Consider the following 143072-nt stretch of genomic DNA (forward strand, 5'->3'; position numbering starts at 1 on the left):
GGTAGGACTGGGTGATCCCTGTGGGTCCCTCCAGCTGAAGATACTCTAGGATTCTGTGATTCCAGCCAAACACGGCTCATCTGAGCCCCCCCACTCTTCCAACCCCCACAAAACAATCCCCCATTTCTTCCAGCTGCCCTTAGAGCACAGGAGCAGTGAGCTCAGCACCCTCCTGGACGTGCTGGCATGGACAAGCTGGAATTGCAGACAGGAGTGAGGGGATCAGGAAAATGCGTGTGTGCTTTATTCATGGATATGTTTGAATATTGACATGTACAGAAAAGGCAAGTACAAGTCTGACCCCAGTATGGGCTGGCATCCACCACCCTCCCCTCATGCAGGTGCACACACGGGGCTCCTGCTCCAGCACCATCTCCCAGCCCTGGGTCTCCCTCCAGCTCCTGCTCCCGCCTGGACAATGCTGTACATGACGACATGACAAGTATAAGTACATACACAATATTTCACAGGCTCTCAGGGCTGCCAAACCACTGGCAGTGGTGCTGTGCAGCCAAAAAAATAAGAGTTCAGTGGCTACAGAAAGTCTGGCTGGTTCTTTAACAGTGTTTTTTTCCTTTCTTTTTCCCGTGATTCTTCTTTGTGCTTATGGAAGTCCTCAGGAATGGAGCAATTCCTAAAAAAATGTTGTCTCCCTTTCTGTCTCTTGGCTCGCTCAGTCCTTTGCCTTTACAAGCAGCTGCTATGACTTCTGTAGTTAATCAAGAGACTTAAAAATGAAGATCCATGGTTCACTTCACAGAATTCAGCAGAGATGGAATTTCATCCAAAAAAATTACTGACTTTTCACAAGGAAAAAGCAGTGGCCTGTGCACACATGTTGGTGAGTGGGAGGAGAGTAATCATGTTTGCTTCCTCCAAAAGAAAGGTTCAAAAGTCATCCTTTTTTGCAAAGTTTGATTCATGAACAGGCTTGGAGGGAGAATCAACATTAAATACTGGTAAAAAGGGTGAAATAATCAGAAAAAAGCCATGAAAGTTTGGGGATAAATTTTTTTTTGTTCATTCCCAGCCCCCAACTCTTTCCTATTGGGTGAGAGGCTCCTTGCTCTGTGCCTCATTCACTTCCTTCCACAGCATCCCTGAACCATGGGGAACCCCCAGGAGGGCAGGACCTGGCCTGGGACACGGCTTGAAGGATGGGACACAGGAACTGAGGGTCTTGTTGGGCTCTGATGCGTAGAGACAACTAACATCTACAGAGTCTGGAAAGTAAGATACCCCTGGAAACGTCCAAGGCCAGGTTGGATGGGGCTTGGAAAAATCTGGGCTAGTGGAAGGTGTCCCTGCCCATGGCAGGGGGGCTGGAACGAGATGAGCTTTAACCCAACCCCTTTCATGATTCTATGATATAAATCCAGGGGAGATGGTGATGTCTCTCACTGAAATTGTTAAAATAGGCGCTGATGTGGGACATGGTATTGGCACTAGGAAACCTCTGGAGGTTTCCTCCATCCCATCCAGTCCTTCAGTAGGATTCTCCACACCTCTTTTTTACAGCACACCAGTCTGAAGGGAGAGGTGAGGTGGGGCCACCAGGCATCCTGACCACACAGAAAAACTCCTTCTCTGCTGAATGAGAAGGAGATGGCGAAGTGGCACTTCAACATCACTGACATATAAGAGACACAGGAGTGGGTGCTCCTGGAAAGCAGCTGACACTTGTATCCCCATCCTGTGCAGACACTCAGCCTGTGCATGATTAAAAGCTGGTGGAGACTGGCTTGATGGGGCCAGATGTGTGGAAAAGCAGGGCATGACTACAGGACCGGAAAGGGGCAGAAGAACACGATTCCCAGCATGACCTCGTGGTGTTGAGGTAGTTCCTTGCCTTTGCAGGGCTGAGCAATCAGGGTTTCATCCCTCTCCCACCTGCAGCTCAGAGGACATAAGTTTTGCAGAGTTGCAGGCAGTAGTTGTGTCACTTGGTCTCTCAGAAGACACTGATGTCCTGGATAAAGGGGAGATGTTCACAGCAACTCCGTGCTCGTATATGGGCACTTTGAGAGGACTTTCCTGCTTGTAGCTCTCCCTCCTTGTCTGCTTTCCTGATCTGAGTGAGCCCCTTGGCCATGAAGTCCTCACATACAACTTTTAGCTGGGGGTGTGGCTTGTCACCCTGCATACAAGCCTTGGTGTGTTCCTTCACAAAACCTTGGATCAGGAAAACTGGGTGCTACAGCCCTGAGGACCTCAAGGAGCAGCACTTTGGACAGGATGCAGCAGGAGGATTTCTGTTCATGTCAGACACATCCACAGGTGTTCAACTGAAAGCTAGAGAGGTTTCTTGTTGGAACAAAAGCCATGGAAGTTGCTGCAGTTTCTCAGCAAAATCTGAAGCAATAAACAATGGGAGAAGTTTTGCAGGAAATGGGAATAAAAAGCAATGGACTTCGCTGTGTCAGATGCTTCCTAAGCCTTTCCATGCATTCAAATGCCAAGGAATTAATGATATTTATTGGAGGAGCACAAACCAAGGAATAAATGGACTGCTGCAAAGGCCAGGCCTAAAAACACTCAGGGGGATTTTGGGGCTATTGCTCTTCCTCCCATGGCACTCAGCCTGGGTAAGCACTAATCCTGGGAAACCTTCTCACTCTTCCTTACCTGGCTTAACACAGTAAAGGGGTTCAGCCCACCAAGAGGGCACTAGGACTCCTCAGCTCACCTCCTCGAGGAAAGACCCTGGGATGCTCAGGTAGTCCAAGGTCACACATCTGCCTCCCTGTGCCCCAAGACACCAGACAGATATTTGTCTTCACCTTCCTGCCCTGGGCTCGGGTTGCAGCTCAGTAGAAAGGGTCACTTTGCTTAAATGACATCTTGACTGAAAAACCAGAACCTGGCAAGAGGCAAAGCCCTTCACCTGCTCACCTGGACACAGGTGGTTGCCTCAGCCAGTTCTTCTAGGAGAGCAAACTGTAACAATCCAGTCCCTACCCATGATATAATTCATGACTTGGCCTTTCTTGGCTGGATATTTCTCTCTTCAGGGTGGTATCCAGCAAACCTCTCCTATCCTATCTCTGCCTAGGAAAACTAATGAAATCCCTTGGCTGAAGACCTTCTGCCTATGAGACCAGTGGATGAACAGGTAGCATGTGAGAGTGGGATGTGTTGGGCTCACTTCAAATCCTGCCCACGGGCTGATGCATTGACCCCTGATGGAGAAAGGGTCAATGGAGTGGGACAATACTGGTCTCTGGTTGTTTGGGTGTGACAAAAACTGCCCCAAACACTGTACAAGACCAGCGGATAGAGATGCTTGGGTTGGGACACCAAAAATTCAGCCGTAAACAAAATGCAACACACATGTTTCCTCCTGAATACCATCAATACAGGACACAGGTTTCCCTAAGAAGGAGGGCCCGAGGGGCAGGTGACAGCTGGGACATGGATGCTGGTTGCACTCTGGCCATGGTTGTGAGAGGGTGGATAATCCCTGCCAGGCAGTTCAGAGCATGGTTACTTGGACTTCCCCAGAGGGGCTTCAGGCTCCTCTCCAGTGAACAAAACCAACCACCTTCTCACCAGTGCTCTGGTTGCCTCAGTCTGAAGGAACCAGATGGGTTGTCCTTCAGGTCCTGAGCAACCCTGGAGACAGTCTGAACTCCACATCACTTGACATGTCCTGTCAAGAGCCCCTCAGTGTGAGTCAGGGCTTCAGGAAACCTCCTGGCAGGTCATCCATTCATCCATCCATCAAAAGTCTTTCCCCTCTTGGCTGGGGCAGGAAAAAGCATTTCCTTTGCAGCTCTCATTTCTTGGATCAACTCTCTCCTTCCTCTTTTCCAAGGGAATTGTCCATGGCTCCAACTCTATCCTAGAGAGCTGGAGAAACAACAACCAAGCTGTGGTGTGGAAAGGTGGCCAGGACCAAGAATGAGCCGGCTGTCAACAATGCTGATCATATAAAATCAAATGAACTGGCAGACAGATGAGGAAGAGGAAGGGATGCCCAAACACTCACCTCACCTTCCCTTCCCCTCCCTTCTCCCTGCCCTCCTCCTGAAAAAGTTACTGGCCTGGTTGTTCAGTAAAGAAACCAACACAAATTGAGTCTCTGCCTGGTGTGTGCCTGCCCTGCCTCACATCACAGGGAGGCTCAGCACAGCAGGAGCGATGAGAAGCCACATCTGCAGCAGAGAGGCTGCCCAGCAGGAAGCGGCTGCTGGGCTGGAGGTCCCTGAGGACAAACGAGTGGAGCCACGCAGGAGCCTCTCCTCTCCAGCCACCTGAAAGAGAAAGAAGACAGCGTGGGGTGAGAGGTGTAGCTGATCACGGAGTCATGCAATGGTTTAGGTTAGAAGAGACCATAAAGACCATCCAATTCCAACCTTCCACAGAGCAGGTTGCTCCAAGCCCCATCCAACCTGGCCTGGAACAGCTTCCCAGGGCAGCCACAGCTTCTCTGGGCACCCTGTGCCAGGGCCTCACCACCCTCACAGCCAGGAATTCCTTCCCAATATCCCATCTAGCCCTGCCCTCTGGCACTGGGAAGCCATTCCCTGTGTCCTGTCATTCCAGGCCCTTATCCAAAGTCCCTCTCCAGCTCTCTTGGAGCCCCTTTAGGCACTGGAAGGCCACAATTAGGTCACCCTGAAGCTTCTCCAGGCTGAACAATCCCAATTCTCTGTTTTCACTCATAGGAGAGGGGCTCTATCTCCAATCAAATTGGTGGCCCTCCTTGGTGCCTCAGAGGATTTGGGTCTCAGGGGCTGTGCAGCCCCAAGTGTGTGCATGTGCAGAGGGGCCAGGGCTGATTTCAACACCCAGACTCTGGCCTGGAGGTCAGCGCAGCTCTTCAGGAGATGTTGGTGAAGGTGGTGTCACAGCAGAGCCATTTGTGGGCACAGAACTTGTTTGGACACTGGTTGAGGTGAGTGTCAGTGACACCACTGAGTGAGGTGGGTGCCTGGATGCCCACTCAGGTCAGTGCGGTCCAGGTATCTTATGGAGCCACTGCTGGCCAGTGGCTTGACCTGGTGGCCTTAAAGGTGGAGATTTCTCTGGGTGTTGAATATACCTCCATGGTGCTGGGAGACATTTCAACAGCTTTCTCCCTCACATCCAGAGGTGAATGGGATCTGGATGTGAAGTTGAGTCCAAAGTCAAGACCCAAATCTCCGGTTTCTCTTGCAGTGTCAGCAGGGATCATGCTCCAGCAGCACTCACACCTCAGTGGAGGGATGTGCTGCTGCCACGAGGAGGTTGGAGATGCAGTAGGGCCATCCCTTACTGCAGCTGCTTTTTCCAGCTTCCCACTTGCTGTTGGGAATACTGTCCTGGCCACAGATGGTTCACAGCTTCTCCATCACTTCCGGGATGAAGTTCTCCGTGCTAGATCTGGACCTGAGGCCACTACTTGGATTTCTCTAAGGTCTGGGGAGCAGAGACTTGAGGCAAATCCTCCAGATTTCTCGGGTCCCAAGCATATGGCCTGGTGAAGGTATCCCTGTGCTCTGCAGCAGTGCCACCAGTGCCCTGGAGAGCAGTGAGGGAACCTGAGGCCACTTTTCTCCACCTCCCAACCTGCTGCTCTGTGAAAACAGGGTGGGGAGAGGTGAATCGGGTATTTTCCCAGCAAAAGAAACAGTGATAAGCCTTAAAATAACCTGCATTTGGAAGCTCTCTGAAGGTATCAGCCAGCCCCGTGCAAAGCCCACGCTCAGTCCTTGGAGTCTAGTTAAAACTGACAGCTTCTGTAACCTGAATGTTCCGCAAATGAGGGTCACTGTTAATTATTCAATAGTAAAATAATTGAATCTGAAAATTACTCTGGTGGGTGGCAAGTCAAGGTCATTTTGTTTTATTTAAAAATAAAATATTTAATGCCTTTCACAGCCATCATCAGTAAATGAACCTGTTATTTGTTTGAAAATAATTTCAATTTAATATTATTTTGATAGTAATAATTTGCTGATGAACAGAATCTTTCCTTTCAAATTTTCCAAAGCTTCGCAAACCTTAGTTAAACCGCTGCATTATGACCTCTAGAATCCTCCTCCAACAAGGGAGGAACTCACGGCCTGGGAAGCCGAAATGCTTGTCTGAAGCTGAACTGATGCTCTGAAGGAGGGTGAGGAGCCAAGCCACTGGTCCTGGCTGAAAACCTCATGGATTTCCCAGTACTTCTAAATGAACCATAGCTCTCAATAATGGGAAGGGAAGGGAAGGGAAGGGAAGGGAAGGCAAGGCAAGGCAAGGCAAGGCAAGGCAAGGCAAGGCAAGGCAAGGGTAGATCAGGCCTCCAGGAGGGGGAGGGTAGGTTGACTGTCTGCATGTGACTGAAATGACACAGGTGGAAGAAGGAGCTGAGGTAAGGAGGCTGCAGGAGACACAGACATGGCCAAACATCTCTCCGGGCCAGGCCCGCCCTCTCCTACCTTGGTGGGCTGGAGGTGCTCAAAGTTGTTCTCTCTGAGGGTTGCCACAGCTCTGTTGGCATTTCGCTCCTGCTTGTACATCTGTGTGGTGGGGGGGATGGACGGGGCCACAGCTGTGTTCAGGTGAGTCCCGTTGCCAAAGGCCTGAATGGCGTTTTCTTTGTGTGGGAAAGAGAGGGAGAAAAGGATTGTCAGGGCAGGGGGAAGCATCCCTTTCCCAGCCTCTTTCTCTGCATCACCCAAATGGATGCCTGAGGCTCTTCGGTAACACGGAGCTGGACACCAACAGACCCTAGAGGACCATGGCATCTCCATGCCCCCATCCACAAGAAGCCTCACTAGCATGCAGCAGTGCCTACAGACACTTACGGAGACAGATGTTGCTGGTGAAGAGGTGCAGGAAGCTCTCACACTCTTCCTGCCGGTTCCCGCTGGCATTGCAGGTGCACCAGGGAGCTATGCTGGACGTTGAGTTGTCGATGTAGTTGGGGGTGATGGGGCTGCCTGCCGGGACCGACGGACAAGTGTTACCGCAGGGCTGGAACTTTGGGAAGGGTCGGTGACATCCCTTTGTGCTGCTCTCCTGGGATACTCTGCCTCAGCCAAGCCCCTCCATGACAGCAGCAAAACCCTTCCAGTGCTGATGTCATGGGTCCGGTTTGCTCCCAGAGAGGAGAAGAGGAGCAGTCACAACCCTTTTGGTCACACCAGCACCACCAAAGCCTTCAGTCAATTATGAAGTGCTATCAGTCCAAGGAATGGGCAGTTTCTGGGAATTCAGGTTCCCTAATAACATTCAGAGAATCCTGGAATGGTTTGGGTTGGAAGGGACCTTAAAGTCCATCAAGTCCCACCCCCTGCTATGGGCAAGGACACTTTCCACTATCCCAGGCTGCTCCAAGCCCTGTCCAACCTGGCCTTGGACACTGCCAGGGATGGGGAAGACACAGCTGCTCTGGGCACCCTGTGCCAGGGCCTCAGCACTCCCACAGCCAGGAACTCCTTCTCAGTATCCCATCCATCCCTGCCCGCTGGCAGTGGGAAGCCATTCCCTGTGTCCTGTCCCTCCAGGTCCTTGTCCCAAGTCCCTCTCCAACTCTCTTGGAGCCATTTTAGGCCCTGGAAGGAGCTCTAAGTTCTTCCTGAAGCCTTTTATTCTCCAGGCTGAGCATTCAAAAACTGTATGTGAATGTGCGTAAAGGCTTTCACGCCGTCATTGAAAAAGCCAATCTCAATCTCCAGAATGAAAGATTAAAACAGAATGAAATGTTGGCCCAAAAATGTCAGTCTATCTCATCCATCAGGATAGACCTGATCCAAAGGCCATTGGCACTTCCCTTTGGACTCTTGTCTGTGCTTGTGCCAACTGCTGCCAGCTGGGCTCTGCAGCATCTGAAACCCAAATGTGACACCCTTCAAAGTCAGAAAAATGGCAGTGGACGGTGATTTCCAGTGGCATCACTGGTGATGGCATCAGGGAATCCCTGGCAGAGCAGACACCCTGGGACAGCCCATCTAACTCCACCAGAGAGAGAAGCTCGAATCTTGCAGCAGTCCATGGTTTTTCTCCCTCCACTGCAGGCATCCTAAAGTTACCCCACACTCATGGCTTAGTGACATCACTGAAGGGAGAAAGACCAGCGCCAGCTTGGATATGGCTTGGAGCAACCTGGCAACCTGGTCTTGTGAAAGGTGTCCCTGCCCATGGCAGGAGGTTGGATGAGATGGGCTTTACAGGTCCCTTCCCAACCAAACCATGACTCTACGATGCCCCTGAGATCTCAGCTCTCCACCTACTGTCCTCATAGTGAGAGGTGACATTTCCCACCCAGAGGAGACATTTCCCACCCAAACGGGGAAGGAGCCCATGGCAATGAGGCAGGCTCTTACCGATGATGCCGGTGTAGGCCAGCAGACAAGCAGCGTAGCTGTCCCTGCGGCAGCCGCTCGCAGCCTGCGGGGACGGCTGGCAGTTGAACTGGAATTCTGCATAGCGCGACCTGATGGAGCCAGAGCACAAAATAGGACATATTACCACAGGTAACTGGGGCCAAAGGGGATATAACAGCACACTTGTGGTGTTCACAGAAGGGAACACGTTTGCAAAATGCTGCTGTAGGTGTTGTTCAAACAGTTTGAACAAACGTCCTTTTACAATCCCCTGCACAACCCAGCAAACCCAGGAGGAGGTTCTGAACAGGTTCTGCAGTTAATGTTTTACAGGCTTCCTTCAGGACTGCAAGAAAGGTCCAGTCTTGGAAGAAATGTTTGTTTTCTGTTGTGTGAGGTTGGTTTTTGAGAGAAGAGCTCTTACCAGGAAGGAAATCAGTCCATGTTGCCATTTTCTATCTTTTGCATAACAGCTTTGCCTAAAGACCCCAACCTTCCTTTTTAGTCTGATTTGATGAAACAGAGAATTGCTCTGGTCCAGTTTCTCTCTCTAAAGACTCTAAATATAGCTGAGATCATCTCAGATCAAGGGAAATGTCCAAAGGTTCAGATATGAAATGTTCTACCCACCACCACAGCCTCTGCTGCAGATGCCCATTCTCAGGAGAAGGACTCTGTGGAGCCTGTGGAGCAGGCAAATCATTCTGCCAACCAGTTATTTGCCACGTAATTCTTTAGGCATGAGTCAGCTCTTGGCACATGGTGGTGTTTGGAGATTGTAGGATATCTGAGACATCAACACAGGGCTTTCAGGCAGGACATAGTAACAGCTGGAGATCCAGATCCATCTCAACATTCATTCTGTGGCCAGGTAGGAAGGGATTTCACATGGCATTTGAGCTGCTTAGGAAACTCACGCAAGCCCCAGCACTGACAACACTTGAAGGGAGGGCTCTTTCTGTGACAACCTGCACTGTAGGAGCTGTGAACTGAAACCTCAAATGCTTACCCTGCCTGGGCAATCTCAGAAAAATGGAGCATGTTGCTCCTCCCAGACATCATCTCTCTTCCAGACACGTTGCTCTTGCTCCTGGTCAGTGTCAGCATTCCAATTTGCACTTTCCAGCCCACTTCTGCCCTACACTCTAGTCTTCTTTTTTTTCTCATCTTGTTCCCATATTTGCCCCATACCAACCCTTTTCTCCTCTAACAGGGACAGGCAAAATCTTCTTTCCCAAAGCTTGGTGCATTGTTTAGAGATTTAGAGAAGGGAGATACTGACTGCAGATTTTACATAATCCATATTAGTAGAACCCACCCCTCTGAGCTGGGAAGTTCAAAGGGTTAGAGCTGTGCAGGAGCTGCAGTGCAGACAGGGTGAGACTGGGAGTGTTTCACTCCATTTCTTTATGATTTATTCCCAGCTCTCCTTGTGAATTCTGCACTGCTGGCTTTGACCAGGTCAAATGTCAACCTCTTGCTCCCTCTGTGTCTCTAGAGGATATTTTATATTATATATTCAGAGGCCAAGGGACCAGATAACTAACAGCTGTGCTGCTTGCAGGAAATAGTTTCCAGTCTCCTGGGGAGCAACACTCTCCCCTTTGAACCTCTTTCTCCCCACTGGGCCCCCTTGTCATGTCAGAGAGAGGGCAGTACCCATCCATTTTGGATTCCCTGGGTAGCCAGGGGACAACATCTGAGCAGAGCCTGGTCAGCCCAGGGGCTTTGCATCTTTCAGAGTCTACTTCTGCATAGTTCAGTAGTTCTCTTGCCTCCATGTTTCTGGGGTGCAGAGTGCTGAGGGCATTTGTACTTCTGTGCCTCCAAGAGGATGCTGCTGCTCTCACCTCCCTTTGTGAAAATACATAATATTTTTATTATGATTAAAAGATGATGTGCTGGTAGGGGATGGCTGCTGGAAGTTTAGCTCAGGAAGTCCCAAACCCCGCAACAATTAGAGACTGGGACAACACAGGGAGGTGCGTCCTACACTTGTTCTTGTGCTCTTCCCCAGGTGTCTGCTCATGGGGCAGCTGCATTCAGGGCACTGAGCTGGGGCCCCCATGGTGCTGTTATTGTTTAACATCTCTCACTGCCAGGTGGGCTCTGCTCCTGAGAGCTCTGTGTGGATTAACCTTCTGGAATATCAAAGACTTTTTGAGAAACAGGGGGGGTGAAAATAGTACAAATGAAGGAAAAGCACTGAAGGGGTTCTGCTGTGAGTGTGCACATGGAATGAGTCTGTGTGTGTGTGACTGGGGCTGGATGGAAATAGAGGAGCAAACCAGGCTGGCCACAGACTGTGAGATGGATCTGGAATGACACTGGGACTCTGAGACTCCTGTTGCAATCACCAAAACATAGAATCACCAAATCACAGAATGATTTGCGTTGGAAGAGACCTAAAAATCCTCTTGTTCCACCCTCTGCCATAGGCAGGGACATCTCACACTAGACCAGAGTGCTCCAAGTGCTGTCCAACCTGGCCTTGGACACTTCCAGGACTCCAGGGGCAGCCACAGCTTCTCTGGGCACCCTGTGCCAGGGCCTGCCCACCCTCACAGCCACGAATTCCCAATATCCCATCTAAACCTACCCTCCAGTTTCAAGCCATTCACCCTTGTCCTGTCACTTGCTCTTTCTTGTCCAAAGTCCCTCTCCTGCTCTCTTGTAGGCTCCTTTTAGGTACAGGAAGGTGCTATAAGGTCTCTCCAACACTCAGCCTTGCAGCAGAAGGGTGTGTTTTATACATAAATAGATTAATTTTTCTAATTAAATAAGCAAGCAAACAAACAAACATGGTTTTAACGCCTTCACAAGTGTCTGTGGCTGTCAGGATACCTTGAGTGCTCCTTGAGGATGCTGTGGGCTAGGGAAGAGAGACAGTGAGGCAGATGGATTGGTGAAAGTAGCTGTAAGGACCCCTCCCCCATATTCCTGCTTAGCCTGCACCTTCCTGGAACTGTTTCCATAGCAGGTCTTTCTCTAGGACCAAAGCCAAAAAATCCATAGAAAATGTCTAAAAAGCTTCAGCATGATCAACTCGCATCTTCTGTCCATCAACATGTTCTGTAGGACACAAGGACATGCTCACGGGAAGGGGCCACCGAGGCACTGACCCGTCAGCGCGTTGTGGTGGGATGGTGCACCCTGGGAGGACCCTGCAGGTGAACATTACCTGCAGACGTAGTTTTCCCGGCAGGAATCCAGAGGCGCCAGGCAGTTGGGCTTGTCCTTGGCCTCGTAGGAGCAGGCGGGGACGATGGTCTGCCGCCGCCGCTCGGCACAGGCCGTGTCGTCGCAGGGGCAGAAGAGCAGCTCGTGGGTGTACTCCGGGGGCACGCGGTCGAAGAACTTGCGCAGAGCCTTGTGGCACTTGGAGCGGTTGCAGGTGTCGGCCCGGGCCAGGCGCCGGATGCAGAAGGAGACGTACTCCGTCCGCAGCCGCTGGCACATCTCATCCACGTTGCAGGCTTTGGCGGCGTCCAGACACCGGTTCACCTGCGTCACCTCGTTCTCAGAGCCTGTGGGACACGGTGAGGTGGTTTTGCGCTGACCTCCCTGGCAGCAGCACCAGCCCTGAGACCTTCATCCCCACCCTGCTCCCATCCATGGCCACCTCGGTAAGACCACACCTGCTCCAGGAAGGCAGCGGCCAGGGTGAGGTGTAGGTTTGCTCTCTGTGTCCTGGTAGGGCCAAATCCCCTTTCCATACTCATGTTTTCCCAAGTGCCACAGTCACATACCAGACTTCACGCCTCAGAGATCACTTCGCCAAGTTTGTATATTTAATAAAATGAATTTTGCTTTAATCTGGGCACCTGGTAACACTTTACTAATGCAAATTAACCAGCCTGAGGCCTGGAAGACAGCAGGCATTAGAAAGTGCATCTACCTATGGCTATGAGTGGATCCACTCGGGCGCTGGGATCTCCATTAGTGAACCTTCTGTTTCCACAAGTTGCTCAAGATCAAAGACTGAGTCAGTGGCAAAGCTGGGTCTCTGATACATACATGGCCTGCACTAATTCCTGGCACCTCAGACTCCCTGTGGCGGGCAGTGAGTTCCTTTAGGCCTCTGGAGGGTCATGTCTGGCCTTGGCAGCAGCTCTGTTTGTTCACCCCAGGATCTGCCCAGCTGAGAGAGACCTGTCTGGGTAGCAATGTGCCCCATCCAGACCAGTCCGACCCAGTATCCCCATGTCCTAAGTAGTGACAGTGCCTTCACAGGGTGGGGTCAGAGGTACCATCCAGCCCCTGGCACCTGATGCTGCCTGCATGTGAGCGCACGTGGGTCTCTCCCCACACCCTTTGCAGGGTCACCCTTCGCCGACTTCAGCAAAATCACTCTGCATTTCCACCCTCCTAAACAGGAGGAGAAAGAATGTCTCAGTCTGGGTGGGAGAGCAGAGGTGTGCTGTGGGATGCAGGGAAGGTGGAGGAAACCTGCAGCAAGGGGAAAGGTCAGGAAAATGAAGCAAAAACTGTAGTAATGGATGAGAAAAACAGCATCTTCAGTGGGAAAGGAAGGAACTCAGGAGTTTATATGCCAAGAACTTTGTCTGTAAATAGGGGGAAAAGAAGAGGGAAAGGTATTTGTCTAACACTGGTTGTAGGGCTCCTTCAAAGGTGGATGGGGGGTCTGTTTTATAGACGGGAAAAATGCTACAGAGTCCCTTCAGGCATCAGTGGAAACATCAGACTGTGTCTGATCGAACACATAAGACAAGGGTCCTTCAAACTCGAGAGAGAAAATGAATTTGAAGCTGGTTTTCACCTCTCTGAATTAAAATCATGACCTGCAGCACACCAGAAGGACTTTCTCCCCAGCAGAGAAAGATTTTTCCACTGAGGAAAAAACCCCAGAATGATAAATTCCCAATGCAGAGTCAAGCCCTATCTTTGACTGGGAGTTAAAACCAGCCAGTCACTGCTGACAAGTATTAAACACTGACAGTCTCCCTGAGCACTTCAGAGCTGGCTGCCCTCCTTTATATCCCTGACTTTATCAGATGCTCCTTCTTCCAGCATTTATTTTTCCCCTCCTGTTGCCCCCGCTGCTTACAGTGAGCTGGAAGTCAAATTCCAAGTTTTTCAGTTATTTTATGATGGGTGAAAGTTTTGCTTGGTGCATCCCCATCACTAAATACTTCCTTTTAGAAGTGCCCAGAGATGAATATTGTCAGAGCATTGGTTTATGCTGGGGAGCTGCCAGCTAACATATAGGAAACAGTTACTTGGAAGGGTTTCATTACCCATTCAGCCAATAAATCACAGGGAACATGCTGGATTTTCTCCTCTTCCCACGCAACACCAGCGGATGTGCTTTTTAAATCACTGCTACAATCAGAGTGGAGGGATCCATTTGTACAGTTTTGATAGTGGCCACATATTGTTTTTGTAAGATTTGGTTTAATGTACCTGTTGCTTTCACTTGGCCTATGGTCACAGAGGTGTCTGAGGTTTCAACAAGTTCTTGGGATTTCTTTTTGGTAGATTTGAAAGAGGGTCCTTTGTCAGTGTTGACCATATGACCCTGGACACTGGACAGGCAGAAGGCAGCAGGTCGTAAGTTATGTTATAGAAGATTTTGATTAGTATAAACAGAGACAGAAGGGTTATGAAATTTTGTGTCCCTAAGTGGATGCCAAGTCCTCTGAAGAATCCCTGCTGATCTCGGCCCATTCGCTTTGCTGCACAACCATTTCAACTTGCTTTAAAACCTGAGAGTGTGCTAACCATGCATAAAAATCCCCATCCCTAGATTTCCCCATGCTCTGAAGCTTTCTAGGACTCAGCAGAAGGGGAAAAACTCCAGTAAAGAAAACCATGACCCAGCAAACAAAATTCCCCGTCCACGTGCTGATGTGCCAGGTGGAGCCAGTAAGAGCGAGGTCAGGGAGCACCTCCCCTCCCCTCTGCTCCAGTTGTCCAGGGCTGGTGGGTTAATTTGCTCCTGGACATTCTCACCCAACAAGTGCCTGGCCATGGTGGGGACTGCACATTCACCAGCTGCAGGGATATGCTGCTCCTTCCTCGCTCGGGTGCACTCCAGCTGTGGCTGTGACCGCAGAGCAAGGCGCACATTTGGAAAAGCTGTTTGGGCACATCTGCCAGAGACACAGGAGAAGCACATTACCTGCTCCCAGACAGGCAGATTGGTAAACCTTCCCCAGGCTGTGGTGCATAGGCTGGCTGCGGCGGCAGCCGTGCCACTGGTGATGGACGGGTTACTGGCGGCCACACTGACCCTTGAACTGCTGAGCCCTCGGGGAGTTAAAAGGTGTCAGGCAGCTCTGCTCAGCTGTTAACAGGATTATGATGTGGAGCAGAACATGGCTCTGGGTCCTGAGGTCGCCCTCAGGGCAGGTGGGTAAAGGCTGTGGCTGGCATCAACACATAGGTTGAGTTATTGACCTTTTTTCCTGTGGAGTTGGCTCCTGTGACTGATGTGGAAGCACCTTCTCAAACCTAACAACACCCAAGCAGCTCCTGTTTGATGAGGTGTTTGCATGGAACAGATCATCCACCTGCTATGGAGAATGAGTCTGCCTGGGATGGGTCATTGGAAGGGGTCTTTGTACCACATCTTTAAGTCCCAGTCCTTCATGGTAACACTGACATCAAACACCCAAAAGACAAAAATCACATGTGGCTTTTCCCAGAGCATGTAACAGTTTAGCAGAGGAATCAAAGGCAACTCCTTGGAAAAACAATTGACAGACCTGATCCATGCAGTGCTCACAAGGGAGCACAAAGGATTTCCCTGTCGGTAGTGCTTGACCCCAGAGCCAGCTCCCTCCCTCCCTACACCAGGAGGTGTAAGAGCATCGTCCCACACACCTACCTGCAGTGATGGATGCCAGCCGGACGTAATCAAAGCCCCTGATGAACGGCTCATAAGGGGAACTCTCCAGAACATTCATGCCTGGGGAGAAGAGAGAAATTGGTGAGAAGGCAGATGAGGCTCCTGAGGGATGGCTGAGATGCACAAGGTTCAACATCTGCAGTGAAGGATTGTTTGGTGGGTCCAAGGGGACTGTGCTGTAAAGGCCACAAGTAAATGGACACTCAGAGCCATGGGAACAGGTATGGGCACATCCTTGGAGATGGGAATAGAATGTAACTGGCTTTTAAAAACAGATCTCAGTTTTGGAGTCAGGCAGTCTGTCACGGAACTGTTGAGTTGCAACTCTGTAGCTCAAGCCCTGCAGCACTCCACAGGCATTGCCAGAGAGGACACTAGGCTGTACCACAGGCTCCTGCTCATGGGCAGAGTTCAGACCACCAGCCCCCTACATACACAGGGCTTCCATCACCATTACTGCTGTTTCCCCCAAGTCCCTTCCTGGGTCAAAGGTCCTCAGCTCTTTTTAGGACACAGACAGGGCAGTGCACAGGGTTATGTGCGTGACAACACACTCCATATCTACTGTCATCTCTCCCTTTCTCCTTGCCAACAGACTTTTCTTACTTGGCATAGAGCTAATGACCCACAGCTCCTGCAGAAACTTCCTTTCTTAGTTTTTAAGTCTCTGGGAAGCTGATTTTATTCAGCTGGTGCTTCCCTTTCATCTGTGCAATGGTCTGTAATGCCCCATCATCTTGATGGATACCATGGAATATTATGGGAGCAAACAGCTCAGTATCTGTTGGTTTTTTTATTAGACATTTAGATGGATGTGGACAGCAGCAGCAGATGTACTGGCTGGGATAAAAGGACTATCCCCCCTCACGCTCCGGGCATATGCTGGCCTCCAGCTGTGGGCAGGAAGAAATGGCTCCCAGTGTCCACAGCCCTGTGCAATTACCACAGGTGCATTACAGGGCAGCTTTACACCTTCATTGAAATCTCTAACATCGTTACTGACTGGAGAGGGGCCCATTTGTATTTTCCAGCATAGCAGTTTTATGTTCTGATGATAAAGCACCTTATCAGAGAATTGTTATCCAGTTGTCATCATGTTATTGTGCCTCTAAATGGGAAGGTGGCTAAACTCGGGTGTGCTCAAGAGAAGCTGAGTAAATAGTGTGCTTTGTAAATTCCCTGAGCACGCACTTCCACAATTGCTTTTGCAAGAGGGCTTCTAGGAAGCTTTTTGCAGCCTCCTGGGTATGTCTGATTGAGAAACAAAGCTTTACACAGACCGTGTGGATTGGCTTCCCTTATCGGTCAATTAAACATGTGTAAGGACTCTGAAACATGTGACTGCTATGAAATATATCCCCCTGGGGAAATTAAGGCAAGGAAATCAAAAGTTTGGTGTGTGAATCTGCATTGCAAATGAAGTCAGTTGTTTGCAAAAGTGTGGGGCTCAGGACATGAGAGTGGAGAAGTGGAGTAGAGTTGTTGGCAGCCTCCAAGAACAGCCCTCTCCCAGTCATTCCCAAGGTGGAAGTCCCAAGCCACTGGGCAGGGAGTCCATCCAGCACCAAACTCCTATTCTGCATCTGGAGAGCTACAGCTGGCCCCATCTGCTCTCAGCACTCCTTGCCAGCCTCTCTCTCCTCTTCCTTGTAGAGGAAGGTGTCCCTGCCCATGGCAGGGGCTTGGAACTGGATGGTCTTTCACATCCCTTCCAACATACACCCACCCTCTGTGTCCCAGAGCTGGACATCCTCACGACAGCAGTGTCCTACAGAGCCATGTCACAGGTGACCTGTTTCCAAAGTCTGAGCTTGAAGGTCAGCTGGGAAGGAGTTGTGATGCCGCCCACTGAGCTGAATGGAGAAGCTGGATTGCCACCTCTTCCCCAGGCTTCACTTCAATGGAAACAAATCTGGCACATAATTACGGGAAAGACCAGATACTGGAGAGTGCTGAGCTCTTGTATCTCCCCAGTCCGTTCACAGCACCATGCTCTGCACCCTGCCAGCTGTGGCACCTGAAAGCTTCCCAGGAACTTGATCAACCAGCTTCCATCCTGGCAAGCCTGTGCACTGTAGTCTCCATCCTCTTTGTTTTGCTTGGCCTTTTGGCCTGTGGTCTCATCCCTGCACTTTTCCTTTCAGGTTTCAGCCAGCAGTGTTTTATTAATCTATTTCACAGCCCATGGCTGGAAGGGTCTGTTTTATTCCACATTTTAATTTTCATGGTGCATAAAATACTCACCAGCCTGACAAGGAAGAGTTATGGCCACTGAGGTGCAATTTTATGGTGATTCTTAAAAAACGTCAAAATCCAAACTTACTGAATACTGGCTCTGGGAACACTTTAAGTTCCAACTCGATGTCACCAGCCCCAAATCTTCACTAACCCAAAGACACTGGTGCATTTGAGACATTCTAAGAGAGTGATTTTTTTGACGTTCGGGCTGTTTTTCCTCAATGCCTGTGCTTTATGTAGTGTTTCTATAAAATCTATGGTGTTCATGGTCTTGGTTAACATACATAGATGAAAAATATGCTGTGTATTTCTCCAGCAAAAGATCTCAATGTATATTGGATATGTCCTAAAAGAGAGGTTGGGTTAAAAAGAAAAAGAAGGAGGCATCTCAGGTTTTCAGGACTGCTTTCCCCAAAATGTCAAATACCATGGGGATCAACAGCATCATCGCATCTCCTGAGTTGGAAGGGGCCCACAGGGACCCTCAAGTCCAACTCCTGGCCCTACACAGGACACCCCAACAATCCCACTCTGTGCCTGACAGTATTATCCAAACACTCCTGGAGCTCTGGCAGCCCCAGAGCCGTGCCCATTCCCTGGGGAGTCCGGGCAGTGCCCAGCACCCTCTGGGGGAAGAACCTTTCCCTGATACCCAACTCAACCTCCTCCAACACAGCTTCATGCTGTTCCCTTGGGTCCTATCAGTATGTCTTGAGACAGAACAGGATAACACAGCAGTATTTTGAAGCAATTTCAGAGCTGGGGAGCTCTGTAGAAAGGCCCACGAGCAATTCCCTTTTAGGAAGATCAATCAGAAATTTTTCTGACCCATTCTACTGACCTTCCATCAGCGTGTGGTGGATGCTCCAGTAGACACTCAAGCAGTGCTTCTCCTTTTTCATGCCCCGCTTGCACTTGCAGCCGTAGAGCTGGCTGGAGAGCAGGGCCGTCACGGTGCTCCGGCACTGGCTCTTGGCGTCGGGGCCCAGCTTGTTGGCGCCATTGCCCGCGATGCACTGCCGGAGCGTCCGGAACTTGGCGCTGCATACGGGGTCGTTGGTGCAGGACTCGCCTGCTTGCAGGCAGTCCCTGCTCGAGCCGACAGCTTCTGCCATGCCTTCTGCAAGGAAACCGGAGAGGAGCTGTCAGGGTCATGGAGCAAGCCCAGGTGGGAAATTGACTGTGTCTCCCACAATCTCCTTCTTCTAGGTTGCCCAGAGAAGTTGTGGATGCCCCATTCCTGGAAGTGTTCAGGGCCAGGTTGGATGGAGCTCTGAGCAACCTGGCACAGTGGAAGGTGTCCCTGCCCATGGCAGAGGGGTGGAACCAGATGACCTTTGAGGTCCCTTCCAAGCCAAAGCCATTCCATGGTTCTATGACAGGACCAGCCTGGTAGCAGGATTATAAGTGACAGAAACTTGATCAGTTCCTGGTGATTGATTTTCCCTTCTTGAAGCACAAAAATATTTTCAAAGTCTTTCTTCCCCAGCTCTCTCCCTTATTTCTGCCTTCCAAATTTAACAGTAGCCCAATGCTATGGAGACCCTGGCCTCTGCTCCTTGAACATGATTTAACTGTGCCTACACCTTCCTGGAGCTATAAATGGCTCTGTGTGGGTGTTTTGACATGTAGTCAGCCCACATGTGTCCCAGGAGTTGGCCCTTGTTCACTGCCACCACCTCCCCAGGACTCCCACTGCTTCAGTCTTGGCTTTTTCCAAGCTTTTGTAAATTCTCTTCAGAGTTCCTTTACCAACACAAAATTCTCTGTTCCCCATTCGGAGAGGAGAACCCAAAGCATGGGAGGAGGATGTTACTGCTACATGTACACCAATAAATTAGTTCATCAGGGCTCGGTGGTGCTGTGCCCCAGGGCCTGGAGCAGACCAATCCTGTATTATTTATTGCTCTTCCTCGCTAAAGCAGCCTGGACACATCCAGACTGACTCCTGGGATGTGCTCACCCCAAGGCTCATGGCTGCACCGCTGTTCCTGGCAAAGGGCAGGGCCAGCGGCTCAGCAGGACATGGTTGTGTGACACCCAGGTGGCAGAGAGGTGACAGGGTCAGGACAAGGCGAATCTCACCCCTTCCAGCTGGTGTGATGCTCTGGAGCGTTTGACATAGGTCAGGCATGACTGCACCATGGCTTGGGAGAGTGAGGAAGAGGCAAACCTGGTTTATGGAAGGGGAGAATCAGTTCCAGTGCCCGTACAGTAATTTTGGATCCTGCTGTACTATAAAAACAGAAACTGCTGTCATGACCTTGAAGAAGAACTTCTCAAATACTTCCCAAAGGAACTCTCTGTCTCTAACATAACTTGTCTTCCCTTTGGACAGGAACCAGAAGGCTAAGGATAGAAAAGACCATCTGTTTTTGACTCCCTCCAGTGTCTGCTTCTATTGAGACCCACCTTGGAGGATATTAGAAAATCCTGCTTCCTGAGAAAAATGTGAGTCCCTGATCTCCATCCCTGAGGGCTTCATGAAATCTCTGCTTTCTCCAAGACTCTGCTGATCTCTTCATAAAGTCCCCTTTTCTGCCTTCCAACTGCTACCTCTCCTTAATTTCTGCACGTCCCAGTTCAGCACTCGAGCGCAGTATATCCATTTCAGTTCCCTCAGCAGCCACAGTGTGTTTGCTAAGAAGAAGCTGCCTCCGTTGCTCTTGATTAGAGTAGAAAGTAGCAGCTGGAGTTCAGATACTTCAATTTTGTTTATTACAAACTTTGGGTGAACCCACCAGGAGGTTTCCTCCTGAAATATCCCAATGGAATCTCAAATGAAAAACCTTTCATCTAACTGCAGACTATTTCGAAGTGCCTCATGGCCAACGTCAAGTTTTCAGGTATTTCAAATCTCACACCATCTCAAATTTGAGTTCTCCTGCCCTGATTTATTCATAGACCTGGTTTATTTAGCACTCAAGGCTTGTTTGGATCTGCCAGACGTGGAGAGAGAAATTATTTCCAATATGTAGGAAACTCTGCCTTGGGCTGTCATATACTGAAGAACTTCGAACACGGGGAACCAGTTTCCTTGAAATATCATTTGGGCAATTTGCAATTTCAATGAGATCCATAAAATGAGCTAGAGAACATATCTGAGCAGAATCCATAGGAATAAAGAAAAAAGTACTTGGCTTATTTTACTCTGGCTTTCTCCAAAGGATATCCTCTGAATGAGGATAAAGCCCAGCAGGTTGCATTCTAGAAGAGATGACTTTGTCAGTGTCCTGTCAGCTGCTAGAAAAGTAGGTTAAAATAGAAATTATGACCTTCCTTCCCTTTCTCCGCTACATGAATTGCAGAAGATACTCCCCCAGGATGGTTATAAACACAACCAGCGTGTAAAAGCTGTAAAACACTTTGGGACCTCACTTTAAATAAATCAAACAGATTGACCATTTGAGAGATTTTCCTGCAAAATTTTAAGTAAATATATCCTCAAACAGAGCCTTGCTTCATAGAACAAAGGCCAGGGGTGAATATTTACGGCCCAAACCCACACCATAAAACACCCCCATTCAGACTTTATGACAGAGGTGCTTGAAGCCACTTGGAGTGTCACGAATGACCCGTTCTGTAATTGTGTCACTTAAAAACCAAATCATTCAGGGGCTTTTATTGTTAGCGATGTCTTTGCAACTGAGACAACATAACACCACGTTTTTCTCCTCACACTGCCCCTGAGAGAGTAATTTTATGCAACATTAAGACAGCACCTCTTAGGGAAAAAAATCTCCGTGACTTATAAAATTGATGGTGCTTCCTAACAGGCAGGGACAAGAGCAATATTAGGACTTCTCTCCCAAAGATGGGAGTGGCCTTTCTGGTTTTGCCTTCAAAAATAGTTCCTTGCAGGCTTTGTACCGCAGGATTTTCCTCCTCCTTGACTGACCAGGGAATTGGGATACGCACCGAGCTGTGTGTGGCTTGGGCTTTCTGTGCCTCTGCTTTTCTGACAGCAGCCCTTCCAGCTCCCTCTGCTCCCTTTAAAAGGCCATTTGTCTGGAGTTTTATTCCTCACTCGCTGCTAATTTCACGCTGTTTACGGTGGGCAGATGGAGTAATGAGTTTATTTTCACATCCTGTTTGTAGCTGTGCTTCACATCTGTTTCTGCTCACTCTTATCTCAGTGCCATTTACCCAGGGTTACTCCTAAAGTGTGGGAGTAAGAGAAAAACCTGTCTCTTCCCATTTTAACAGACCCTCAGTTCTTCTCATACAGGTGTCTCAAAGTGCATTTTGCTGACCAAGCAGGGCTGACTCTCCTCCAAGGAGATAATTTCCTTTCTCAAGGAAGTGCAGCTGTGCCTGGGGTACAGCAGTGTGAAGGTGATTCCGTGGGGGCTGGAAACAGGGAATAAAATGCCTGGAGAGCACCAACGTGGAGTCCTCTCTCCCTTTCTTACTCAACCAATACTTGGTGTTTAGGAGGAACCACACCAGTTCCATCTGGGGCTCTGGGATACATCCCCCTCCCCTGCAGTTTATATTTGAATTAGGTGTGAATCTTTTTACACTCCTGATTTGAGGGGCTGGAGAATGTCCAGAGAAGGGCAATGAAGCTGGGGAAGGGTGTAGACAGTAAGTCCTATGAAGAGTGGCTGAGGGAGCTGGGAAAGGGGCTCAGGCTGGAGCAAAGGAGGCTCAGGGGGGACCTTGTGGCTCTGCACAAGTCCCTGACAGGAGGGGGCAGCCGGGGGGGTCGGGCTCTGCTGGCAGGGAACAGGGACAGGAGGAGAGGGAACGGCCTCAGGCTGGGCCAGGGCAGGCTCAGGGTGGACAGCAGCAGGAATTTCTCCATGGAAAGGGTGCTCAGGCATTGGAAGGGGATGCCCAGGGAGGCAGTGGAGGTGTCCCATCTCTGGAGGTGTCCAAGGAATGCCTGGATGTGGCACTCAGTGCTCTGGTCTGGGTGACAAGGTGGAGATCAGTCACGGGATGGACTCGATGGTCTTGGAGGTCTTTTCCAACCTCAATGACTCCATGATTCTGTGATTCACACACAGTTCTACAGAGTGCTGAACACTTTATTTCCATGACAAGCTGTTGACCCCAAAGCATTTGGTGTTTGCTTTTACAATATTTGCAACTAATAGGAGAATAATCACCCAAAACCTCAAAGAAAGCAACAGGAGTGGTTTATTACCCTTCTAGGTTAGCCTTGTTTTGCCTGCAAAGGTGGATGGTTGTCTTTACAGAAACACAGAAGATTTGGGTTGAAAGGGACCTGGAAGCCCCTCCAGTTCCCTCCACCAGACCAGGTTGCTCCAAGCCCTGCCCAGCCTGGCCTTTGTGCCAGAGCTGGTTTCCCAGCCAGTACACGCGCCATGTAAATGGCTGGGAGAGGACACTGCAAGGAGTACTTGCATTCTGTGATGGTGTGAGACACCGGCAGAAACATGGGCACAAGACCATCCTGCTGTGCTCAGCTGGTGGGAATGGCCACCACAGGACAATCCTCACAGCCCGGGTCAGATTAAACCGAACACTAAACTTAAAATTAAATCCAACTAAATGTTGGTACTTGCTGATAGGCAACTGTCTGATACATAGAACATTTAAACTTCCCGGGAGCTGTCAGAAACAAGCTATTACAAACAGTTGTCCTGGAGTGAAAATTGATGGGAAATATTCCCAGTATTTCCCAAATATCCATAAACCAATAGTTATGCGTGAATGGGCCCAGGTGGTTAATGCAGGTGGCCTCTGCAAAACCTTGTTTAAACTGTGTTTTCATGTCATGATTTTATAGCCAAATGCTCAGGATCACACAAGGAACAAACTCTCGTACAGCTCAAATGTCACGTCCCATTTGCTGCTGAAACACCTGCAGAGCAGCCCCAGCGGACACCTCTGCCACACCTACGCTCCTTCCCCCAGCCTGCTTGAGAACAGCCCTCCCACGAGATCCCACATGCCTTGTCCAGAACTTAGAGCTGTCACCTGGATTTTGTAGTGCCCAGAAACCTCCCTTGGGATGCCATTCTCCATGCAAGGAAAAGTTTCCTTCCCTTCCACCTGTCTTGCCCCAATCTTAGTGCATGTTCCATGCTCCAACACCATGACCACACTGAGGGCTGCCCCAGTGTTAACTCAGAGCAGCTCACCTGAAGAGGACACCACCACTCATTGCTGACAGTCCTCTGTGGACTTCCATGGTTTTACAAACACAACACACACATAATGAGATCCCACACTGCAAACTGATCTTTTCCTAGCGATCCTTCCCAGCCAGCACTGGGGTGGCGGAATTTGCTGAGAGCATCTCAGGAATGTAAAGTCTGAGGATGTTAAAGCAATACTGGAAAGTTCAGGCCAATGACGTGCTGCGTGTCTCCAGCAGGCATTAAAAATGTGCTGCCTGACTCTTTGTAGTTCTCCAGTTCTGACCTGTCTCCCCTTGCTTCCACGTTGTGAGCAATCTTTTGTCTGTATTTGATCGGTGCCTCCACACGGGACCTTACAGGTACCGAGGAGATACAAATAAACACAGTAACACTCACTGAGTATCTCCTTCTCTAATCGCTGATCCATGCAGAAGATAACCAACTCGCTGTATGGACTCAAACCCAGAAGAAAACATTCCTCTGATCTATCTTGCTGTTTATCACAGATTTATACATGACAAGTTGTATCATGTCTCCATTACCCTTAAGGAGAACAGAATTGATCATGAAAACCCTCATGATGACTTGGGGTGAAGTCTCCCTAGATATCATTACTCTCCTACACTAACACATCCTTTTTGACAAGGCTTCAGCCTTTGTTTTCTAAAGATGCCTCTGGAATGCCCCATCCCGCTGGACTGACTCAGCCAGACTAATCACCAAATCAGCTATAAACAGTATTCTTATGAAAAGGGGATGAAGATCAGACCATCACGCTCAGTGCCCGGCCTGGTTGCAAATAGCTGTGTATCTATTCTAGATAAGTTTAATCCATCAGACCAGGAAGAAGGCTTAGAACTTTTGAGGAACCATGAAGGCCCAAAGTGGATACAAGATATTCTGAAATACTGAGTATCTGAAACACAGATCACACAACTAGCTGCAAGTTTTGGCAGAGAAAATGATCCATGTCACGTTCATTCCTTGCTGAAATTTGGCGACACCATGATATTGGTGTATTGGGAAGCTTCAGTCCCTGATTTCTGCTGGAACAGAGGTTCTCCCATTCCCAAAGCTGGGCAGTTATACCACACAGGGTGAATGGGGTTTGTGATCACCAGGATCTTGACATTGGTGCCTAAAAATTAAGCATCCCATGCTGTGGGGTAACTGGTGGTCTCTGGATATCAGTTCCTCGTATGTCAAGATGAGACCATGTCTAGCAGAGAGCAGTAAGGACAACTGAGGTCTCAAGGGCCAGAGGTGATCTTTAAGTACTTAGAGAAGATATATAAGACTGTAAGTTCCACCTAAATTTGACTTTAAAATGTCCTGGCCAATGGTAAAGACACAAAGATTCTCTGCAGAGGCTGAGCAAAACAAACTCAGAACCAGGACAGCTCCTTTTTTGGTCTAACTCTGCCTGGGTCTGCTCAATCACATCACCTTGTGATCTTCTTTCCCATCTCTGACCTGTCATGTTCCTCATCCAGAGATGTCCCCATGTGCTGGGCAGGGCTCAGACATGTCCCTATTCACCTGAAAGATGATGGTGAGCAAGAGGTTTGTTCCCTTGTCTTTCTGTGGCTTCAAGTCTAATATTTCACCTGCATACAGAATCATAGAACCATTTAGGTTGGAGAAGCCCTTTAAGATCACCAAGTTCAACCATTCCCCCTGCACTGCCAAGGCCACCACTGACCCATGTCGTCAAGTGCCACATCAGCTGGATTTGTCACACACAAGGGAAATCAGAATTCCAAGTCCTAGATATAAGCCTAAGGTAAGGAACACGCAGAAGGATGTAAGTCTAAGGTAAGGAGCACTCTGCAGATGTCAGAAGCATGGGAAAAGGGGGCTTGGTCATGTGCAGAGGCATGCAAAGACAAATGGAGGTCTCTACATGGGGAAATTGGGATAACCAAGGAGCAATTTAAGCAAAGCCGTATTTGTGCTATCAGCAACATGCTGGACACTCACTGAGGCTGTATGTTCAAGTTCCTGACCAGTAATTGCCGTGGGGCTGATTTTCCAGTCTTTAGAGGAAAGAAAGTGCTGTGTGCTGCAGCTCCTGGTACAGCGTGTCCCTGGTGCTCCAAAGGGCTGCCTTGCTCAAGGCAGAGCAGCGATAATTGAATATTGTTTAACTGCAGTCACTGAGATCCCCGAAAAGCTCAGTGGTGTGTGGGGTTCCTCAACAGTCCACACCTGGAGCAAGATTTATCTTTAAAAGAAAAGTTTCACTGGCCGATATTGTGATTGGATACTGGAACACATGCTGCTGACACGTTCTCTTGGTCTCTTTCCTAGACCAACCTCATCATTAAACCCTTTGCATCTTCTCCTTTTACAAGCAAAAATTCTTCTCATGTTGCAGTTTATGCTCATCTGCCACTAAAGCAGCATTCAGGGGTCATCAGCCACAGAGTCTGAAGTAACTGAGCTCCTCAAATATCATTTGATTTTGTACATGTACTTTTATTTCTCTATCTGTGCATCAAGACAAGCTCAGCTTCCCAGCCCAGATTTGGAGAAGCAAGGCAGTCTAATTCTCATCTTTTTGAGCAAAATTTCAGCTAACAACACCCAATGCCTTACAGGCAGTCTGCTTAAGTCCAGCAGAGTGAGATTCAGATCTTTCTCAGTGCCTGTAATGGCTTTATACACATATAAAATTAAATACCTGAGATTTTTTTAGCTCCCTTAGCTCCAGTTTGCTTCAAACCATTTGACAGAAGAGTTCTGGCTCTCACCAACTCTTCAAAATCTTGCAAACTCCTATTAATTAACTGCGCACTGATGTAAAAAATGACCGCTCTGGAAGCCCGTATGTGCCACATAAAGGTTTATTGTTTCCTACAGGGTAGCCTAATGTAAGAGTCTCTAATAATGCAGTCTCAGAGTACCATGGACCATTCACAGGTCTACCACATCTGACCCAACACCATTGGTTTTTGTCTCCAAGGCAGAAACTCTTGACAATTTCCACATATCCATTTCCTCCCTGTGTCCACTTGTGGCCACTGCAGTAGATTTTTCATGATCTCACAGATTCCACAGAACCCCTCAGGGCTGTTGCACTGACACTGCTAATTCTTGCATCTGTACACTGTGCTGTCAGTTACAGAAAGCTCTGATCTGGATTGATATGCAGCTCCCAAACCTCCTTCCAGTGACACTGTTAATGGCTTTCTGCACTGTCTTCTCTTTTGCCACAGCTTCCAGAGGTTTATTCCCGACAATGTTCGAGATCAGAGGAATCTCCTCCACCAGATTTGCACGGCCTGTGCTGCTCTCCACACAGCATTCAAGCCTCAAACACTCCCAGGACAGTGCCTGCTCTCAGCTCTTGTTTTCCTGGTTTACACTACTCAAACTCCATGGATGCAGCTGGAAAATTAAAGCTGAACACCCTCCTGTCTTCTCACAGGTGAATGAGCCATTTCTTTAGGAACAGTGAAACTGGGGTCAATTTTTTTGTTGAGATCCATTTGCCCTACCTGAATATTTTTCCTTAACATCTCCTGCAGCAAAGGCATGCCTCTATACATGAAGCTGCTTTTTGCAGAGTGTTTGAGAAAACAATTACACCAAAGTGCACAGGAGTTCTGTCACACTGTCCTGAGCCATTCACAGGGGGATTTACTGGCCAGGTGGTTGATCTTTGGGTGAAATATTCAAGATCAGGTTGGATGGGGCTCTGAGCAGTGGGATCTAGTGGAAGATGTCCCTGCTCATTGCAGGGAGCTGCACAGATGACCTTTAAAGGCCTCTTCAAAACCCAGACTATTCTCTGATTGTCTGCCACAGCTTGCCCAAACTCAGGTGCTTGCTTTCCTCTCTTTGGCTGGCAAAACTCCCTGATGAAGCTGGCACTCCTGTTTCACTTGGAATCCTCCAGCACAACATCCCAGAAAGAACAGTCATCTCATTTCATTCTGGGAGCCAAACCCTGCAAATCTTTCTTAGCTGTCAAAGCAGCATTTCTGTAATCACATGGCCAGAATCTAGGTATCAGACTCATCAATTCACTTACACTTTCTCCCAAATATCCCACATTTCTGATTTTAAATTCAATTTCTCTTGCCATGCCCCATTTTTTGACCCTTTTGCTGCCCTCTCCCCCACCCTCCAGTCATGTGGATTACAATGTCCTTATTTCTTTCAAATAATTCTTGCATTTTCCTGTAAAAAACCTTAGGAGCAAGTTAAAAACCAGAGGGAAATTTTCATAAGGAACATGTCCCATCAGGGGCATTGGAAATGCAGCCCTGTGAAGTCTTCTTGGTCAGGGCAATTTGCAAAGACCCACAAGGGGCAGATCACAGCATGAAAAAACCCACATCTCCAGCCATTGTCTTCAAAATATCTCCCCTGGTACACAAGGGAAAATATTTTCTCTGAATATTCCTACTGAGTGTTTGGGATCTAATCTCAGTCTGAGGGACTTGTTCTTCTTTCCTGCTGCTCCCAGGGGCAGGCATATTGCAGTGACTTCTGTTTTAAAAAATTATTTTCAGTGCTTGCAGATAGCCCAGACTTCTGCCTTGTGAACAGAGGAGCATTTCTGGAGGCTGAAGCACTGAGGGTTTAGGATCTGACAGCACAGATTCCTATGCCTTGCTCACCAGTGCCATTAAAAACATCTCAACACTGCTTTATTTTCGCTCTTTTTTTTTTTAATTTTCAATCAGATTCCTCTTTTTAATGGCCCCACGCATAAGTCAAACCTCACCTATCACTTAGCTGTGACCCATCCCCACTGCTGAGGTATCTTATTTTCAGTTTATTGAAGTTTTAGCCTAAGGTAACCCCCCTTTGATCCCAGCACTCCTTTTTCCCCGGTCTACCCCTCTTGGCAGTGTGTCACTTTCCTGCTCCAGGTACCATCCAGTGATTCACATTCTTTTCCACATTCACAAAGATCTTTCCATCTGTCGTAGCCTCTGGCTGCAGGAGTTCCTGTGGAGGAGCTGTTAACTGAGAGAGGTGATGGAGCGAGGCTGAGGGTGAGGAGAGGGACAGTTGTGCTGGTGATCCATTGATGGACAGGTGCTGACTCGTAAACTGGGAGCAGGAATGGATCTGGCACTCATGGCATGGGTTTCTCCCTCTCTAACATAACCAAGAGCAAGACCTTGACCTTCTGCGGTGGCGCAGGTCAGAACACGTGGTGGGTGATGAGATGGGCAGGAGATAAAGTAATTTGAGGATGTGGACCCTTTTGGGCAAGACCTTCAGAATGACATCCAGGCTGCTTCTGTCATGTCCCACCACACTCTCCATAGAATAAGAGATTTTCCCCTCCAAATTCTGCCTTAAAATCCATTTCCCCTCATGCCACAGAACTGCTTATACAGGAATACATTCTCCCAGGGGTTGCTGGAAACTGTCAGAGCTTCTGTGTAGATCAGCTACAAGCAATGGTAGAAAAGTAACATCTTTATCTTCCAACTCTTATGAAGAATGAGATCCCAAAGGAGTGGACAAAGAAATGCCCTCTTTAAAAAACCAGGCAAAGGTACCAGATGACTCATAGATCAATCTCATGGATAAGACTGTCCAGGAAAGTGGGGGGTGATGTGTGATTTGACCTCTCCAAGCTATTTGGCACAGGTCCATATGAGGTGCCATAAGAGTGAGTGACCTCTGAGCAGTCACAGCCAAGTGGGTGCTCATGAATACAGAGCTCCAAAACCAGAAAAGGCACATTTTCAGACTAAGAAGGTGTCTGACAGTCTGTCCTGAGTCTGGTACTGTTCAATATTCCCATAATGACTCCAGTGATGGAATAGAGAATAGATTTCTGTAATTTGTGGCTGACAGAAGACGAGGAGGGGGTCACAAGCAATGGGCAAGACAAGACTGGAATTCAAAATTATCTTGGTTTGTTTAAGGCAGTGTATGAAATCAGGAGGATGACACTGACCAGAAGCAAAAGTGGCACTGGGAGATGTGAGTGTGAAAAGACAGGATGGAAAAGCAAACCTAGGAAATAGAAGCAAGGGAGATATAACCATGGGGTGAGAGGAGGTCACAGGCTGAACAGGAAAAGAAACAGGATGAAAAACAGAAACCATGTGGTGTGGGACATAAGTGGTATGTGTTTATCACAGGAAGCAATTATTCTGCACTTCTCAGCTCCAGTAAGGCTTTTGCTGGAGTTTTGGTCATCCTTTGATGGGACAACACAAATTAAGGAAGATGACAAGATCCCAGAGGAATTTTATTAAAATTATAAATGGTTTGCAGGCTGAGGTGAGGATGAAAGAACAGGATTTGTGTAGTTTAGAATGAAGGCTGTGAAGAAACAAGATCATAACACTCAAATACATTAATAAGACATTTTAGATGTGGACAGTAATATATATATCCCTCCACTGTCGTGGGACATAAGATGAGAAACAATTCTGAGTAAATGTGCAGCAAGGAGATTTAGTTTGATATTCAGAAAAAAGTTATATGGGAAGTTAAAAAGTGGAACAGATTATGGAGGGTCTGTTTAACCCCCAGCAGTGGAATTATTTACAAAAGCACCTGTCAGAAACAACTCCTGCATCCCCCCTTCTCTGCTGGAGCAGCAGGTGTCATGCACACGGTCCCTTCCCATTCCCTCTCCCCGTGGCACCGTCCATGGGAGACCTTGTGGCTGCTGTGGACTTGTGAAACGAGGACAGGCACCTCCAAATCAAACAAACCACACTGGAGACAGGCACCAATGGAAGGGGAATAAAGTCCATGCAAAGTGTGGCTCTCCCAGAACAAGGCATCTCCCTGCTCAGGGCCAGGCTGGACGGGGATAGTGGAAGGTGTCCCTGACCAGCACTCCCTGGGTAGCTCTTCCCTGGCTCACCAGGCTCTAACACAGCTCCCAACACTGTTTTTATCCACTGGCTCCCACCAAATGCTGACACTTCCACCAAACTGCAGAAAGGTGGCTGGATTTTTAAAGCACATACAACACCTGCTGGAGGTCTGTGTCCTCCTCTGCCATCCTTGCCAGAGATCTGAGGGAACTGCTGTTCCAGGGCAAGTTGAGCCCATTTGCTCACTCTGCACCCTCCTTTGTGTCCAGAGCAGCTTGGAAGGCAGAGCACGCAGCATCCCCTTGTCCACTCTGCCAGTAACAAAATAAGGGCAATGCCTTCAAAGACGGAGTTCTCAGAACACAGAGTTCATCAGGCTCTCCGGGGGAGTTGTGATACCCACTGCATCAAACAGCCCTAAAATTGTGTGATGCTGTTGGTTCAGCAGGGTCCAGGAGTCATTTGCAGGTCCCTGTTCTTGCTGTAGAGAAGTGAGGAGAAAATTACGTTTTCCTTGTTTGATCTCTGGCACTTGCTGGATCGGAAAAGTCCATGGGTGTTGAGTTTGAACTGCTGCCAGACTAACAATTGTTAGCAAAAATGGACAGTATTTGGATCCTGCCTTCAGTGGTTTCAACAGTCTTATCTGTCCTGCACATCATTACGTATAGCAAAGCACTGGAAAACCTTCCAGCTCTGCCTGCAAAACACAAAAGCAGCCAAGTTGGGCCAAGACAACTGCGCAGACCTTGAGTATTCGTTGCTAAGGACAGAATCTCACCCATTTTTAAAGGGTCGTTTATCAATGAACTCTCTTCTTAATGTACCTCTTTGAAGCACTTAAATGCTCTGCACTGCATGGTTATGATGGGGATCCCAGCCATATGTCAAACAGGAACTGTGACCCCTTTTTCTGTGATTAAGTTCATTTTTGTTCCATCCACTTTTTTTTGTATGTGATTAACTGGTGAATAAAAAGGCTATTTTTTATTTTTCTTTGCAGGGGCTGAAGCAGTTTTAATCATATATAATTCAACACTTGCTATGTGATTTGCATTCCCTGCTTTAAGATGGATTTGGCACTAAACAAGCACTCAATTATACTCCCCCGCCTCTGTTTTCTCTGGAAGTTGCAAAATTCATTCAAACAAAAGCTAAACCCTCCTGAAGATTTATGAAGATTAATGATGATTGAAATCAAAGAACCGAGATTCTTCTCCTGATGTTACGAAGCCACAGGGCTACAATGCACGTCCTCCAGTGACACTTTTCCAGGCAACCCTGGGTTCAAAGACAAAATCGTGTACATGTCGGTACCAGCACAGGTCATTGCATCTATCCATCATCCCTTCATCTCTCACTGACCTTTTTTTGCTTCTGACACTAAATATTAGACATGAAGGCTGGAGTTTGTAAGCCCAAATCACAAGTGAGGACAAATAAGGCATACACTGAAATTAGAGGAGGAAGCCAAGTTGGAAAAACCAGAACAGATTTCAGCTGAGGAAGGGAAAAGGCACTGAGAAGTGACTGGTGACACAAGACAACTGGAATTTAGGCACATAGCCATACATACGTATTTACACATACATATGTATGCAAATGTAACTGTGTGTAGGTAGATAATATTTATTATAGCATCACTGCGGAGAGATAACCAACACAGAGCTGATTAGGAGTTAGGAAATACAAAGAGGAACCTAAATTAAGTACTTGCAGTTACTCTCTGGAATCACTTCTGTGCCCTGGGTGACTGGAGGAGAGCCCAGGGAGCCTCACTTAGCTGGGATCACTCCCATAGCCTGTGGGGCTTATGGGGGAGACAGGCTACAAAGAGAGGGTGGGAGGGTGTGGAAGGAAAAGGCAGGATGTGTTGGAACAGCAAAACCACAAAACCATGAGAACTTACATTGGGATAAACAAGACTCCACATTGAAGAGACACTGAGGTTGTAAATGCAAGAATTCAAGACATGCCACGAGTAATCCAGAAGGAGCTGAAGTCCATCCTCCCATCCCACAGCAGCATGAGGGCACAGCCTGTATCAGCACAGTCCCTTAACAACTCCAGCCTATGCATTAATACCACTTCACACACAGGAGTGATCCTCACTGCACGTATCTACCTTGCCCAGAACATCAGCTGACAGTCAGACCCAGAGATACTATTTTAATCATCAAGCTTGGGTGAGAATTGTACCTTTGGAATCAGTGCCTGTGTACCTTGTGTAATATTTAGAGAGCTGTGCCGAGACGCTAGAGGCTCCACTGTGAGATCTACACAGCCTTGGCAAGTCTTTTCCAACACATCTCATAAAAGGGAGAGCCAAAGAGATATTTCAGCCGGGTAACTGTGAGTCATAAAAAGCATAAAACCAATGTGGAGGCCACAGAATAAGGAAGAACAGTGGAAACATGATGACAAAGAGAGAAGACAAATGGGTCAAGTCTTGGGGTGGTTCCAAAAACAGGATGATAAATTGGTTTCCCCCAGAGCTGCTGAGTTGAGGCACTGGGCAGAAATGGGCAGATAATGAACAACAAAGGCAGTGTGCTAAAAAATAAAATATAAAGTATACAGTATAAAGCAAATATTTAATTACTTGTCATATAAGGGCTGTACAGCGGAAAAGAAGTCACGGACAGCTTGGAGCAACCTGGTCTAGAGGAAGGTGTCCCTGCCCATGTCAGGGAGTGGAACAAGATGAGCTTGAAGGTCCCTTCCAACCCCAGGCATCCCATGATTCTCTGATAATTGTCTTGGAAATCATTCAGTTTATCTCCCCTGAGATGGATATCTTTGTTTCTGCATCACTAGAGGAGCCAGTTGCCCACCTGTGGGTGTTTAGTATGACTTGGGATACTCCAAGGTATCCGAGGGCTACAGACGTGACACAGTCCTATGGGAATCCTGCACGCTTCTGGGAGCAGCAACTGAGCAGAGCTTTAGGCAGGGCAACAACTCAGCTGTACCTTGACATATGGAATTGGAGGGACACAGCTCTTGGAGCCCAGTCCTGGTCCCATAGGAACAAATGCTGAAGGTGCAGTGAAACAGAGAGAGGTGATTGTGAAAATGCAACTCCCAGGTGTCGAATGTGGCCACAGCAGACACCACGAACTCCATTGTTCAGAGGAGAGCCCTGACCTGTGTCAGGGACTAAAAAAAGCACCTGGAGCCAGTTAGGTTGAGAGTTTGCTGAGGGTGGGACAGGCTTTCTCCGCTCACCACAGCAGCACAGAGCCAGCAGTGCCTCCTGCCATAAGCACGGCAGCCCCAAAAGCAGCACTTCCCAAACCCTGGGAAGGAGCAGCATCCTTGAGCCATGGTGTCTTCACCTGAACTAGACCTGGAGTTACAGCAATTACGTGTTCCTTCCATACTAGAGATCCCAGGGGGTGGAAGGAAATTAAATAATAATAAATTATTAAGCAAGGTTTGAACCTTTGTGCTGAACTCTCTCCTCATGCCCTCACTATTTCTGTCATGGAAATCTGTTTTCGGTCTCAGCTTAAATAACCAAACATGAATTTTGCTGTAAGAAATGATCTTGTAATCCAAGACAACTTGAGCCATACAAAGGTCTAGTAACTTGCTTGAAGGCTTCTTTTACCCTTGTAAAACAAGAGTTCACCCAGCAACGGGAGCAGAATCCTAATATTTAATTACTGGCTGCAGTTCACATGCAATTATTTATGACACGCTTTCAATGATTATTCATAGGTTTCATATTGGGGGCGGGGGAAGGTCAGCAGGTTGCAAACAAGCCTGAAATTCAGAATTACTTGCTGAGGAGAGCTGGGGAAAGATGATTATGATGGAAAATGCAAGAGAACGGCATAAAGGAAATTGATTATGAAGATTTACCAGGAACATGTGTACTATTAAAAACTCTATTGCACATCAGTGAATTTCAGACACTTAAATCAACAGAACCTTTAAAGGAAAATCACATTTTTTATCATCTAATCAATGTAGGTAAAAGTGTTGTTGGTCTCTCTTCCCTATTCTCTGTTGACTTCAGTTTCCCAATTTAGAGAAGTTCAGTGTTCAATCTAATTTTAAGTGTCATGAAGTTTGAATAGACCAGAGGCAGCTGAAAAAGCCAGAAGTAATTAAGTTCAGCTTTTGTCCTAACTGTCTGTAAAATCCAGCTAATCACAGCTCTCCTTGAATGGTGTTTGTTATTCCAATAACCCTTTTTCCCCACGTGGCACATGGAGCTGCTCTCAGCCTTGTGCTGCTCTGCTGAAGAAAACACGAAACTGTGCCAGCAACTGACCATGAGGACCCCCTTCCTCCACTGTTGGGGTCCCTCCCCCGCCGTGTAGCCCTGGGAGAGGGGCCCTGAGGGCACAGACACGGGGCTTCCCTGTCCCTGCTCAGCCTCGTTCCCATTGGTTGGTTTGTGTTCCCTGCGCGGGCAGAAGGACCCTTGGTCCTGTGACTGGAACAGTTCCTGAGCAGAGCCCCGGCCATGCGGCTGGAGAAATAAACATCTCTCTGAAACAGCTATCAAGAATCTGTCTGTCCGTATATATTTCCTTTCCACGGGACTCCTGGTTTGATATATGCATGTTGCAGGATCCCCACTGCAACAAATGGTGGAGATTTGAGAGCAGAACGATCCCCGATCCCTAAGCGACTGATTTGTGTGAGTAAACCCTGGAAACTTTGGATTCCTCTTCTTGGTTTTGCTTTGCTATTCCATATCTAAACTATGGAGGAACCGTGGGAAGACTCTTGGCTCTCAGAGCCGCATATGGACATTTATCTTAAACTTAAAATGATTCTTGAACAACGATTTGTAAATTTTAGCTTGATTCAAGCTCAAAAAGAACTGAAACACTTCCTGGCATGGTTGTTTAAGAACTTTTTCTATGTTTCTTGGGATTTAATTCTTACCAAGGGCTTTTGGAAAACCGTTTGGACACAGTTAATATTGGAGTCAAAATATATGCCGATGGAAGAATATTTTCGTGAATATTATTTAGTTACCGAGACTGTTGAGCAATGTCAGCTGTGTCCTGGTGAAGGGAAGCCTGGCGCAGGGACCGTGCGGCCCAGGCCACGTGCACCGAGCGCTCTGAGAGCAGCAGCGAGGCAGTTCCCGCGCGCGGGCGGAGCCACGCGAGCCGCAGTGTTGGTGGCGGAGCGGGGAGCGGCGGGACCCGGCAGTGCCCGCCCGGTCCTGTGCAGCGCGTGGTGGAGCGAGCCCCGGGAACGCCCGGCCGAGAGGGGCGGCGCGCGGGCGGCGGCTGGCGGCGGTGGCGATGGAACGGAGCCGCGCCCAGCTGAGACGCGCGCTGGAGCGGGGCGCGGGGGAGTCATCGCTCGGGGGCCCGGCCGAGACGTGGGTGCAGCGCCCGACATCGGCAGCGAAGCTGCGACCAGAGGAGGCGACGCACGGAGAACTGAGTGGCACGGCCCGACCCGGCCCGCGCGGCCCCGAACGCAACCCCGGGAAGAGCGCGCAGGCACCAGCAGCTCCGACAATTCCAACACGGGAGCGACCGAAAGAGACAGCAAAGACGCAGCGAGACAGAAAACAGCAGCCACTCGGAAAAAGGAAAAGATCATAGCAACTAAGACCTTAGGGATAGTAAAATGGTATAATGTTAAGCAAAATTATGGTTTTATAACAAGGTGTGACAACCAGCAAGACATATTCGTGCATAGAACTGCTATTAAAAAGAATAACCCTGAAAAATGCATCCCAAGCTTGGGAGATGGAGAGGTGGTGGAATTTAATATTGTACTAGGGAGAAAAGGGTTACAAGCATCGCAGGTCACTGGGCCTGATGGTGTTCCTGTAAAAGGCAGTATATATGCAAAAAATCGTAGTCATGTTAGACAATATCTCCATTGTAAGCCCCCCGTACAGTTTCCCTTTCCTAATCCCACCTTTCCCTTTTACCCTATATCCTATTACCCCCAGTGTACTCCCAATCCGTTTTTTCATCCATGGTTTCCCTCACAAAACCATGCTTTTGCCAATTGTTTCCCCAAAAATCCCTTTCCAATGCCGAGTGGGGGATGAAAAGGGGGAGGGAAGAAGTTAAACCCTCTCCTGCCTCAGTTTCCCCACAAAGCATGCTCAGAGTTCTGTCTCCCTTCTGTCAGCCCTAAGATGTTCCACAGAATCTGTTTGGACATTTAAAGACTCAGGAGGGTGGCTTGTTTTGTTTTGAAACTGTTCTTGTTATGTTTATCCAGTTGTTTTCATTCTCCTTTTATTAAAATAAAACGGGTGAGGTGTTGGGGTCCCTCCCCCGCCGTGTAGCCTTAGGAGAGGGGCCCTGAGGGCACAGACACGGGGCTTCCCTGTCCCTGCTCAGCCTCGTTCCCATTGGTTGGTTTGTGTTCCCTGCGCGGGCAGAAGGACCCTTGGTCCCGTGACTGGAACAGTTCCTCAGCAGAGCCCCGGCCATGCGGCTGGAGAAATAAACATCTCTCTGAAACAGCTATCAAGAATCTGTCTGTCCATATATGTTTCCTTTCCACGGGACTCCTGGTTTGATATATGCGTGTTGCAGGATCCCCACTGCAACACTCCACCTCATGATGAAAAGTAATTCGGAGTTGTTTGGGGCCTGGCAGAGACAACATCACCAGTCAAGTCCAGTTCTTGTGCTGCCTTTCACCTTAGAGAGCCACAATTCTGTTTGCAGAGCTATTGCAGTCTGGGGCCAGCGCTCCTGGCTGAGTGCAGGGATAGCAATAAGGCAAAGGGCTGCAGTGGCTGCTTTCCATCTCCAAAGTGTTTTTTCAGGCGTGGATGAACTTGAGGATCCCAGTGCCCAAGGAAGAATTAAGCTGCTGCAGCATTTCCCCATGGCACCCTCAATATTGGCCTTTCTGCTCAACAGCAGAAAGGTTCTGATGCAGGAGAGGGTTGGAATATCCCTTTTAACTCAGAATATCCTGTGATTCTGTGCAGGTTGGGAATCACCAAATGAGATAAAGACTCAGTGTTTTGGTGAAAAGAAGGTCACAGACTCATAGAATACCCTGATTTGAATGGGACCCACAGGATCATGGATCCAACCCTGGCCCTGCCCAGACCCCCCAACAGCCCCACCCTGGGCATCCCTGGCAGCGCTGCCCAAACGCTCCTGGAGCTCCGGCAGCCTCGGGGCCGTGCCCATTCCCTGGGGAGCCTGGGCAGTGCCCAGCACCCTCTGGGGGAAGAACCTTTCCCTGAGATCCTGACACAGCTCCAGCCCTTCCCTGGGTGCTGTCCCTGGGCACCAAAGATTGCTACACCCATTTCAAAAGTCAGAAACCACGAGGAAGAGACGACAGCCAGGAGGGAACGAGCATGAACCTGTCTCTGGGCCAGACCCACCCATGAAGAGCAGGTATAGTCCCAGAGGAGGACAGTGCTGGACATGCAGCACATGGGCCCTTTTCACATGGGGGTGTGAGTGCAAGCTCCCTTGCTTGTGTGGGCTTGTGTTGAGTTACTAGCAGGTGTTATGGAGAAAATGAGGTCAAGGAGAGGCTACAAATTAGGGTGGACATTGGGATTGTAGGAATGAAGGATGAGCAGAGGCTGGATGACCAGAACAGAGCTAATGTGTCTAGAACAGAGCTGACAGTCTAGAAGTGGGTCAGTGTAAAGTCATTTGCAGCAAAACCACCCCTGAGTGGATGAGGGTGAAGGTCGGGAGCCCTCGCCTGCCCCCCTGTCAGGACCCGCACTGCGGAGGCTGTGCTGCACCGCGGTTCTGCTGAGCTCAGCACGCGGCCGGTCAAACCCCAGTGCTGCGGGTCGGAGCCGGGCAGGGCCCTTCGGACAACAAAAGCACTGGATGATTCACGAGCTCAGACCCAGCAGGCAGAGCTGACCTCCTCCCTCACACAGGCCAAAGGACTGCTTCCACTTACAGTGATAATGGCCCCAGTAATTTGTCTTTGGCTCAAGTCTGTTTTCCAGAGAAGAGCTCTCATTGATAAGAAAACCTCAAGAGAGAAAGAAATCTGTTATCATCCCAGGAAGTTTGTTCCAATGGTTAATCACCCTTCTTGCCAAAACGTGCTTTCTTTGGCTCCTTTGGTTGTAACTGGCCCAAATTCTTCCCCCACCTCTTGTTGCTGCTTTCCTGTGGGGATTAAATTCTTGGAAACACTTTGGTAACAGAATCACTGCACCACTCATCTTCCTTCTGCAACAACTTCACTCCTTAGAATTTCTCTCCCTGGGAGGTCTTGTCAGAATTATAAATGATTTCTGTAGTCCTTTAATCCACTGATCCAGTGACTCAAAATCTGCCCTCCCAGGCATGGGGAGGGCGCCCATCCCCAATTTTTTTGACATCCACCTCAGCTCTGCTGGTTTGTGCCAGTTCTGTGCCCGTGAAGGGTTTGAGTACTGCACACACACACAACATCTTCTCAGCAAATCATCAGCACTGCCTGTCTGCCATGGCCCCTAACTCCTCTCTCTGCTGAAATATCACCATCCTGTCATGAGGGATTGTGTTTTGCCTGCCATACTGGAAACCTGGAGCCTGCATTCAGCTAAAGAAAACGCTCACAGCATCTGCCTTGCTTGTCTACCAAAGATGAGGATTTGTGTCTTCAGTTATTCAATACCTCCACACTACAGATTTTTATCTTGTCCAAGACGAGTATCAATATTTTCAATCATGCAGTTAAAGACCATATCAGAATGGAAACGCACCAGGGGAAAGGAATTACATTGCGCAGACAGCCTTGGATCTGTCACCGCCTGTCTTTTACCTGCTTGGCTTTTTTACCTTAACCTTCTCTGATAATATCAGACCATCCTCCCTCACAAGATACTAGTGGGTGTAACGTACCTGTGCTGACCTCCCACTGTCCTCAGGATCTCCAAAATAAACACAAAATAAACACTAAACACTTCTCAAGTTTTCAAACTGCCTTCGAGAGCGGCACAGGCATCTCATCCGTCCTTGCAGAACCTCCTCCCTTCCTGAATCCTCTACTGCTGAAGAGCACACGTGGGATCAGCAGTGAGCCCCACGTTCTCAAGGGAGGACACACAGCCTTTTTTGGGGTGTATGCCTGCTGGGATGCACCTCAGGTGAGGGCTCCTGGCCTAGCTTCTAGCAACGGGATTGGAAGTTCCTCAACCATTTCATGCCTCCAGCTGGGAGGTGAGTTTGGAGATGCTGGCACACAGAGCTTTGAGACCCTGGGTGTTCTGCCAAGTAGGTGACAGTCACAGGTGTTTATTTCTGGTGGTTTTGGAGTGAACCTGGAGCACTCTGGAGCTGGGACCAGGCACAGAACAGCGGTGTCTGTGCGTGGCTGGCTTAGCTGGCCAAGGGCATTTGCTCATGGCCTGACTGTGCCTGGGAACAGATCCCAAAGCGCAGCGCCGCTGATGGCACTCAGTGCTCACCGGGGCACAGAGAGCCTCCCGTGCTGAGGAGGAAGCCAATTCAGAAGCGTGTGATTCAACAAGGAAGTAGTTCCTAAGTCCTTGAGGGGTTTTCATCATTTCAGCCTTTGTTTTCTGGAGCTGAATCCACTCTCTTTCAAGGTGCCTCTGCACCACTGCTGGCCACATCCCCTCTGAAGTGCTCATTTCATGCTGCACCCAATTCCAGTTTTCTCTGAGCTCTCATGGGACATTTTCAGAGACAGACTTCATGGAAACACAACTGAGGTGTGTTGAACTCTGACCTGAGAAGGCCCCCTGAGTTCAGCAAAGCATCCTCGAGCCTCCTACATCTGCTACAAGTGTGGGCTGATGTTTGGGGGCCAGGTATGGAACCACACAGTTCCCTTGCTAGTGATGCTGGTCACAAACTTCACTGCCCATTGGCTCTAAATCATGGACCAGCACCATCCCTGCCCATCCACCCCCTCCAGGCAGTCCCTCTCTAGTCTGCTTTTGTGAGCTGGGAATTCTATACTACACTTGTGCTGCATATTCCCAGCTCATTGCAATGCCATTCTCCACGGAGAAACCCCCAATTTCATGAAATTAAAGCTGGCACAGCTGAGTGAAGACACGGCTGACTCAGACTGTACTGATGTTACGCTGATTTACACCAGCCTGGGGGACAGCCACAGTGCTTCTCCTTCTCTTTGATTGAGTAGCCACGGGGACAAGAGAATGAATAGATGACAAAATCAGAGATCATGAACCTAGAACATGCAGCTGGAATTTCCCCAGCAGACTCACAATGTGAAACATCCAAGAAAACGCCTGTGAAATATGAATTAATGTAAGGACAAGGTTTTAATCACAGTTAACACCACTTTCAAACCACAGAAATTCCACAGAGCTCAGTTTGGTGACTCTGGGTGTTTGCTGACATCACAGATGCCTCTAGTGCACAAGGAACAGGCTTTGATGTTATTTTTGATGGTGTCAGTTCTGCAGTGAAGTCAGTGGTGTATAAAAGTGTGAGATTGAAGGCAAGTTTCATGAGCTGGTGTGACTGGTTAGCTCTGCTTCCTCTCCTGGACACACAAACGTGTACTGGGGAGGCCCTGGCCCTGCCAGTGGTCAGCGAAGTTGTTGCAGAGTCTTTGCTCTGAATCACAGAATCAGAGGATTGGAAAAGACTTCCAAGGGCATCGAGTCCATCCTGTGACTGATCCCCACCTTGTCAACCAGCCCAGAGCACTGAGTGCCATGTCCAGGTGTTCCTTGGACACCTCCAGGGAGGGAGACTCCACACCTCCCTGGGCACCTCCTTCCAAGGCCTGATCACCCCTTCTGTGACGAAATTCTCCCTAATATTCAGTGATGTTCTCTTTGTAGTGAAAATCAGAAGTGAAGAAAATGAAAATCCAAATGCTTGGTTTTCGTTTGCCACTTACAGGACTGTACCAAATTGAGAGTCATGACCAAACTCCTGCTGAGCACTGCAGGACTTTGGCTACTCTGAGAGCAGGGACAAGCCCTCCATGCTCAGCCGCAGAAAACTGTGCGATGGATGTGTCCGTCCCATCCCTTGCCTTGTGGCACCTTTACAGAACCAGGTACATGAGGCTCACCCTCTGCAGCCCAGACTCCTCCCTGGTGTCACCACAAGCCCATCTGGGTGCACACGGGATCGCCCCTTTTGGCTTCCAAAGAGAGGAAGGGTCTGCGCTGGTTGTGTCCAGGTGAAAATGCAGAGACACCTCATGTCTGCGTTGCCTCTTGCTGGTGTCTGAACGATGCCTGGCTGTGCACACACACAGCAGGGGTGACTTTGTGCCACGGTTGTTCACATCACGACTTGTCCAAGCAGCCACCACTCAAGGTAGCCCCAGGGAAGGTTTATCCACCTCTACACTGCAACCAACCCATGCTCCTTCTAGTGGGTGTCCCTACCCATGACAGGGAGTGCAGCTGGATGAGCTTTCAGGCCCCTTCCAACCCAAACCATTCTGGGATTTTATAATTACAAGATAGGAGAGGAAGACTCCCGGAAATGAGCAGTCCTATCTCGCACAGTCTCCGGGTCCTTCCAGGCTGTGCATCCTGGCTTCCTTCCCATGGATACCATAGCACAGGTCAAAGTAGAGCTGGATGCAGGGTCTGAGTCCTTGAGGCAGTGCTGGGCCACGGCCAAGGCACCACAATGGGCACAGCCACCAGAGATTTCTCCTGATAGTGTGCTCTGTAAAGGACACGCTCCTAAAACTGCACAACACTGCTGGAAACAAGGCTCCCACATCACCTCAGTGCTTTTGGATACAGAGCTCCCCATGTGAAAAACACAGTGGTGCTCAGGTCCAGAAAAATGATAGATCCAGCTGGAAATCGATGTCACTTCTTGCAAATTGAGAAAAATACTGTACTGATGGTGTATGTGCTTGGCTGGGTAAAGGCACTGTCTCGTGGCTACCCATGGAGAGGGTAAGAGACCCTCTGTTATCTTGTTGCTCGTGCCACAGAGTAGTGAAAGTGTAGGATTAGACCCAAGTTCAGCTGTGAAGTCACTCTACAAAGCAGAACTCATAAGAAACTTCACTGAAACCAAAAAGGAAGGGCTTGCCTCAAATTATGTAACCAATCCTCCCTCTCCCTAATGAAACAAACTCTTCTCTACATTTTATTTTGGACAAGGCCTATTCTGACGGCAAAACTGTCCCAAATAGCATTTTAAAAAAGAAAATTTATTATAGAATCATAGAATGAGTTATTATACAGAATCATAGATTAAAGGTTAGAAGGGATCCTAAGGGTCATCTAGTTCCCACTCCCAATTAATAATCTCTCCAAGAATGGTGGGATCAAACATTTCTTTTTAACCTCCCACAGAGCAAATGGAGATGCACAGACAAAAAGATGACATATTTTTGCCCATAAATAGAAAACCCAAATGTCCCCAAACTAAGACAAATGTGGCCTCTGAGCTGTTGCCATAAGGGTGTCCTGCAATCTGGTCAATTCTGCTCGGAGGTTTACAGCTGGAGTTCATCTCTACAGATGCTGCTCAGGAGCCAAACCACCTCTTTTTTGGCCAAAACCATTTTCTCCTTTGCCAAAAATTAATCAGGTTGATGGGACCATCTTTCTTGCCTCTGATTTTGTCAGTATTTCCCACAGAGCAAACTCCAAAGGTTTTGCAACCCACACTCTCAATTAGAGCACCCGCCCACTCCCTGGGCTTGGTTTAAGGTTGGGCTGCCCTGTGGCCTGTCAGAATGGCCCCACAGCAGGCTCTGGCCTTGTTTTTGGGGTGAGTCACAGCTTCCTGGGTGGCCTTGGGATGCAGCCTACAAAGGGCTGCTTTATCAGCCCGACCACACAGAGCCGAAAGGCTCTTTGGTGATATATATTCAATAACACAGATGTGCCATCCACCACGTGCAGCACAACAGTGCAAGGCAGCTTGTGCCACGTGGCACAGGGGATACAGAGCTTCAGGTGTGCTCAGTGCCCGCAGTGTCTGCTCACAGGCACCCAGACGCCACCTGGTTATTGAATCCCGTGTGGATGTGGCACTTGGGGACACGGCTCAGCGCGGGCCTTGGCAGTGCTGGAGAACGGCTGGGCTTGATGGTCTTAAAGGGGTTTTCCAACCTGAATGATTCTGTGGTATTCTACCAATCCTTTCTTATGCAGGAAAACCTGGGTTTGTGGTCATCAGGATTCACCTGAGGGGATCTTTTGATTTTGCAAGGACAAGAGAAGGTTGAAAAATTTACTGGAGTCTGGGCAGTTTTGTACCTGGGCTTCTCTGAGACCTGAGGCATAAACGAGGGGTTTGACTCGCAGCCACATTCACCCCTGACAGATGTGCATCTAACTTGCACTTGGCACACTTCCATGATATCTTTAAGTCAAGTGTTTCTCCTCCCAGCGCTCAGAAACTTCTGATCTTGGCTTATGTTAAGCTATTGACTTCTTGCCTTTTATAACAGCGTGCAGCGGATGGATCCTCTCCTCTGCTGCTCACAGCTGTATCCCCCCACACCTCTTCTCCAGACTAAATGAATCCCACTGCCCCCCTATTTCCCCTTTGAAAAGGGCTGGGGCCCCATGATAGCCTTAATGATTCTATAATTCCATGACTGGTGAAAAAGTGCATTTCTTCCTGAAGACCCAAATATTTGCAATTTTTGAGACCCATTTCCAATTACAAATCAGCATGAGAAGAAGAAAAACCCAGAAGTTTTGTTTTTCAGTGAGTCTATTCCATATAAGAAAACAAAAGCTGATGCAAGGCAAGGTTTAGCTGGGCATCGGAATGGCCACAGCTTCTCACTTCTCACCATCGCTTTCACAGGCCCAGGGCAGACCTAGGGAAGGGTCAAATCATCCTGCAGTCACAAGCAAAGAGCTGCTTGCCTTCGAAGCAGAATCCCTCTTCTCAGATCCCCAGTTCTCCTCTGCACCCCAGCTACCCTGCAGAGAAACAGGTACAGAGACAGCACCTTACCCAGAGAATTTGGTTAGGCAGAGCTTGTGCCTTGGTCATGTACACTTCGCAAATGTGCTTTTAATCTCATTAATGTTTGAGAGAAGCAGTGGTGGATGAATCATCTGATGCAAATGGAATAGTTTAGGGAATACATGCATTTTCATTAGCCTAACTTCTCCTCCAGCACTATGTATTAGCATGGAATTAACCCATTAATTCTATTGATTTCAGTTAATATTGTGCATTCCATTAGTGCTCGAATCCCCACAGACTCCTTTCCAACCATCTATAGGAACTGGCTTGTTTAATCAACACTGAGCAACTAATTGAGGCAACAGTTTGGGTCATGAAGTGAAGAAGAAAATTGTTTCTAATTGAGAGGACAGGAGGAATTTGGGGAGGCAGGACAGAATTATTACTGCTGGAGCAGGGCCAGGACACCAGAGATCTCACTCTGCTGGTCTTGCCAGAAGTGCCGTGGGAGTTGCTGTAAGCACAACTGGTGGAGGCAAGAGAAGATCATTTCACCTGTTCATGGAATGGCTGGGGTTGGAAGGGGCCTCTAAAGCCCATCCATTTCCAAACCCCTGCCATCCACTAGATCAGGGCTCCAAGCCCCAATGTCCAACCTGGCCTTGAACACTGCCAGGGATCCAGGGGCAGCCACAGCTGCTCTGGGCACCCTATGCCAGGGCCCCCACACTGTCATCTTAAAACCATTTTCTTTATATCTAGCCTAAATCAACCCTCTTTTATTTTAAAACCATCACCCCTCATACTATTGCAGCAGGTCCAGCTGAAACACTTGTCCCCACCTTTCTTTTAGGCCCTTTGGGCACAGGAAGGTGCTCGAAGTTCCCCCTGAATCCGTCTCTTCTCCAAACTGAACATCCCCAGGTGTCTCAGCTTTTCCTTGCAGGAGAGGTGTTCCATCCCTTTGCTCTCCTCTCCTGAAAGCCAACCAGCACTATGCTGGCAGGAAACTCGTACGCTCAAATCCACTCGGCTCTTCTCAAACATCTCCTGTCTGTGTGTGCAGGCTTTCATCAGCCTCTATCACAGCATACCTGATTACCTTATCACACTCCCCATATGTATATTCACAACACCCTCTTTGCCCCGTGCAGCTCCACTGCACCAGTTCTGGCCAAACTCTGCCCACGAGGGCGGCATGGGAGGATGTTGTGTGGGATGCAGTCACTGGCAGCACTTGCTGCTACGCAGTGGTGAGAGGAGGCGGTCAAAGTGCTGTGTCCCCATGTAGGACAAGGGAAACTTCCCATCTCTGCAGTGCCAAACATTTCCCTGACACTTTAGTGTGGTTCCAGGATGGATGGTGTCACTTGGAGAAGTTCAGTCATCAAGGGACAGGGAGGATCTCCAGAGACTATCAAAGTCAAAGCAGGGTCACAAAGATGGTGTTTCATGTTTTTAGCTCAAAGCCTCTGGATTTTTTTTTACTACTCAGGTAGCAGGGCGGCTCTGCCTCTTGTAGCCTTTGCTTGGAGGAGAGGATAAATGAGGTCTTTGATGTGAAAACCCAAATGAAAGCAAACACAACAAAGTTGCTCTTTAAACTTAGCTTATTCACCAACATCTAGTTCTGGCACTCACGTCCCTGGGCAGTCGTGCACTGGACTCACGCTCCCGTTGACTATGCAGGCTGAGACCATATCCATGACATTTTTTACAGCACTCTTCAGCAATATTTCCTCTCAAATTGCTTTTGTAAAAAGACTGTCTTTATTCCCCTCATCATAAGCCCTGACTCATTTTCAGCAGCAAGCTCAACTCTCTCTCTTGCATCCTGGCCTGATTATTAAACAACCCTGTCAAAGTATTCAGTTGTTTGATGATATTTTACTCTCAATTAGAAGTATGAATGTGCTCCATTAAGCTTCTAATATCCTTTATGCTCAGCCTGACATTTGGGGAGCTGTTTTATTACAGCTGACACTCTGGGAAATGGGGCTGCCATAGTTAGCATCAATAATGGTGTTACTGACCCCAATTTTACGAATGCAGGAGAATGTCTGAATGTTACACACTCAGTATCTCGAGGGTTCTCACTGTCTCACACCAATGTCTGCTCTGGGAGCTCATGTCCCTGCCTTTTTGTGGAAGTGTGGGGTTTTTTTCTCACTCTGTTAAGCTCAGAGACACTTTCCTGATCAAGTGTTTGGCATCTGGTTAACACACAAAAAAGCTCATCAAGATAGTGAGGATTAAGGTTGAGTTTCTCATTGAAAAGCTTGACAGCATCTTGATAAGCATCAAACACAACTGGGAATCCTCAGGGTTGTTCCCACTTGTGAAACAAACTGGTGGCATAGCCCTGGACAAGTTCCTTCTCTTCTCTGTTATTTCATTCTGGGACTGACAGTGAAGTTCCCCTCCACATCACCACCTCTCTTTAAAGCACGGAATCATGATGATGATTTGGTTGGAAGGGACCTTAAAGATCATCCAGTTCCACACTCTGCCATGGGCAGGGACACCTTCCATTAGACCAAGCCCTGTCTTCAACCTGGCCTTGGACACTTCAGGGATCCAGGGGCAACCACAGCTTCTCTGGGCAGCCTGTTCCAAACAGATGGTCCCTGCATGAAGGTTTTCAAGACCAAAGAGAAAGCCCTGATCCTAACAAAAAAGGATAATTGGAAAGCTGGTATGAGGACGTGGGGATTCCAAGACACAGTTCTCAGCTTCAAACCAGTCATACCCAGTTCTTGCCATAGAGTTTGGGAGGGCTTCATGTTCCTTTCCTGGGAACCCATTAAATGGATCTCAGTCAACAGCAGGTGATGATGGGACTTGTCTGGTGCCCATCCCGCAGCAATTCCAGAGCAACACCAACCAGAACAGAGCTGGAGAGGGGAACCCCAGTGCCACAAACATGAAGGGTCCTCCATGAGCAGTTTGGGATTGGAGGATGGAGCTCAGTGCCACCGAGGGGATGTGTAAGGCAGGGACAGGTCTCTGGCAGCTGCCTCAGCTCCAACGCAGGGGGTGCAGACTCTGGGCAGGCCCCACACGCCCATCCAGAGGTGCTCCGTGCCCTTGGGGAGCCTTCAGAAATGCAGGGGTGTATCACTAGGAGCTCCCACCTCTGTCTAATAAGGAATGGAAGCTTTCAGACCAAATCACCACCCACAACCCCACAGAAGCTGGTTTTTTTTCCCCAGCTGGATCTGCCTTTGGACACCACACAGATCCAGCCCCGCACTGCTCTGCACTGACACCCAGTGAAGTTAAACATCTCTCATGCTCCCCGCACCTCCCCAACACACACATCCCTCCTTCTGCAACAACAAAGCTCCAGCCTCTGCCTCTGAAAATTCAATCTTATCTCCCAAAACCACTCCAGCTCCGCACACCTGGGATCCCATCTCTCCCTCTCATCTGACTTTAATAACAACACCATTCCCCTTAAAAGTAGGAGGACGGAGCCCAGATTAAAAGGAGCTATTTAGCTGCCAGCAATATTCCCTTCCTTTGCCCTTTGATTTTTGATTTTTCTTGTTGTTGTTGCTCTTGCATTTTTTATTGAGCACCTGGGCTGAATGGCAGAATAAAATCGAACTTCCCAGCTGAGACCACACCACAGCTGCTTGGCTGTGCATACCTTAGGGAAAAACGTGGGCAATTTCCATTTTGGCCAGTTATTATGTGGGGGAATATTTTATTCTGGTGGGAAGGTGGATAGGAGGAAAAAAAGCCTTTGCAGGTACTGATTATGTTTTAAAGGAATGATGGCCACTTAAAATTGTTGAGCCAGAACTTCAGCACACATGGATCAGCAGAGATCCCTCATAAATATGGGGATAAAGAGCTAAGAATTTAGCTGGGAATCTGGGGAGTTGGATGTGGATACGCCTGTGTTTATTTATATATTGCTGCAATTCTCTTTAATTTGGGTTGTGTACTTCCTTTCCCCCTCCTTTTGCCCTGGACATTGGAAATCATCTCGTTTGCTTGGGATCACATTTCTGAGATTTAAATTAATCCCAGGACAGCAAGCACTCACTTCCTCCCACCCTTGCCAAGCATTCATAGGTCCTGCACTGCTACTGTGTGTGCAAGCACAAACTCTAGACTCACAAACTAACCTTTATTTACTTTCTTTGTGTTCAGTGACTTTCCAGACCACCTCCTCTTCCTGCTTTCCCTCTCACTCTTCCTTATTCTGTTATCTCATGAGTGGGTCTTAGCCAGGGACCTCTGCTGTGTTCACCTCTCTGTTTGTTTTCCCTTCCCCCTTCCCTCCCTCCCTCCCTCCCTCCAAGGCTGGAAAACGCTGCAGGATCATGGCACAAGACCAGGCTTCTGCTCAAAATGAGCCCCCCTTCCTCCAGGATGCCTCTGGGGAACACGGGTGCGGTGACCGAGTGGAGACGCCTGAGGATGACGGTGACAGCGGGACCAGCACATGGTGCTGTCCCTGGTACCTGTCCAGCCTTCAGCTCTTCTCATCCTGTGGACATGGAGTCACAGAATTATTTGGGTTGGGAGGGGCTTTTAAAAGTCTTCCAGTCCAACCCCCCTGCCATGGGCAGGGACACCTTCCACTGGACCAGGTTGCTCCACGCCCTGTCCAACCTGGCCTTGGACACTTCCAGGGACACCCTCCCTGAGCAAAAAGTGGTTTCTGTGCAAGCCAGTGACTCTCAAAGATTTCTCTTTGGGGAATGTGCCCAGTTTCCCCACAGTCCCAGGCAAACAGCCATGTTGTCCTGCTGTGAGGAGTTCCAGGGGTTGTCTACCTGACGTCTGCACCTTGAACCACTCCAGAAGACCCCGTGAACTTCAGAACTTCTACAAAATGATCCTCCCTGGAGTAAAAGGGAGGATCTGCACAAAGTACAGACACAGGAGGGGGATTCCATCCCTTCAACTTCACTTTTGGCAGATATTTCATGCTGAAATTCCCATCAGGGAGCTTCCACCCTGGGTGCCTGGCGGTGCTGCTGTTGCAGCAGGGTTTCAGCTGTGGCTTCTCTGTCTGTTCTATGACACCCAGAACCCAAAAGGGTGACTTACCAGCCTGTAAACCTTCCTGGGCAGAGGCTAAATAAAGAGAAAAAATCATCTGCCCCCAGAGCTGTCCCTACTGAAAGGCTGTTCAGGAGGAGAAAAGTTCTCCTGACGTTTTAAGCACTATAGAAATGGTACAGATGGGTGTTTGATGCAATGTGCAAAACAAATGCTGTGTAGTGCAACGTGTAAAAGCCTCCTTAAAAGATTTTAAATAAAGAAAAAAATATGGAAAGGCTGCAAAAAAAAGAGAAATAACCTTTTGTGATGCCAACAGACCTGTCCTGTGCAAACAAGAGGAATTGAGGAGTGGGGGGGAAATAGAGTTGGATGATTTAACTACTTGGCTTTGGTTACTGGATCTTTTCTTGGATTTGGAAAAAATGAAGTTAGAAGGGAACATATCAGGAGATATTTGGAGTGGCCATTTAACAACAGCCCTGAGCCACAGGACAACTGCAGCTGTCAGTAAAACTTCCAGAATCACTCTCTTTGCCTTAAGGTCAGACCTTTGAAGGGAAAAAGAGTGAAAACGAGAGTGCAAATATGAGGAAATCCATTGCAAATATGTAAAATACATAATGTTTTTTTAGCTGCTTGCTTTTGGATTTGAGGAGAGACTGTTCCCCTGGGGACAAATGGACAAGAAAAAAACCTGGAGAACAAGACCCTGGATTTACAGAGACCCAAGGAAACTGTCAGTGTCATGTTTGTGGAGACATCTGACCCAGACTCTTAAGACGGGACTGTGAGAGCCCTTCACCCGCCACAGCCTCTCTCCACTGCCTCCAGCAGGGTTAGAAATCCCAGTGAACACTGACTCCCACTGCCCCAGGCCCCACTGCAGAGGGACCAGCAGCATTAAATAGGGCTTCCCTTTTGCTGGGGTGCAGGCATGCTCCTTTTCCTTTTAAAGTTTATTAAGTTTCTAGTCTCAGGATGCTGAGAAAACCTCCATTAAATACTCCCTGACAGGCCCCCCGGGTATAACTTTGAAAGCAGCAGCTTCTCCCCAGCATTTCCTTGCTATTAAAGCAATGTGAGTTCATTTTTTTTAATTGAGGGGGGTGTGTGCTTTCCCAGACACTAAGAAATGGGTGGAAGAGGGATCTCCCCCAAGAACCACTGAAGTCTGCACAGCCCATTTTTGCCCATTAACTACCAGCTTGAAATGGATTTTCATTTTCGTTTAGTCGTTGAGCTAAAAATCCCTGTTTTCAACTCATTTGTTCCTCTGCCCAACCCGAACCTCCCACAGTGAAGAGCTGCTCCTGCTACAGCCCTGGAACATCTCTAACCATTGTGAGAGCCCAGTCTGCACACGCAGCACTTGGGTTCTGCACGGACTCTGCAAACCAGAGCTCCCATCTTTGCTTACAGAGCAGATAAAAACCTCCTTCAGCAGCAGCCTGCAAGGAATTCTGCCTGGCAGCATTCCTCAAGCAAAGTATTTTGGGGACATACAAAGAATACTGCAAACCAGTCCAAACCCAAAGAATAATCTATTTGCATGTTAAGGTCTAAACTGCAAAGAAAACCCACGAAGCCGAGGCCTCCAGCCCCGGATGCTGCATGAGGAGACAGAGGTCCTAAAACCACAGATGGGTGTTTGTATCAGGGGCGTCAGGAACGCACAAGGTTTCCTCTGCTGTTGGGGCTTTGGTGCAAAGGAAGGTGTGTTTTAAAGGTGAACTTATCACATGGCAAAATTTTATGCTGACAAGTCACATGCAGATCATCGGGGGGGGAGGGTGGGTGAGGAGAAGCACACAGCTGGCTAATTCTGGAAATTAACAGTTTTTTTGTTGTGAAAAGCCAGACAATGACTGAAGAGCCCAGGGTGTGTTGAGGGGTGAGGGTGTGAAAAACCAACCACAGGAGTAGTGCAGAGGAGCACTAAAGCCCCCTCTGCCTCTCCCCAGAGCAGTGTCAGCACCGCTGAGCCCGGGCACAGCAACGAGAGCTCGGCCAAGCCCTCCCAGTGCCCATTTCTCTTCCAGTCTGAACCCAATAATAAAGCTGGAAAGGCAAGCAAATGGCCATTCCATGGCTCTGTGATATCCCTGGGTGGATTCCTGGGGATCAGTGAGCACAACCTGCACTTCGATGTCTTCACACATCGTAAGCCTCGTGGCAGCCACCGGCATCTGGTCACGGCTCCTCTCGCCCAGCCTGGCTGAGGGGTTGCTTTCCCCAGGGCTTTGCTCTCCCAATGCTTGGTGCAACCCAATGGATGTTACAGAATCCTGGAATGGTCTGGGTTGAAAGGGACATTTAAAGGTCATCAGTGCCACCCCTGCCATAGGCAGGGACACCTTCCACTGTCCCAGGCTGCTCCAAGCCCTGTCCAATCTGGCCTTGGACACTGCCAGGGGTCCAGGGGCAGCCACAGCTGCTCTGGGCACCCTGTGCCAGGGCCTGCCCACCCTCTTAGTAAAAAATGTCTTCCTTATACCTAGCCTGAATCTCTATTTTCTTAATTTAAAACCGTTCTCCCTTTTTCTATCTCTATAGGCCCTACTGAAAAGTCTGTCCCCACCTTTTTTACAGGGTCCCCTAAAGTGTTGACAGTTGTGTGTATTGAATGTTGCACTGGCTCAAGCTGAAAGATTTTAACCTCAGGAGATTGGTCTTTCTTCTTTCCCGACTTCTGCTTCCTTTTGCACACACAGCCGGTTTTACAGCTCCCAGCCTTGCTCTCCAAAGGCTGCCAGCCTGTTACCCCACTCACATTTCCCTGCTCCCCACCAGTGCACTTGGAAAATTTCAGCTGTAAGCTCTCCAAAGGTGCCTTTGCTCTCAGACACCCTGAGACCTCGTCTGTGCGTCTTTGATTTGAAAAGGGTCACCAGCAGTGGCCTGCACCCCCAGAGAGCAGGGGGTCACAGCCCCCAGAAAGCAGATGTGGTTCTGCAGAGGCTGATAATAAACCAGCTCAGCCAAAGTTATCTCAGCTATAAAATATTACTGCATCATCAAATGCAAAGCTTGGTTTGAGCTTCCCACAGCTTTCATGGCTGTGTGAGTGACAAAACAGCAGCCATGGTGTTTTAATTAGTGCCTCCAAATCCCTTCATTTCTTTTGCCAGTTCAGTCTGTAATGTTTGGAGTACCTATCCTTCATTAAAGTAAAGAGTCTGAAAGACTTTGGAGCCTGAAATACCTATTTTTTCATACAGCTGGAGGTCAAGGCTCAGGCATTTTAGACACAGTGCTGCTAAAATATACTCAAATCTGCCTCTCCCTGCACATCAGGGCACAGTCTTCTACACCACATCTGGAGCAATCCCCCCTTTGTGCCAATCCATGTGCTGTGCCTTCTGCTCAAATATTTAACACATTTTTGTGACTGGTGTTGAAATGCAGCAGGACCAGGATGACTGGTCATGACTTGTCTTTCTTAAAATCACCTGTGGTTAACTGTGCTTTCTTCTATGCTCCAAAATCTCTCAGTTGAGGTTCCCATACTCAGAGAAGATGTAGAAAACACCTCTCCATGCTTCACTTATTTAGGAATTTTGTTGAGTTGTCCCATGTTTTGAGGGCTGTGAAGGAGTTCTTGATGGTATGAGGCTGGGAGGAGAAAGAGCTTCTTCTAAGACACTGGAGGGAGTTGCAGTGGGAAAGGAAAGTCAGTCTGGACAGACCTTGAAAGGGATTGAGACAGACTCGAGAAGAGGGAATGTTCTGAGATGCTGGGGCAGCCCAAATGGTGCAGCAGACGTGGGTGAGACTTGTGGTGGTCTCTGACCGTGAGATACACGGCAGAGTGATGGACATCCCTTATTTGATATTTGGGGGAGAAGGTATGTAAAATTCCTAGGAAATGGAATGACAAGGACTGAGGGTCAAAGAACAGTTCAGTGCTTTTATGAAAATAAACAGACAAATTAAGACCTTTATGTAATAAAAGGATTTTTCTGTTGTTAGTCAATTTATTTTGGTCTCAGTTTGATCAGCTTTAATAACGACCCTGCAGCACTGTTCTTGTTCCCTCCTGTTCAATCAAGAAGCAGCAAAATGGGAAAGATAGGAATTTCTGCTTCCTTCACACAGAGGGGTTGAGGCATTGTCCCATGTTTCAGCACAAATCCATTAAATCCCGGGATGAGATCTAATTCTTTCCGTGTATCACAATGCCATAGCACTGAGTTACTCAGGGTGGGAACTGCAGCGACCCTGGCATGTATTTTCTCTGTTATTTAGGAACTGTAAGGAAGAAAAACAACTGTTATTATCTTTTGGATATTTTTTTAATCCTATTCTCAACCTGTTTGTCATCACGAGATGGAGTCAGAGGAATTCAGACTCTGCAATGAACACGGGATGGGGATGTCGGTACTTGACAAGAATTGTGAGGCTCTGAGTGATGTGCTGGGTAGTTAATGAAGCCACCTAGAAAGGCTGACATATTTGCATTCCTGCTAAAAGAAAATAATAATAATAATTTGAGGTTGTTGAAAAGCTCTGCTCTGACAGCGCTGGAAAATGCCTCTCATTTACCCACAGACACAAAGCAGCCCGTGCTCCTGCTGTGCCACCACTGCTTTTAGAGAGATCTGCCTGGTTTGGGACACAGCTGCTCCCTGCTGAGGATGAACCCTTGACTGCTCTCCAGTCCGTGTCCCAGGCACCTGCATCCTTTTTTCCCAGGCTGGGGGGCCCCAGGGGCTCCTGCAAGCTGTGTGCCCCAGTGGCCCACGGCCCGGACTCGTGGCCAGGGCTCAGCTGGAGCAGCTGCAGGGCAAGGGCTGAGGCCTGGGGACATTCCCGGTGCTGGGGTATCCCAGGTCCTCCTGCTGAGCCAGCGGACAAACCCCAGCACATGCTCCCAGGGAAGCAGCACCTCTCAGCAGGAAGGATGGCAGGGGTCCTGCTGCCTCCACCTTCATGGCATTGTCCTAGTCCTTCCTCCCCTCCACCACATCCCGCCCCTACGGACCATGCCCTGGCTGCCTGCACTTTGGTGCCTCCCAAAGCGTCAAAACAACAGGGGAGGGATTCTGGAGCAGTGTGACACGAAATCAAACACTGCTCCTTTTGCTGATGTGTGCCTTGGTTTTGAGTGCGCTGGGTCTGGGTTTTGTCCTTCCTTCCTTTCCTTCTTCCCTTCCCTTCCCTTCCCTCCTTCCTTCCTTCCTTCCCTCCTTCCCTCCCTTCCATGGATCCTCGGAGTGTCTCAGGTCAAACCTCAGCCTGCCTGGAGGACTTTCAGCATTCCCAGGATCCAGTGCCCCCCATTACAGAGGCCTTGGGGGTCATCTCTCAGTTGTCTCACAAAAACAACTCGCTGCTGTTCCCACAATGCCAAGTTTGAGGGGAGAGAAGAGCAGCTGGGACCCTGAGAGCTGCTGGGACTCCGAGAGCCATAACCTGCTGCTGCCCAGCCGTGGATGACGGCATGGAATGTGTCCAGGCTGTGCTGGGATCCACTCGGGATCCCCAACTGCAGCTGGGCTTTGGGCTGGGAGGAGGGCTGAACCTCTGCTCCACTCTAAAAAAGCTCCCACTCTACACCAGGCTTCGCAGGAGATGCTTCACTGGAGAGAAAGGCACCAGGGAGGAAAGCAACGGTGAGAAGTAACAAGGAGAAAAGCAGAGAGAACTCTGAACTTGGTAACTTCTGGCCAACGATTGTCTCTAATAAGGTTTGACTGTATTAATTAATTGAGATGTGCCTTGGAGAGCAGGAGCTGCTGCTGATGGAAGCCAGCCAGGAAGAAAAAAACCCTCATTTTCTCTGCAAACCTTCTGACTAGACCAGATCTCTGAGGTTCAGTGTGGCAGGCCTTGGGGAGATGGGCAGGTTTTCAGGGCCTATGACACAGCCACAGGTAGAATTTGGTTGTCATGAACTGCCAGGGAAGGTGGCCAGGGGTGGAGGAGGACAAAGCTTTTTATTAATTTCCTATGGGAAGCCAAAATGTCTGCACTTTCCTTGTCTGTGTAGGAGGAAAGACAAAAATAAGGATATGTGTCATTCCTCAGAGGTTCAGGTCATTGGTAGGGCTCAGACCACTCCAGTCCTTACACTCCCACTGTCTTTGCTGTCAGTCCCAATAATAACTCCCACATGAACATCTCTGGGAGGCAGAGACATTGGTGGGCTGGATGGACCAGGACTGCAGCAGGTGACCTCAAATAAGCCCTTCCAAAACACTGCAGATCCTGCAGACCTGGGTGCTGAGCAACAACGTGGGTGCAGGTGCCTGGGGAAGGAAATGCCTCAGCCTCTGCTCAAGCCTGTCCAGCAGCTTGGCCTTGCAGAAACAGAGCTCTGGTGTGCAAGGTTGGGGGTGGCTGAGTTCATATCGCAGGGAACTCGCAGGGAACGCACAGGGATGCAGGGAGCACACGTTTATAGCTGCACAGACTGTTCCCAGGCCTCGGGAAATGTGCTGGAGAAGATGGACTGTGCACCCTTCCAGTCTAAGGGTCAGCTGTGGACTGGCAGGACAAAACAGACCTTTCCAACTCTGCTTTTCTGTGGTGCAGAGAAACTTGTCCCTTGCTTTGAGTGCTGTGGTGGCAGCAGCTTTGTGCCCCATCCATGGATCTGGATTCCTGGATGTCTCCAAGGACCCTCCCACTGCCGCTGCAAGAAGTGATGGATGTCGAGAGACATCCTGCAGCCCTGTGACCTGACAGCAGGAGCACGAGCTGAGTGCAAACACAGTAACATCAGCTTACCCAAGAGAAAAAGCCCCACCAGAATAGAGACACGTCTGTGTTAGACTCGGTGTCTCCCAGGGCTCTTTTAATGTAATTTTTTTCTCTTGGAAGTTTCAGCCTGGGAGCAGAAGGAAAAATTTCTATAGCTGTTCATTGTTCCTAACTTTTTTCTAAATTTCTGTGATTTGGATGTTAGTGACTGGGTTTAAACTAAATAGAGTAAAAATGTTGCAGACAACCCTTGTAACTCCTACTACAGTTCCTAGAGCCAGGACTTGAGAAAATGCTGGACAGAGGTGGGTACTGCCTGGCACAGGGTTCAGATGGGCAGGGGTAAGAGATGTTGAGCCAGTTCTGGGATTCCCTCATGTTCCCTTTGGACACAATTTCAACACATTTGGAAAGAAACTGTCCAGTTTTCCACAGATGCTTTTTCTGCCATAAGAGGGAAATAATTGAGACTGAAAGTACTTCCACTAATTGTCTGTATTTTTAATCTGGAGTGGTGCCAAGTTCCTGCTTGGAAATTGTTCAAACAGCTGTTGTTACCAGGCTCCCCAGGAGGACATTTGCACAGCACGTGGTCATAGGGCACCGTAGGAGATGGGTCTGGTCACACAGCCCATCCTCACGTCAATCAAAGTGCTGTTCCCCATGCTGCCGGGTTTCTGCCTGTGGAACATCATTAGGTCTGCAAAGGCTATGACATAATTTCAAATCTCCAAATAAAAACAGAACAGAAGGCAGATACTTTCCCCCAAAAGACAAAGGATTCTAAGTCTCTACAGAGGACTGAGAGACACATATTTGCAGAGGAAGAAGTGGGATGAGATGTTTTCAATGACCTTTGTTTAACCCACCAGCTCATGAGCCCTTTGCTGGCTTCAGCCATGGTCATTCCTGTGGTGCTTTCTGGAGCCAATGGCTGCGATCTGCACGGATGCTTCAAGTATAGAAGGCCACAGGCCTTAGGGAGAGCAAGCAGCAGAGAAATCATGGTGATGAGCTCAACTCGAGCAAACTCACCCAAAATCTAGATGTACAGTAGATATCTGGTTTAAGGCCCACAGATTCACCTCCTTCTCTGGTACCCAACTCTCCCAGAAACCCATGGGAAGCTCAATTCCCTGATACAATGAACATACCTCAATATTTTGGAAGGTATTGTACAAGCCTTGATGGGTAATTTAATCCCAGAATCTGTTAATAATATAATAGAATCATTGAATATCACAAAATGGTTGGGTTGGAAGGGACCCTAAAGCCCATCCAGTGCCACCCCTGCCATGGGCAGGGACACCTCCCACTGTGTGCTCCCAGCCCCGTCCGGCCGTAGGGATGGGGCAGCCACAGCTTCTCTGGACAACCTGTTCCTAGCTCTGCGGACTATTCCACCTCAACAGAAGTGGCTGTGGCCTCGTTTCGTGTGTAGCTGTGCCTGACCTGAGCCATGTGAGCCATGTGGGTGCGGGAGTGTGGCTGAGGGGACGATGGCCGTGTGTTCGTGTGCGTGTCCCCACTGCGTCCCCATCGGGAACGTGCTTTATACTAAAGAGGCTTTGGCATTAATGTGTGTAAATTAAAGTATGACTGCAATAATAGTCAAAAGGGAGCCCAAAAGAGAACAGAGAAGATTGATTATGTGCGTATTTTAAGTGCTTTGTGACTGTGAATGTTTATTTGAAAAATAAGAGTAAACGAGATGCACTAACACTACAAATAAAAATAATAAAGGGAAATACATCTCTTTTATTATTAAATCATAGATTAAAATAGGAAACAAGGGGGAATATAGAAACATATATCTCTTTGTGGAGGCTTTCTATAACAATCATCATAAAATAACGTTGCAGTACCTGACAGCTTAAATAAAGACAGGAGCTGAGGCTCCTATCTACACATTTATCTCCTCTGATCCAGACAGAGTAAAGAGGCATAAAAGGCTGGGATAATAACATCTTCCCTGCATACCAGCTCCCAAACGATAGGCAGATTTTATACTCGGTTACTCCACATAATGTCAACATTGTTAGAAAACAAAACCACCATGAAGGAACATCTTTTTCCCTCCTTCTCTTTCACCCTTTTTCCCTTCTGATCTATTACTCCATGATTTCTGTATGACACACAAAGGGGCAGAGCAGAAGCTCTGCTCTCTGGATCAGCCCCTGGATCTGTGGGGCAGCAGGACAAGGAACGAAGGGAAGGGGCAGTGAGGTTCAGACAGGTGCACACAAATCAAATGCAGAGAAGCAGAGAAAGCACCGGGCAATTCATTCAATCCCTGTCCCTTCCCTGTGCAAATGTCACAGGAGCTACTGGAGTCAACAGTTCTCCACCACTGCTGCCCTGCCACCACCCTCTGCCACCCAACATGTCCATGGTGGGATGGACAAAGCTGTGTCCCTGCGTCCCACCGGAGCCCAGCAGCACGAGGGAGGCGCGGGAGGAGCCGCAGCTGGCGCTGACCCGGGGGATGGGGCTGCCGAGAAGCCGTGGTACAGCCAGGTGTTTGTTCCCTGTTGTCCAGGCTTTGTCCACTGAGATGGACTCAAACCCCGGGAGGTTCTACCTGAGGACCAGCTTATTCTTTCCCCAATTCCCTTCATCACCAACAGTCACCTGCTTCCCCTGAGCGATTCTCACACATTCTTGGTATGTTCAAGGTGACACCACAGCAAGAAAATACAACCTGGGGAGTTCCTGCAACAAGTCACCCACACTCCTAAGAAAAAAATACTTACCTGGGACAAAATAAGCAGCACTATGAAAGGAGCTGGATTTCTAAATCTCCTTTTCTGCTCTGAACTAACTCTTCCCACAGTGGGCAGTACTCGGAGCTCATTCCCTCTTCCAAAGCCTGTGGGATCTGAACTTCTTCTGGAACTTCTTATCAAACAAGGTCAGGTTGGATGGGGCTTGGAGCAACCTGGTGTGGTGGAAGGTGTCCCTGCCTGTGGCAGGAGGTGGAAGGAGATGAGCTTTTAGATCCCTTCCAATCCAAACCATTCCATGAATGTACGATTCTGTCTAATTTGCCCAGGGGGCTTAAAAACTAGTGGGGGTGGACAGACTGACATACACAAGATTCATTTTCCCAGGAAAACACAGTTGGAAGAACAACATAATTAAATTGTTCATCTTTAGTTGAATCAATTTGTTAATTCTTAGCAGCCTGAAGGGTTTTCTCCAGGGACACCTACATTTGGCCAGTTGATTTGTTATGAGAAGGCGGAGTTCTTGGCACTTACTTGAGGACATGGGGAAAAATCTTGGCAGCAGCAACCCATATTCTTTTGAAAACATTTACTTTTGAGTCCCAGCAGAATGGAAGGTGATAATAGGAGTGATTGTCCAAGCCTGACTTGGAGCCAACCCCTCAGGGAGGTTACCTCCAAACTCCTGCCTTGCTCACCTCCGCTCCAGGGAGAACAGGGCCAGCTCTGAGGGCAGGAGTTCTCCTGTCCTCGGAGCAGAGAGGGCCTGGGAGGTGCAGAAGGTGATGCTGGATCTAAGGCACTGAGACTGTTCTAGTGGAGACGAGGAGCCAGCTCATCACCACGTAACAACCGGCAGAGCGCAGGGCTTGCCCAGGCTCATCATCCAACACGGAGCCACTCCCAGCTCCACCATCAAATGGCCATTGAGACCTTGGGCTGAGCAGCACCATCTTCCCATGGTATCCTCAACATGTATTTGGGATATATTGGGTAAAAGGGAAAGTGAAAGAACTTTGGCCAGCCCTTGACTCCAAGTGTTCCAGGCAGCAGGGTGACCCTCTGCCTGGAACACTGTTGCCGTCTCAAAGGCCACACTGGCCCCTTGTTTAGCTCGTGGATGCACCCAGGACCTGCAGATCCTACACAGCGATGCACCAGTTACTCCTCATGCCTATGACTCACAACTCTCCTGAAAAAATTTCATCAAGCTTCAAGCAGAACTCAAACTGAGACCCTGCAATTTCTTTTTCCATTACAAATGAGAAAAATAGCCTAAACATTTCACTCCTAATACTCAAAACTTTTTCCTTCACTGCTTCATGCTGTTGCTCTCTCTCCTCCCCTCCCTGTCTTACAGCAGTGTGACTAATCCTCTTCCTTCCCTTGCACTGTTACCTTGAAGGTATTTATAGAGTGAGATCATGTTCTCTCCTGTGTCTTTCTCCCCTCTTCAGCTCTGGATAAACCAAGCACCCCCAGGCATCTCTCACGTGCCTTCTCTTAGAGGTCATGCTTGCTGCAATGGCAAGCCAAGCAGGGCTGTGCCTTTTGGAGAGGACACTCCGGGGCTGATACAGGCTCTGCAGGGAGCTTCTGACGGCCTTATCCTGCATACACACAGCCTGGCCTCCGGCTGGGCCCGTGTGCCTGTGGGCTTCACACCTCCGTGCACCGAACAGCCAGATTCATCTGCTCCCGATAAATCAGCCAGTGCCACCATTCGTTTTGTATTATCTCGTGTCATTGTGAGTGTTCTGCCTTCTGAGCTGGAAGCAGCAGAAAGGAAGATGAATGTAGGGGCTTGAAGGAGATTGAACTGAAACATGTTTGTCCAGCAGTATCTGGGAGCTGTCTGAGCAAAGGACAGTGCCTGGGAGCGACAGCGTGGTCTCAGTGTCCTGCTTCGCTTCCTTAATCAAGGAAACTCAAGGTGCTGGTCCAAATGACCCACACCTGCCTCACTCAGGCTGTCAAACTCTCCTCCCCTGCAAAGCAGAGCAACCACTCACACGCCGACTGGGAATGGTCCTTGGCTTGGGACCAATGCCCAGGACGGGACTTGTTGGCCACGGCCAAAACCTCTTCAGGGATTTTAACAGGTGGGACAAGCAAATTCCCATGGCTCCAAGCGCTCCTGGGCTCTGAGTGGCCTCTGTGACCACCAGAAGAGTCACCATAGTTCAACAACTCCCCATAGTTCCAACCACCATTGGGACCAGAGCCAACAGGTCTGTGAAACAGTCAGAAATTTCTCACTGGATTTCTTTCTTTCTCTTTTAACCATGGAAAAATATGTTCCCTGGGAAAATTTGGGGTTTGTAAGTAGGAAAACAAAACACAAAATAATGTTTTAATCTCGTTTTTTTTATCTTTCATTTTTTTAGTTGTATCAATTGAAATGATGGGTCCTTGACTTCTGCCTCTAGCATCAGCTGCTTCCTTGGAGGACACGAGAACTTGGTGGCTTAGGTTGGGCTCATCTCACTGATCAAGGAAAGAGCTAAAATTGTCACCATAATTGGCTTTGTAGTCCTTGGAGATAACACCAATCTGCAGAGAGGGCCAGTGTCCCTCCAGGCCCCTCAACCTCTCTCCACAATTGAAAGGAAAAGTTCAGAAGACCAGGTGAAAACCAGGTGGGATGAAACCCATTTCCTGCAGCCAGCTGGGACCATTCCCTGTCTGGTGTGTGGGCAGTGGACAAGTGAGAAACAAGTTCCATTTCTCTTCCTGTCCAGGGTCCTCCAGGAAGACCATTTTCTGTTTTCTTAATAAAGGCAGATAAAACAAAAGAGAAACATCTGCAGCTTCATTTTAGTCCTCATTTTTCTTCCCCTGGAATTATACTTAATAAGCATTTTATTTTCCACTTGCTATCTTTTATTTCAAATTTTACTATTCCTGATCTGTCACTGTTGTTCGAAAGTCAAATTGTACCAAAAGCCCAATATTTTTCTGGGAAATGAGCTTCTGTTTTCCAGCTTGCTCTTTGCTCAGAGGCTTTTATGTGCTGCACTCCACGGCTGCTCCCCCTCTGTGGCACCCGGCTGACTCCAGCCCTCCAGCAGGGCACATCCCCAGTCCCGGTGCAAGGCAGGATCCCTGATCCCTGTGCACGGGCAGGTTTTCAGAGCACACTCCTCACCTGAACTTGGCTCCGGCCCGAGCACAAAGCACGAGCTCAGTGGGTCGTATGCTCGGGCAGGCGCTGCTAAAAGCCACATTGTTCCTCATAGGCTGCTCAGAAATTCTGATCCCAGCTTGGAGTTTGCTGCTTCCCACAAACACAAATATGCCAGGTCAAACACAGCGCTGTCTCCTGGCTCTGCCTCACAAGAATTTCCCTACTTTAAAACTACCCTTTTTCTACACGTGGATGCAGTGAATTTACATCATTATCCAAAACCTGAGAGACCAGAAACAGACGCTGCAATTCCTCGTCCCATGGGTCAGCATTCAACCTGCAGATTAAACACTTCTGGGGGAGTTCACTGGGTTTCTTTTTGGTATTTGGGCCTTTTTAATTCGTGTTTGTTAGTTTGTTTTTCGCTCCAGCCCTTCCATTATGATCAAAACTTACTGGTAATGCGATAGCATCTGAGAAACTCAATTAGAGATCTGGACCCCCTGGAGTCAGCTACTTAATTACTAACAGGCTTTCCAGCACACATTAAGGATTGCTGTGGCTGGTCTGTTGGGAGGGAGAATGAAGCAATACCAGGAGAGGGAGATAAATTTCCTTGCATTAGTCCCAGGAGGGTGGTAACTCTGGCACTGCTTTTCCTGGGATGTGTGTCCACACTCCACGCTGACGGATGGCTCCCCAAGCTGTCACTTCACCTGCAGAGAATCACATCACCTTTTGCAGAAGGAAAATCTAGCCCTTAGGGCTTCCCTGGAACCAGAGAATGGACCTCAGACCTTTGCAGTCCTGCACTTTCCTCCTTCCAACGCCTGAATTCCCTGTTATCATGGGAAGCTTCATCTGCATCTTCTGTCCAACACCTCAGGAGCCTCTTCTCTTCCACTTCCCATCTCCGGACCAGAATCTGCTCAGAACCTTCTCCACTGTTCCCTTCCCAAAACTTCTGGCCCTGACAGAGAAGTCTTGCACTGCAAGTTTAGCAAAGTTCCCAAAACAGCAGGACAGTCTCTAAGGCTCTGTCCCAGAGGAGGTTTCTCATCTCAGGACATTTCCTTTTAACATTCCAAGTAATCACAAAAAGGAGACAAGATTTCTAATTAGACAGGGAAAACCAGCATATTCTCAGGGAATGGGGCACCCGAGCACTTTTGAGGAGCTCCACAGGGCAGCACTTTTGTTTTAAGGTTTGCTAATTCTCCAAAGCCTGACAAGTCCTGCACTGATCCCATCAGCCCCCTAAGGGGACTGGCTCTTCTTCCTTTAAGTAATCTGAAATCAAAGCTCTTATTAATAGAATCATAGAATCTTTTAGATTAGAAAAGACCTCTGAGATCACAGAGTCCAACTACTTCAGTCTCTCCTGCAGTGATTCCCCACCAGGCAGCAGACAGAAGGTGTGAGCCCACAGCCTTGGCCAAATTTGGGGTGCTGGAGGGTGAGGTGTAAGAGCTGCAGCACCGTCTGTTCTGAACATATTACATTCCCAACACACAGCTCGACCTCGTCCTCATTCCAGCTCCTTGTGGAGACACCTCCTTCACGTTACCTTGAAGGTTTTTCCGGGCACCACGACCCCCTGAGCACTTTTCCCACATGGGAAGGGAAGCTCTGTGCTCCCTCTCCGAGGGATGATGCGGCTGTGACAGGCAGCCCAAGGTGAGCAATTTGTCTCTCAAGCAACCTCGCTGGGTTATGTTCTCTTACCAAGGGGAAGAAACAAAACAAATGTCTTGGAAGGGGGGAAAAAATGTACCGTGAAATTGCTGTAACTCGTGTCAAATCAACTAACCTTGCAAGGAGGAGTGAATTCCTCACCAAGCAGAGGAAACACTTCAGCACACTCAGCCTTGTCTGGGGCTTACACAAACAGGTCAAATGCCTTTGATTCATTCCAAGCCCTGGCTGATAATTCAGCATGCAGGGTCACTCTCCTCTCCATTAACAGACAGCAAACACGATGTCCTCACCTGCAGCCTTCATTACAGAAGGCTCCGGGGGGGTTCTGCCGCCTCGAGCCTTGTGACAGGTTTTTAAGGTGCCTTGGGCTGTACACACCAAACATCAAAGGCAAACACCAGCAGCAACAAAGGGAAAAATGCACAGTGCTGCAGGAGACAAGTGCTACCTCTCTCTCCAGGCTGCAGGGAACTGAGTCAGGATATCTGAGATCACTGGGAGGCTGTCACAGGCAGCTTATCGCTCCTCACACGCAGGGAAGCTGAAGTATCAGGAGAAATAGGTACTCTGATAGGAAAACTCGTTTATCCAAAGTCAGACACAGGTGACTGAGGAGCTGTGAGTTTCCTCCCGGATTTTCTTACTGGAGCAACTTTGACCAAGGGGGGGACGGGTTGGCTGCCAGACAAATCATTCCATCTACAGCCAACACTTTGGAGCTGGAGTGCAGATCCCAGACACCAGCTGTGGGGGATGCAGAGCACACAGCCACGGAGTCATGGAACGGTTTGGTTTGGAAGGGACCTTAAAGCTCATCCTGTTCCACCCCTGCCATGGGCAGGGACACCTTCCACTAGAATGAGCAAGGGACAGAATGACATTAAAGTTATAACCGTGGTGGGGGTGATGCCTTTGGGGGATCCAATTAGAGCAGCAGGAGGGAGAAATAAAGTGCTCAATAAAGGCTGCAACAGTAAAAGAAGGTGGAGGTGACACTTCTGGGGGGTCCAGTTTGGGCAGCAGGAGGAAAAGAAAAGAGCAAAGCGTTCAATAAAGGCTGCAACAGCAAAAGATGAATTGAGAAATTCAAACCCCTTTATGATTGATTTGACTGTTTATGTAAAATTCTCACGGACAGGACCACATGAACTCTACACGAGTGGTGGCCCAGACACTGTGTTTGCTCAAAACAAAAATTCACAGCCATCTTCCAAGTGAAGGCTCCCTTCCCACGAGGCTGTAGCTGCCCCGTATTTCCTTTGCTCTGATTAATGGAGGAGGATGGGATTTCCCGGGAGGCACCAGCCAGCCTCATTTGATGCAAAGCTTGAAGCAAAGCCTGATTATTTTGCAGAGATTGAGTTCAATTCACCACCTCTTAAGGCACCCTGGAGCTCTCCCAGGACCTGTCCCGAGCATTTGCTGGGTCCAGTTCAGTTCTGAGGCTCCAGAGACCTGAAATCACGCAGGGACTCCCACAGTTGCTCCTGTTGCTGACTATCTGGAGAGTTGAACTCATCCCATGGGCGCTTCTACTCCTCCCTCGGTTTGCAGCCATCAGTGGCTCAAGTCCCCGGAGGCAGAGGAGATCTGAACACCCGTGAGCAGCAGCGTGTGCTTCGGGCAGTCAGTGACAGCCCTGCAGCTCAGACAGCAGCACCGCAGGTGAGTTTTAACCCAAATTATGCACTTGGCCTTTTTTTTCACTGTACAAGTAACACAAAGTGAGGAGGAAAAACGCACCAGTTTATCAAGTCTTAACTCCCAGCCCATTAGCATCTGGACCTGTTTAAACTCCCATCCCAAAGTGGACTGCCATCCCCTCGGGGGTAACGAATAGATGGCTGAGCTTGGAGATGTTTGAAAGATGAGCAATTGGATCCTCCTTTTGGAAGATGCACGGAAAAATCTGTTCCATTCCTTCCTCCTCAAAAGCCAGCTGCTGCACGTGTGTGTCAAAGCGCTCTCCGAGCCATATGTCAGCAGCAGTGCGGGGAGTGCTGCAGTAACTCTGCCAGAGCACTCAGTGGGGACAGGTATCACAGACAGGATTTTCCAGTTGGATTCTAAAAATCAAACCCACAGCACAACTGTTTTTACAGCATCTTTCATGCAAACTGCTTTCCAGATGGATTTGGACAGAAAGAGAAAAATAGAATCAAAGAATAATTTAAATTGGAAAAGCCCTCTAAATTGGAGAAGACCACTGAGTTCAACCATTCCCCAGCACCTCCAGGGCCACCCCATCCCATGTCCCCAAGGGCCACATCCACACAGCTCTGAAATCCCAACAGGGATGGGGACTCCACTGCTACTCAGATTGCTCGGATCCAGCCTCATCTGGAATGTTTCCAGAGACGGGGCATTGACCACCTCACTGGTAAGATGCAGGGAGATGCTTGGAAATATCCCTGAGGATAACAACCTCTCTTTACACCCACCACCCTCGCTGCAGATCAGCCAGAGCCAGCTGTGGCACCACTTGGTATCAGACCCAGATCCTGAGTGACTCACGGGTCATTCACATGTGATGTGACCTTCCTGCAGACTCCTTTTTCTTTCTTGTGGCTTTCCCAGCTTCTCCTTGCCCAGAATAAATGGTGGCTTCACCTCTGGAAACCCTTCTTGCCCTGTGTAAGACAGTCCTGGGTCCTTGTCCCCCATCACCACAACCCCTCTTGGACACACTCCCTGCCCAGTCACACAAACTCAGCTTTTCTCCCTTTCCCTCTGCAGGACAAAACATCCGTGCATGGTTCCACTCCCATCCACCTCTTCAGGCTCATCCTCTCAGCCACGAGGTTCCACTCTGCTTCCACAGGAATCCAGTGCAGCACAGCCCTGTCTGAACCTTTACAGCTGGGATGGACCAGAGAGATGAAGGCAGTCACACCAGGAGGTGGAAACGTCTTCCCAGCCCTCGTCCCTCAGCCACTATCACAGCTCCCACCATCAGCCCGTCCAGGCATGAAGTTCACTGCCAGGAGGTGTTACCAGAGGGGACTTTGACAGATGCTTTTAAAACAAGGGAGCTGTACTGAACTGAAGATTGACGGGAACAAGCTTTTCATAGTTCCGTTCCTTTTAATTTTTTCAACGAAATGTGCTCTTCTGAAAAAATTCTTTTAGCAGGAGAACTACCTTTCAATTTGCCTCTCTTGCTTTTGGGTTGAGAAGAAAGAGGTCATTTATACATTTTTTAAGGAAGCAAAAGGAATATAAAGTCCACTAGAGGGAAAAAGAAATCATGGATATCTTGGTAGCAAGGTATTTTTATCAAAAGGTGGCAAACTTTAGAGACATTAGAAGTCACGTTTTAAAATGACCAGGTGGAAAGTTATAAAAATGAACAAGTCTTGTGTGAAAATGATGAAGGGAATTTCAGGCACAATAGAAATCATCTGTGAAAACTGTCAAGAGAGCAGGGAAGACATTTCTGTCTCCAAAAGCAAAATAAAATGCTATTCACAGTAATTCACACTAATTATTAGCCTTAAGTAGTACTAATTTTTATCCAGCAATAATTACTATTTAAGGCTCCAGAGCTCTGGAAAAAACATTTTCTGGGTGTGGTAAGATCCTTGCGGAGGAATTTGCACAGCGTTCGAGGGCAGCCTGTTGAGGGAGAAGTTTTATTTCTCCTCTGCACCACCACAGAGAGACATAAATATCACATTCCTATTGATGCAAATAACGGATTGCTCCTGTCAGAACTGACAAAGCCACAAATTTAAGGAGTGCGTCCCTCTCTCACACACAGATGCATTTTTCAAGAGATTTTTTTTGCTTTTCCACTGGGATCTGAGTTCCCAAACCAGGTGAAAATCCGCCAGACGATCTCGTGTTTGACTGCATCTGTGAAGAGCCTGTGGGAAACATACGCCAGGAATTCTGGAGAGGAGCGAGCGCCGGGAAACTGGCGGCCGTGGTTGGCAGCAAAGGGCCCCGGTGCCATCTGGGGATCCTGCCCTCCACCGCAGGGGCCCGGGACCGACTCTGGGGCCCAGGGGGATTTCAAAGCAAACTCCTGCTTTCAGCTGTGCCCAGCATTTCATTCTCATCCTTTAATTGGTATTTGGTTAGTGCAGGGACTGATGTGTCCTCTGAGATCTGGGCAGTTCTTTGGGAGCTGGTTACAGGTGTAACCCAGTGTCCTTGTGAAATGAATTATACTCTTTATATTTAGCTATATCGGTGCTTTCTAGAGCCTTGATTTGCCATAAAGTCTTCCTGAATGCCTCACCACTGTCCCGTGAGTGGGATTTCTGCCAATGCCACAAATTCAAGTAAATATCAGGGAACACTACAGCAGCAATGAACTTCCCCAAAGCCATGTCCCTGTCTTCAGGGGTGGAACTGTGTGCTCCCATTCTGTCCTCGCACTGCCATCAACGTGGCTGCTGGGGAGACAGGTCAGGGAGCTGATCTGGCTGAGAAGCAGCTGAGGAAAATAAAAGCACTGTTAAATTCTGCGAGTTGGCTGCTCTGGGTCACCCAGTGTGACCACCCTGTGGCCAGCAGGAAGCTGGGAACGAAGCGGCAGCAGGAGCTCTCCATCCAGGCTGGACAATGGCGACACTGCCTAGTCCCACCGTGGAGAGCCCTGATCTCACCAAGAACTGCCTCGTCCAGCCAGGATCATCGCAAGAACGACAGAGGGGGACACACCAAAAGCAAGGCACTCGCACTGCAGCCCACCTGGTGCACAGCCGGTGTGGATGAAGCCGGGAATTGCCAGGCTCGTGCCTGCCCTCCCCAGCCTTGCACCCTGGATCCCGGCAGGGCATCCCTCAGGCACATCTAAATGTCCATCCATAACAAAACCATCCCAAAAATATCTAGAGAAGAGGCTGAGGGTGTCCAGTAGCATCTGCTGGGGTGGTGCTGTGTCTGCAGGGGTCAAATGCCGGTTCAGGGGTGAAAAGGTCCCTCTGGAGACCCTGGGATCAGAAGGCCAAGGGTGAGTAGGAGCTGATGGCTTTGCTCTGGCTTGGACCAGAGGTGACAAGTGTATCCTTAGCACCTGTCCCCTATTCCCAGTGGCACTGCTGACAGTGGAGGACTGGCCATTTGCTCTTTTCTGTAAGTCCACTTTCTCTAGAGAAATCAATCAGGCCACCGGTCAGTCAATCAGGCAGTCAATCAATGAGCCAGCCAACTGGAACCGCTTGGAAAACGGATCCTGGACTCCCACCCAGAGTCCCCGTGATCCTTACAGGAAAAACTGCAGCTCTGAGGGAGGCTGAGACCACCCCCAGCCCAGGGCACAGCTCCTGCCCCTCTGAGGCAGCAGCCAGCCCAGCCTGGGGCATGTCGGGTCCCAGTGCACTCCAAGCCCCTGGAGCAAAGCACTCCGTGGCTGAAGATGGTCCCTGTTGGGTGGGGGGGTCGAATGCGCCCCCCCCCCCCCGCCCCCTTGGGGACTTGGAAGAGTTGCTGCTGCTGACATCTAGTGACAGGGAGAGCCGGCAAGAGGAGTCACCTGAGCTCCGGCAGAGCCTCCCCGCCGCGGGAAGAACCCACTCGGTCTTGCCCAGGCGCGGGGCTCCCAGCGGGATGCGGGGCGTGCAGGGAGCAAGTGCCGGGCGATCCACGATGTCCCAGACACTTCCAGTCATCCCAAGACCTTTTCCTCCTCCAGTGGCCACCCGAAGAGAACAGGCGCATCCTATTCCCAGCCTCCCCACAGCCTTTCCTGGTCTATTTAAACACAGGCTCAATGTTGGGTTTGCTGCCTCAGCGGAGCACAGGGAGGGGACAAAATACCCCAAGGGGAGGAGCCGGCGTGGCACCCAGCAGTTCCCAGCCGCTGCCGGGGGCTGTAGTCCCTTCACCCACGGCTCCTTCTTCCCAGGGACGCGGGAGGCCCCGGGAATTACGCGCAGGAGAAGCGTCCGCTCCGAGCTGAGCCGAAAGGGGATGCGAGCGGGATGCTCAAAGCACGGGAGCTGCAGCCCGCATCCCCGCGGACACGGGGACAGAGTCTCCCAACCACGCCAGTGGACGAGGGCTGCCTTTAGAGCTCCACAGGGATAGGGGAAACATCTGGGGTCCTTACTCCCTGCTCCCAGCGCAAGAACAAAGCCCTGAGGACAGCCGAGTTCTGGGGGGTGTGAGGAAACGTGCGGCAGGAACCCCCGAGCGCACACAGACACACACGCGGCTCGGGTCGGGGCTCAGGACACGGGGCTCGGAGCTGCACAACGCAGCGGCACAGCTGGGGCTGCCACCCCGCACACACCTGCCCCAAACCCCGACATTTTCCAGCCTCAGCATCGCCGGGGGATTCCCGGCGCTGGGCAGAATCTGCCTCCCCCCTCCCCAACGCAGTCCCTCCAAGCTCCTCTTCCCCAGACAGAAGTGCCTTAATTCGCGGTAAATTTGGGCATTTCCGCGGCAAACACGACTATCCGAAATGACAGCAGCAGAGAGCCCAGCGCTTGGGTCCAGACCAGAGGAGGCAACAGAAAGCTGATGATCACGGAGTCACGGAATGGTCTGGGTTGGAAAGGACCTTCATCATCATCTCGTTCCAACCCCCCCTGCCACGGGCAGCGACACCTTCCACAAGCCCGGGCTGCTCCAAGCCCGTCCAACCTGGCCTCGGTGATGCCACCCCAGGGCTCCTCACTGCTCCCGGAGCGCCGGGGAGCGGAGACCCCCCCTGCCCGGGGGTGGCCGAAATACCCCCGCAACCGAGCCCGGCAGAAAGTTGTGCCCCCGCTCCCCCCGCGCCGCGCTACTCACCCAGGAGGATCAGGGTGCAGAAGCAGAGGATGCCCCTCATCCTACCGCTCGGCACGGCTCGGCCCCACCGACTGGGCTCGGCTCGGACCCCCGGCCCGGCCCGGCGCGGCTCGGCGCGGCTCGGCGGTGCCGGAGGATGCGCGGAGGGCTGGGCAGGGCGGGAGGGAGGGAGGCGGCCCCGCGCCCCGGCCCGGCCCCCCGGCCCGAGCGCTCACACGGCCGGCCCGGCCCCGCTCCGGCCCCGGGTCATGCCCGCAGCCGCGCCGGGCACCGCGGGCTCCCGGCCGCCCTCCGCCCCATCCTCCGTGGAGAGGCCGTTCCCGTGATTTAAAAAATTATTTTATGCGTATTAATTATTTAATTTTCCTTTCTTATTATTATCTCTTTTTTTGTTGTTGTTGCTGTGGTTTCTTTCTCTTGTGGTGTGTTTTTATGTTTTGTTTTCTCCCTCCTCTCTCAGCAGCAAAACTTGCGGCGGCCGCACCTCCGCCGTGCCCGAGCGCCGGGGCAGCCTCGCCGCCTTCCCGGGCCGCCCCCGCCCCGCCGCGGCCCTTGGGGAGGGGCTTGGTGGTCCGGCCCCCTCCTCCCCGGCCCCGGGCGGGGGGGTTCTCCTTCAGCGGGGAGCATCTCGTGCACCTGTGTCTTGGGCATGGCCCCTTTCACCTCTGCAAGCCCCAGGCTGGCTTCTTCCTCACCCACTGCCCTCTTGGAGGGTCCCGGCATCTCTCCCCTGCCCCCCGACCCTCCCATCCGGATGGAAGCACCAGCCTCGTCGCCTTGGACATGTGTCCTACTCTTGACTGTTTGCTGGCAGTGACACAGCCCTGAAGGCTTGGGCCACGTCCTACCACCCCCCCCAGCCATGACACCTTCCATTAGTCTTCTGCAACATGATGACCTCCCAATTCTCCTCCAAAACCCTCTGGAAATCCAGGTTATGTGCTTCCATAACTTTCCATCCGGTCCCCCACACCTCCTTCGCCATGGTGCACTGATCCCTCACCACCATTCCCTGGCGCTTCCCCCAGCTTTAATCCCCATGGCCCAGCAAGTGACCCTGTTTGAGGGAGCCAAGCAGCAGAGCCTGGCTCCTTAATCTTTATGATGATGAGTGAGCATCATTTTTTCACTGCCTCCACTTCATGCATGGAGTACCTGAGACACAGAACATGAAATGACATCTTCAGGTTCCCCCAGTAATTAACTGACCGGTGGAGTAGGAACAGCCTCGTTCCCAAGTCAGTATCCTGTGAACACGGCCTCCTCCTCCTCCTCCTAACACAGCCCGTCCCTTCCCTTCCCTTCCCTTCCCTTCCCTTCCCTTCCCTTCCCTTCCCTTCCCTTCCCTTCCCTTCCCTTCCCTTCCCTTCCCTTCCCTTCCCTTCCCTTCCCTTCCCTTCCCTTCCCTTCCCTTCCCTTCCCTTCCCTTCCCTTCCCTTCCCTTCCCTTCCCTTCCCTTCCCTTCCCTTCCCTTCCCTTCCCTTCCCTTCCCCCAGCAGGACACTTTTCCCACACCGACAGTCCAGGCAGTGCATTTGGATATTTGCAGAGAGAGCTTTTTCCCACTGCTGGCTCAGGTATTTTCACTTAACAGGTATTTAAATGCTCTGGGAAGTTTTTTTGGTTTGTTTTTTTTTTCCACTGGAGCTGTTCAGGGTTCTTAACTTGCTTTCCTCGTGGCATCACCTCATTAATCCTCCAGCAAATTCTCCTACAAAACCAGAGGAATTGCACATTTTTATTTTTCAGGAGTAAAACAGAGAAGGGAAATAATTCATACAGCTATTTTTTAGGTGTTATATATCAAACAGAAAAAGTCAAGAAAATACTTTTTATTTTCATTTTCCGTTTTTTTCCTTCCCTCTTGGCAAATCAAAAGGAAAGTGTGATCCTTGGCCTTCCTCCCTGGCTTTCCTCTCCTTTTGAAAGCTTCTACCATGTTCCAGTCTGGAACTATTCATTTAACAGGTTTCCTAGTCCTCTGTCAGAATTGAAAAGTTGTAAATACATGAATGTCTTTAGCAACTGTATTTCACACCCAAAATTAGCATTTCCTGAGCTACTCAGTGGGGAAAAAGAAAGTGTTAATAAAGCCTCATTTGGAGTAAAAAACACTGCTCTGGAGCTGGGTTTTTTTGATTTCTTTAAGAGGAGTATGATTATGTTTAAGCAAATTTCAAACTGAAATTTCACTGAGCTGCAGCTGAAGCATCATCTGGGAAACTGGGGAAATGATTGGATTTTTCTGCTTATTATTATTTTTAATTATTTCGCAGATTCTTTTTCAGTGTTCTATTTTTGAAGTGGCTGTTTGTCCAGGAAAAAAATCACTGGAACATATGTGAGTTTTTGTGGGGTTTTTAACAAATGAAAAAAATGTTTTCCTTGGAAAATGTCTCTGCTTCCCTCAGGAATGAGATGTTCTGATGCTCCTGGACCAAAGGAGGTGACCTGAGCCCCATCACCCCCCATGTTAAGGAAGGGATGGGTTTAGCTCAGTGTCCCGCCGCACACAAGAGAGCTGGGATGTGGGGGCTTGCTTTCCCTGGCTCTGTCTTGTCCCCTTTTGGGGTCTGAGCAGCAGGAAAACCTTCCTTTTGGTCAAATTCCTCCATCCACACAGCTAAAGCTGAAGGAACAACATGGAGGCTGCCTTGGTGGCCCCTCTTGGGCTGAGGACAAGATGCAGCCTCCCCCTCTGGACAAGGGGGAGCTGTCAAGGGATCAGTGCAATGAAGGCATCATTTCTTCCTGAGTTTGGAGAGGAAAAAAAAACTGGGGGATTTGGGGATGTGGAAAGTCCGGGCACAGACAACCCCCCGTGCCCATCCCAACAGGGAGGCATTTCCTGCCTTGCTGTAATTACTCGTGGGACAACCAGGACAGACAAGTACTGCACTGGGAAAAGCTGCCCAGAAAAGGTCCTACAGATCCTGTGGAGAGAGAGGAACTTTTGCTCCCTGCTGCCTCATTTATCTGGGCTCTCTCCTCCTCACTGGGTGGGTGCTGAGAGGACGAGAGTGGAGCAAAGCCACTCCTTCCACACACGTACACACCCCCCTCCGAAAGTCATCTGCTCCCTTTCCTTGCAAATGAGTCAATGTGTTGATCAGTCAGGTGGAAAGATATCCCATTGTTGCTCCTGTTAGACCCGAAAAGCCGCTCCCCAGAGCTCCGGACAACAGATTTAGCACAGGCAATGAAAGAAAGGATTGTTTGGGTAGGTCTGTAGAGAAATCACTGGGCAGAGAAAGCACATAAAATATGCTGATTAAAAGAAATGCACTTGTGAGAGTGAAACTGGTCCCACTGGCAAGTGGAACACAACTTTGGTGTGTGTTCCTGGAGTCAGAGCGCTGTGCAGGACCCCGCCATGCACAATCCCGTGGCAGTAGATGGACTCCAACTCCCAAAATAGCCATGGAAACAAGGCAAGAGAACTGTAGCTGTCACTTTTCATGAAGGGTGAAGTGACTACTGAGAGTTTAAGGGATTCATGCAGCTCAGGAAAGCTGGGAAACAGCCAGAACTGCTCCATCCATCCATCCATGCACAGCACCTGTGCACAAATGGCTCTTGCTTCAAAATGCCCCTCAGCGAAATGGTGGCAAATTTGGGCCTGTGTGCACTGGGGACAAGACAAACCACTGCTGGCCAGGAGACATGGGGAGCTTTGAACTGAGAATGAAACTCCAGAAAAGTGGGGTGGGAAATGTGAGAATCCATGGAAACTGCTGCTAGGGAGGAGGAAAAAGCCAGGCAGATGTGGGGAGGATGCCCAGGCAGTGTGAGGTGGAACAGAATCCCCACACACTGACTGTCTCTGCCTCCAAAACTGGGAAAAAACAGAGAAGTCCCTGCCCCAGACATTTCCAGACCCCACAGTTTGGAGCCATTTGGAAAATCTCAACATTTGGACTAAGATAGGCCAAATAAAAAAGGCAACACACTTTGAGGTCAGCTCTGCAAACTTCCCCAGTGTGGTCCCAAGAAAATCCTGATGATGGTTTGTTTGATTGATTGATTGATTGATTGATAAGGTTGTGTGTAATTGCTCAAAACTTCTGGAAACCCACCCAGCTTCACAGCACTTGTGTAAAAACCAAACTGCAGAAACCCTGAGGCCCAGTCCTTCCTCACCTTAGAAATAAATGGTTTCCTAACTGGATCCTGTTCTGCCTCGGGGCCAAAATATGTGGGACCTAAGCAACAGTTTGTGTGCAAAGACAAATATTGAGCGAAGTGACCTGCAGAGCAAAACAGGAACGCACTGCCTGCTGTGCTGAGGGTGTTCAGGAACAGGAGGAAAAGGGATGAGCTGGCTCTCCTTCACCAGAAATATTTGGCAGGAAGAAATCCAGTGGAGGTGAATCCACTACAGCCCTCGGGGGGGGAGGAAGGGCACTCTGCAGGAGGATGGCTCCTGGGCAGGCTCTCGGTGACCCCTCTCCCTATGCACCTGTAGGACCTGTTTGATGCCCCCCAGGGGAACCCCACGGAGCAGGAGTGGCAGCTGTTGGTGAACGTTGACAGCACGCTGACCATGAGGATTTCGAGGCTGCCAGACCTTTCCCAAACAAATCCCTCAAAGAACTTTTTCCACCTGCAGAGGCAGGGGACAGGTTGTTCTCACCCACTTCATCAAGAATCATCAAATCTCCTGAGCTGGAAGGGACCCACTGGGATCATCCAGCCCAGCCCCTGGCCCTGCCCAGACCCCCCAACAGCCCCACCCTGGGCATCCCTGGCAGCACTGCCCAAACGCTCCTGGAGCTCCGGCAGCCTCGGGGCCGTGCCCATTCCCTGGGGAGCCTGGGCAGTGCCCAGCACCCTCTGGGGGAAGAACCTTTCCCTGATACCCAACCTAAACCTCCCCTGCCATTCCAGGCAGCCATTCCCTCAGCAGGGAAGGAAAGGAAGAACCTTCTTCTGCCTGTTTTAATTCCATGTGGTTTGGAAGCAGAGAGCTGGGAGCTGTGACATGGATCCACTTCCATGGATGGGGTGACTTTAGCCTGGCTGTCCTCTACAGCCTGGGGAAGACACAGGTGTGGGCAAGGAGGGCAGAGATCATTTGGGCAAGGTGGATGGACATCACCTGTCTGCTGCCACATCCCACCCCAGAGTGAGGGCCAGGAAATTCAATTAAAAGAAAGCAGATCCAAAACTGGTAGGGAAAATGGCATCTTTGGTGTGTCATTGCCTTGACACAGGATTTTGGGACTGCTAAAACCTAACATGGCTCCAACAAAATTAACTGGACAATTTCCCAGAAGAGCACTCGAGCAAGGGGGAGTGAAGTGCAGGGACCCCACCTGTGGCTCACAGACCCTCGGGATTCAAGGTGGGAGGTTGGGGAATATTTTGAAAAGTTCTGCCCCATGCTGTCCTCTTTCTTATTCTCTTCCTTCGATATCCAGCACTGGCCCCTGTCAGAAGCAGATTAACCCTTTCCTGGCCTGGAGAAGCTGCTGCGATGTGCATCCTTTACCTGCTGTGCTCAGGCACCAGCTTGCATTATCTGCATCCCCTCTTTAGTCAGGTGTTGTTGCTTCTGATTTTAAGGAGGGGCAGGAAGAGGGTCCTGGATCTGTCCTATCAGCTGTTTGTGAGAGTGGAAGAGCTGCAAACTGAAATTTGGGGAGGTTGTGTTTAGGAACTTTTCCTGTTGCTCCTCTCTATTGCTTGCAGATGTGTTCTTGTGGGACTCCCTCATTGCTGAACTTCTGGAATAATTCCCGCTGAAACTGGGCTGACAGGAGAGTAGGAGAGTTCCTTGTTAGCATTTAGGATCAAATCAAACCAAACCAAACCCCAATAACTGCAGCTTCTGTGAAACCTTTTCAGGAAGATCTTCATTTTTCCAAGAACCCCGGAGTGTCTCAGCACCTGTAGGGTGAGTAAACTCATTGCCAAGCAGGTTTGACTTGCCATGGCTTGCAATGATTTTGATGCTTCCAAAGGGAAAAGGGAATTTGAGTGATGTAATGATCCCAATCTCCCTGTACTCTTTGTATATTCATTCAGGGGATACTTCAAAAGGAAAGCACAGAAGATGCACAGACATTGCCCAGAAATGAAGGAGGAATCATGGCTGATATGCAGTTATGTGTTTGCCTTGGTGTCTGTAAGATCCCTTAGAAAAATCAATATGGCAACTTTGCTGTCTGTAATATGAACCATTGAAGAGGGTGGGAAAAGCGAAATGCACTGAGAAAGAAAATGTGCTGAGAAATGAGAATTATAGATTCATGGAACGGTTTAGGTTGGAAGGGACCTTAAAGCTCCATCCCATTCCACCCCCTGCCATGGGCAGGGACACCTTCCCCTACCCCAGGTTGTTCCAAACTCTGTCCAACCTGACTTTGACCAATTGATTTGTTTAAGAGTTGCCATAACAATTTTGATCTCCAAGATGGAAATGGAAATTCTAAAGAAAGCCTTCCATGAAATGTACCAGGAGCTAAATATCACAGAGCAGACCCCAAGAATGAACAGAAACAGGATGAAATAGTTCAAAATCTAAAGTCATGAACCTGCACGCTAAAGTTTCCTTGAACAGGGCACTTGATAAACCTTTTCTCTGCCAGACAGAATTCCCAGCTTGAGCCATGGCAGTATGAACTGGTGATGGACACACACGGACTCAGGGACAGCATTTCTGGTTCCAGAGAAGTGCTGGGGGCACCATGCCAAGGTGCAGGATGTGCTTGAAAGCACCTGAGTCTCTGAAAAATCGAACAACCCACTGCTGGAGGCTTCATACTCATCACCCCTTGTGAAGCGTGGAGGAGGAAGGACTATTTTGGGAAAAATCCCTGGGTTAGACAGACCCAACAGTGTGCTGTCCCTGCCAGGATGTGACACAGTGTCTGGTCCAGCTTCCGATTCCTGAGATGGAACCACTTCTCCTAAATCCACTTAAGATGTGCAAACAGCCCTGTCAACAGCAGCTCACCAAGCTGTGTGGCTTTCTCTGGGCTGCAGTAGCCTTGGTAACTCTCAGGGAAAAAAATAACCTAATTTTCTCTTTCATCCATAAGCTGAACCCTTTAATTTGCTTTCAAGTGAATTAAACATAAGCCTCCATTTTTCTAATTCCTTTGTCCTAATTTAAAAGTACTGACATTTATCAAAGGAGTTTTCAAGATTCCCCATTTGCAGCTCATTGTTTTAGTATGTTTTAAATAAACCAGAGATTGATGCTTTTATTGCTGAAATGCTTTCCTTCCCTCCTCCTTTTCTCAATAACAAGAGGATATTGTGTTCATTTCTAAACTTTCTCTAATCACCCGGAGAGCAGGCTGTGTCCTGCTGCATTATCCAGGTGACCACAGTTCATAGCTGAGATTTGCTGTCGTTGTCCTGGGTAATGCAGGAGCACCTTCAAGGGCACAGAGCCTCATTCAGCTGTCCCGAGTGCACCCTACACCCTTCAATATTCAATACACCAGTGACCCGCAGTTCATCCCATGAAGTTATTAGAGGTGCTGGGTGCTGGAGAACAACGCCAGTGTTATGAAAACAGTGATATAGCAGCACAAATTTATTTGTATTTCCAGAAACAGCAGCTGCTTGAACAACTTTCACCCTGAAATGTGGATTTGGCGCCCTTGATCCTTTCTGAAAAAGAAATTTCACTTGTTCAGTGTTTGCACAACATCGCACACATTGAAACTCCTCTCGGAGTCAACACACGCATGAACACAGCACAAAACGCAACCTGGGGCAAAGAATCATGGCAGGGACCCTCTTGGAAAGTCCATGCATTTGCTTTCCAAACGTGTTTTTCTTTTTGGGTGGTTGGAATGGTCTCAAGGCTGATGGACAGCCCCTGGGGAGCAAAGTCCTCTGCTTCTCCGCTGGCGCGGAGGGTTGGCACTGGAAACAATTCCCAGCCGGCTCTGCTGGCACTCCCAGAGGTTTCTCGGAAGGACAAGGGGACGAAGTTCACCCATCACGAGATGACAGCTCTTCTCCAGACGCTGTTACTCATTCCAGCACCAGGCTGTTTTTCAATGGCTCATGACAAATCTCCATTTTCCCTCAGAATTATGGGTTGTATGTTCGCTTGCTTTCTGACCCTGATAGCTGTTCCACCATGCATTAAGTTATCTCAGAGCGTCTGATCTTCCGTCAGTGTTAATCTTGGGTCTTGGCATTTGGGGAGGAATGATGGGAAGTATTTAGCACAAGACCTAATTCAACACCCTTTCATGACTTGGTCCAGTCAAGGTCAAATCCTGAGGCTTGTGCTCTGCCAACATTCCTGTCTGTTTAGAGACCTCCCTGTCTGCATGAGGACTAAGGAGATCACCATTAAAATAAAGATTATATGAAAATAGTTATACTTTTAAAACCTGGGGAACATAGATGTGCTTAGCTCAGGAAGAGGACTAGGTGTCAGCAGAAGTTACGTTGTATGTGGGGAAGAAGGAAGTTGAAAGCAAGTTTAAACTAAGGTTTTCTTATCCTTTTCTTATTCTGGGCTGCCCCCAGCAAGGACTTCATTCCATAAAGTGGGGAATGAGGTTAAGAGCAAACTTGGAATGACAGAATTATTTAGGATGGAAAAGCCCTCCAAGACCAGCAAGTCCAACCATCCTCAGCACTGTCCAGGCCACCCCTGACCATGTCCCCAAGTGCCACATCCACATGGCTTCGAAATCCCTCCAGGGATGGGGACCCCAGCCCTGCCAGGCCTGGATAGCCCTTTCCAGGAAGGAGTATTCCCAATATCCACCCTGAGCCTCCCCTGGCCTGATGACGAGGTTTTAACTTTTATATTTTCCTGATTCTGTACTGCTTAGAGTGTAACTCTGAGGTTTCTTGTAGCTTGCTAATTTCTGCTCACTTCTGCTGGGCAGACATAACAAAGCCTCTCTGGGCCTGCTCTCCAAGGTCACCCAGACCATCCTAGCCCAAAAAGTATAATCCAAAGAGCTTCTAAGGGGGGCAAGTGGAGGGGAAATTACATCATTGAACTGAAGCTTTAATTGGAGAATTAAACCTGGTATGCAAATGAACCAAACCTATAAAGGTGTGAAGGACTCGTGACCCGCCATCCGTCTTGGGGTCCATTTTGGCAACAGCCTGTGGCTCCCAGGGGGTACTTTTGAAGGCCTTTCAAATAAATACCTATTTTATTCTTTTACTCCTGTCCAGTCTCTGTGTCTAGGAGGCCTCTTAAGGCATCAGCCTGAGGCCGTTCCCTCTCCTCCTGTCCCTGTTCCCTGCCAGCAGAGCCCGACCCCCCTGGCTGCCCCCTCCTGTCAGGGACTTGTGCAGAGCCACAAGGGTCCCCCCTGAGCCTCCTTTGCTCCAGCCTGAGCCCCTTTCCAGCTCCCTCAGGAATTCTCCAGCCCCTTTCCAGCTCCCTCAGCCACTCCTGGGGCTCCAGAACCTTCCCTAATTTCCTGATTTCCACTGGCAGTAGCTTGGGTACAGCCCCTCAGTGCAGAGGAGTGGAAGAGGAGCTGAGCCTGGGACTTTTGATTTCTGTTACTCCATTGCTCCTGAATCCATCTCAGTTGCCTGTTGCAACAAATTGAACTTTAAAAGGAAAAACCAGCACGTTGTTTTTCAGTGAACATCTGTCCTTCATTCCCTGGTGGACATTTTCTGTTGAAATGCTTACAAATAAGAAAGTTTTCTTTATGGGCTTAGAAAATACCCTTTTAAAAGTAAAGTAAGGTTTCAGTCTCTTTTGGCAGCAATTAAGAATACAGGGTATTGTGCCTTTGAAAATTGAGCCTCTTATTTAACTGTCTAAATAGAGATTTAATTTTCCTGCTTTTGGCACCTAAGCTTGAAAACTTTCTTCTTACAGATGAAAACAGAACATTATAGAAATTGAGTCTGTGGCATTTTTATTCTGCTTTGTGAGAGAAAAAAAAAATGAGGAAGATAATTTATCAGTATTTGCACCTCTTATTCTAACTGCTTTGAACCGAAGTCCCTCATAAATATCAGCTCTGGATCACTCTGGATATACCATAAAGGCTGTTTTTAGCACAGAGTCAGCCAGCCCGTGGAAGTGGGCAAGTGCTGCATGTGCTGGCTGAGCTGTTTCCCTCAGCTCCTGTTCCAGTGACTCCTCAGCAGAGGAGTGCACAGATTCAGAGAAAAAAGTAAGGAAAGACCTCTGAGATCACCCAGTCCAACCACCCCCCAGCCAAGGGCCACCACTGACCCATGTCCCCGGGTGCCACATCCACACGGCTTTGAAATCTCTCCGGTGATCTCTTTTCCACCCTCACAGATTCTGTGATGCCCTCCTCCCTCCCCCTGTTGTGTTCCCAGCCCGGATCAGCAATTCTTTCCTTTGGAGCAGGCTCTAACTCTTTTCTCCAGGATGTGCCCCACGAGGTGTTGATCTCAGTGGGGGTCTTTAGACACCCCTGGAATTGTGTTCACAAAGCAAGTGCAAAGAGGAACATGGTGGGACCCATCTCTGCATCCACTCGGCCTCTTGCCTGTTCCCCATCTCTTGTGCACCCCAGGGCACTTTTCTCATGTGAAAGGACATATTTCGGCTCTGCCTCACCTCACACGAGTCCAGGCTGGAGGAGCAGTGGCCCCGCAAGGGCTCTCACTGCAGCAGTGGCTCCAGGCTCTCCGTGTGGTGGGCCATGTTTCCAGCCAAGTGTTTGCTCGGGGGCTGAGTGAGGCGGGGGTGGTGTGGGATGGGAACGTGCACAGGACAAGGGGAGGATGTCTGCACCAGCTCCAGAGGCAGTGGGGAAAGCAGTGACCGGGGCTGCCTCTGGTGGATGCGTGCCCAAGCAGGGGTGCGTTGCCGTGTCCGTGTGTTGTGTTGGGTTCTGTTCCCAAGGGCTGAGTTAATGAAGAAAAATCCAGCATGGAAAAAGGAAATGCAAGCCCAGAGGGAAATGCCTCTGGTGCTGGAGGCGCAGCATGAGGTGGTCCTCGGAAGTGTTTCCATGTTTGGTTCATTGGACAGATCACGGAATGTGGGCTTGCCAAAATCATTGGAGGTTCCAGTGGCCGGTGCATCCTCCCAGCCGTGATTTCCTGCCATGAGGAACACCCTTCCCTGGAGCTGTGCTGCCCTGTGTGTGCTGCCTGACAAAATCCATTTGTCCCCAGAGCCAAAGCTCCCACACCCGGTGAATCCCTGTAATTACCATAATCTGCTGTCGATTAGATTGGATAGCTCTGTTATCACTGTTAATAACAACTTATTAGTGAGGCTGTCACGGGGAGAGCTTCTGTAGGGGAAGGGTTTTGTCCTTAACTTCTCATAAAGGCTCTATTTTAAATCAGAGGGAGGCTCTGGCTTCAAGGGCACCGGTACTCAGTGACTTCGAGTTCCTTGCAGCTAAATGCTCCACAAATTTCTCCCAAAACCTGCCAGCAGGGTAGGAAAATGGGAGCTGGGATGGAAAATGTAGCAAGGTTCAGGCAGCCCGGGAGAGATGCAGGGCAGGTAGAGGAGGATGGGATGAGAAGGCAGAACAAAAGGGCAAAGAATTATCTTTTCTTCACAAAGCTGTAAAGGCTGGAGCTGTGTCAGGGAGGTTTAGGCAGATATCAGGGAAGGTTCTTCCCCCAGAGGCTGCTGGGCACTGCCCAGGCTCCCCAGGGAATGGGCACGGCCCCGAGGCTGCCAGAGCTCCAGGAGCGTTGGGACAGCGCTGCCAGGGATGCCCAGGGTGGGGTTGTTGGGGGGTCTGGGCAGGGCCTGGGGTGGGACTGGGTGATCCCAGTGGGTCCCTCCCAGCTCAGGATATTCCGTGGTTCTGTGCTAAGTACAAAACTCCCTTCACATCTCAAAAGATTTGTTGGAAGATGACAAAGGCTGCCACTGAGGAGTGAAGGATGATTTCAGTTTTAATGATTAAACATGAACACGTTGCCCACAGTCATTTTAGGCATATTTTTTTCTGGTGGAAATCTGTCCAATTAAAAGGAAAAACACCCCTCACATTTCTCTTTCCTAATTCTATTATTTCCTCCATGACTCAAAACCTCCATAAACCAGAGCCTATGTAGCAGCTTTGTCAGGAGAGCAGAGCATTGGGAAGGAGCTGGTTGCTCATCCCATACCCTGACACGGGTGACTTTGCAATGGGAAAGCTCAAGATCTCCCTTGAGTTTTGGTTTGGAGATTCACACTCGCAGTGCTGCTGCAGCAGGGGCAGGGATTGAGAAGATGGAGATGCTCAGAGGAAAAGGTAGCAAATAAATGTACCCCTGGATCCTTTTCTTTCATGTGAAAGAACATAATCAGGGTCTGTTTCATGTCACAGCTAGATGAGAAGTGGGCTTCTCCTCACAAGCCATTATTGAACTAGAGGCAAGGCTACCAAAATAAAGCTCCTTCCATGCTCTGAGCAATGCAGAATCAGGCCCCTTTGCTCCTGAGAAGCAAAACCCCTCCATGATCCATCATCGGTGCTTATGGAGTGAAACTCCTCCTTATGAATTGCAGTGAAGACCTCAATCACTCCGGCAGTGAGTGCCTTTGTTTTCCAGTATTTGATAAAAAATCCAAATCTTTGTGGTCTCACTTTTAATTAGAGCAGCAGCAATTTCGTGAGGCGATGGATGGTCCCGTGATGACTTAGCTGAGGTGGCCTCACGCTGCTGTCAGGTTCAGGAGGTGAATCTGTGCTTAGTTTGTGCTGCGGCTGCGGCCACTCCTGAGGCTTTGGCATCTGGTTTCATTTGTAAGACAAAAGAAGGGCTGGTCCTAAAAGCTTCCTTAATGGATGTTTGGGACTTTGCAAAGGGAAATGGTTGTGTTAAAGATGCCACAGGGGATGAGCGTTTGGGTCTGTCCTTTAATCTTCCTCCTTTTCCCTTTCCCTAGAATCTGCTGCCCTTTGTCACCTGCAGGCGATATTCTGCCTCCCAGGCTGGAGAGGGAGCAGTGCCACATCAAGCAAGGAATATTTTCTGACGCTCAAAGCACTGGCCTAGCGTTCATCCCCTTGCTTTGGCATGCAGGGATTAACCTCCTCGGAACTGTCACTGCTGCTCCCGCAGCCTGCCTCAGTTTCCCCAGCCGTGAAAAACGAGCAGTGCTTAGAAGAAGTGCCAGGGACCTGAGAATTACTTGAGGGTAAGAAACCACTACACAGAATGTGCTTTTGCAGGAGCACAAATACATACCCTGTGCAACTGTGCTCTTGTTTTTAAACCCTTTTGCTTCCCAGGACTCATCGTCCGTGTTCCTGTCGCCGTCACTGCTGGCAGCACACACGGATGTTTGTGGCAGAGGCAGATGTTGGCAGTCTGTGCATGTCGAGACAACTGCCAGCAAAGAGCCCCAGTGCCAGGACTGTTCCCTCCTCACTTAGCTCAGTCTTGCCCTGTCCTGTCTCCGGGGTGTGCCTGGGGATGTGTCTTCCCTGGCAAACTTGGAGCACAAGGCTGGAACTCAAAGAATGTGGCAGGCTGATTGCTGGGGGCAGTCACTGAGATTTCCCTCAGAGTCAGAGGGGAGGAACAGGGGGGTTTAGGGTTCAACTCCTCTTATCCCAAGTTATGTCAACATCTGCTCACATGAGCCGTGTCTTCTTAGCTCCACTGGCTCTGAAGAGCAGTAGCTGTGAACAGGAACTTGCGCTGGAAACATCCAAAGCTTCATCATCTGGGACCGTCCTCTGGGTTTGTAATGGCAGCTGATCTCTGTGTTAAACTAATGCCCCCTAACAAGTCAGCAGCAGCAATGTTTGATGTCCAGGGCTGTTCGTCCCTCTCCTGCCAGGCAAATCCTTCTGCAAAAGTTGTTTCTGAGGTGTTTCACTGGTTCTGGTCTCAGCCTCAAAACACCAGGTCCCCGCAAAAATGAACAAGGCTGTTGTATGACCTGCCCACACAGGACTAGGAAAAAATAGTGGCTTCAACAGGAATGGAGATTTCACAGAATCACAGAACAGTTTGGGTTGGGAGGGACCTTAAAAAACATCTTGTTCCACCCCCTGCCATGGGCAGGGAACCTTCCACAAGAAAACGCAAGGTCACGGCTCCACGGAGCTGATTTCCAGCGTGTATTCACACATTTACAGACGCCTCTTCCAAAACCAGCAGCCCAGACTGCTGTCTCTGTTGCTACAACGCAAATCAAGACGGGCTGGACTGTGATGAAGTTTCTGCCCCGAGCAGACGGGCAGATGTTCCACCTGCAGAGTCAGCAGCAGCAGCCAAAGCTGTTCCCCGTGTGGCAGCGAGGGAGGAGAGATTTCCTGGGGTAAAATGCTCCTCCATCCATGCCTTCAATTGCAGACTACAAAGCCAGTGATTTTAGGTGCTGGGGTTTGATATCATAATGTGCCCTATTTTCCATCTTTCAGGCAGGAACAGCGGAGTGTTGTGTCTGTGGATGCACCAGGCTTTCGGGATGCTGCCAAAGGACCCACAGATTTCCAGAGCTCCCCGTGGCTGCTTCCTCTCATCTAATCCCAGGGCCAGGCATTTGCTAGACCTGCAGTCATGGCCAGGGAAGAGCTGGCCTCACTGCTGGAACTGAGCATGGAGCAAAGGGACAGGGACGGAGTCTCCACTTCACCCACAGCAATCCCGTGGGACCAGAGCTGGGCTGACATCGTGCAGAATCACTGCATGGGAAGGGTCTCAGACTGGCAGAGGAGGGTTTGATGGGATGTTAGGATAAGTTCTTCCCTGGGAGGGTGGGCAGGCCCTGGCACAGGGTGCCCAGAGCAGCTGTGGCTGCCCCTGGATCCCTGGCAGTGTCCGAGGCCAGGCTGGACATTGGGGCTGGGAGCAGCCTGGGACAGTGGGAGGTGTCCCTGCCCATGGCAGGGGTGGAACAAGAGGATCTTTAAGGTTCCTTCCAACTCAAACTGTTCTATGATTCTGTGATCCCCAAAGCCCTGGAAGACACTCAAGTGGGTCCTTTGTGGAGGACAGGTGAGGCCTGGAGGCTGTGCTGACGTGTGAGGGTGCCTCCAGCAACAGGGTGAGCAGCACTGCAAGCACAGCTCAGCTCTGTGCTGGGAAGAGATTAATTTACTTTGGATTTGGTTGAAGGTTGGACTGGATGATCTTGGAGGTTTTTTCCAACCTTAGGGATTCTGTGGGATGGTACAAACCTGCAGGGAACTGAGTTCCATTCTCATTTGGATTTGGGGGAGGATCATCTCCTGTACCTGAGGTCTTGCTAGGATCAGGTCCTTGTCTGGCCCCCAGTCAACCAAGTTTGACTCTCCGGTGGTGTGGCAGAGAGACGCTGGAGCAAACCAACAAAACCATCCCAGAGCAGACAACCTTCCTGTGCACATTACTTCTGTCACACATTTGTCCTCCCTTTTGCTAACTAGCAGTGAAAAACCAAATTTAAAAAAAAGAAATTCACTGCACAAGTTGGATTTGTCCTGATGGAATGTTCTGGTGCCTTTGATGCTCTTTGAAGCATCGTTGCAGGACAGGAGGGAGGTGTTTCCAGCAGAATTCAGATCCAAGCTTCGAATCAAGTTACATTTCAAAGTGCTCAGATCTTGTCTTGGATTAGGAGGAATTTGGATCTGCCCTTGGCAGCTGTCTGGACAATTTGGAGAATTCAGAGCCAGAAACTGGCATCGATTTCAAAGGGGTTTTTTTTCACAGCTCTCCAGGGCCTTGATGTTGGTGTCATCCACTGGTTCATTACCTCAGAGGGTGTAAGAACAGCCCGAAGGAAGGTTTGAACTGAAACTTTTGAGACCATTTCCAAGTTTTCTACGATACTCCAAGACTTTGACCTTACCAGCCTTTAAGGTGGATATGGTTAGCAAATGTTTTGTTCTTTCCTGAAAACAGAGATGAAATCAAACCAGAAGAGCTTCTGTTCTTTCAAGGATAAAAAAATCAACCTTTCACTGAACCCAGTGTTTTTTGAGGTTTTGGCAAAAAAAGCTTCCCCAGGTTCAGTCTTCGATGAGCAATTTGAGTATTTTCAAGGAAGCAGACACTTTCCACCCCACCCCCCCCCCCCCAAAAAAAAAAAAAAAGTTTAATTCCCCTCAAATCACTCTTGTAAATGATGTAATTGTAAATATTTTAGCAGCAGCTCCCCCCTGGATGCACTGCCACTTTTTAACTTACTAAATCACTTCCTAGGAGATATACTGCCAAACTCTGCTTTTCTTAAATCCTCACTGTCCAGGCTTCTTCATTCTGGGTCAGGTGCTTGATGGATGCCACAGCCTTTCCATTCACACTTAGGTAGCCCAGGGCATCGCTCTCCATGATCCTTCCCTTTGGCACTTCACGCTTCCTGCCAAGCCAATGCACAGATGATTGTTCCTTTGCTGACTTTCAAGCCTTAAGCTGAAGGAACTCAGGGTTAGGTGGGATATTGGGAAAGAAATCCTCTCTGTGAGGGTGGGCAGGCCCTGGCACAGGGTGCCCAGAGCAGCTGTGGCTGCCCCTGGATCCCTGGCAGTGCCCAAGGCCAGGCTGGACATTGGGGCTGGGAGCAGCCTGGGACAGTGGGAGGTGTCCCTGCCATGGCAGGGGTGGAACAAGAGGATTTTTAAGGTCCCTTCCAACCCAAACCACTGTGTGATTCCCTGATTCTGTGGTCCCTCTGACTGCTGGCCCACACACTTGTGCCGTGTGTCCTCTCCCAGAGCATGCCTCACTGTGTGACTCCTTCATGGAGCACTTTCCAGTTTATTAGAAGAGATTCTTCCATTTCATTAACCAGGACCTTTTCTGAGTTTGTTTCTTTTAAAACACCACAGCATGCTAGATCTTACTCTATGCTCTCCAGTTGGTGTTTCCAATAACCACTCCAAAAGGGAGGGAAAGCATTATTTTCCAGGCCTTTATTCTCTTGTAGCTTTTAAAATTACGTGTTGTTATGGCTTTCCTCCACGGAAGCACTGGAGGATATTCTTTGCTTCCAATGACAATTCTATCCCCTTGTAGTTCACTTCCCCCTGGGCTGGGCGATAGGCGCAGCTCCCCACTCCGGGATTCCATCAGATGTGGTGATTTTCTGCCTTCTCCAGGAGGCCAAGCAGAGTCAGGGATGGACATCCACAGAGGAGCTGCACAGATATTTTCCCTCCCTTGTACCCCTAAAGATCCTCCCACGGTTCAAAGGGAAGGTGCTCTGTTCTCCCCCTGGTCCTCCTGTGGCACCACTTATCAGAGTATGACAGGACAAGGGGAAATGGCCTCAAGCTGGAGATTTAGGGGAGATTTAGATTGGATATTAGGGAGAAGTTTTCCCTGTGTGGGGAAGAACCCTTGGCACAGGGTGCCCAGAGCAGCTGTGGCTGCCCCTGGATCCCTGGCAGTGTCCAAGGCCAGGCTGGACACTGGGGTTTGGAGCATCCTGAGACAGTGGGAGGTGTCCCTGCCCATGGCAGGGGTGGAATGGGATGTTTTTTAAGGCTCCTTCCATCCCAAAGCTTCCCATAATTCTGTGACTCTCCACCACTGTACTCTGGACTAATTGTGGTTTTCATCAGAAACTCTGGTTCTGCTGACAAGGATCTTCCTTCTGCTTAATTCTGCCGCTGTTTTTCCAGCCTTGTCAAGCTCTGCTCCGATGGAAAGCCAGGAGATGCCTCCATGTGCAACAGGGGCTCCATGGCCCTGACGTGGGGGGCCCCTTTGCTCTGGGACGGTGTTGAAGGGAGATTTCCTACAGTAAACAAATTGCTTGTCCTGAGTCTTTGGCAGTGCCAGCTGACCCCAGATGACTCAGTCCCCTGTTTATCTGGATTTTATGCTGTCTGACCTCCATCTCCCTCCCTTCATTCCTGGGGAATAATAAATCAGGCTTCAGTGTTGCCTGTATAATGAGAACCCCGGGCCTGATTTCTCAGCTGGTGTCAATGACTGTACATCCACCAGCTCTGCTGGAGCCGATGTTCACTGAGGGTGAGCACCAACCCCCTCCACCCCAGGCCTTTCTGCTCCTCTCTGTGAGGCTGTAAAATAAAATGTTTGTGGAAAAAGATGTCTCTCTTTTCCTCTTTTTCCGTGACAGACAATACAGAAGAGCGATTTCCTCAAAGTGTTCTCTAGAACAGCGTAGAGTATGGATTGATTCGTTCGCAAGTTTTTTGTAGTGCAGCTGCCCAGAAATCACGCCGAGAGCACGGGTGGGACACTTCGCAGCTCACAGCTTTGGTGCAGAGAATTGCTGCCTGTTTAGCTGCTCTTTTTCTCCAAAGATCCTCTTTTGCTGTGCTGTCCCTCTGGTCCTGCAGAAGAAACTGTTTCCTTAATGGTGTTTCTTAGGTTGTTGTTTTGGTTGGTTTTTATTCCTTTTTTTTCTCTTTTTCACCTATGAAGTTCCTGCATGTGATGAGGGCAAGGTGTAGATTCAATGCCAAGCTGACAGGACATGGAACACAGGACTCTGAGGAGAACCCAAACGTGTGAGGAAAGGACATCCCAGACTGTTTGAATTTCAGTGCTAACAGCCCCAACCTATGTCAGAGGCTACGAGGGAGATTTATTGAGGAGTTTTGCTTTGGGGTGTCTGGAAATCTTCTCTTTCCACATTTCCACTCCCACTGCGGGGAGCCAGCAGCTCCCTGTTGGTGTGTGGGGAGGTGTTTGCACCACCATCTCTCAATGGCAGCCTTGGACAGATGCAGCCTTGGACCTGGTCCACCTCTAGAAAACTTTCAGAGAATCCCAGGATGGGTTGGGTGGGAAGGGCCTTAGAGCCCACCCAGTGCCACCCCTGCCCTGGGCACCCTGGACACCTCCCACTGTCCCAGGCTGCTCCCAGCCCCAATGTCCAGCCTGGCCTGGGACACTGCCAGGGATCCAGGGGCAGCCCCAGCTGCTCTGGGCACCCTGTGCCAGGGTCTGCCCACCCTCCCAGGGAACAATTCCTTCCCAATATCCCATCCAGCCCTGCCCTCTGGCACTGGGAAGCCATTCCCTCTTGTCCTGGCACTCCAGGCCCTTGCTAAAAAGATCTCTCTGCTTTGAAGGTCACTGAAAATAAATGGATTCAGGAGTTGTCGGGAGGAGGAGGAAAGGGAAGACCAGAAAGAGGCAGAAATAACCCCAGTTCTTTAGGAAACAGGCAGTGGGGGATGTCTGGCTGTGGCAGCCTGGAGTGGACAACATGGACACCCTGCAAATCACAGGAAATCTGCAAGGAAGGGGCTCCACATCCATAACTGATGTGGGACCAGAATTCAAATATTTTGCCACCTTTTTGATAGCAATTTTTGCATGTGGCTGCCCAGCAGATTCTGGGCCAGCCCCTGCCTGAGAGAGCAAATTCTGCCCATTTTGTGTGCTCACTGTCCCATTCCAGGAGAGAAAAAGAGGATGGGATGGGATGGGATGGGATGGGATGGGATGGGATGGGATGGGATGGGATGGGATGGGATGGGGTGGGATGGGGTGGGATGGGGTGGGATGGGGTGGGATGGGGTGGGATGGGGTTGAGTGCTATGGGCAGGGATGATACTTGGGGATGATCCTCAGGGAGCTGATGGGAGCTGAGATTTTCCTCCCTGGTGCTTCTCCTGCTCTGGGAAGGGCGCAGGATGGCCGTGCCTGGAGCCCACTCATTACAGCCACCCCGGGGCCCCTGCTCATTCCTTACCCTTCCCACACCCCATCCCTTGTCCCGGTGCTCTCCCCAGCCCTGTCCATCTCCCAAGCACGGATGTGCTTCCAGCTAAATCCCCAGTGGAGCTGAGACCTGCCAGCATGCAGGAAACTGCTGAGAAGTTCAGAAGGATTTTTTTCTCTGTTTTTTTTCTCACATCTTCATATTTTCAATTACTGTCTATGAGCACAGACTATTTATAATCAGGAGAAGGTACTCAACCCACGCCCCAGGAGATACAGCCTGGTTCAGAGCAAGATTCAGAGCTTGTGAATAATTTTTTTTTCAGACCCCTGATTTTACTGGAATCAATGAAAAACAACTAAAGTAAGTCAAGCCCAAATATTTCCCCTCTTATTTTCAGAGAAATGAAAAAAAAAGCTGGAAAAATGATCATTTAGGGTGAACCCAAAACATTTCCCTTTTCCTCCTAATTAAATTTTTTGCCTAATTTCAAAGTTTTTAAAAATAACCAGATCCCCTATGAAAGAAATTCCACATTCAAATGACAAATGGGAGCTGAAAGGTTTTGCTTTGAAAGTGCTCTGGTGTGTCTGATGTGAAACATAAGACAGGTTGAAAAGAAATATTTTGACATTTCACTTCCATCATCCCCTTACTTTTATTTTCAGTTCAAACCATCAGCTACACTCAGCCCATATTCTCCAATAACCCCACAGCCCCCATCCCTCTACTTTTAATTGAATTCACTCCTTGTGAAAAATGTCTCACAGGCCTCTACACAACATTTGGTCCAAGCTGGTCAACGACTACTTTTAATTTCTGCTTTCTTCCCTTGGATTTTGCTGGTCACCAGCAATGGCAAGGGCAGCCATAATTTGGGGATTACAGCCCAAAATGAGAGGGAGAAGACAACACTTCCTTTCTCTTTGGGGAAAAGGGGCAAAGAGAGAAGAAATGACATAAAAATATTTTGCTGAGCAAAAGTGATCCCAGAAGGACTCAACCCCTCTGAGAATCCCAGAATAGGTTGGGTTGGAAAAGAACTTAAAGCCCCTCCAGTGGCAGCCCTGCCATGGCAGGGACACCTCCCACTGTCCCAGGCTGCTCCCAGCCCCAATGTCCAGCCTGGCCTTGGACACTGCCAGGGATCCAGGGGCAGCCCCAGCTGCTCTGGGCACCCTGTGCCAGGGCCTGCCCACCCTCCCAGCCAGGAATTCCTTCCTAATATCGAAATCTCCAATCTTTCAGTTTAAGAAGAGGAATCATAGGAGGCACATTTGGCCCATCAGGACCAGGACCCTGCAGTGCCCAGGTGTGGGAGCAAACCAGCAGCCAGAAGTGGGTGCAGGACCAGCCCTGGCACCCCCAGCTCTTAAACCACCTGTGAGGAAGAGGAGAATGGTGAATTCTCCCAAGGCTGTCTCAGGGGTGGGTTGCAAAGGACAGATTCTTTTCCTCCGTGAAAATCCCCTTTTAGCATCCCTGCTCAGGGACCACTTCACAGAGTCTGGTTTAGAATGGTTCTGGGTTCAATCCTCTGGGTTGAAGGGAATCTTCCTCTTGTTGCAAACTGGGCATTATTCTGCTGGTTTTCCTGCTCCTTCCACACACCTCTGTAATTACCTCAAAGAGGAAGGGCAGCTCTCATCAGCTATGGCCATAAGGAGATCACAAGGACGTTATTTTGTGACGCTCGGTGTCAGCACATGAGCACACAGGTGTGCCATGCCCAGCACAGTCATTCCAAGGGATCTGAGGTGGAAGGATACTGCTAGGAGTAATTTTCCAACTCCAGAGGATCTTACCAATAGCACTGGGATTTCCCAGGGCACGTGGAAGTGTATCTTTGTTAGTCCTGGCCTTGCAACAGCCCCAGGTTTGCTCAGCTCTCACTTTAGATGAACTGTGATCAATTAAAAGCTCTGCTCACTGCTTATTCAAAGAACATTGAAATCTTCAGAGTCTGCTTTTCCCTTCTGGACTGCCTTTGGAAGACTGAAAATAAAGCCAGTGCCAATTCTAAATATTTTCTGTCTCCGTGTTCCCAAGCTCAAATGAGTCTGACAGCTCTGGAAAGCTGTAAGGAAACAACCAGAGCAGACCAGAAATGGTGAGGGGAAAATTTCACCTCTTATCACCTTTGAAGGGAAAATATTCCTTGTTTTCTTCTGATTTTAGACAAATGTGTGCTTTTGGGGGGACAAACTGGAGGGTTCCAGGTCTGTTGAAATCCAGCTGTGAAGTCACAAAGAAACTTCTCACTCACCTGAGAGGTTTTGAACTCTGTAGAGGAGATATCCCAAAAACTTCCATGAAGCAGGTTCAAATTAGCTTTAAGGGCTGGGGGATAATATTCTCCTACCTGGAAGTGCATCTTCTTAATGGGTAGCTCCTAACTAAAGATGTTGGGCAGACAAGATGGAGCTTGAGCCGCAGTTTTCTTTCCTGCCCCTCTTTTCATGCACATTCAAGCCACACTCTTGCAGCTTTCCCAGGCTGTCAAGGAGGCACTTTGGAACATGTCCCACATGCACTTAACCCAAATCAATCTGTGTTGGACTGACTTTCTCATGTTAATCAAGTCACTGGAGACAGTGAAGACAAATGTGGGACAGTGTCTGTGCTTGCCAGGGAGGGAAGGACATTCCTGCCCCTTGCCAAGGCCAGGAGTGTGCCCGGAGCCTTCCCTGAATTAGCACTGCTGGGTGCTCCAGGACTGCAGACAGCTGGACCTGATGATCCTAGAGATCCTTTCCAAACCAAATGATTCCATGATTCCATGGTTTAAAGCAGCCCCTGGTCACTGCCCGGGCAATCCTCTCCTCACACAAGAAGCTGTGCTGGCTGTGGACTGAAACTTGACCTCACCACTGGGAGGAAATGCACCCATGAATTCCTTCCGTCTGCCCTCCTCTGATCCTGGGTTTAGAGGCACCGATGGCCTCAAGTGCTGCTCATCAGGCAGAGGGTGAATCCCTTCCCTCTGCAGACAAGGTTTGTCTCCTGTAGCTCAGAACAAATTATTGCTTCTCTGCTTAGACCCTTGTCTTGTTGGTGCCCCTGTTTTTGAAAGCTGCTGGACTCCCAGAACGACAGAAGTATGGGATGGTTTGTGTTGGAAGGGACCTTAGAGATCATCTACTTCCAACCCCGTCCACTACCCCAGGTAACTCCAAGCCCCAATGTCCAGCCTGGCCTTGGGCACTGCCAGGGATCCAGGGGCAGCCCCAGCTGCTCTGGGCACCCTGTGCCAGGGCCTCCCACCCTCACAGCCAAGAATTTCTTCCTAATGTCCAGTCTGAATCTACCCTCCTTAAGTTTAAAGCCATTGTCCCTCATCCTGTCCCTCCATGCCTTGGCCCCAGTCCCTCTGCAGCTCTCCTGGAGCCCCTTTAGGCCCTGCAAGGGGCTCGCAGCTCTCCCTGGCTCCTTCCCTTCTCCAGGGGAACATTCCCAGCTCTCCCAGCCTGGCTCCAGAGCAGATGGGCTCCAGCCCCAAACCCCAGGCTATAATGAGAAGAGCAGTGTACTGTTTTTGGGGTAAGTCGGCTGTACAGGATCCTACCCCAGGCCCCACCCAAGCCAGGCAAGGAGAATTGCTTGATTTACATCAGCTGATAATCCCAACTGGTATCTAAAAAGCAGAGGAAAGAGGCAAAGTTCCATAAAAACAGAGCTGGATGCCTGGAAAACCCATTAAAACCCCTCAAAATACAATGGATAATGAATCCTTGGTTGGCCATAATGTCTGTGTAACCCAGTGGGCAGCTGACATCACATTTATCTTCCAAATGTTACCTCTGGTCCCTTAAAACACATTATCAGCACAGATTTGTGTTGCTGGAGAACTGGAAACATAAACACTCCAATTAAAATCTTTATCAGTCAGACGATGGCTGAGAATTGAAGTCCTGTGCTGAGCCTGTCCATCTCCCACTGATGGCCCCGAAGATACCCTGCTGGAAAAGCTCTGCAGAGCAGACGGGGAAAAGCACGCTCCTTGTGCTGCTGGCCAGTTAATTGTGGCTTACAGCGCCTTTTTGTCGTTGTTGTGGTGGTGGTTTGGGTTTTTTCTCTTTCCTTCAGCACTGGAAATTCATTAGTCACAGGGCCGGGAGGTTAAACGGCACTGCGTGCAGAGCGTGGTTTATTTTAGGTTGCACGAGCTTCACAGAATTTCTGCCTAATGCTTTTGCATTCTGTCCTGCCCTCTCCTCCTCCTTTCCATTATTCTTGTCAGTCTAACAACTAACAAGACTGATCTCGCTTCTTCCTGAGCCCTGCTCCCCCTCCCAGCTCTGCCTTTACAGTACTGTTCCTTGTAATACAGCTGAATAGAAAAGATCCAAAGGCACAAAGGGCTCGGAGGGATTTGCTTCCAGCCAGTGTCCCCTGAGGCACAGGTGTCTTTGTGTCCTTGAAACCTCACCAAACCTGAGGAAATGTGAGATCTTAAACTGGTCTTCAAATTAAAGCACACATTGCTCGTGCTCTACCTCCTCCCACCTCTGCCTGGTACTCAGGTTCAGCAGTCCAGGAGCAGGGATGTTAAAGGAGGCAGCAGGTCCCACCAGCTGGAATCTGACCTGTGATGCCTCTTTAACACAGAACTTGTGGTCTTGGCTCTGGATTTTTATTCATGAGCCTCGTAGTGATGTTGGTGTGTCCTTCCTTCCTATTGATCCTGTAATTCTGTTCATTTGGATTCACATCATTTCAAGTCTTCAAAGCTTAAAATCTCTGTGACTTCAAATGGGTTGTTCACATCTCCATCCAAATTAGCTGCCCACCCTCTTTCCTAATCAAGGGAGAAACATGGGTGTTCCAGGAATGACTTAGCCCATCCTAAGTAAATTTCTAAAATACACGGGGTGCCTCATACGCTGTTTGACTCCATGGGCTACCAAAGGAGTCCAGGGCACTGCCTCTGCTGGAGACTGCCACCCTGCAGAATCACATGTTTATATCTGAATCATAAAATCACACAATGCTTTGGGTTGGAAGGGACCTTAAACCCATGGGCAGGGACACCTCCCACTGTCCCAGGCTGCTCCAAGCCCCATCCAACCTGGCCTTGAATTCCAGGGATGGGGCATCAACAATCCGTGTTTTTGTCTCCTCTCTGTGGTGATTGACACCAACCAACATCCTCAGCTCAGGGCATAGAAGGGACTCAGAGAAATCTGAGTTTTTGTTTTACATCAGGAATAACTATTTGGCATAAATTAACCCGGGTGTCCACAAGCCATGGAAATTCCCCTTTGGAAAATGTTCTTGAGGAAGCAAATTGAGGAGGGAGATGGATGTGAGAACAGTTAGAGGCCAGCCATGCACTCCATCAAGCCTAAAGGAATGAGCTGTCACAGGGATATATAGGGAGAGGGACACTGCTTAGTAAATTAAAGCCCTGACAGCCCCTGACTCCACTCCAAAGTGCTAATTGGAAAGACTTCAACTGCTGCTGTCCCCAGAGAGTGAGATCTCAATCATGGCCTGCCCTCCCCAGGGCAGCTCAGAGATGTTATCCTCTGCGGCTTGGGCTTTTCCTGGAAGAGGCTCAGGAGTATGAGGACAGGAGGAAATGTGTTTTCTTTGCTTCTGCACAGCTTTTCTGAGCTCTGCTGTGCCTCAGTTGGAGCACCCAGAGGAAAGGCTGGTCCTTGGCTGGTGGCAGGTCTGTGTCTCACCACAGAGCTGCTGTCACCACCCAAGAAGTTGTGCCACTTGGTCAGACTGGAGAGCTTCTGCTGGTGGCTGGTGGCAGAGTTACCCCGCTGGGAGAGAGGATCTGGCCCCATTACACCTACGGAATAAACGCTGAAATTTCACACTCTTAATTACAGCTGTAACCGATTCCACTGCTACTGATTAAGTACCAATTATGCAGATTTACTATAGCCTGTGGCATTGTCCATATCCAGCATTTGATGACCCAAAATTACTCGAATTAACCGTTAAGGTGATGTCTGAGACACTGCTCCTTCTTGATTAACTGGCAGGAAAAAACTTGGTTATGGGCAGGGAAAGCCTGTCTAACAGTGGCTACTTTGACTTTGATAGTTGGATCCATCTCATCCAGGTTCATAAAACCTTCTTGTTTCCTCTAGAGGATACTGAAATCTTTGACACACAGTGGGTGCATTTCCCAGCTTGTTTGAGTGTAGCTAATCCATCAGAGCTGGGCCTGGAGAGGTCATTCCTGCACCACTTACTCTGCACTCTCTTTAAGAGAGAGAAACTACTGGCACTCTCTTCTGTGGGGGACATGAACACTTGGCAATGTACATTTTTATATCATTCCATAATGGAAATGCACAGGTGCTCTGGAGTTATCAGAAAGGCTCTCCCTCCCTGGAGGTAAAATGTTCAAACCTGGCCAAGAAATGCAGACAAATCCTCTGCCTCTTCCAAGAGAGCCCCAAGAGCTACAAGTGCCTGAAGAAATTAGGACTACAGCTCTTCTCCATGACCCAGTAGTAACAGTTGAAGAAAATATTCCTCTTAGTTCAGACCAATCTCATCTGTAGCTCTGAACAATGTAAAGTTTTCTTACCAAGTTACTGTAATTCCATCATTTTGAAACACTTTCCCTGTGGCCTCTTAGAAAATGAGCATTTTTGGTAACTCAGCCTTCATCTAAATAAGAGAGAGAGACATTTTCAGTGCTGTACAATGGGCTGGAGAGGCACATGGACAATGCCACCACAGTGGGATGGAGGACAGAAAGGTTTCCTGCAGGTTTTCAAAACATCCATTCAAATGTGAGCATGTGCCAGAGCTACTCCAAGGGACATTTGATTACCTGGGACTGGACAGCTTGGCTCTGCCACTGAGGGAGAGAGGAGTAAACACTGCTCCAGAGCATCAGTGGGAGAGCATCTCTGGGAGGGCTCAGAGAAGGTGCTCCTGGTGTGTTACAGGAGGGAGGGTTGTGGGAAAGGCAGGTAAATACCACTGCAGCGTGTTCTGGTCTCACAGCAGCTTCACACAGATGAATTCAGTCATTTTACAAAGGTCTGGTAGTAAAGTGAAGGGAGTTGAAGGAAAGAAAGGGTGAGCTGAGCCCTTCAAGATGTCTCAAGCACCAAACTCCAGAATTGTTGGGACCCTGGAAATGACCTCCAGGTGACAACCACCCAAAAATATGAACTAATCAGATGAATAAATTAGAGATAATCAAGGAAGCCTCACCTCTTGGGAGCATCAAAAAAACTTCCATGACATCTGTGAAGCTACTCCTGGTTTGCACCCTGGAGTAGAAGGATCAGACCCAAATTCTCCGAAGCTGTGCTGCACAGCTGTGCCCATCACACATATCCCAACAGAAGGAAGGTACATCCTCTGACCAGGGAGAGGACCAGGGAAGGGCTGGAGCTGGGCCAGGGCAGGGTCAGTTTGGATATCAGGGAAGGTTCTTCCCCCAGAGGGTGCTGGGCACTGCCCAGGCTCCCCAGGGAATGGGCACGGCCCCGAGGCTGCCAGAGCTCCAGGAGCGTTTGGGCAGCGCTGCCAGGGATGCCCAGGGTGGGGCTGTTGGGGGGTCTGGGCAGGGCCAGGGTTGGACCAGATGATCCCTGTGGGTCCCTTCCAGCTCAGAATATTCTGTGATTCTCTGCAGACCAACCTCATCCCAGACCATCTGTGTCTTGTCACAGTTCTCACACAGCTTCCCAAGGACAGAAACATCTCAGAACAACATCTTTGGCTGCCTCCTGACCCCTGAGCTCCTGCCATCCCAGCCACGCAGCCCCTGGGGTCAGGATGTTGACAAGCTGTTGTTACCACTTGGCTCCAGATGAAGAGCCTGGCTCAGGTCTGGCAGCTGGACAGCCCTCCCTGCTCAGAGGCTCTGCAGGGCTGAGAGCTCAGGCATGAGGCACGTTCCATGCCTGGAACAGCCACGCTGCTGCTGTGCCTGGGATATCACCCAGCTGACCCCTGACTGAGAACTCACACTTGGCTTTTAATTACTGCTACAATTAGCATTGGTTTCTTGGCTTCCTTTTCATGCAGCTTTGCAGGGAACAGCAGCTCAGAAGCCACTGCTGTGGGCTCACTGCAGGAAGGGATGTGCCCTGAGCTCCCAAGACGGTGGAAAGACAAGGAGAAAAAATGAGCTGGGATGAGAAACAACGAAAATGATAGAAGTGCCAAGGATCCTGTTCAGGGGAACCAAAAGTGACTTGAAAGAGCTGTGCAGCCTTTGAGTGCAGCTGCTCACATTTCGTCTGAACACAGGGATGGGGACAAAATCATAGAGTCATGGAACAGTTTGGGTTGGAAGGGACTTTTAAAGGTCACCTAATCCAACCTCCCTGCCATGCACAGGGACATATTCAACTAAACCAGTAAAAACTTCTAAACATCTAATCCGAACTGACATCTTTTAGTGTAAAACCATCACCCCCTGTCCTATCAATGTGTGCTGGGCAGCGCTGTCCATTGCTCTCACTATCAATTCTGTGACGATGCAATCTCAGGATTTGCTCCCTCCCCTGGGAAGAGGAGCTCAAACCTCCCCTTTTGGGAAGGTCTGATGTCCATGAAGGTCTCAGATGAGTGACTCTGCTGCTGGCACTCTCTGTGCCATAAATAAGGCACACAAGGAAAACCAGCAGCCACACCAAGTCTCTGTCAGCAGCTCTGCTCCAGTGACACCAGCTCCAGTCGTGTCAGTGAGCGAAGCAAAACATGGACTAATCCTCTCCTCCCTGACCTTGATTGGAAGTTCACTGCTTTTGTTTCAGACCTGCAAAGTCCTTGGGAACCCAACGCCTGCCCTGTTCCTCCCGCACCCTTCTACGTCAGGCATGAGCAGGAGCTGCAGCCCTTCTCATCCTGACTCGGCTTTGGAACCCACCCTGAGCTTGCCCTGGGCAGTCAGGCAGTGCTAAAGTCCCGTGTGCTCTTCCCAAGGCCTCTGAGGGCACCTGGACTCAGAACCCCCAAACCACGACCCCAGACCTCAGCAGGCTGCAGAGGAGGATGATCTTGGCTGTCTTCCTCTGTTTTCATGCTGAAGATCTTCTCAGGCTTTCTGGGCTCTGTCCAGCTCTTCTCTGCCATTGCCTAGGGTTGCTCCTGGGTGGTCCTTGCCCAAAACCAATCCCAAAACTAGGGCTACAGAGGCTCCTGCAGGAAAACACTGCCTTGTGCAAGGGCTATTTCCAAGCACAGCCCTCTAGAAACTTTGCCCTCAGCCCCAAGAAAGTCCAAAGCTGTGATATGAATCACTGCCACCAGATCAGCTGTGCCAAAAATGAGATTTACACCACGAAACACATGCTGAGAGCCTTACAGTGGGCAGTGCTGTAGGTGGGACATCTTTCCACAGCCAGTGATTTATCGGATCCCACCAGGACTTTGTTTGTTAGGATTTAAGAACTGCTGCTCCACTCAGTACTGACCACAGCCTTGGTCATGGGATCCCAGGCTGCCCTTCAGGTCTTCTTAGTGCAGATCTAACTCTGAGGCCCTATTGCCATTTCCTGGATGTGTCCTGCAGCACATAAAGGGTTACTGTGCAGCCAAGGAGCTGGTGGAGTGGCAAGGGCATACAAGGAAAGCATTAATCACAAGGAAAAATGTGAGGAATGTCACCCTCTGCAAAATCAAGCCCTTGTTATCAGTTTGAAAGACAACCACTCTGGAGAGGCCTGGGCTCTGCTTCCTTCCCAGCCTCCATCAGGCCAACACCAGTGGCATGAGGCAAATTCACCTCTGTCTCTGCAGAGTGGGCACTTCCACGGTCACTGGTCACCCGCCAAGTACAGGGTCAGAGACCTCCCTGCCTTGTCAGGTGTCCTGGGAGCCTGCAGGGCTGCAGGAATGTGGAGCCTCCAAAATCAGGGTCACAGACTCCAGGGAAAGCAGCACCATGGTGGGAAGAGTGGCTTCTGCGGGGACTGGAGACACTGGGCACAGGGAGGGAGCCTGCAGGGTTGAGGGGAGCGCGTTTGTTCCATGCCTGGGACAGGTGAAAGAGCAGCAGTGGCAGAGCAATGGTGAGGAGCTGGGTCGGGTTGTGGGGCAGCTCTTGTGGGAAGGAACAGAGTTCCCAAGGGCCAGAAGGAAGGTCACACCAGTAACGCTGTTCTGGGTCAGTTCCAAAGCCTTCCTTGCCCTGAAATCCAATCAGTCCTCCCTTATTTTGAGTTATTTTAGTTTATGGTTAGATGGGAGCACCCCTGCAACACAAACAGCTACAATAACAAGGACGATACAAGTGTCCTCTAGGTGAAAGAAGAATAACCCCGAAAAACTCCCAGGCATGTAGAGGACCTTCAAAGGGTCACAGAATCACAGAATTGTTTGGGTTGGGAGGGACTTTTAAAGACCCTGTCATGGGCAAGGACAACTTCCACTGAACCAACCTGGCCCTGGACACTTCCAGGAATGGGGCAGCCACTTGTTGTCAGTAGGAAGAGAAGCTGCACAGCTTCCAGTACATTCCACATTCCACGTCTAACTCAGGTCAGTTCTACTCCTCTGTCCCACATGGCCAAACACAACCTCAGACTGTTCCTCCTGAGTGTTGCAGCTCTCACAGCCCACAGAGCGCTCTTGGATGGGCTCCAGTTGTGGTGGCTGCTGCAGGTGTCACTGCAGGAGGTTAAGGATGGATGTCCGAAAGGGAAGCTCTCCCTGTGGCCCTGTTTCTCTGTCCTTTCCAACTGCTGGGGGGCAAAAATCCATCCCCTGTCCAGAAGCTCTGGTGTTTAGCATTCTGGGTGAGCCCTGAGCAGAGGTGGCTCAGGCTGGACAGGACTTGGAGCGCCCTGGGCTAGTGGAAGGCATCCCTGCTGATGGCAGGGGTTGGAATGGGATGGTGTCTAAGCTCCTTTCCAACACAAACCATCCCATGGCTCTGTGCAGTGCCCTGATCCCCTCCCTCCACTCACCATCAGATGGCAGAAGGAGCTCCTGACTCTCTGAGGTCCCTTTTCACACAGAGAGGACGTGGAGAGGAGTTGTGTTTGCTGCTGGAAAGGTTTTTCCTGGTGGGGAGCTTCACCCAGTTCCATAATTTCTGTAAAACACAGGTTGTAGCCTGGAGGATAAAGGTGTTTTAGAAGCTGAACTGTGTCCTCTGGCTCCTTTGAGGCCACACGAATCCCAGCTTATAAATGGAGAAGCTGAGACACAGATCTTGGAATCCTGGCATGGTTTGGGTTGGAGGGACCTTAAAGCCCATCCAGTTCCACCCCCTTCCATGCACTGCCATGGGCAGGGACACCTTCCACTGTTCCAGGGTGCTCCAGGTCCTGGCCTGGAATGGTTCCAGGGATGGTGCATCCAAGCTTTTGGAGTACTTTTTTTCCACTGTGGACTTGGGTGAAGCCAACATTTCTTTTGCAACAGCAGAGACTTTTACAGCCAGACACACGAGGGCAGAAATGCAGCATTATGTTCTTGTGTGGACCTTTAATCACAGCCCCAGGCTGGTCATTTGAGGATTTATGCACTTTTCCCACAGGTGGGAGATAAGGGATGACTATTCCCAGGACAGCTCCCTTGAAATAACATCAAGGTACATGTGAAGCTGGCAGCCAAGAAAGGACTGGAAAGGGCTGAGCCACCAACATCTCCATCCTTGGAGGTTTCCACGACCAGACTGGACAAAACCCTGACCAGATCTGATCCTGCAGCTGACCCTGCTCTGGGCAGGAGGTTGGACTGGGGAAGTCCTGAGGCCCCTCCCTGCAAATGAAGCTGCGACCCTTCGGGTTGTGAGCACAAAAACCTCCCCGCTGCTTCTCTGCCCCAAGCACAACTCTGACTAGAACCTGGAGAGCCTTTTCCTGCTTCACTTCCTCAGCTGGACACCTGCTGAGCCAAACATGAATGGTCTTTGGGCATCCATTGGCTTCTGGGCTGAGGGAGCCGAGGATGAGTTTTGCAGAACATTTTGTCAGGTGGGAGAAGCTGATTTAGGTTGGTTTCCTTTTTCACCAAGAAAATCAGTACAGCTGAAAGCATGCAAAGAAACGGGAAAGGGCTCCCCAAAGCTGGTGATTTACTTTATGGATTAATATAATTACAGGGGTTTTTTTTTTCAGAGAAAATTTTGCACCTTCACTCCTTTATGAAAGAGATTTTCTGAGTAAACCCTGGAAACTTTTTTCCACAAAAAATCCAAGTGTGAAGTCAAAGGAACAAAGGCTTGTCTCCTCTGATTTATCCAAGTAGAAATGGGCTTGGAGCATTGCAAATCTGGTCCATTTTCCTTGTGGGGTATTGCAAACATTTTGATATTTGTTCTGTGTGGATTGCTCATGATATTGGACCACTTTAGTGAAATTACCATGTGAAAAATTGACTGTGTGAATTTTCAAATTGTGATGTTTTCCAACTGCACAGATCTTCTGTATTCAGTGACCCCAAATGGCCAAGAGCAGCTTTCACATCTCATTGGGAATCACAGTGATTCAGAACTGAGAAAAATTGATGAGAAAATTGATTTTAACAGAATTTCAGTGAGGAATAATCCAAAGAAGCATTCTCATTTTGCACTGGCGCTCCCCTCTGGGTGTGCCAGCTCCTTGTGGAAGTGTTTGGTCCCAGGTTTGCTTTTATGTGCTACTCTTTGCCCCTGCACAGATGCTCAAGAGACTTCTGACATTCCATTGTGTTGCCTGAGCTAAATCTCACCACCCTGAACATAATTTTTTACCTTCTTCAATCCAAATGTTCTTCAATGTTTTACTTTTCTGCACTTCATTCAAGAGAAGACCAAATGTCAACACCAGGGAACTTTTTCAGAAGGTGAAACATCCCACTTTTGATTCCTCATTAATTAACTTTCCCTTTTGTCTTCATTCCCCAAACCCGATGTAGTCACTCCTTGCTTTGCTGGGAGTTGCTGCTGAGGTCACAGCCCCCCGAGACAAGAATGGAACTCCTGCCAGTCCATGGAGCCCCATGCTAGTGCTGAGTTCCACCAGGCTGGGATGAGGACAGGAGCTTCTGAAACCTGCAAAGAGCCCTTGTTTGGACCTGTCTGTTTTAGCCTGTCAGTCCCCCTGGGCTCAGCCAGCACCCGGGTCAGGTGCCTGGAGCAGAGGGCCCAGATGCTGTTTGTGGGGTCCACTGCTGCTCACACCCCCAGCCTGAAGGTTCCCAGAACACTGTGGGAACTGAGTACCCTGGGGAAATTTGTAGAAGCCTGGCTGCATTTCAGTAGGATCTGGGCTCCTGGGTTCCTCTGGCTCCCTTTGAAGGTTTCAGCCTTTAAGGAATTAATACCAACGGAAAGACAAATGGCATTTACAGAACTCTACATCCTGTCCTCAGCAGAGGTCACAGGATGTCTGTCACTCTGCAGCAGCTGAGGATCTGACCCAAGGACAATTTGCTTTGTTTCGGGGAAAAGTTCCTTCCTGAGCATTTCAAACAGGCAAGCACGGGGCTTTGAATCCACCCAATTACCTCGGACACAAGTGTCCCTCAGCCACAGAGGAGCATTGGAAAAAACACGGGAACAGTTCCCAAGCCCAAAGTGAATTTCAGTAAGCCAGGGGTGCAGAGCAGACCCATCAGTCTCGCTGCTGTGTTGCCTCTTATGCCTGCCATGGCTTTTGCACTCTCCAACAGCTGCTTCTGTCAGGGCAGACACCTCCCTCCCCAGCAGGGCTGCAGGACAGAAATTTGGACAGCCAGCCCAGCCCGTGTGACCAATGTGCTGTGCCCTAATTGCAGTCTGCCATCCCAGGCAAACCGACTGATTTGTTTAAATAAAGACAGCCCTGAAAGCACCTGTCCCCAGATGAAAATGATTCTGTCTCCAAAGCCACTGTGGAAGGTGCAATTTGTGCCTGTGACTGAGTTTTATTAAAAGCTCCCCCAGACTCCCTCATATCATTATCAGAGCAGGTACTGTCGCACTTTTCCTCCAGACACAGCAGTGTTGCCTCAGAGCTGGAAAAAGCAGCGGTTTCGGGGTGGGTAGAGCAGGTTTGGTAAGTTAAAAGCACGCTCACAGGCTGCTGCTTTGGAACAGCTCTCACTCAGATTAGCTGCTTGCCTGAACAGTTCTTATTCCAGATTTAGGGATTAAATCCCCACCAGCCGTGTCTCAGCGGACTCATCCCAGGAGGACTTGTGCCTTCATCATCAGAATTACAGAATCATTAAGGCTGGAAAAGCCCTGTGAGTTCCAGCATTGGAATAGTCTGCCCAAAGACGTCCTGGGGGAATCACCATCCCTGGAAGTGTCCAAAAAACACATGGATGTGGTGCTCAGAGACAGGGGTTACTTAGCACTGAGGGGTTAGGGTTGGACTTGATCTCAGAGGGTTTTTTCCAACCTTAATGATTCTGATTCTCTGATTCTATCTGACAGCCTCACCCCTCCTGGCTGATCCCCACCAGCCTCAGGTGCTGCGGGATCCCAGGTTTGATCTCTGCTTTACACATCTTCTCATCCTCTCCCTCTACTCCTGTCTGCCTTCTTTTTCTTTTCCCCCTGGGGGGTGTTTCATCTGCCCTTCAATTTCCCCTTCATCTTCCTGTTCCCCATCTCATGAAGCTTTTGTCAATAGATGGTGACTGCTCAGGTAACTACTACAAAATAAAGCTTTGGAAAAACACCTGAACTCTGTCTTAGGCAGAGCGAAGAAAGCCAGCAGATGCAAGAGCTGGTATTTTCTTCAGCGGGGGCACAGACCCTGGAGGGATTCGAGGCCTGATTCTGCCCCAGACAGGAAATGTGCTCATGTCATACAGGAGCAGCCACACAGCTTTCCCCCCTCTGCCTTTCCCTGTGTAACCTCATGGATCCAGGTGTACAAAGCCACGGGGAGGAAGGAGGGTGCTGAGGTGACCAGCCAGTAACGCAGAACTTCAGCTCCCGCAAGGTCTGCCCGGTGCCCGGTGCTGGTGTGATGCTGCAGGATGTGCCCACACGGGGAATTTGCTACATCTGCACGCTGCTGGTGAGCTCCTCGGCCTCTTGCTTTCTGTTCCCATCTTCTCCCACCAGCACTGAGGGATGTAAGTCACAGCCTGGCCCAAATGAAAGCTCTCCCTGGGAGGATCCGCGCTGGGAGCAGCGGGGGGAGGATTCGATGCCGGGCGCACAAATGTGACAGCTCCGGCCCCTGACATTTGGTACGCGGCCGACTTTATAATGCCAGTGCCCACCTGCAGCAAAGGAGCCCTGGAGGAGCTGCGGTTCTGACTGTCAGAGCGGCGGAAGGGTAATTAACAGCCCCGTGATGGGTAATGAGGAGGATGGAGCCGCTCTGCCGAAAGCCCCGGCGCTCTCCGGTCCCTGTCCCGACGCTTCCCCCGTGCCTGTGCAAGACATCCCTGCACAGCTCCCTCTCAGCCCGGGACCACGCGTGACCTTCTCCAAAGCACAGATGGAACCGGACATGCTCGGCTCCCACTGCTGAGAGCGTCAATTAGCGCTAATTGGGCGGCACTGGGGGAGCGCACGCAGTGGGGAGGAGGGGCAGGGACTCCGAGGCTTGGCAGGTTTCTTTCTTCTTCCCCTTGAAAATGCAGAAATGTGTGTGATGGATGCGAGTTCCAGCAGGACGTTTTCTCAGGGTGGAACTTTTATTCAAGCAATAAATAAATACCAAACTCTCCTGATGAGCCACTGAGCCAAGTACCCGTGGTCAGAGGAGAGGTGCAGATTGATGCCTCACACTTGCATTTCCCACGGAGCAACAAAAAACTTTTGGAGTGCTAAAAATAAGTGAGAATCTCTTAGATTAGACCACACACACTTTTATTTAGCCCTCAGACTCACAGGACTGGATTTCACCCCTCCAGCATTGAAGATAGTTCTGTTCTGTCTTCTTCTCCTGCTGTCTGTGGGTGTCATTTCGCTTCTGGGGAAGAACATTAGAGATTTGAGTGAAAATGTCTTGTTTTGTGCATTGTCATTATTTTTATTGCCATCACACAAGTGTTCTGACCTCTGGTGCTTCTCCATTTCTCTAACCACGTGCATCGACGCCTCCCCAGATTTATGTACTGTGAATGGCAGTGCTTTGCTGCGCAGCCCCTGTGCCTGGGCTCCAGATGGCCGTGCTGCGACGGGCTGTAAAGTTTAAGGGCGCTCGGGGAGCTCAGAGGAACTTTTGTGCTGTTGCATTCAAAACTCTCCTGTGGTAACCTTCACACCCCTGACTGCCAGGTTGGATTGGGGCCGTGCCTTCACACACCAGATTCTAAACTTTCTGATGTTTATTTAAGAAATAAGCTCAAGATTCCCGCCGTGTCACCTGGGGATGCAGGAGCGTCCGGAGGGGCAGCTCCGGAGCCGGGCTGCTCATCCCACATGTGGCATAAATAAGACATTTCCAAACTGCATTTCATCCTCTGGTGGTTGGATCTCAATAGGAGGGGGGATGATTGCAGAGGTGATAGGGACACTGAGCCAGAAATAGCTGAGACATAAAACTCCTTGTTTAAAATCCATCTGTAACAGCAAAGACAAATTGTGGAGCTGCCTAGAAAAGCAGGTTGGTTATTGATAAAGAGGCAAGAAGGGGATTCCCAGGAAGTGTGAACAGGCACAGCACAAATCAACCACTCAATGTTGTGCTGCAGGAGAGGGTAAAAAATCCACTAACAAATTCCTAAACTGGAAATTGCAGAATTTATGAAGTAAGGTGGAGTGAATGATGGGTCCCTTTCTAAAGAGAAAGGGAAAGTGCTGGGAAGGATCTACCAAGGGAAGAAACTCACTTCTCTCTGCCTCTGCTTTGGCCAGCTCGGATGCTTTAAAAGATGCTTCCTGCTTTTTCAACAGCTCTGGGAAGAATTATGGCATCACGTATGCAGGGATGTGCAGGAGCCATCCAGCCAAGCCCAGGAACTCATTGTGACTGCATGAGTGGCACCTCCTTCCAGACTGCTGGAAGTAAAGACAAGGAAAGAAATTCTAAAACAAGAGTAAAAATGCAAATGTCAAAAAAAAAAAAAAAAAAAAAAAAAGCAGTCACTGAAAGTGATTCTGGCAATTGTAACTGCAACTAATGGAACAAGTACTGAGCAAAATAAATTCCTACACAGTGGACAAAGAAATGGAGACCAGATCAAACCCACAAGCATATGCCCAAGTACATAAAGAGTAAATCTCAGCAGAGAAATTCGTTGCCTATTTTTAGCTAAAACTATTAGTGGATAAAGAGTTTCTGTTAAAACCCTTGCAGCCCCGCTCTCAGAATGAATTCAAATTGGTGTTGCTCAGCCAGGCTGCAAGGGAGGGAAACTGGGGTGTGAAATGTGTTCACCATGCCCCGAGCCTTGCCGAGGCACAGAACGGCTCCAGGGGATGAAAGGGTGTAAGGGGAGAGCAGGGGGGAAGGACAGCAAGGATGAGCCCCTGGGTGTCAGAGAAAGGCTCCATCCTCACGGGAAGGCTGCCAGGCTGCTGGAAAAGGGAGAAATGGGAATCCAGTTCCTTTGGGTAACTCCTGCTAAAGTCCCTGGGACACTCCTGTTGCTTTTCCAGCCTCCAAGGGAAATCCTGCTTTCCCTCAGCACAACTCTCAGTCCCTCGTTGCATTTCCAGCTTTGCCTTCCTCAGCACAGTCTCCCTGTCAGATGTGCAGCACATCCCCGGGGGCAGTGATTTCTCTGAGCAGGGCTCCCCAGCTCTGCTCTCTGCACCGCTTCCCAGTCGGACCACAAAGCACCTCTGCGGAATGTTGGGAAGTTTTGGGGGTCTCATCCAAGCTGTGCTCAAGTGCCTGTGGATGAGCTTTGCCTGCCTACCCCTGGTGGTCTGCAGAAGCCACTTCCATGTGAGCCCATCACCCTGGAGCAGCAGGAGGGGCTCGGACAGGACTCACCCCACGCCAAACTAGGGATCATTCCATCATCTCCAGTGACTCCACCAAAAGCCCTTCCATGGGAACTCTGCAGACCCAGAGCACGCGGAGACACCTGAACCTTTTGCTGGTTTGTCTTGTGGTCTCTCACCCTGTGAGCTGGGACAAGTCCTCCAAGAGATGCCACCTGGCCATCAAAAGTCCTATGTCCTGGGTCTCCTGAAAGTCCTGTGTCCCATGTCCTGCCAGCCAGAACTCCACAGGTGTCTCAGACACCCCAGGGCTTCTCAGGTGGTACCAGACACCTTTCCATGGGCAGCTCAACCCCAAATCTGCTGATTTCTCTGTAGATGCCTCAGTTTCCTTCAAGTTATAGAAGGTTCTGGACACCTTATATAGAATCATAGAATCATTAAGGTTGAAAAAGAACCCCAGGATCATCCAACCTTCCAAGGAAATACCCCCATGCCCACTAAACCCTCTGACAAAGGGCCACTCATTTTTTAAACACTCCCAGGGCTGGTGGCTCCCCACTGCCCCGGAGCCTGTCCCAGTGCCTGACCACTCTTCCAGTAAAGAAGTTTTTCCTACTGTCCATGCTGAACCTCCCTTGGTGCAGCTTGAGGCAATTTCCCCTGTTATGTGGGAGAAGAGGCCAACCCCCACCTTGATCTGCTCTTCACCTCAAGCCAGTGCTGGGTTTCCTGAGGAGTTTTTCCCAGAGCAGTGGAGGGGAAGCAGCACTTCCCAGCAGCTCTCCCGTCACTCCAGCAGGGATCCATGATGGAATGCACGGGGCACACGGAGAGATTAAAAGCAGAGGCTCCAAGTCAGAGACATTTTAAAAATGTGTGTGCTCAAGTAAAGGACTTTTTAATGTTTTAATAACAAATATTACAAGATATTTTTCTCCATGCCCAGTGCCTGCTGAGCCATCATGCTGAGCCTGTATTTATGGCACTGTAAAGCACAATGAAGGCAGCAGCACTAGGAATACTAATAGCCTCCAGTTTATTACACTAAGGCTGAGTGCTTCATTTTAATTGCATGGAAACATTTAATTTGTTAGATGAGGTGTCATGTAGTTTTCCTCAGGCACCAGTAACTCATATCCACACTGGGACAATCAAACAATCTAAGGGAGGCTTTACTATTAAATGGATTTTACTGTTTCTCACCTGGTTGGGGTGTGTGGGTGGCCAGATCCTTGGAGCTTGTAGAGTTAAAATATTTCTGACTCTTTTTTGTAAGACTTGATTGGGGTAACCCAGCCCAGACCAAAGGCACAAAGCATCTCGTGTCTCCCATCTGTCCACACAGACCAAGGGTGTTCCTGCCTGTTCTTGGTGCCTGAACATGCTGATGTGACCAAGCAGAGACCCTCTGCTGCAGCCAGGGAAACACATTTTGGGGCAGGAAGGGTGGGAATTCAGAGCACAGCTGACAAACGGATTGAAGGCCCCGTGTGCTGCTTCTGGCTGGGGTAGAGTTGCCTTTCCCTTCGGGGCGGCTGCGGGGCCGTGTTTGGGTTTTGCTGACCAGGGCTGGGAACACAGGCAGGCTTTGTTCTTGCTGAGCTGCCCCAGAGCCGGGGCCTCTCCTGCCCCTGTGAGGCCGCACTGGGGCGGGGCTGGGGCTGCCTGGGAAGGGGACACGGCCGGGACAGGTGACCCCGACTGACCCAAGGGATATCCCAGACCTTATGACATCATCCTCAGGAGGTAAAGTGGGGGGAAGAAGGAGGAAGGGGGAGCCGTTTGGAGTGATGGGGTTTGTCCTCCCAGGTAACAGTTCTGTGGGATGGGCCCTGCTCTTGGGAACACCTGCCCTTGGGAAGGGCTGACTTAATTCCTTGTTTTTCTTTGCTTGTGTGTGGGGGTTTCTTTCCCCATTAAACTGTCTTTGTCTGAGCCCACCACTTCTCCAGCTTTTACCCTCCTGATTCTCTCCCCGATCCCTGGTGGGGAGGGAGGAAGGGGCTGTGAGGGACTGGGGGCTGCTGGGTCACACCTGCACACCCTGTCCTGCCTCCCCTCAGCACCCAGCACTGTTCTGAGCATTTATTGTGGCAACATTTAAGGAGTAGAAGGGAGAGGAAACCCAACTGAGCAGGAAAGTGTTTCACAGAATCATGGAATGGTTTCGGTTGGGAGGGACCTTCAATCCCGTCCCATCCTACACCTTCCGCTGTCCCAGGCTGCTCCAATCCCCATCCAACCTGACCTTGGACACTGCCAGGGATCCAGGGGCAGCCCCAGCTTCTCTGGACAAGAGAGGAACAGGGACATTACAGGACAGAGTTCAGAGTTAATGCTCTGAAGTGATGTCAAACCAGAAGAATTGACATTTTATGAAAAGAATCCATTCAAGAAATAAAAAGGAAGGTTGCCAGTATGTCCCATGTGGCAAAAGGGCTGGGGCAGAGAAAGTCAAGGTTGTTTGGAACGAGCTGGTTCTATTGAACTGACGATAGCAGTTTGTGTTCCCCTGCACACACACGTGCTCAGAGAGGGAGGGATGGAGATTGTGGAATGAACTCCTGAGTCAGCACCATTCCATTTACGCCGGGCTGGGGAGGGACTGCGCCTCGCGCTGCATTTCACTCTCACTTGCTGATCCAACGTGTTCGGACATCGACGTTAGAGGTGGAATAATGCAAGTGCAAAGTGATCAGGGTTTTTAGCTGCACAGAGAGGTGAGACTGCAAGAGCTTTGCAAAGTCAGTGGTAAATACCTTATCACTGCAGGTTTGCAAGGGAGATAGGACTTACTCTGAGAGATATGCTGCAGTTCAGCTCCAGCTTTATGGGCTCAGCGCTGTCATATCTGTGCTATGGAAGAATAATTCTCCCAGCAGGAATTACTGGGGAAGAGGAATATTATGCAGAAGAGGAGACTCTCTGCTGTCCTTAATATCCACATTATGGCCGCTGAGGCAGCGAAGTAGCTGCCATGGCAATGAGCAAACGGGGCAATGACACACACGAGGGGAAGTTGGCTGTTAATGACAAATGTCCTGGCCAAGTCCCACCATTTCCAGTTACTCTGGGCCTTTGGAAAGACAGGATTGTGAGGGAGGGCAGACCCTGGCACAGGGTGCCCAGAGCAGCTGGGGCTGCCCCTGGATCCCTGGCAGTGTCCAAGGCCAGGCTGGACATTGGGGCTGGGAGCAGCCTGGGACAGTGGGAGGTGTCCCTGCCATGGCCAGGGTGGCCCTGGATGGGCTTTGAGGTCCCTTCCCACCCAAACCATTCCCTGACTCTATGTGGACTTGCACATAAAAAACATGAGGCCAGTGGTGTAGAACCAGGGGATGCACAACAAATTCTCAACCTGTTGTCACACTGCTTCAAAAGAAGAAAGTCCCTGGGGAGGGGGTGAGGGGTTGATCTCCTGAGGATGGATTTTTGCACCACCTCTAAAGGTGCTGCAGTGAGAGCTGAGAACGGCTTTTCCATCAGCAGGTGCTGGAACAAACCTCTTCAAAAGCGTCAGTGACTCTTTTTTTGAGCGTGCATTTTCTGGGAATGCTCCTGGCTACAGAATCCAGAGCTACACAAAGTGGCTGCTGCCAGCCAGCACCCGAGACTGCTCTGGGGATGGGACTTTGATTTGATTTAGGAGGCTAAAAGAGGCCCTGTATGTGAATGGCTGTGGGATCCCAGTCACTGCTCCCACCCCCAGAGCTGCAGCTCACGTTTAGTTGTGCACAGATTCTGGGATCTTGGACTCCAATTTTGAAATTACCCCAGAAATGCAATTTTGAGTTTCTCACCTGACCCGAAGCATGTCCCCTCTCTGCACTACTGGCTGAGGATCTTTCCCCCTGTCCTGCAGTGACGTGAGCACAGGAGCTCCTGCAGGCACCAATAGTTCCTCTGTCATTGCCAAAGCAGGCCCAGCCACACGGAAGGGGAGGCTCGGCTCAGATGAGGAGCTGGCAGCCCAGAGGCACGAGGTGATGTGACTGAAGTCAGCTGGAGATGCATTGTCCCACTTACCTCTCCTGGAGGCCACAGTTCCCGAACCTCAGATCTGTCCCTGCTTTCAGACATTATCCTGCTCAGACTCCTTGAAGTAACAGAAAGGCCAAGAACATTCACAAGGTCATCACTGAATAATTTTGAATAATCAGCAACTCTGGGAAAATCACAGGTCACTGGCAGGGAATTGAGGAGCAGAAAGAGACCAAAAAGAGTTGGAATTAATTCTTTCCCAGACATTCATCACTATTGTAGTATTGTTAGAATGAACTTCAGGAGATGAATTATTGCTCATGAACAGCACAGAAAAATCTCAGTAGCCAACAACTTTTAACTTCTGCACCTGTAGAAAGCTGTGACTGAGCAGTCACACACACGAAATCCTTCACTGCTGTCAAAGAGACGTTATCTTGTTTCTTCTCCCCACTCGTGCTCCCTCTAGCCAACTGCAGAGCTCGTGGACTCTCTGTGATCTGATTTGGCTCCTCAACTCAGCAGAAATTAGCAATTTTTTGCTCTCCACAGAGGAGAGAACTTATTTGGCTTTCAGATGTTACATTTCCATCGCTAAACAAAAGGATGCTCTGGAGCAAGCTCTGTGTCCTGCCACTGCTTCTCCCCAGGTTTAGTTTTGGCCAGGTCAGGGTATCGAGCTGTGGGGTCATTCTGGGGTGGAGTTCAGAGCAGTGCCCTCCCCATCAAGCACCTTGGACAGGAGGCTCCTGCCCAGCTCCAGTTTCCTCCCACACCAGCCCCGAGGAGCCCCTCAGGTACTTGAGGGCGTGCAGTGGTGCCAGGCACAGGGCAGGGGATCCTCCTGTTATCCCAGGCACATGGAGCAGGAGAAGACCCACAAGGAGCTGTGTTCACCAGGAGCTGGAGTGCCAGGACAAGGGGGGATGCATTCCAGCTGAAGGAGGGTAGATTTGGATTGCACATTAGGAAGAAATTCCTCCCTGTGAGGGTGGGCAGGCCCTGGCACAGGGTGCCCAGAGCAGCTGGGGCTGCCCCTGGATCCCTGGCAGTGTCCAAGGCCAGGTTGGACACTGGGGCTGGGAGCAGCCTGGGACAGTGGGAGGTGTCCCTGCCATGGCAGGGGTGGCACTGGAGGGGCTTTGATACTCTTCCCACCCAAACCATTCTGGGATTCTGTGATTCTATTTATGAATCTCACTATTGGCATCTAATTTCGTAACTCTTGACCAATGGTCTGAACTAATTTGCAGTTGTCCTCTTAGGTATTAATGAATTTATAATAGAAGAATAATTTGCCTCTTTATGCCAAAATCAGCATGTTCAGATGGGAGTGGGGAGGCTCTTTTTTCTAAGGAGAAGACAAAGGTGCTTTGTGCCTGATTTGAATTTCAGACAAACATTTAACTGATCACTTTGCTTTCCCAAACGCACAGTGCAGCCTCTAAGAGCAGCTAAATTGCTATAAATTAAAGTTAAATGTCAAAAAGGCAAAGATGTGCAGGAATGCAGGAGACAATCTCGGTGCAATTGGGGTTGTTACTGAGCTGCTTTTATCCACTTTGCTTGCATAGAGTTAAGTGCTCTTCCTGGAAAGGGGAACATTTTTTCTTTCTATTTTTAAGTAAGTCCCAACCCCCAGTTCCAGTGAAATAGGATGTCATAATTTCTCATTTTCAAATATCATCAGAGAAAGAATTGTGATTGTCCACTCATTGTGCTTATCATTTCACTGGAGTTTTGCAGCCTGCTCTCAGCGAAATGCCATCCTTTGGCTGTAGCAGGTATCAGCCTGCTCAGTAAAAGAGAAATTCAGATGCCATTTCTACCTGTGCTGAGTCGTTGGCCTCTGTGGGAGGGGAGTAATGAAATCCCTGCTTCTTTTGGCACTTTAAAATAGAAAATATAAGGGGAAATGCAGTGTGAGCTGTGTGACAGATAACAAAACAAGTATCAGTGTTCCAACAGCTGAGTCTCAGCCAGAACAGAATGACTTCAGCAGGGCCAGGCTGCTCTCGTCCTCCCCACTGTGCTCAGGACCCATCCCCAGCCCTGGCATCCCACAGCACGAGCTGCAGGGTGGCCAGAGGCCCGAGCTGCCTCTGCACAGCCCCAGCAGGGCTGAGGGAGCCCCAGCAGGGCTGAGGGAGCCCTGCCGGCCTCAGCTCCGAGGGCCGGGATCCGAGTGCTGCCCTGGCCCTGCACACCTGGGCTCTATGAAACCACCTGTGCCTACGGCCCCAGGGGACCTTTTTAAGCCAGTTGTTCTCTCAACACCCTGAGGCCCCCACAGGGAAGGGACTTGCTCTACAGCTCAGTACAGGAGGGTGTGCAGTGCAGAAAAAGCAAAATCTACCCCGTCCGCTTTGGGGTCCTGCTTATTGTCCTAACCCGGGGTGCACTTCTGCAGCAAGGGCACATCTTCAGCCCACACCCAGGAGAGGCATCTCCAGAAACAGGGTGGAATTAGGGTAGATCAAAAGAAGGAGTTTTTTATTACGGGGATGGAAGAACACTGGCACAGGTTGCCCAGAGCAGCTGTGGCTGCCCCATCCCTGGAAACATCCATCAGGCTGGGCTCTGAGCACCCTGGGATAGTGGAAGGTGCCCCTGCCCATGGCAGGGGGTTGGACAGAAGGCTTTTAAAGGTCCCTCCAATCCAAACCATTCCACAATTCTCTGATTCTACTGTCCAGGGCAGGCACTGGTTTTTTAGCATTCCTGTTCAACCAGGCCTAGATTCCCGCATCCCGTGTTTCCAGGAAACGCAGCTTCAATGTTCTCCAGCACCCGTGCAACACTTTTACCTGGTGGGAGCTGGCACAGTTTGGGACATGCAGCACTGGGCTCTGGCAGATGGGTGCCAGGAGAGACCCAGCAGCTCTGAGGGTTCATCCAGAGTCTGGAGGAGGCAGATCAGGATGAAAGGTCCAGAGGGGAACCCATATGAGGGATGGCTGAGGGCACTTGGAATGTTCAGCTGGAGCAGAGGAGACTGAGGGCAGAGCTCAGTGGGGCAGCTCCGATCTTTGTGACAGGGACAGCACCCAGGGAAGGGCTGGAGCTGTCAGGGCAGGGTCAGTTTGGAGATCAGGGAAGGTTCTTCCCCCAGAGGCTGCTGGGCACTGCCCAGGCTCCCCAGGGAGTGGGCACGGCCCTGAGGCTGCCAGAGCTCCAGGAGCGTTTGGGCAGCGCTGCCAGGGATGCCCAGGGTGGGGCTGTTGGGGGGTCTGGGCAGGGCCTGGGGTGGGACTGGGTGATCCCAGTGGGTCCCTTCCAGCTCAGGATATTCCATGTTTCTATTATTCTATGATCCCTAATGGATCTCTGTATTGGTCCTCAGCAAGTCTGAGAGGATTTAAGTGTCCCTTCTGACCACAAGATAGAGGAAGCAGCACCCATGAGCCCTGGTTTTAGCCAGTATCTTTTATTTCTTCTTTTTCAGTGTAACAGAGACACCCGGAGCTGCAGTGCTGTGCCTTGCTCGGTACCCACACACCAGCAAGGAGCAGGGTTTCTCCTTGTTAGGCAGTGGGACACATCATGTCAGTAAAGATGCTGTTTCTGACTGACGTCCCAGCCATGCTGTGCTGAAAGAGTGAACCCTGGAGTAGCAGCGTGTCTTGAGAGCTTTCTGAACCCACAGCTTGCAAGCAGCCCAGAGCCAGGCAGAAGGGTCTGTACAAGATTTCGGGGGGATTCAGGAGCTTTCTTGGGTGCAGGAGCCCTCATTTCCTAGAGAACAGACAGCAGCTGTGTTTGAGGTCTCGTGTGGGTTCAGTCCAGGCAGCGGCAGTGGGAGTCCCCTGTCAGTGACCTTGTCACTGCTGCTGAGGCTGCCAAGAGCCCTGAGCCTCGTGCTGCCAGATTTACAGCTATAACCTGGGGAGTCACACAGGGCTGGTTGTTTTTGGCAGGTTTTTGAAACCGCAGGAAGGACAAAAGCTGTGGACTGGAGCCCTGTGTGGTGTGAGGTCTCCTCTGGCTCTGGGACAGCACAAATCTTGGAAGGGATAAAAGCTTCCTGCCAGGGTCTCAGGGTGAGCCAACACGGGTGGGAGGATTCCTCTCCAGTGAGAATCCTGGATCTCACAGCTCAGACTCTCATCTGATGGGTCTGTCTACATAAATTTTTGGTGAAGGACATGTTTATTTTTCCAGGCTGGATTCCTAAGGAAATCAGCCCTTTTTGCAACTGAAATATCTGCTTGTCTTAGTCCACATTCATAACTTTTGAACCTGCTGACGAATTTCAGACAATTGTTGTGTCTCAAAGACCTTCACCTTCTACGATGTTTATGAAGAAATGTACCTGGGTTAAACACACTCTGGTGCTGCCACTGGGCACCACTGACACGAGCCTGGCTCAATCCTCTTTGTCCCCACCCCTCAGGGGTTTATGGACACCAACATGAGCCCAAGAACCTCCCCAGGCTGGGCAGTCCCAGCTCCCTCAGCCTTTCCCCAGAGCAGAGCTGCTCCAGCCCCTTGACTGTCCCTGTGGCTCCGCAGCCTCTCCCAAGGAAGCAGCTTTGCCTCAGTTTCTCCCTTTGGCTGCACTTGCACATCCTTTTCCTTTGATGTAAGGGTTTAAATGAACCCTTTGGATGAGCCAGAAAGCCTCCTGTCCTCCCAAAGTAGCCAGGAACAAATTGCTGCTCCCAAACTTCACGTTCTCCCTGGCAGTGGTGACGTCTGTGCCATCCCCAGAAGGAGGAGGGGATGTACTGGGTTCCTTGGGCAATCCCAAACCCAAAGGCACAACACAACTCTCCAGAGGGGACCAGAAGCTTTCCTTTATGCTTCCCACAGGCTCGTTTGAAGTGTTCGGGGTCCCTGTTCCAACCCAAAATTGAACCTTTAAAAAAAACCACCATGGAAGTAAATAACCTTCCTTGCCCTATTCTCTCTCCTTCTTCAGTGCCTCAGTTGCCTCCCAGCGCCTTTAGTCACGGCTCAGGATGTGCCCCAAGTCCAGTCTGGAGATATGTTTCACAATGCTGCCTCCGGGACCTGTGTTTTTCCTCCAGGAAAAGGTGGGGGTGGAAGTGTGGGGTTTTTGGTTTCCCACTGAGGCCATGGACTGTGTACAAGCATCTGCCCTGGGCTGGTCCAGCTCCCTGCACCAGCCCTGCCCAAGCTCTCTGCATCCTTGGAGGCCTCAGAGCTCCCTGTGCAGCAGCCAAAAGGAAAACAATGCAGAGAAAATTAGCTCCTGTGCAGCAGCAGCAGAAGGTTGATTTATGACCCATTCACCCATGACATGAAGACTCACGAAGTTTAGAAATCACTGGCCTGAGAGTTTTAGAGGCAGAGGAGGTGGGGACTGCATCCAGCTCACAAAGAGACAAAAACAAAGACAAGGACCCTGCTAACTCTGTGAGCAGCCGAGCCTGGGGAGTCCCTGCAGGGTTATTCCTGTCAGCTCTTCTCTCCTGACCTGGCAGAGTCCTGTGCTGCTTTCAGCACTTTGAACCATCACATTTTTCATTTCAGAATTTCCATTTTTGCTTTTAACTGGTTCTTCCAGAAACAAAAATAAATACTGTTCCCCCTATATATACATATATATAAAAATATATGCACTCACACACACATATATGTTACACCTCATAAAATTCCCAGAGAAGCCACCAGCAAGATTGATTAAAACAGGCAATTTCGTAGCAAGCTGCAAAGTTCTTCCCTGAATCAGTGAGTCATGATGCCCTATAAAGCACACACTAAAACGTCATAATGACCTACCGCCATTATTTCTTCCTTAAATCTTCCCGGTGAGAGGAACAGGAGAGTGCAGAGGGCGGGCAGGAGGGGCTGAGCAGAGCCTGGGGCACGTGGGGAGAGAAGGCTCTGCCTGCTCACAACCTGATGGCTTGGGGTCAAGGGGTCAAGGAGAAGGCAGGACATCTGTCTGTGGGGTCAGAAATGCCCAGGTCACTCGTTTACGTTTCTAGGAACAGAACAATTTGGATCTCAGCAGCATTTGACATTCAGCTCATCATTTAATTGGGCCAGAGAGGAGGAGGTGTCGATGGGTGAGAGCAGGACATGGCCCAGCCCAGAACCCCCCAGCCCTGGGCTGATCCCAGCAGGAAAGGTGGGAATTCTGTCTCTGGGCCCCCTCAGGTGAGAGCCCACCTGCAGAGCTGCCCCAGCCCTGGGGCCAAGAGCAGAAGGACGTGGAGCTGCTGGAGAGAGCCCAGAGGAGGCCCCGGAGCTGCTCCAGGCCTGGAGCCCATCTGCTCTGGAGGCAGCTGGGAGAGCTGGGAATGTTCCCCTGGAGAAGGGAAGGAGCCAGGGAGAGCTGCGAGCCCCTTGCAGGGCCTAAAGGGGCTCCAGGAGAGCTGCAGAGGGACTGGGGCCAAGGCCTGGAGGGCCAGGAGGCAGGGAATGGCTTCCCAGTGGGAAAGGGGAGCTTGGGCCGGGATGTTGGGAAGGAATTGCTGGCTGGGAGGGTGGGGAGGGGCTGGGCTGGAATTGCCAGAGCAGCTGGGGCTGCCCCTGGATCCCTGGCAGTGCCCAAGGCCAGGCTGGACACTGGGGCTTGGAGCAGCCTGGGACAGTGGGAGCTGTCCCTGCCCATGGCAGGGGTGGAATGAGATGAGCTTTGAAGTCCGGTCCAACCCAAACCATGCCATAATTCCATGGTTCAGACTAGGAAAGAGACAAGCGAGGAGAGATAATCAATTCCCATCTAACCCTGCCTGCTGGCCGTGGGAAACCATTGCTCCTCGTGCTGCCACTCCAGGCCCTCCTCCAGAGTCAGAATCCCCCTTTCCTGCTGCCCACACGGGGGGACCAGCCCAGCCCCAGTTTGTTATTTCAGCTCTGAGTTCCAGCGGGCTCTCGCGGGTCCCACAGCACTGACCTGAGTGATCATCCCAAGGCAGCCCTGGCAGCTCTGCGGGAATCAGAGAAACCCTGTTTCTGGATTATCAGGAGATGCTTTGTGGATGCACTCATTGTTATTGACAGCTGCTGGATCAATTCCTGGGGCCTGTGTAGGTTTTTATGAGCAGACACAGCAAATTTAGTTGGATTGACACTGTGGATGTGTGGAGCGATGCTGTAGCATAAATGTCATTGAAATGAGACACAAGGACACCGAGGAAGATGAAAGCCTTGTGATATGGAAGATGAATAGCATCCAGACAATTTATTTTTTTAACTTAATTTTTGGTGTCCAGATCCAGTTATTGACTTCTCAGCATGAGAGAGCAGATTGAAGCCCGTGACGTGAGGGTACTCGTGATGCTGCGAGTTAAATGCATTTGTGAGTGTTTGCAGGACTAAAGACTCAAGTAGCACAAGAAATTTAGGAATTCAAATATAATAATAAAAAAAATTACTTTCAAGTCTTTTTTCCCCCTGCAAGTAAGAGGCTCTACTGGTTTGTTTGTCTTATTTTTGATCAAACTCTGGTTTTGTTGTCAGCATTGCTGAATGTCTTGAATTTCCTTTGATGGGATTGAAAAGCTATTTCCAAAAGAAAAAAAAGGCAGAAAAACTTTCCAATGCTGCCTTCTTTTTTTTTTCTGACTTAATTACACAGTAAACAAAGCAGATTTATTTCTGTGCACACCTGTATTATTTCAGAAGAGCTGTTGAGCATCTGTGAAATGAACAGATTGTCTCCTCTTTTTGAATAAAAAAGCCCCAAACCAGAACTTGAAGGGCTCGAGGCTCCTCTGTGTCATCACCCACAACACAGCAGCTCCACTTTCAACTCCAACAGCTCTTCAAACCTCTTCTCCAGGGGCAGGAATGGCAACAGGAAATGTGAGCTGGAATGAGTCTGTGTCTCAGGGCTTTTAATTATGGTAATCAGTAGTTCTGGAAATGGGGGAGCTTGGGGAGCTTGAGTAGCTTCTCTGCTGTCTGATGGGGTTTTGTAGATCAGAGTCACAGAATCGCAGGCTGGGTCAGGTCGGATGGGACCACAGCGGTCCCCTGGTGCCACTCCCTGCCCCAGCAGGGCCATCCCAGAGCACAGGGCACAGGGTTGTGCCCACACAGCTCTGCAATATCCCCAGGGAGGAGACCCCAGAGCCTCTCTGCACAATCTGCTCAGGGCTGGGCCTTCCCAGGGCAGCAGTTCTGCCTCCTGGGCGGGGGAATTGCTGGGCTCAGGCCCTGCCCGTGGCTCTGGTGCCATTGCTGGGCCCCAGAGCAGAGCCTGGGCCCTGCCCTGAGCCCTCCCTGCAGCCAGGGACACCCAGGGACACCCAGGGACACACAGGGACACCCAGGGCTGAGGGCCCCTCGAGGATGGGGCTCCTCTCGAGGCTGAGCAGCCCCGGCTGCCTCAGCCTTTCCTTACGCAGAGGATGAACCTCTGGGCTTCAGTAATTAAGAGGCTTTCTGCTGCCCAGCTGTGTGTTTTCATTAAGTCCAAATGAGTTTAATGCATTCACAGTTTAACATATTGAAGATGCTCCCTTTGGTTGAAATTATCAAATTATCAAAAGCTACTGTCCAAAGAAAAGATGGGCAGACAGACACAGAGAGGAACGGAGGCAGCACAGCTGCCTGAGCTAAATATCTTCAGGAAAGCAGGTCCAGAACAGGGTCCAGAACTTGGACCTAATCTCCACAGTCAGATCCCAAACTGCAGAACAGGGACCCCAACTTCCCTGTCACAGCCAAAGAGCTACATCAGCATCCACATGGAATCACAGAAACATGGAATGGTTTAGGCTGGAAGGGACCTTAAAGCCCATCCAGAGCCACCCCTGCCATGGGCAGGATCACCTTCCACTGTCCTATGGTGCTGCAAGTCCCAGTGTCCAATCTGGCCTTGGACACTGCCAGGGACAGGGAGAACATCCATGACAAAATCTTTCCCAGCCCCTCCCTAACACTCTCACCAAACACAATCAACTGTCCACTTTGTCTGGCTGATGATGAAGCTCATCACAATTGGGATTTACAGCACAGGAGCTCTTTAGGGTGATGAATTTGTCCACCACAGTTTGGGTCAAGCATTTTTTAACTTTTGCACCAGCAAAAGACTCTCTACAGCTTTATTGTCCCTTTATCCCCATCAGAGCTGCTGATTATGTGAAGAAAAGCACTTTACGTGGACTGGTGCCAGGTCAGTCTGTGCAGTTTGCTCCTCCACAAAGGCAGATTCGTGGGTGCTGGAGGATGAGCCAGGAATCCAGCAAAGAGTTAAAGGACATGAAAGCCCTTCCTGAAGCAGCTTAGTGCACACAGGCAGAGCAATTGGGAAGCGAGCACATTACTGCCTGAGTGAGTGACCTGGAACGTCATCATGACACATCACTATTGTTCCCTCACAGAATATTTCCTTTGGGAGCAAAATGAGTGAGGAACGAGTTCCCAAATGATTGCTAACAAGAAAAAAAAAAAAAAAAAAAGAATTGGGGAAGGGGGGAATAAAGAGGAGAAAAGAGCCCAGAAAGGCTTCATAGGCTAAGAGCAAATTACTCTGCAATTCAGCGAGCGATTTCATGGACATGCTGCAGGGATAATGCATTCTGAGTGGCTAGAATTTCATTTAATTCCACTTCATTGTTGAGCATCTTTTCCAGTGGTTTTATGACTGAACACTCTGTGCCCATTTTCCTTGTTCTTAATCTGGCTTTTTGACAGTCAGGCTGGATATACCGTGTTCGTGTTTGTTTGTGCGACGCCTCTTATGTCCTGAGACAGAAGCACTAAAAGAAAATGTTCACAAATGAACCTTAATTTTTCTGCAATTGCTGTTCAGGCTGGTGACTGAAGGTCTTTGTCTCTGCTGTGCACCCAGGGTAACACAGGCTGTCAATCATTCATGGATCAATTATTGATGCATCAATCGGTTTTTCTACCTTGCAGAAATCCCTGCAACTGCCTCCAATGACTGAGGAGGCACAAAGCCCTGAGAATCTCAGCTCAATGGCATCTGCACTGCTCCAGAAGGAACTCTGGGACAGCCCTGTGTGGAAATCAGGAGGATATCTTGGTTTTCTGTAGCTTCCTCTTGAGGCCAGCAGAAACCTCAAGTACTCTGAGCAGATTAACAGAGTTATTGAATGGTTTGGGTTGGAAAGGATCTTAAAAATTGTCTTGTTCCCCCACCATGGGCAGGGACACCTCCCACTGTCCCAGGCTGCTCCAAGCCCCAGTGTCCAACCCGGCCTTGGGCACTGCCAGGGATCCAGGGGCAGCCACAGCTGCTCTGGGCACCCTGTGCCAGGGCCTGCCCACCCTCCCAGGGAGGAATTGCTGCCCAATATCCCATTTAACCCTGTTCCCTGGCAGCTTGAATCCATTCCCCCTTGTCCTGTCACTCCAGGTCCTTGTAAGGAGTGTAATTTTCTGGAGTCCAGGACCATTTGTATTTGCCATAGTGCCACCAGCTGGAAAAATCAAATTATTCTGTTTTTGTAGCCTTTTTGTTTTATTCTCTTGTCTTTCTGTGGTGGCTGGATCAACCTGGTTTCCTTGGCGATAGCAATGTGACAGCAAAATTGTCCCAAGTTTTTTTTCTCAGGAATAGTTCCATCCTTGGAAGGTCCTTTTCTTACAGAGAAAGGGAGCTTCTCGGAACATGTTAATTCCTCTTTGCTTCCCAAAAAGTCATCTTTGGAAATCAAGCTAACCCTCTTCCTTTGGCTGCGAGCTGTCCATGCTGGGGGAGCTGTGGCTGGAGAGCAACGGTGGCATCCCAGTGTTGCCGTCCCTCCAGGAGTGAGTGGCCACGGAGGCAGGACAATGCTCAGATCCGGCTGGATGAGAGATTTTTCCTGCAATTGGGGATAATTGAGTGTTTTCTTGTGCAGCCCCATCTGCCCGTGGCCACTGTCTGTTCTCTCCTGCTTTATAATTAGCTCCTGCACTGTTGCAAGGACTGATTTGTCATTCTGTCTTTGTACAATTTCCAGCACAGCGGAGCACTGATACAAAGCCCATTTCCATGTACAACCACTATTTGCAGATCGAGTAAAAGGACAGCCTGACCTAAAATCCCATTTTGGCCCCGTGGTAAAACGAAGGCAACAATTACAAATGAAAGGACAATAGAGGAAGAACAGAACTGGGAAGACAGTAATTAGCAAAAATGAGAAGCTGTGAAATTCAAATAGTTTCCTCGGAAAACTAAAGACATTAAGGAAAGTCCCAGGAATAAAGAATTGTAGAGTGTGTTAGAACCACAAGGGATCTCAGCAATGACATTTGGCTCTTTGCTGGTGGAGGAGAGGAAAGTAATAACCTGTTCTCCAGCCCTCTAAATGTTCTCACCTTCCTCTCCTAGTTTTAAAATTAAAAGAAGAATTATTTGTATTTCATGAATATGATTAGGAATAATTACCAAGGAAGATATTAAAAAAATACTAGGAATGAGTTTGTTTAAAAATTATTAGGTCATTTAAATGCACTTACAATGTTGGCTGAGGGGGAATCTGCACAGGAACGTAGGAAAACCCTGCATGGCTTAACGTGAGCTTTTACTCCGAGTAAATAAATTGCTGGCCATGACAGGGACAGGAAGGATTTTGAACAGACAATTTCAAAGCTCCCCGTAGAGATTTCAGGAATGCAGACTGTGCTAGGGAATAGGGCTAAGGGGTCTTGGTAAGCAAGCAGAGCACCAGAAATTCCACCGTGGGGCTGCAGCAAAGACATCAACAGAGACCCTGGAGAAAACGAGAAGGGAGTTGGAATTAGGAAAGGAGAAACATTTTCTGCTTCAGTGAGAGACACCAGTGAGGCTGAGATGAGTAAACCAGCCAGTTGGCTGCTGTCAGTTTTAAAAAGGAGTTTGGGAAAGGATTGGAAGAGAGTCCAAAAACAAAGGTGTAAGAAAAACTACTGGAGATCTGGAGTAAGTGCCTTGCACTGAGACTTTCACAATCCAATCTGCTTAGTTTATTAAAAAAAAAAGAAAGGGAAGATGGAGAGGTGACTAATTTGATTAAAGTGTGTAAGTACTTTCATAGGGAGAAAATTGTGGTTAGCAAAGTAGTCTTTAATCTTGTGGAGAAAGGAATATTTATGACTGGAAGTGGAATCCTGACATATTCAAATAGAAATAATTTTAACAGAGTGATGGACCAGGTGAAGGCAGTGCCGTGGAAAGTGCTGTGTCTCTCTGCTGCTGAAGGCTTTCAAATCAGGACTGAATTTCTTCCTCAAAGAGTCACTTTCGATTTCAGCCTCTCAATTTATTGCTAACCAGCTAAATTCAGTAACAAATTAGAGGTCAGATGAAATGGTCAGCGGTGTCTCATAGCCTGGAAGCTGCTGCATCACCAGCACAATGCTCCAAGGTTTGGCTGTTTCATGGAATTTTTAGATGTCAGGATTCAGTTCAGCTGCTCCTCTCCTAAGCACCCTCTCTGACCTCTGGGTGTCACATCCAACAGCTCGGACAGAGCAGTGGCCATCTCATCTTAGGGAACTGGGATTGTTCAGCCTGGGGAAGAGAAGGCTTTGGGGTGACCTTATTGCAGCCTCTCAGTACCTGAAGAGGAGCTATGAGAGAGGCAGAGAGACACTTCGGGCAAGGTCGTGTAGTGACAGGACAGGGGGGAATTGCTTCAAGGTGACAGAGAGAAGCTTTAGATGGGATATTGGGGAGGAATTCCTCCCTGGGAGGGTGGGGAGGTGGCACAGGGTACCCAGAACAGCTGTGGCTGCCCCTGCATCTCTGGCAGTGTCCAAGGCCAGGCTGGACACTGGGGCTTGGAGCAGCCTGGGACAGTGGGAGGTGTCCCTGCCATGGCAGGGGTGGCACTGGATGATATGTAATGTCCCTTCCAACCCAAATCATTCTCTGATTCAATGATAAAAAACAACCTCACAAGGTGCATTAAGGAGTCTGGCTCGCCTCATCCAGCGAGGCCTTCATCAATCCTGGGGCTTAGGGGAGACCCCGGGAGGATTTTCACTCCCTGAAATGGCTTTGCTGGAAGGGCACCCAGATGGCAGCTTTCCCAGGACATCGATTCTGGGTCGGTGAGAGCACATCTGCCCCTGGGGCTGCGGCTCCGAGAGCTGCCACAGACCAGGGTGGGGGTGTGAAGGTCGTAAAGGGGAAAGGCAGGAGTGGAAAACTGTTCCTGCCCAGCTGGCAGAGCTTGGAGGAGGTGTCCAAGCAAGTGGCAGTCAAAGGACACTCTGTGTGCCTCCCTGCACTCCAGGGAGAGCCCTCGGAGCGTCGGCCTTGCCTCACCCGCGGCCGGCCGGGCGCTCCCCCAGCCCCTCCGTGCCCCGCTCCGGAACCCCGGAGCCCCCGAGCCCCCGAGCACTCAGCTCCTGCCCCTTCGGAAAACGCTGGGGAGGCCTCTGGGGAGCGTCACCCCAGCTGAGGCCAAGGAGGCTGAGTTCCAGCACGAGGGAGAGCCGAGCTGCCAGCTGGGACCTGGAGCTTGCTGCATCCACGATGTGAGTGTCGTCTCACTGAAGCAGAAAATAGGAACGTGTTGAGCCATCACGCAGCCTCCTGCAAAGATTGAAGTGCTACCAGGGGTTGCTATTTGTGTGCATCTCCTCATTTCCTAATTACCGTGTTTCCCCCCAGTCCTTGCAACAATAAATAAATAAATACATACATACCTACACGTTCCCATCCCTGGAATAAGAGCTGGAGCGTCTCTAGCCCACAGCCCCTCTCTGGAATTCACAAGTCTCGGGCTGGCACGAGTGACCATAGTTTGAATTAAAAAGATGTAAAGGGAATTTAAAATCACTGGGCCAGATCATCAGCTGCTGCGAGTCAGTGAAGACCAGTTGAAACCAACAGAATCACCATTATTTGGATTAAGCAGTGAGATCTGACTGTATGCAAAGGAAGTGAGGCTCAACCTCACTCGTACCTCCAAGCTCTCACTGTCTGCTGTCCTCTGCAGTAAGAGAGGTTAATTATCATCATCTAGAAGCACCAGAGTGAAATTAAGTAAAGGAGAATTTAGGAGGCATGTCAGGAAGCATTGCCCTGCTGTAGCTCTGCTAGCACAGCATATTCTTCCAAGGAGAGGGAGGGATGGCTGATCACCTGTGTCAGTGAAACTTGGGGTGCCCAAAGTGCTGGGAAAGATGCTGCAAGGAGCAGCACCCCTCCAACCTAGGAAGGAGATGTGATATCTAGATGAGCTGCTCCAGTTCTTTGATCCCCTGTTTCTGAGTGATCACATTTCCCAGTGGGAGTGCTGAACAGGGCACGGGCTATCTGAATTATTATCCAAGCAAACACTCTCATTCTCAAAATCTGGGAAGTTTTCCAGCTTAATTAACATTAACATTTGTTTTCACTAAGCCGTCTGTCAATGTGCCACCAGAAGCACTAAATATGAGCTCTGAGCACACACACGGGTAGGTAGCAATTCAGGTGGAGCATGGAGCTTTATTTCCCAGCTTTGCTCCTTACAAGGTTCGTTATTCCTCGGCTCTGTAAATCATCCCCTCCTCGAACTGCAGCAGCCTCTCCCTTGACACACGGTCTCATTGAAAGCTAATGACCAAACATCCTGTAACATCCTCGCCTCAGCTGTACCCAGACACGAGCCCTGATTGCCTTTTGCTGGTGCAGATGTTGGCTGGAAAGGGAAGGCAAAAAGAAGATAGATTTCAAGTGGCATTCTGTCCCAGTTCTCCTCCCAGGTCTGTTTAGATGCAGATTTCTTATATATCACAGAATCCCAGAATGGTTTGGGTTAGGAGGAATTTTAAAGCCCATCCAGTGCCACCCATCCATGGGCAGGGACACCTCCCACTGTCCCAGGCTGCTCTGAGCTGTCCAGCCTGGCCTTGGGCACTGCCAGGGATGCAGGGGCAGCCACAGCTGCTCTGGGCACCCTGTGCCAGGGCCTCGCCATCCTGTGCAGTGAATGCAAAGGGATTAACTCTTCATCTTCTTGGGGTCCTTTCCCTGTGGTCACCCTGTGGCTTTGGTGACAATCAGTTCTCAAAGGATGGTGAGACAGTGATTGAATCCACTGCAGAAGGTGGCTGAGGTTGGCCAGGTTGAGAAACAGGGATGCAAAGTGGGACAGGTCTCACTCGTGGAAGGTGACACCAGCACCTCCAGTGCTGGCACAACCACACCCCCACCCTCAGAGCTGACACCAGCTGCACATCCTCTGGGCGATTTCCTGCATCCCCTGTGCGAGCAGCTTTAACCTTGTCCGACTGACACACGCCAGCACTGGCCTTACCAATCTGGACAGCCTTCAAATGTCGTGGCTGGGTGGGGCTCTGAGCAGCCTGGGCTGGTGGAAGGTGTCCCTGCTCACGGCAGGGGCTGGAACTGGATGGGCTTTAAGGTCCCTCCCAACCCAAACCATTCTGTGACTCCGTGATTCTGTTCTTCCCTGGAGGAGCTGCTGCTGGGGAAGCTGTATGAGACAAACGGGTTCTTCCCCATCTCTCAGCTTGCTCCATCTTCTCTTTGCTCTGTTTAAAATTTGTTGTGTCCCCAGCAACAAATAGGGCCTTTCTCATTCCTGGGTGCATGGCCTGAATCCTGGACCAGTCCTGATCCCCACCCCGATTCACCCGATCCCAGCATGGCTCCTCCCAAGTAGAGAGAAACCTCCCACAAACATTGCCAGAGGTTTGGCACAGGATTTCAAGGACAGTTCCTCTACTTCCTCAGGGTCAACCTCTCCCTTCTGCTTGAACCTACCACGTGGAAAAGGCCACGATGGCTTGGTCCCATGCATGGCTGTGCCAGGACATGGCAGAGTAAAGAGCTCAGATACAGCCCCCAGGTGCACTGCCTCGAGTTGTGTGTCTCACCCGGGCCAGGGCGAGTGGTTTGTCACAGACATTGTGCAGACTGCGAGCTCTGAGTGCTGCCCTGCTTCTGTGGGGACGAGATGGCTCCTCTCGAGATCCTGCGCCTGCTGCTGGGCTGGAAGTGGAGCTGCCCCTCCATCCTCTGCTTGGCAACAGAAGGAAAGGTTGGCATGGCAACTTCTTCTGACGTGGGAAAGGTTGTTAGAAAGGGACTGAGATCAGCTGTTGTCTTGTCCACTGAGAGAGGGACAAGAAGGAACACAGCTTAATTTGAATTAACAAAACCCCTCGGGGCTGTGAATATTCCATATTCCACAGTGAAATGTTGCACCCAGCTGGTGGGGGAGGCCACAGCGTCTCCTCACTGAACGTTTATGTGTGGGCAGGATAAAGCTGCCAGGGCTGGTCTAGATTCACTCAACCCCTACAGTTCTGAGCCTTGAGCGGGGCCTTGTCTTGATGCTATTTCAGCTTCAAGGGCTCCTCAGGACCTTGAGCTCTTCTCTGTTTGCATTAACACACAAGAATCTCTCTGTTTCCCAGTTGCTCCCTGGCTCTGCCACGCTGCATCAGAGGCCATCGAATCTTTGCACTCACACGTCTCGCACCCTGCTGTAGCACCGTGCCCTGTATCATTGCCCCATTTCTACCTCTGTTCTTCCAATTCCCAAGGAACAACTAAACTATTCCCAGTCTTCCTAGCTGAGTTCACTTCATTCCATGGAATCACAGAATCACAGAACCATAGAATCACAGAGTCACAGAATGGTTTGGGTTGGAAGGGACCTCAGGGATCATCCAGTTCCAACCCCCTGCCATGTCCACTAGGTCAGGAGTTTACCAACTCCTAAACTGAACCAGGACCCATCTCTCTTGCACCCAATCTGTCAGTCTTTCTCCTTCTCCTCTTACAGGACATCCTGCAATTACCAACCTGAACTACACTGGCTGGCTGCTTTGGAACTTGAAATATTTCCACTCCACGGTTCCAAATTCTGAATTAGAAATGGATCTTTGGAGGGTCCAAGTGGGGCAAGATAAGAGATGACAGCTGAAGGATCCCACCCTAAGTGAATACATACTGATGGATGGGATTCCTAGGGAATTTTAACTCTTATCAATCAGTTTGAAACCTCTGTGGGTTCTCAACCAACCTTGCCTCTGTCTTCCAGCTAAAATATCTGGACTGAGCAGCAATTATCCAGAAAACGAGGGATCATCTCCCTGCAGCTGCAGAGCACCCTCGGTGTTGAATGCATTCCAAATGGACACAAAAAAATGTGGGAAACCACTCAGGGACACTCTGGCAACTGAATTCACCCCAGCACAGGCCTCCCCTTGCCCTGTTCTGCAAGCTGGGCTCTGTACAAAACTGAACCGTCCCATTAATTTGGAAAATGTCCCCTTAAACTGGGATTTTCTGGAGAATACATCTGTGGTCCTTTGCAACTGTTCTCAGACACTCCACGTCTTTCCCTAGTCCATTGTTACACCTGTTCTTAGCCCATTTGGGGCTCCCTGGGTGAGGCAGGGTCTGATGTGCTGGCTCTGAAAGCAGAAGTTCTGAGAGATCTCAGCCTGTCCTTGGCCACAGGGACACTCGAGGTCCGACGGAATGGAGAACAACAGACTTTGGGATGGAATTCCTTAGGACACCCTGGTGGGGCAAGGAGGAACCTCAGACTGAAAACATCAGACCAGGAGGAGAAATAGGAAAAATAACCACAAAGAATTTCCCCTGGAGAAACTGTTAGACTTTAACAAGCACAAAGCTGGGAGCAATCGTTTCCAGTAGGACCCAGAAAGGATCAAGATGGTGCTTCCTATGGGTAAGGAGGGCAGAATTCATGGAATCATGGAATGGTCCGGGTTGGGAGCGACCTTAAAAATCATCTAGTTCCAACCCCTGCCAATCCAATTTATTCTTTAACTTTTCCTGGTTAAAAAACTAAAACAAAACCCACAAAACCACAAGGCAGAATCTCGGTCTCCCCACAAAATAAATAATAGAAACAAACAAACCTCGAACCTTTCTGACCCCAGCACAGAATCTCAGCCTGCTATAAACACTGCTGGACTTAAATATCGAGAATATTCAGTGCATCAACAACAAAATATAATCCATGTTATTTCATCTGACAATGCACAGAGGACGAAAATAGAAAGGCCCGCTCCATTAAGCTTTGCATCTCCAACTGCACTGAAATTATAATCAACAGCTTCTTCAGGGCAAGGGGAGAGAAAACAAAGGAAGGCAGAAGGAAAAAAAATACATGGAGGGGGTTTTTTTCCCCATGGCCCTTAGAAAAATACAGTTCCAGCCCTTTTCTGCCTCCCTGGACAAGGGGCTTTGCTGCATTCTGGGGTCTTGACCAATCCCTCTCATTTTCCAGCACTGCACATGGAGCTGCAAGCCAGGAGCAGGAATCCATCAGCAGCATCCACACAGCTCCCTCTGATCCCCTCCCTCCTTCCCTGCCCTGTCCCAGCTTCCCTGGGATCAGACAAGCCCCAGGGAGAGCCTGGACTGAATCCTACACAGGGCCATCCGTGGGTCAGGAAGGTTCAGAGTGGGAGGTGTTAGGACAGGTTTAGGGTGGAGGGCCCTGACCTCCGGCCCTGATCTCTGTGCTGCCCATTCGGGTCTCTCCTCTCTTGTTCTGAGGCCACAGTAAGATGTCACTGGTCCCTTTTGGTGGCTTTCCCGTGACATTTTCCAATAGACACTGGAATAACATACAGAATATTTCCATCTTCTTCTATTTTTATTTTTTTTTTACTAGCCAGAAATGGTTGAGTCACCATTTTAAAAGACAAAATTTTGTGGAAAATCAAACCAATGAACCAACAAACACAGGGTTTGCAATGACAATTTTATTAGTTTTTCCTGGCATGAACTCACCCCTGGGATGTAGAAAACAGGAGCTAACTTCTCTGAGCAAGGCAAACTAGAAAAGTTTAGAAAAATCAGTTGCTCCATGCTGCTTTCTTTGGAGTGTGTCTATAATCCCCAAACTCCTTCTCCAGGTTCCCCAGGTTCCCTGCAGCTACAGAATCTGACTCCTGTTATTACATTTTTTTTTCATCATTGATTTATGTAAATTAAATAGGAAGAAATACCAGCACTCCAGCCAAAAAGAGAAATGCCTCTTTTACAGGCTTAATATTTCACACCGAATATTCATCCTTCCCTGTGAGCAACTTCTTTTCTGGCCTCTCACATTATATTTTTACCGATAGCATTAAATGCTGAATGTAGGCAATATCTTTGATATATGGACAATTTACAACACACACAGAGAACCTTGACAGGACTCTTTTTCGTTTCTTTATCATCTTGTTCATAAATAGCTGCTCCAGGAAGGGGCTCAGCGAGGAGGGCTCAGGGCCGTGCTGGAGAGGTGGGAGCGTGGTCTGGGTGTGACAGAGACCCAGTGGAGCTGCAGTGGGGGCACAGATATCCTGGATACAGCGAGGTACCTTTCCTGTCACCTGGGGGTTGTTTGTAGCCTTATAGGGCAGTTAGAATTTTTTTCAGTGCTCTCCTGAGTGCTGTCCTTTTTTTCGGACAGCTTCAGAAGGGATTGCAGTGGGGGAAGGTGATGGGATGAATTAATGCAGGAACAGCCACGCCAAAGGCTCCTCCAGCCCAGCTGCAGCCACAGACTCCTGTAGCTGGTGACAGACAGCAGTTGCCACCTCAGGAGTGGTTCTCAGGAAGAGACCTCAGGAAGGTTCTAGGGGACCGGGGTACTTTGCTGTCCTCCAAGGATGCCCCTGACAAGCTGCTGCTCTTCGTGCCACCAATCTGGGATGGCTCCCGTCCATTGCAAGCCCACATCTTGCATGTCCTGTCCCCTTCTCCCCACTTACACCACATTTACACCACAGACAAGGTGCCAGACTGGCCTTTGTAACTGCTGCAGAATGAGCAGAGCTGACACCTTTCCTCCAGCATCAGAACAACAAGAGCTGTGGGGCCCTGTCAAGTTGCACAAAGGGGAGGATGGGGCTGTGTCCCTGAGTGACCCCAGTGGGCTCAGGCAGGGGTGGAGGCGTCTGCATCATTCTAACAGTACCCAAAATGCTTGGACACAGAGCTGACACCGACTCTGAGGCCTCTCCACTTGAGGGTGGGACTGGTGGAGCCCTCTTGCCCTGTCTCCTCCAGCTCCCCTTGAATTCAGGACAGATGCCATTGGCAGAGAGCGCAGAGAGGGAGCTTAACCTTCCTCGTGGGGAGAAGGGAGCGTGTTCAATGTCTCCACTTTTGGAGTGGAAAAGCAGCTGGAAAGAACAGAATTGGGTGAAAAACAAGAAGGAGAGGGACAGATCAACTGTGAGCTTCCTCCTGCTCTTCCTCTTCCTCATTCTTCTTTTTTTCTTGGGCTCTTGAGCAACCTGGTCTTGTGGAAGGTGTCCCATGGCACGGGGGTTGAAAGCAGATGAGCTTTAAAGTCCCTTCCAGTCCTCGCCATTCCTGGTTCCCTGATTCTCTGAATAAAACCCTTCTCCTGGCTCACAGCAGCAGCAGAATGGAGCACTCGGCAATTGCCAGAGGGGGCAGGGTGGTGGGAATGAGACTCCAGACGCTGAGTCCCAACGTGTGAACTGAAAACACTTGGAATTTTGTCCTGAAACTCTCAACCCACCCCTGCTTAGCTGCTGCTCTGGAAACGCAGTCCTCTCACCTCTCACATGAAGGGAATGCAGCATGCAGGGAAGCAGCCCCTCAGCAACGGTGTCAGAGCCTCCTGAGCTCTGGGTGCTCCCCATGCCTGGAAAAGGCACCATCCAGTCCTGGACAAGGGAAACACAACTCCCTTGTGCCTGCTCAGATGGTTGCAGTTTGAGGTCACAGGCTGTTTCTAGAGGACCATTTCAGAAGACAGCACTACATGTGTTAGTGGTAAATTGTTTAGTGCTGAATTAATCTCACTCTTCATGCATCTGTAGTTATTTTCTGCTGGCTGTAAGCAGCATTTCTGTGCATAATTGTGCATTACCCCCTGGGGCCTGGTACAAACAGAGCTCCTGTTTAAAACAGAGTTGTTAATCTGATTGCCTTTTTTTGTTTTTCGAGTTACAGGTCAATGCACACCTGGTATAAAACATCCGTATATAAAATTCCAGCAGCTCCCTCCGAGCTCTGTGAAGTCCTGGGTCCTGCCTGGCGCCTGGATCACAGTTCTGGAGCTGTTATGGATTGGGATAAACACAATGTCAACACTGGAAGCTTTGGCACAGGCTTTCCCACGAAACAATTGCCTGATTGCTCTGTCTCTGAACCTTCCACATGGCTACTCCCACAGATGGATAATCTGCCCCCAACCAGGCCCAGAGTCCTCCTGTGTGGATCAAATCCCCAGGAAAAGAGAGTCTGCACACATTTGCTGGTTAATGAAGATGCACTGGTGTCAAGCAGCTAAGAACAATGGTGCTCACACTGAATCCTGGAGCTGCAGTAAAGAAGGAACTTTCCTCTCAGGTTCCCAGCCCCTTCAGGGTCTGCTGCGATTCCTTTTGCCTTCTCCTGCAGGGTGCCCAGGGTCTATCACCTTCTTTCCAACCTGAGCCTGGAGAAGGACCATCCTCTCTGAGATCTTTGCTCTTTTCCACCAGAAATGAATGCTTGGTAGGCAAAAATTTGGGACACACAGCACTGAACAGTGTGATGGAAAAACCTCAGTTTTTTTCCCCCCACTGTGTATCAAACACAGAAGTGAATCTGTAACACCCTGGGCTTCCTCCTCTGGGATCACAATCAGCCCAGCTGCTTCTTCACCTGCCACCCACAGAGGGGTTTTCCTGAGCTTGAGGTCCTGTGCCAGAGCAGGCAGTGGACAAATACAGTCACAGAATCATGGCATGGTTTGGGTTGGAAGGGACCTTAAGGACCACCATGGGCAGGGACCCCTTCCACTATCCCAGGGTGCTCCAAGCCCCATCTGACCTGGCCTTGGACCCTTCCAGGGATGGGGCAGCCACAGCTGCTCTGGGCAAAAGCCACAGGTACAAAGTGGCCCTTGCATTTGTAACTTACCCATCTGGCGCTTTCCATGATGAAGACTCATTTTAGTGCTTCATTTACAGGACAGGTATCCTTGTCATCCCCTGGGCTGTGACTGCACTTGATGGTCAGTGTCTCCTGGAGTTAACAAATTTAACTCCAAAAGAGCAACTACAGGGCCTGTTACCAGAAAAATGTTGCCTCTAATTCCTTGACCCTTCTCACAGCCCCACTGGATGCTTCTGTTTCCCCTCTCTCCTGCAGGGCCCGTGCTCCGGCATGAACCAGAGCCATGAAGTCATTCAGAAGCAAAAGACTTTAATTTCATTAGTGCTAAATCCCTCATAGAGGCAAACCCTCTAGTAGACAAAAGAGGAGCTGAGGATTGGGAAGTTGGAGATCAGCCTTCGTGGTGACTCATGGGACTCATGACAACACATCAGTGCACAATAAAATGTCACACCATGAAAAATCCTCATTGTGTGGCCATAAATCCTTCTCCCAGCTGGGTTGTCTCCCCATCTTCTGCCCTGCTAAAGGCCACAGAGATGCTCAGACTCACTTGGAGAGGACCCTGAACAATGTGCACTTCAGGAAGGGTGCCAATACCCTCCATGCCGGGGCCTGGAGGTCATTCCTTGGCCCTGGTGGGATCTGGGGTGACATTTCTGTGGAGCTGGAGCTGGGACTCAGTGTCCATCAGTGGAGAGGCACAGCAGGTGCCTGACCCCACAGTACAGCGTGAGGAGCAGCAAAGTGTGGTCTGTGCTCACTGCCCCTATTGCGTTTGTCACTCTTGTCTTCCATGGACACGTGAGGCAGCTTCAGCAGCAGCAGCAGCTGCAGGGAGCTCCCGGTGCTGGAGTGTCCTGGCCTCGGAGCACTCACAGAGGACAGGCACACGGGGGACACAGAGGTCCCTCACTGAGCTCCTCGGGTGGCTGCTGCAGCAAGAACCAACTGCAGCAGGACAGAAATCCTTGTTCCCTGTTCCCTGCTCAAGATGTGGTCCCAGCCAGGCCTGTTTGGGAAGGGGGGTCCTGTGCTGAAACAGGCAGAGCTCTGCTATTGCCTGCATGTGGCCTGGAAGGAGCATCCCCTAAGGATCAGCAGATCCTTAGCCTCTGCCTTCAGCACCAGCACAACAGGCTCTTCGTAGCCCATCCTAAGTCACAGCACGAAATATGGTTTGGGAGTTGGTTTTCCCTGCAGAAGAGCGGGGAAGAGGGTGGTGATAACGTGGCCATTCCCCTCCTCAGAGCAAAGAACAAGGCCAGTGGTGAGAGGGGCACTGTCACCTGGTGAGATACCATCACATGGAGAAAGGGACACTGTCACCTGGTGAGAACTGAACTTCAAGTCCCCAACAGAACATGACCTCAGCTCCACTGCTGCCTGGCAGAGCCATGGTTCAGAGCAGTCAGGAGTCTCTCTGAAATAGCATAATCAGGTCAGTTGTTGCCTCCCTGAGCACAAAACCATCTTCCTCCCTGCAAAGATGCGTGCTGGGACTGGCCAGATGTCCCCAGGCTGTGCGTCCATACGGGACAGACGGACAGCTGCTTCCAGCCACACGGACAAGCTGCTCTTGGCTGTGCAGGCACCACGGCAAAGGCTGTGAGAGACCAGCAGCCAAGCTGGCAGCAAAGCCGTTCTCTCTGCGATCCTGGACACTGCCAGGCTGTTTGCCATGTGCAAAGGGGGCTGTGTACAAGGAATGCCTTTGGAATTGCTGCCTCCAGGCATGTGCAGGCAGCGAGTTTGCTTCTTCTCCCACTGAAATCACCTGAAACTTTTTCACTGGCATGGTGGAAACCAGGATCAGGCCAAGAAAGACAAGCTTTTCCTTTGGATGATTTGAGCCTAAGCAAAAACTGCTTTATTCCATCCCTGTGGGAGGGAGCAGCCCCAGCTCCAGCTGGGGCACTGGAAGAGACTGCATTTCCATTTCATGGAGAAACCACCCTAAAATAGTCCAGGGAACAACTAGAGCATGGGGAATTCCCATCTCAGCCCAGATGTTTCCCATAATCAGCCCTTGCTCTGGCTGACTGGCCTCATTCAGCTGCCCAGGAGCTTTCCATCTTGTGTTTGGATGAACATTTTATTGCCCATCTGAATGCTTGGTAGCCAAAAACTTGGGACACACAGCACTGGAACAACCTTCACCTGCTGCAGGCTTCTGGCCTTGTCTCTAGTGAGGACAAATGTGACCTTTCCAATTGTTTTAGGACAAGGCTCCCCGAAACAGCCACAGACAGACCCAGAGTTCAGAGCTGCTTCTCTTTCATTTCATACACCAAATAAAACTGATTCTTTCTAACGGCTTCCCACAGTGGAAAAATCACCTGGTCTATGTTGAATGGATCGCTCTTGAAACCAGCCATGGACCTTTCAGTCACACAGAGACTCAGGAGGGCATTTTCACCCCATTTAAGTGTGGTGCGGAAAACCTTTAGATTTATAGGGCACAGGAATGAAATGTCTCATTTTGCGCCTGGTCTTCATTACATTTTTGATATGAAGAAATGACTTCATTGCAATTTCGGTCTCAGGTGACATCTTTCCTTCCTGAGGACACAGTGGGAGCAAAGTGGGATCTCCAGAATTGAAGCTGCATCGGGAGCTGACTTTGCTGAAGGATTTTGTCTCTCATAATGCAAAAGGCTTTTCTTTCCTGCCTGAGCTGAGCGATGCCTTGTGAGAATCAAAGGCTGATTGTGCTGTGGTGCAGTTCAGCCAAGGAACAGGGTCAAGAGCACAGAGATGGCAGTGGGCAAAATAGCATCCTAAGGAATGTGTCCAATGCCAAACACGGACTATCAAAGGACGTAACTTCCAGCAGAAGACCGGGGGACGTAGCAATGAACTCGAGATAAAGAATCTTCATTTGAGCATTTAAGTGGGTTGAAATTCCTGAAGCCAAACACTCTGGCATATCTGGGTTTCTTGGAATTACTAGGCTGAAGAAAAATATGGAGTGTCAATGTTTTTGGCCCAGTTTGCAAGAGAAAGCCAATGTTGGTATCTTCCTGGGGAGGGGAGGGAATTCTCCATTCTTTTCTGCTGAAAGGAGTCTTGACATTTCAGAATGGGTGCAGGATCCTCAGTTACAGAAGAGGGGATCTGTAACCACTGGCAGTGGAGGGTTGGAGCATTTGACCCCCAAGGCTGCCCTTCCCCCACTCCTTTTGTTCTCTGTCTCCGAAAATACAGAACCTCACTGCAGCTCCCAGCCAGCGGATCTCGTTATCCCTCTGTGCCACAAACTGAAGAGCTGTCTCACTTCAGGTTAGTGTTCCCGAGCAGGTACTCACAGGCAATGATAAATTACCCCTTCACCTTTCCTCACAACACCAGGCAGCACCAGCCTCCCACCCTCAGATGTGTGTCCTCCCCTGCTCCTGCCATCCCCATCCACATCCTCCAGCTGCTGCTGCGGCTCTTCCCTGAACTGTCTCCAATTAAAGAGCTTCCTTCTGGGGTTCCTTCTGGAGCAGAGGCAGAGGGAACTGAGCCCAGCCAGAGCCAAAGCCCCCTGTGCCTCCCAGGTGTCCCCGGGCTGCTGCTGCTCCCTGTCACCAGCACACATCTCCTGGGTCCAGCTTCTCATCGCATGTGGTGTAAGATCCTCCACAATTCCTCTCCAAGTCACACTGATCCTTCCCCAGAAGGGCACCCTGGCACCTACAACACCCTCTCCTCTGCTCACACTGCGTGCTCCAAGAGACAAGCTGCCCAGAATGGCCCGAGGTTGTTGGGCTGATGAGGGTGACAAGGTTGATGCAGTGATTGCACTGGGTGGGAGAAGTTGATTCTATCTCATGGCAGGAGAGGTGGTCTAGAAGGTCCCTCAGGTCCTAATTTCTGAGCTGGTGTGGAATTCCAGCCCTTAGGCAATACCCAAATGGAAGGGAGCCCTGGGAAGGGACAGAGACCTTCCCCTGGGACTGTGGAGAAACCCCAACAGGTTTCTGCCTTATCCAATGTGCCACGGAGTCATTTCTGGTGTCCTGAGCTGGTGCCACATCCTTTCCCTTTCCTCTGGCCCAAGCAAACACAGAAATGAGCTCCAGACAACCCTTACAGCCGTTCCTCTGCCACACCTGCTCCCCACCTCCCGCTGCCAGGGCTGGGCAGGCACCATCCACTGGTAGCTCATCCATCATCTCCAAAGGACCACGTAACACGACGGGAGCTGGAATCAGAGGCTGCCAGAGAGCAAAGTGCTCTTGGGGGAGATGAAGCTGTTTTACTTCTCCATTACAGCTGACAGCTGGAGCAGAGCCAGGACAGCGGTTTCATGATGTGTCTCTAAATTCCAGGCGGGCTCTGACACACTCCATCAGTGTTAACTCTGCCCACGGGACGTTCCCAGAGAGGAGAAAGACCCCTTTCAGTCTGTGAGGGGATCGATGCGAGTGCACGGGACCCTTGGTGGGAATGAATGAATGAAAAAAGTGGCATTTTGGAAAGGGAAAGAGGCTGCTCTGTACTGGGGCTGGGAGAAGCTGCAAAGGCGGCCTGTCAGCTTCAATGAGCAGCTTCATACGTAGGGAACTGCTTATGGCTCCTTCTAATTGCTGTAATATTCCTGCCACTGCCACAATGCTTTTCTAGCTGCTTCACTTGCTCTGACAAATCAGCTGCCAGCAGAAGAGAAAACAGTGAAGTAAATAATGTAAGCAGTGAAAGAAAGGGTGACCAGTGCTGCTGATCCCTCATCTCTGCTCTCTGCTGGCAGGAAGGTCCAAATGTCACACAGGAACCGACCTGTCCCATCAAGAACTGGCCTTGTGACCTCCAGCTGTGGCCACTCTGCTGCCTCCTTCCCATGCAGCGCATCTCCAGGTTAATCACAGCATCATGGAATCACTGGGGTTGGAAAAGACCTCCAAGGGCATCGAGTCCATCCTGTGACTGATCCCCACCTTGTCCCCAGCCCAGAGCACTGAGTGCCACATCCAGGCATTCCTTGGACACCTCCAGGGATGGGGACTCCAAACCTCCCTGGGCAGTCCCTGCCAAGGCCTGAGCACCCTTTCCATGGAGAAATTCCTGCTGCTGTCCACCCTGAGCCTGCCCTGGCCCAGCCTGAGGCCGTTCCCTCTCTCCTGTCCCTGTTCCCTGCCAGCAGAGCCCGACCCCCCCGGCTGCCCCCTCCTGTCAGGGACTTGTGCAGAGCCACAAGGTCCCCCCTGAGCCTCCTTTGCTCCAGCCTGAGCCCCTTTCCAGCTCCCTCAGCCGCTCCTGGGGCTCCAGAGCCTTCCCAGCTCCGTAGTCAGACTGAGATCTCCCAGATGTGCACTGTCCCTGTGACACAGGATGTGGTCCCAGGGAAAATAAACTCCTGTTCACTACCAGAATCTCCTTTGTAACTTATCAATGGTCAAAAATGGTTTCTGAAAATCTAGGGGCTCAGTTTAGGTGTCTAAGGCTATTTTTCCTCAGTTTGGAAATCCAACTTTGACAAAGTTGTAGCTGGTGGGACTCAATGTCTTGGATTAGTAATATCTGAGGCATGCATGGATGTCTCCATGAAATATCCATGGACTGGGGGGACTGATGTGTGTGAACCCTTCATGGAACAGCAGTGAAGCAGCAGATCACAGCAGCAGTGGGGCAGCTGCCCCATCCACTTGGCAACTGGATTAACAGCACCACAAAATATTTCCAGTCCGTGGTGGGATAGTTGGGAGAAAAAAAAGAACATTGCTTTCCCTCTTCCCAGCACCTGGACATTGTTGGATGCCCAAGAGTATCACCACTCCATCCTCAGAAAGGAACTTTTCAGTCCCTAAACCTTTGAAAAACGTTGCAAACCCATTTCTTATTATTCAAAACTGCACAAAGGATTTGTTCTGTCGAGATTTGATGGGAAGAGCTCTCAGGAAGCGCACGGAGCTCTCATCACTCCGACCACACTGACTGGAGAGAGAGGTGGGAGTAAAACACCTTTGAACTCCCTGCTGCTAATTAGACTTGCTTGGCCTATTGTGCTTAACGAGGGTATTGTCTGCAAATTGCTGCTGGTGGCCTTTTATCTCCCAGGAAGGGTAAAGTGATTTTCCTGAGGCACAGGTGGAAGTGTTGACACAATCTGACGTCTCTGCAGACTGAATCCTGAGGTACTGGGTGGACACAGCCTTGCAGGGCAGCATGGAAGCAGAAGGGATAATGACAATACACCCCAAACATCATGGAATTCTTAGAATTAGTTCCCTTTTTTCCTCCTCCACTTTCTGGAGCCAAGGGGAGCAGGGTTCCGAAGGTTAAGCCCCTTGGGAAATGGCACCTGCAGAGCTGAGGAAGCAGCTGCCTCCTCATTTAAAGGCTCCAAGGTTCAATGCTGTTGTCTCCAAATTGCACAGGGACAAGGACAAGGTGTTCCCATTTTCCCTGCAAATCCCAGCCTGGAGGTGAGCTGGGACAGGACAGCACAGGAGGAGGGATGTTTCCCTGCCCTGAAACTGGGGGTACGTGTTCCCCTCTCCAGATCAGAGTTGCTGTGACTGAAATCCTGCCCGTGCCAGGTGTTTATGGTATTTTCAGGAATCTGAACTCCTCTTCAGCCTCATGGGCAATAAGGTTTGGGCTGCCCCAACCCGAGACATGGAGACTGCAAGTGCCAGCACCCAGGCTGATCCCTTATGGCTCACCTGGTACCCAGCAGCAAGAGATCCACATCCCCAGATCTGTTCTGGATAATCCTGGTGGGATGGATCATGGAAGTGCCCAAAAGAGAGCTGAGGATGAATATTGCTGATGGAATGTGCTGGGAGTGTGGTGCTGTGTGAGGTCAGGAGAGGCAACCAGCACACATCTCCCATTTCCCGATGGATGGAAACAGCCCCTGGCACGAAGGGAGCTGGTGGAACATTCCAGAGCACCTCTGTGCCTCGCCCAGAGAGCCAGGTCTGGCAGTGCTGTGGGGAATTGCTCCTTCCAGCCATGACTGTGTCAGGCACAGAACAACTCGTGGCTCTGGGTCACTGCTGTGCCTGCTGCTCCCACTCGTGGAGTGGGAGAGAGAACTCTTGGGAGGCCCCAGCACCAGGACAGCTAAAGCCCAAGGTGTCTGTGATCTCTGCTGGAGCAGCAGTGGTGCAGGAAGAGAGGACCTGAGGATTCTGTTCTTTCTTCAGTACAGATACTGATCTGGAATTGAATCCCACCCTCCCTCCCTTCAGCTGAGCAAGTAGGAGGTGTGTCAAAATTAAAAAAAAAAAAAGAGAAAAGAAGTCAGATGGAGGGAGTTAATGCTCCCTCTCTTTCCAAAAATACTGCACAGCTGGAGAATGAAGGGAAGGATTGTTTGGGTCCCTGCAATCCAAGGCACTGCATGGAGTGTGGCACAAACACTCCTTTTAATCCCAGACATGACCCGGCCTCTCACCCCTCTGTCCCAGAGCAGGGGTGACATTTCAGGCCAGCGTGTGACATGAGAGCCCTCTGTGATCCAGAGTGCTCAGTCACAGAAACACAGAAACACAAACAGCACCCCAGCAGCACCCAGGGCTCCCTCTGTGAGGCCTCAGCTGAGGAGTGAGCCCTCAGCCACAGGGGAAATGCTGCTGCTGCTGCAAACTTCCCCTGCAGCAGCACAAAGCTCGTCAGTAACATCATCCCTACCACTGATTATTTTTAATCTCTCCCTGTGAGGTGCTGAGATCAGGAGCAGAGTTCAGATGTTATTTCCTCCCCAAAGCCAGTGGGGAGCCGCCAGGTCAGGCCTCTGGTCCTCAGCTGCTCTGCTGGACCTTCCGAGGGTTGGAGGCATCAGGAACACGAGCACTGACCTCTTCCTGCCCTTCTCCACTTGTGGTGGTCCTTTCCTCAGCCATCCCTGCATCCACAGTGAGGGCTGGGAGCTGCTGGGGCTGGACCAGCTCACTCTGCTCGGCCACAGGCCGGGCATGGGCCAGTGCCCAGAGCAAAATCAGGGAATGGGAATGGTTTGGCTTGGAAGGGACCTTAAAATCACCTGGTTTCTAACCCTCTGCCATGGGTATGGACACCTCCCACTGTCCCAGGCTGCTCCCAGCCCCAATGTCCAGCCTGACCTTGGACACTGCCAGGGATGCAGGGGCAGCCATAGCTGCTCTGGGCACCCTGTGCCAGGGCGTCCCACCCTCACAGGGAACAATTCCTTCCCAATATTCCATCTATCCCTCCCCTGTCTTTGATAGGAATAAAGCTCCAGAGAACTGATGGTGTAGCTATTAAGAGCCCAGTTCGAAAATCTCCCTTGGAGGTTTCACCTATCCTGCAGTGGAACATGCTGGGGAAGATTATTAGATAAAATAAAGAAGTGAAAAAATTGGAATTTCTGTTCTAGGGTAAGTTCTGATGTTTCCTGTTTTGAGTCAGAATGCAAACCTAGGTTTTAAAGGAAATTAATTTCTTTTTTTTTTTTTTAAAGGAACAAAACTCCTAATTACTTTTTTCCCTAGAAATAACAAACCTCAGCCTCTTCAGTGAAGTGAAAACATCTGACAGGCCAGAACTGAAGCTCTGTGATTGTTTGTTGAAATGACCCTAAATGTCACTCCTTTCACACACTTGTGGTTTCAGGACCGGGCTTCTCAGCCCATATTTTAGGTTTACCAGTGGTTAGTTCATGTCACCTGCAGTGCAACCAGTCAGTGCCCAGGTGTGTCCATGTGTCCGTGTGTCCATGCAGGAACTCTTTCCTCTCATCCCGGGGTGTTTTACATACATTCCCATACATTCCCATGCATTTACATGCCCTGATATCCCAGGGATATTCTACATACATTCCCTTTTTGCCATGGATTTTCACACTCGGATCAACCCAAATCCAGGCCTTTCCTCTCACTGCATCCCAGACAAACTCCTGTAAGACCAAATGGAAATTTTATAGCTAAAAGTGATTTACAAAAACGGAATGGGTTTGATTTCCTCTCCTTTCCAGCTGCCCCATCTCACACTGGAGTGCTGCCAGCACTGGCTGAGGCACAACATCGACCTGAAACATCCAAACATCAAGAGGTGCTAACAGTTTGAGGCATTCTGTGTCCTTTCCAAAGGGGATGTGACCACAGGCAGAGAGGAGGCAGACAATGAGCTGAGTGAAAGTCTTTGGAGAGTGAATGAGGGCTCCTGGCTGGTCCCTGGCTCTGAGCACTTGTTGGACTGCTCATGATCTTTCTCCCTCCAGGGGATTTACTCACTAAAAGGAATTGCTGGCAGTTCTCTCACCACACTTATTTGTTAAATTAGGCTGAGCTATAAATATTTACCTTCCTTTTTATTGCGTCTGAGGAACTTGCAGCTCTCTGTAAATGTGGATGTTTATCCGTAAGAGCACAGTACATCCAGGGTGCTGTCAGCTCACCAAGTCCAGTCCCGTGCTAGCCCAGGTGACCTCGGAATCTGCGGCTTTATGGCTCAAATCTCGGTTGAGAATTCAGCAGATGTGCGGGGGGGGGGGGGGGGGGGGGGGGGGATGGGACTGGTAGATCCAAAGCAAGGCTTGAGACATCTGGAAACCCCCAGGGGACAAGAAGTACCAGACTTTAACTCACTGCTGAACACTGGAGAAGCTGGAGCTGCTGCTGCAGGGACAGAGCTGAGAGGGGAGAGGATCTGTGCCCTGGCTTAGCACAGCAGCACCTGAGTGCTGGGACCCACTGCCTGCGGGGCTTGTGGGCACGGACTCACAGAGCCATGGAATGCTTCGGGCTGGAAGGACCTTAGAGCCCATCCAGTGCCACCCCTGCCTTGGGCAGGGACACCTCCCACTGTCCCAGGCTGCTCCAGCCCGGCCTTGGACACTGCCAGGGATCCAGGGGCAAACACAGCTGCCTTGGGCAACCGATGCCAGGGCCTGCCCAACATCCCAG

General features: G+C 49.8%; 1 protein-coding gene across 1 annotated transcript; it reads right to left on the reverse strand.

The window, feature by feature from the left end:
* Nucleotides 1–222: 222 nt before the first annotated feature.
* Nucleotides 223–70306, reverse strand: LOC125326561 (GDNF family receptor alpha-4). The gene is made up of 8 exons (XM_048304947.1): nucleotides 70180–70306; nucleotides 18245–18523; nucleotides 15145–15225; nucleotides 11476–11821; nucleotides 8295–8404; nucleotides 6774–6908; nucleotides 6405–6562; nucleotides 223–4253 (listed from the first exon to the last, which is right to left on the reverse strand). Exons 1-8 carry the CDS (start codon nucleotides 70217–70219, stop codon nucleotides 4107–4109), a joined length of 1296 nt encoding a protein of 431 aa, XP_048160904.1. The 5' UTR covers nucleotides 70220–70306; the 3' UTR covers nucleotides 223–4106.
* Between the last annotated feature and the right edge of the window lie 72766 nt (nucleotides 70307–143072).

This window comes from Corvus hawaiiensis, chromosome 5 (genome assembly GCF_020740725.1).
Source record: "Corvus hawaiiensis isolate bCorHaw1 chromosome 5, bCorHaw1.pri.cur, whole genome shotgun sequence".
In the NCBI taxonomy this organism is placed as follows: Eukaryota; Metazoa; Chordata; class Aves; order Passeriformes; family Corvidae; genus Corvus; species Corvus hawaiiensis.

Excerpts from the sequence above, each read along its gene's own strand:
- LOC125326561 (XM_048304947.1), bottom strand. The coding sequence starts at position 70,219 with ATGAGGGGCATCCTCTGCTTCTGCACCCTGATCCTCCTGG. Across the intron at positions 11,822-15,144 it reads GCTGGCATCCATCACTGCAG|GCTCTGAGAACGAGGTGACG; the intron begins GTAGGTGTGTGG and ends CGTGTCCCACAG. Across the intron at positions 8,405-11,475 it reads CGGGAAAACTACGTCTGCAG|GTCGCGCTATGCAGAATTCC; the intron begins GTAATGTTCACC and ends TGGCTCCATCAG.